The sequence below is a fragment of the Chelonia mydas genome, chromosome 3, assembly GCF_015237465.2.
Source record: "Chelonia mydas isolate rCheMyd1 chromosome 3, rCheMyd1.pri.v2, whole genome shotgun sequence".
NCBI lineage: Eukaryota > Metazoa > Chordata > Testudines > Cheloniidae > Chelonia > Chelonia mydas.
The window spans coordinates 86023083-86167261 of NC_057851.1; the positions used below are offsets into that span (position 1 = coordinate 86023083).

The 144179-nt window shown below is 42.2% G+C and overlaps 3 protein-coding genes across 12 annotated transcripts in view; 1 reads left to right on the top strand and 2 right to left on the bottom strand.

The window, feature by feature from the left end:
* Nucleotides 1–8479: 8479 nt before the first annotated feature.
* Nucleotides 8480–79341, bottom strand: FRK (fyn related Src family tyrosine kinase). Its single transcript, XM_027819835.3, has 8 exons — nucleotides 78363–79341; nucleotides 46739–46860; nucleotides 37617–37780; nucleotides 36773–36941; nucleotides 25819–25977; nucleotides 22009–22190; nucleotides 17679–17844; nucleotides 8480–10886 (listed from the first exon to the last, which is right to left on the bottom strand). The coding sequence occupies exons 1-8, from the start codon at nucleotides 78815–78817 to the stop codon at nucleotides 10675–10677; spliced, it is 1629 nt and encodes a 542-aa protein (XP_027675636.1). The 5' UTR covers nucleotides 78818–79341; the 3' UTR covers nucleotides 8480–10674.
* A 36920-nt stretch (nucleotides 79342–116261) lies between these two features.
* The window catches only part of NT5DC1 (5'-nucleotidase domain containing 1), a 231464-nt gene continuing 203546 nt past the window's right edge, over nucleotides 116262–144179 (top strand). For 4 of the 8 annotated variants that reach the window (XR_006289557.1, XM_043542832.1, XM_043542831.1 and 1 more), the window contains exons 1-6: nucleotides 116518–116716; nucleotides 120206–120297; nucleotides 122690–122761; nucleotides 125455–125561; nucleotides 127190–127269; nucleotides 130764–130845. Coding sequence is in view for 6 of the 8 variants with exons in the window: in XM_043542832.1 (XP_043398767.1) it covers nucleotides 116624–116716; nucleotides 120206–120297; nucleotides 122690–122761; nucleotides 125455–125561; nucleotides 127190–127269; nucleotides 130764–130845 (526 nt within the window). In the remaining 2 variants the exon portion in view is untranslated. Of the gene's footprint in view, nucleotides 116717–120205; nucleotides 120298–122689; nucleotides 122762–125454; nucleotides 125562–127189; nucleotides 127270–130763; nucleotides 130846–144179 lie in introns of all 8 variants that reach the window. The other 4 variants (XR_006289558.1, XM_043542834.1, XM_043542835.1 and 1 more) reach the window with 2 other exon arrangements.
* Nucleotides 138789–144179, bottom strand: part of COL10A1 (collagen type X alpha 1 chain) — a 72122-nt gene continuing 66731 nt past the window's right edge. For all 3 annotated transcript variants that reach the window (XM_007057425.4, XM_037894668.2, XM_043542830.1), the window contains one exon: nucleotides 138789–141594. In XM_007057425.4, the coding sequence (XP_007057487.3) occupies nucleotides 139700–141594 (1895 nt within the window). In that variant the 3' untranslated portion in view covers nucleotides 138789–139699. The remainder of the gene's footprint in view (nucleotides 141595–144179) is intronic.

Sequence of the window (144179 nt, forward strand, 5' to 3'; positions counted from 1 at the left end):
CTTTTTATTTCCACTAAATTGAAAGAAAAGAAATAAATACAATTTGGAGAGAAAGAAGAACCCATGTTTATAACAACAGAAAAAAAATTGAGAGTAAAATATGAATAATAAAACAGATTGTCAATAATAAACATTTAGGTGCTACAATGAGGACAATGGCATAAATATCCAGCTGGAGACAGACAAAAAATAAATCCTTGTTTTGCCATTTCTATTGTTATACATTTAAAATATACAGTATATTCAGACAAATAAAATATCTGGTGTGCCCCGTCAACATATTCAGATGCTCATTACAAAGGAATGTCAGGAAAGAAATATACAGTGCAATATGCTTTTATTTTTTCTGAGAATGTAACCCATTCCATGTGGCCCTCCAGAGCTTCTTATGGGATCAGTAATATTTTATTATCTGACTTAATTTCTTCTCCCCACCCTAACTCCCAACAGATAGAAACATTCCCAGTAGAAAGAAACGTCAAACTCTTTCAAGCATTTAGTTTCTTTGTTTTCTTTCTCCTTTTCCCTCATGTCTACACTGCAGAGTTACAGCGCCGGCAGTTACAGCACCGCTCAGAGAGCACTGAACGGAAACCGCTGTTGTGTGTTCGGACTGTCAGTTGCCTGCACAATAGCATGATCACACTTGCAGCACTTGAAACGGTATTCGGAGCGGTGCACTCTGGGCAGCTATCCCACAGAGCATCTCCTCCTCTTCTGCCACTACGAGCTGTGGGAAGGTGGAGGGGGTCATGGGGCATTCTGGGTCCTGTCCCAGTGCCCCGTGATGCATTGCTTCACATCCCAACAATCCCTGTGCTTCCGTCCGCATTTGGCACCATCTTTCAACGGTTTGTGTACTGCGCACGCTGCCTCTTTGGGCTGCAGGAATGGATCCCGAACTGTTGACCAGTCTGCTGCTCACTCTGACTAACACTTCAAGAGTGGCAGTGGAGTTATTCCTTAAACTACAAAGGCAAGAGGAGTGTGAAATTGATCTTGCCACATGTACTAGCTACGACACAAGATTGCTTGTGGCATTCACGGAGGTGCTGACCACAGTGGAACACAGCTTTTGGGCTCGGGAAACAAGCACCGAGTGCTGGGATCACATCGTGATGCATGTCTGAGATGACAAGTAGTGGCTGCAGAACTTTCGGATGAGGAAATCCACATTCATGCGACTGTGTGATGAGTTAGGCCCAGACCTGCGGCGCAAGGACACAATAATGAGAGCTGCCCTGCCATTGGAGAAGCACGTGGCAATTGCACTGTGGAAGCTGGCTACTCCAGACTGCTACCAATCCGTTGCAGACCAGTTCGGAGTTGGAAAGTCAACTGTTGGACTTGTATTGATGGAAGTGTTCAGGGCCATTAATCGCATCCTGCGCCGAAAGACCATGACTCTGGGCAATGTGCATGACATTGTGGATGGCTTTGCAAAAATGGGCTTTCCTAACTGTGGAGGAGCAATAGATGGCACACACATTCCAATTCTGGCACCAAACCACTTAGCTACCGAGTACATTAATCGCAAGAGGTATTTCTCGATGATTCTCCAGGCACGTGTGGATCACCGTGGCCGTTTCACAGACATTAACGCAGGCTGGTCCAGAAAGGTGCATGACGCACGCATCTGTTGGAACACTGACCTGTTCAGGAAGCTGCAAGCAGGGACTTTCTTCCCGGACTGGAAGATCACCATAGGGGAAGTCGAAATGCCCACTGTGATCCTGGGAGATCCCGCCTACCCCTTAATGCCGTGGCTTATGAAGCCATACACGGGCACCTTGACAGCAGCAAGGAGCGGTTCAGCAACAGGCTGAGCAAGTGCAGAATGACTGTTGAGTGTGCTTTTGGCCCTCTGGCGATAATATTCCTGTGCTTATAGCCGCATGCTGTACGCTCCATAATATTTGTGAAGGGAATGGTGAATGGAATGATCTCAGGGTTGGACCGCAGAGGCTCAGCACCTGGACGCTGAGTTTGAACAGCCAGAGATCAGGGCTATTAGAGGGTTGCAGCACTGGTCCATAGGATCAGGGATGCCTTGAGGCAGCAATCTGAAGCTGAAAGCCACTAATATTTGTTGCTATGCTTGGTAATGCAGTGTTTGTAATGCTAGGAGATGATTGTGATTGGTGCAGATGATGCAATATGAAGGTTTAAGATAATTGTCTGTTGCTTTGCAGGGCTCTGTTTGCTTTCAATTCATAGAATAAAGATTGCTTTCAAACCAACACAATTCTTTTATTAAACAACAACCAGAGGAGAGAGTCAAACAAAAAAACACATCAGCACTGAGGGGGATGGGGGAAGGGAAGGTCCCAGGAGGAGGTGGGGTCCCGGGATGGTTAAAGATTTAAGTATGTCCAGGGATCATATCCAACCTTCTTCTTTGGAATACAGTGCAGCGGGTACTGTACTTCAGCAGGGCTAAACTGCAGAGGGATGGATGAGTGCAGTGGGTAGTGGGAGTCCACAGTGCCGGACTGTGACGGGGGAGAAGTTGAATGCCGCAGGTATAGACTGGAGCCAGGAGGTTGACAAGAGTGTGTCGGTGGTGTCTGGGGGGCTCCTGCAACAATGGCTGCAGGGGAGGGTGGGCGCAGAGCTGCTCGGTTTTCAGTGCTAGTATCGCCAGGAGCATGTCTGCTTGGCTCTCCATAACGTTTAAGAGACGTTCTGTGGCTTCGCTGTGGCGCACCACATTCTCCTTTTGGTCCCGCTTCTCGCTGTCCTGCCACTCCTTCAATTCCTGTTTCTTGGCCGAGGAATGCATCATACTGTCACTCAGAAAGTCCTCCTTAGTTCTTTGTGGCCACTTTCTAATTCTGCACAGCTGTTCTGCCGCCAATAACAAAGAGGGAGGCAGGGCCCTAGAGTACACTGGGCATGTGGCTCTTGGGGAGAGCCAACACTGCAGGGAGGACCTGATCATCATGCCTGTCCCCACATTTTCCACAAACTGTGTTCATTAGGGAAGACATCTCACTGCTGAGGGCAAGCAGGGAATCAAGGGAGGGTCTTCTCCAAGACTGCAGCTTCCGCCCTGGCGCTTATGCCGCTCGCCTGTGTGCAGCAGCGGTCCCCCCACTCCCCCGTGATGGCAAAGTGGTGTGAGAAAGTTCCCATTAACAAGCAAGAAATAGCTCTGCAAAAGAACCTGCGGCAGCGGATTGCCCAGTCTCACCACGAGAGTTTCCTGGAGATCTCTGAGGCAGATTCCCATGAAGTGAGGGAGTCAATCAACAGGCTGTTCTGCTGCTCAGACGAGGCATGTGGTGGTACGCGCATCTTACAGACACAAGCCGGCTTCCTGCAACCCTCCTGCCCCCAACAGCTCGCTTCAGCGATTCCCAAAATCAGATCCACTTACCAGGGGACTCCTCTCCTGTTTGTGCTTCGCCAACATCTGACAGCTGTGACTGGTTAGCCTTCTCTGGGGTAGAAAAGAGCTCCTGGCTGCATGCATCTCTGACCTTCGAGTCGTCCTCTGCCTTTGGGTCCCCCTCCACATCCTCATCCAAGATTTCCTCCTCCTGGCTCAGTCCACTCTGAACTGGCATGTGAGCCACCGAAGTATCCACAAGGGCCTTCACAGTGAAGGTGGAATCGCCACTGAGTATCGCGTCCACCTCTTTGTAGAACCGGCAGGTTGTGGGTGCAGCACCAGAGCGGCGGTTTGCCTCTCGTGCCTTGTGGTAGGTGTTCTGCCACTCCTTCATTTTGACCCTACACTGCGGTGTGTCCCGGTCATGGCCCCTTTCTGTCATGCATCGTGACATCTGTCCATAGGTATCATAATTCCTATGGCTGGAGCACAGCTGAGACTGGACAGCCTCTTCTCCCCAAACGCGGATGAGCAGCTCAGCATTGGTCCAAGCGGGGGATCGCCTGGTGCATGAGCAGGCATGGCCACCTGGAAAGATGCGCTGAGACCACTGCATGCGTCACCGAGCAAACAGGAAGGGGACTTTCAAATTCGCAAAGGAATGTATGAGTTTGGGATGACGGTTGGTCACCTGAGGGCAGGGCAGTAGAGTTCAAACCGATGGCCACAGAAGTGAGAACAGGCATTGTGGGATACCTCCCGGAGGCCAATCGCAGCACTGTTATCAACCAGGGTGTCTACCCTGGCACCACAGCGCTGTACCCCCAGTGCAGAGCCTCATACACTTTAAGGTTAGAAGGGACCATAGTGATCATCTAATCTGACCTCCTGCACATTGCAGGCCACAGAACCTCACCCACCCACTCCTTTTGTTTCTGGAAGGGATAATATTAGGATCCACATCTAAGGCCCCACCTTTTTTATTTTTTAACCAAACTTTCCACTTCTGACTGCAAAACTAAAGGTGTTTCTCAGTCTGCTGGAGTTCTATTCAATTGTAACAATCATAGACAATTATAGAGGCTCCAGCTGTAATACTGGTGGTGTTCCTTTTCTTCCCACATGTATAACTATTTTCAGATGAATTTACTGTGTTGGGAAATAATGATGCAATCAAGCCACAAATCAGACCTTTTGAGACTTCCTACATATGCTCTAGACCAGAGGTGGGCAAACTACGGCCCAGCAGCTGAATCCAGCCCCTCAGATGTTTTAATCCAGTCCTCAAGCTCCTGCCGGGGAGCAGGGTCTGGGGCTTGCCCCACTCATAGATTCATAGATACTAAGGTCAGAAGGGAACATTATGATCATCTAGTCTGACCTCCTACACAATGCAGGCCACAGAATCTCACCCACCCACTCCTGCGAAAAACCTCTCATCTATGTCTGAGCTATTGAACTCCTCAAATCGTGGTTTAAAGACTTCAAGGAGCAGAGAATCCTCCAGCAAGTGACCCATGCCCCATGCTACAGAGGAAGGCGAAAAACCTCCAGGGCCTCTTCCAATCTGCCCTGGAGGAAAATTCCTTCCCGACTCCAAATATGGCGATCAGCTAAACCCTGAGCATATGGGCAAGATTCACCAGCCAGATACTACAGAAAATTCTTTCCTGGGTAACTCAGATCCCACCCCATCACAGGCCATTAGGCCTATTTACCATGAATATTTAAAGATCAATTAATTACCAAAATCATGTTATCCCATCATACCATCTCCTCCATAAACTTATTGAGTTTAATCTTAAAGCCAGATAGATCTTTTGCCCCCACTGCTTCCCTTGGAAGGCTATTCCAAAACGTCTCTCCTCTGATGGTTAGAAACCTTCGTCTAATTTCAAGTCTAAACTTCCTGGTGGCCAGTTTATATCCATTTGTTCTTGTGTCCACATTGGTACTGAGCTTAAATAATTCCTCTCTCTGCACGGCTCCCGGAAGCAGCCGCATGTCCCCCCTCGGGCTCCTATGCGTGGGACATCCACGGGGCTCCGCAAGCTGCCCCCACCCCAAGTACCGCCTCCACAGCTCCCATTGGCCAGCAACCATGGCCAAGGGGAGCTTCAGGGGCGGCGCCTGAAGACAGGGCAGTGCACAGAGCCACCTGGCCACGCCTCAGCATAGGAGCCCGAGGGGGGACATGCGGCTGCTTCCGGGAGCTGGTTGAGGTATGCGCCACCCAGCGCCCGCACCCCTGACCCACTCCAGCACCCCAACCGCCTGCCCCTGCCCCTGCCCCAGACCTGAGCCCCATCCCGCCCTCCAAACCCCTTGGTCCCACCCTCCTGCACCCCAGAGCCTGCATCCCTAGCCGGAGCCCTCACTCCCCCCACCCACACCAAAAACCCCTGCCCAGCCCAGAGACCCTCCCGCATCCTGAACACCTCATTTCTGGTCCCACCCCAGAGCCCACACCCCCAACTGGAGCCCTCACCCTCTTCTGCACCCTTGCCCCCAATTTCGTGAGCGTTCATGGCCTGCCACACAATTTCCATATCCAGATGTGGCCCTCAGGCCAAAAAGTTTGCCCACCCCTGCTCTAGACTGCAGGCCATCTGTCCAAAGACTTTTTTATAAGAATCAAAAATAAAGTTCACAGCTTCTCTGATATTTAGGGTGGAAAATGTAATTTCATTTCTTCAGAGGTTCTTGAAAAATATGGAGCAGAACACAGCTGGGGAGTCATCTTATCTGACTTGACATTTTTAAGCTTATGTCAAAATGAGGGAGGACTGCATGAAATGATTTAATTCTATAAAAAAATAACCCTGAATTACATAAATAAAACATTGCATAGAAAGGTATCTTGGTACAATTTATGTGACGTGAATTTTACAAGAGCTAGTCTATTGTAGAAAAATTCCGCTTCTATCTTCCTGATCCCTTTATTCTATCTAAACATAGAAATTTGTCAGTTTTCTTAAAAAAATCTATTACTGTTTCTCATAACTGAATCCATTATTTTCCCTCTGTGTGCTAAGTAAAAACAAGTACAATAGATTGCTTTGGCTGAACCTTGATCATAAAAGGCCTCAAGAATCAAGTGCAATAACTTAAACCCATTTTAGTGTGCACTGCAACTGGAAATGCAAACCTTGATGTTCCATTTAAATCAAGTCTTAGAGAAGAACTCTGATTATAAATGGTATCTGTCATATAAATACAAATGGTTATTAAATGGATTGGATCTTCTTAGTGTATGTGCAACACGCCTCAGGTAGCGCGTGACCAGGATTCATCACCGAATTTGGTCCACTGGTTGGATCATTAGCTTCCAATGGGTTGGATTAAGGAAGCAATCCGATAGGAGGATTTCAGTCGAGGTCTACACTACACCACCACTAAGCAGGTTTGCTCTCTGTCAAGGTCTGATTACCACACAAGTTGATTAGCTACATCTACCCAGCCTAGAGAAAAATGGAGAAAAAAAGAGTAGGTAGTAATATTTTAAACTGCTCTATATTTTACTCTTTCTTTGGGGCCTAATTCTCCACTGCCTTGCACTTTCTAACTAGTAGTGAGAAACGGAGCTACAATAGAATGGTAATGTGTCACAGCCACTTAACATAGGTATAAATGACAACAAAAGGTGCCAGGCTGTGGAGAATCAAGTCCTTTATATTCAGTCACTTTTAATTGACTAAATGCACATGCTTAGGAGCAGATTCTGCCACTCTTATGTTGAATCCCACCTTATTCCCCCAGTGACTCCATTGATTTCCATGGAATTTTTTTATAGACTAGCATAATATTCAACGTGAGTAAGACTGGCAGTCTAGCCCTTAAAGATTTAGGAAGTTGCAGATTATTACATCTTGAAGAAACAAGAGTATGAGCATCCCCAAACTTTCCAGCCCGATCCAAAGCCAGATTTTATTTTGGGGCTTGGATCTAACTCTACAACAAAAAGCAAAAGGAAAAGATCAGACATGCTCCAATTTCCAGACTCTTACAGTCACAGGACATGGAGTGTCTGAGAAAGTGTCCATGTGCCAAACAAGCTATCCTCAATTCAGTGCTCTGGCTCAGGGAAACTCAACTGCGGAGCTGGCAAGATGACACAAAATCATCACCGTTCCTGGTGTGGCAGGAGCACCATCTCTTCAGAAATGCAGTGTAGTCCCCATACTGCTACCCCTCCCACCTCAGGAGGAAGAGTTGCTATGTATTGAAGTGTCTACAGTTTTGCTTTTTCTAGGTTATTACATTATATCCCAGCACCTTCAAAATCCTCTGTGCCAGCCAGTACAGTTGGGAATGAAGCATGCAAATTCCTGTACTAACTGTAAGCTTTAGACACCTACGCAAACCTCAGGCCTACATTGTACTTAAACTAAGTTAAACAAAATAATAGAAAAATATTGAGTTTGCTGTTTTTGATAGACATTTCACAAATAAAAAAATCCAGGTGGGGTGTAATTATACAGCAGTGAAGAAAAAACTTGTGTATGGTGCCAATGTGATATATATGCATATATAGTGCAGATTTCAGGGAATAGGATGGAAATTACAAGTTTATGAGCTCATGGTCCTGTGTTGATCTAGGAACATGTTTCCTACATATACATGGTTTTTTTCAGACATACTGGGTCATTCATTGAGGTGTTTAAGGATAGTATGGGAATCTGTCCATTTCAACTCAGCTGTACTGTCTAGCACAGAGGATTTGGGGCCATTTGCTACAACTTTGAATTATGACAAATTAATTCTTTGTGTTACGTTTTCTTCTCTGTAAGAGAGTTTGATACAATAGCTCCCTTGCTATAGGACTCTTGTAACCTTTATATCATCTGCTGTAAAGTTTATCTAATATAGGTGCTTTCTATAAGTAAGATTCCAGTAAGTCTTAAATGTCCCCTTTGATCTGTTCTTGATGACATGAATGTCCTTAGGAGTTAGGACCCTCAAACTGTGGGGCCAATGAAGCCCAAAGCCAAGGACCCCTCTGAATTTTACAACTCTATAAAAGTCAAGGGTGGAATCAGTTTTTAATTAAAATGTTTCTAACCTATTTCAGTGTAACAATCATCCCAGAAATACAACATCCTTGTCAGAACTGAAAGTTTGCAGTGATATTTTTTTCTGAAAAAGAATAGGCTATCCAAAGTCAAGTTGTGCATGGGACCTGTTAAACCCCTGGTTGTAAGGATCCTGGACTTGAATTTATGACTAGGGGACTGCCTCCTGGGCTGATGGTGCTATGGTCATCACAAGTTCCATCTGGTTGCTGGCCACTAATCAGTAGCTGAGCTTGCTTCACTGCTGAGTAGTCAGTGTGAGCTCTTGTTACAAAGTGGGGGGCGGCTCATCATCATGAGACTGTGCTGCATTCCATCCCAGTGCCCAACACTGACTTCCACTGTGCCTTTGGCCAAGTCATTTAACCTTTTCTTCCTTCTCTGGAGATAGTAATGCTTTCCAACATCACAGGAATGTTATGGCAGTTAATTGGTTAATGTTGTAAACTGCTTTACAAATGTAATTAGTATTAGGTAATGGGGGGAAGAGTGAGGTGAAAAACAAGGAAAGCAAGGAGGATAGCGAGATAAGATTACAGAGGGACAAAGAAAAGAGGAAGTGGGGAAGAAACTGTATAATAAAGGAGGGAGTTTTGGGAGGACAACAGAGAATGGGGTGTATGTGGAAAAGAAGAAGATGCTGCTTTCCAAGAAAAGAAGAGATGAGACAAAGAGGAGATTAAAAATAGATTACAGATGAGGGGGGAAAGTGTGGGGTACTGAAATGGAGTAAATAGACTTGACATGTAAGGAGAAGGAAATAACAAGAAAATGGCAGAGAGAATAAGCAATGAAACATATAAACTTTAGCTTAGTGAATCTTTTCATTTATTTATATCTATTTTAGGATTTTCCTAGAGACACCTGATACCTCTGATATTGGGAGAAAGTAGTTAGACACCTATTTTGAGCCCATAGTATGTGCTGTATTAATATTACGGACTACAATGGATTCTGTAGTTCAATAATTGAAAATGAAAGGGAAAATATAGTTCACAATTATGCTGCACACAAAAGCCTTCAAGGTCTCGGGATTTCGCAGAAGCCATACACCTGGCTAATTTACCTAGAATTGGAAAAATTGTTTTAAATGTTGCTAACAATGCTCAGACCCGCATATAATCAGCCACGCTCTACTTCTCCTGCAGCAGAGGAAGCTGGCCCTAATGTTATCCTATGCTATATAAAATAAATCAGATACATTTGGAAGAGAGAGAAGGGGGGAAAGAAGCATTTTGCTGACCCTTCTCAAAAGTTTATGTATGGTCCTAAGCACAGTGCTGTCAAATGCGTCAGCTGAGGTTGGGAATTTTGCAGAATCACTCCAAAATATTAAGGCCATGTCTATTTCATTATAAAAGATCTTTTCAACTTCATGTAGGGTGACCAGATGTCCCAATTTTATAGGGACAGTCCCAATTTTGGAGTCTTTTTCTTATATAGGCTCCCTTACCCCCCACCCGCTGTCCCGATTTTTCACATTTTCTGTCTGGTCACCCTAGCTTCATGATTCTTAAAATTCATGAATTATAAAATGTTCCTATGCACCTCAGTGGATAATTTAAAAAATCATCAACGTTGTAACGCTATCTGAGTCTTAGCCTTAGTCAACTAATGCTGATTGTGATTATTTTATAAGAAAGACACTACATGTATACAAAGCAAAAAGCTTCATGTTTTGCTGCTATTTTAATTATTTTCCCAATATCTGTTTCATTTTCCTCTTTAGCAAAGGCATGTGCACTTCATGTGCAATCAAGACACCTAATATGGCTTTGCCAGCATTATAGTCACAGGATATTTTAAAAAAAGAAGAGAAAAGTCTCAAAGCACAGGTCCTGCTGTGCAACAAAGTAATCAGATTCCTTCATAGCAACCAGCTGATTGGCTTCAGCAATCTAAGGAATAACAAATAACCATTCTAGAAGATAAACAGTGCAATGCAACAGTGCTTATTGAGCAACAATCTCATCTGGTCATTCTTTTGGTCTATTATTTAAATAATAAATAGAAGAGAGCTTATTTTACAAAAAAATCAAACAAACAAAAAAGCCCCCTCATTTCAGTTTTCCTAATTTTGCAAGACAATGGCTGACATTAAAATCTCTAGTGTCCTGGAGCATCACCATAGCCTTGGCAATTTATAAAATTCCTTAGTTTCATCTAATAATTTAAACCTCTCTCCCTCGTATTTTGAGGTTAAATTTACCCTTTATACCATACTCATTTAACTGATTGTTTGATTTTCTTCAGTCTCTGCCTCAATGTTCATTTTACAAAATCATTTGCATCAGTATAGCATGTATAGTCCGTATCATAATCTTCCAGTTTCCAGTGCAATGTTTCAAAAGTGGGCCGTACTTTGGGCTCTGCACTCCAGCACTCTAGCATAATGTCATAGAGTTTATTTGGGCAGTTATCTGGTTGAGGGATTCGGTATCCTTTATCCAGCTTCTGGATTACTTGGTAGCCCATCAGACCTGAAATACATTTAAAAAAAAGAGGAAATTAGCAGAAAGTGGCTCAATTTTTGCATGCATGACTTTGCATGCACAAATTTCCTGTGCATGCAAAATGGTAATGTTTACAGACACAAAACCCAAACTGGGGGTAAAAATTGGTGTGTATGTGCATGTACAAGGACAGAGCACAAGACTCGCTCTTGCAAGTGATTTCTGAGCATAAAAATGCACATGCACAAACGGAGGGCCACATCTGAATCTTTTTAAGACCAATTTTCAAAAGTTCTATGGATCTGGTTTTTTTTTTTGCAGATGTTTACCTGTGTATCAGTTTTGCTCATTAAAATGTGCATGTTTATTCCCAAAATGGCCAACGTGTGGCTGAGTGACTCGTATACGGCCTATTGCCATCCTTTCCTTTAATATACAGGTACAGCCCATGGAAACTACAACTCCCAACATGCTAAACTGCTTGGATTAAACACACTACAGATCAGAACCTATTGTCAATATGGACTGCACCTCTGAATTATAGTAAGGATGGCTACATATGACTCCTTTTGCAAATTAAATGCAGCACTCAGGCTCCTGGCAGTTACCAAATGTGGTTGCAGGATAGGGGGGAAAATAGGTGCCCCTGGTTTAATTCCTTCCCAACTTATTGCTCAGTGGGAATTTATAACATTCTCACCACACCTTTCTAAAATTGCCAAAAGGGCCCCTGCTAAGCAACTAAAATAGCCACAAAGTTATTCCAGTGAGAAACCTCTTGTTATAAAAGTTCTCATTTCAGAGCATGTGTTTGTTGTGTTGACACTCCTTATTTGGTGTTGTTATGTTTGGTTACTGAGAACAAGTAGTAGACCAGTTTGAAGTGTTGGTGTCATGGGTAGCCGTTGGCTCTGAAGTTTTGATGGGGAAAGCCTAACCAGCAGCTGTAAGAGGAAATGGAAAAAGAGCATATGTGTAGAATAGTTGTAAGCACCTTTGACCTGTGATGAGTGGACTCAAGATCTAAGCCACTGGGTAAAGGGATCAGAAAAGCCACTGAGACCTACTCTATCTGGAACATTGCCTAGCCCTTCCCTAAGCAATCAGAGCATCTACTGGTTTTCATAATGACTTTTCTCTTGACTGGTTACCGAGGAGATGGTCCTGAAAATAACATCAAGGAAGCAAACAATTATGCCACATGGACTTACATTTTCAAATGTGAAGGTTGACATAGGCTATGCCTTCGCTAAGCATAGACCAGAGTGTGCCTTTATAAAGCAAAGACGATGGGCCTTATTTTGCTTTATATTTTCAGCAAGGGGTCTTTTCCTTGCTACTTGTTCCACAGAATGAAACCCATCTTTGATGGGGCATCCACCTCTCCAAGGCCTGAAGGGTAAAATAGGCCAATGAACCTATAGGCTGCACGTGGAGGAAAGCGCTAAGGAATAATTGGCTGATGAAGCCCAGCTGGGGGCAGAGGAGGGCCAGGGTTATAAAGCCAGGAGGCTGGCAATGGAAAAAGGCTGTAGGAAGGTAGTCTACAGTCACTCCATGGGAGAAGGGAGGTGTGGCTGAGGCTACAGAGGCAGGTAACCTACAGTTACTCCATCAGGGGAGGGAGTTTGGGCTGGCAAACCCAGAGGAGTGGGAAGAGACAGAAGGTACAGAAGAGGCTCAGGAAAAGGCAGCAAAGAATAGGAGTGCAGACCTTGGCTGTTGACTAGAGGGCCCATCAGCTGGAACCTGGAGTAGAGAGCAGGCCCAGGTTCCCCTACCAGCTGCTGAGGAAATGGCACCTGGGCCAGTAAATGGGAAGACGGCCTGAGATTGCTGGCAATGAGACTTTGACTCACCCCCAGAAGAGGAACCACATAGTGACCTGGCTGGAGATCCGAGTTATGAAAAAGGCGCCTGTAGCTCCAGGGAGAAGAAAGGGGCCGCAGAGAGAGAGAGAGAGACAGAGAGACAGAGTGATGGAGTAAGACTGCTGGAAGGGATGTCAGTCTGACAGAGCAAATCCCCAGAACCACCAGAAGGCATTGCAGTCCAGCAGTGAGTAAAGCCCCCCATGACACCATCAAAAAACTAAAACTGAATTTGCAAATGCTCTGTGCACAGGGAGTGGCAGTCTGGGATCAAATGAAACGGAAGTCATGGTGACTGAAGCAAAGAACAAAAGCCTGTGTAGGTATAGGCTGTGGTGGGAGGAGGAGGGGAGATCAATTGGATGTTCCCCTTCCTTGTCCCCTCCTCTGCCTCTGGCCCTCCCGTATGTTCTCCTCACCAAACAACAAATTAAAATAACAAACTATCATTTTAGTGACACCTTGTGCTAGGGTAACCAGATGTCTCGTTTTTAAAGGGACAGTCCCATATTTAAGCCCTCCTGCAGGTGTCCTGACTTTTTCTTTAAAAAGGGCAAATTGTCCTGTATTTTCTGTCTTCCCCCACAACATCAGTACTTGTGGGTCCTGCTGCTGGCTGGATCCCTGCTCACCAGCCTCCAATCCACCAGCGGTGAGTGGTTGGGTGGGGGCTAGTGGCCAACAATGGGGGTGGGTGCACAAGGCTGGTGGTGGGGTGAAGTTGCAGTGCACGGGGCTGGCTGCTCCCCATGCTGGTCTGTCAGCACAGCCCCTGCTGTGTGCCAGGTCTCAGCCAGCAGGGCTCCGCCCCCGTCCTGTTTCCGGCTAGTGCTCGAAGAAGCTCCCGTCCCTTCCCTCCCGCACAGTGCCGAAAGTCAGTACGTACTGCTTTCCTCTGGGTGTCTTTTTCGGAAAAGGATCCAGAATATCCACAGCTACTCACCGAAATGGAACCTCAATGATGGGGAGTGGCTGGAGAGGGGCTTTGACCTCGTCTTGGGGTTTTCCACTCTTTGGCACACCTCACAAGACCGGATATAGGTAGAAACATCCTTGTCCATTCCCTCCCAGTGGAATGACTTTCCCAAATGGTCTTTGATTCTGTTGACCCCGGCATGGCCACTAGGATGATCATGGGCTAAGCTTAAGATCTTTACCCGGTACTTAGTTGGAACTACCAACTGTCTCTGAGGATGCCAGTCTTCCTGGTGTCCACTGGAAAGAGTTTCCTTGTATAAAAGTCCTCTTTCTACAACAAACCTGGATAGATTAGAAGAGCTGAGAGGCGGTGGGTTGCTCCGTGCCACCGTCCAAGCTCTCTGGAGGTTTTCATCTGCTTCCTGTTCAGTCTGGAACTGTTCCCTTGATGCTGGAGACATCAGTTCCTCATTGGATTGAGGACCTGGGTTTGGTCCCTCTGGAAGCGATGCAGTTGATGGGACAGTTTCTGTGAACTGCTCTCTGCTGGTACACTATGTTGGGCTTCAGGCTCCAGCTGAGCCTCTTGTGTAGGGTTATCGGCTGCTGCCGGTTCGGGTTCGGTGGGGCCCTCTGGTGTTGGGGTTGCAAGTACTGGATTCAGTGCTGGCAATGGGTCTGGTGCTGGTTGTTCCGCCGGTTCCGGTTCTGGGACTGGCTTTGTCTGGGTCTCTGTGACTGGATCCACTACTGCTGTTGCAGACGTTGGCATGGGGTCCGGTTCCATCACCTATGACTGGGTCCTGGTAGAAGTCTCCAGAACAGAGCTAAGTGTGACAGCTTGCTTAGCCTGGCTGAAGGTGACCATTCCCACCCTCTTGGCTAGCTTTACATGATTGGCCAAGTCTTCCCGCAACAGCATGGGGATGAGATAATCATCATAGACTGCAAAAGTGCACGTTCCTGACCAGCCCTTGTACTGGACCAGCAACTTGGCTGTAGGCAAGTCAAAAGAGTTTGACTTGAAGGGTTGAATCATCACTTGGACCTCTGGGTTGATTAAATTGGGGTTCACTAAGGAAGCGTGGATAGCCGACACTTGTGCTCCAGTGTCCCTCCATGCTGTGAACTTCTTCTTGCCCACACTCACAGTTTCCCTCCGCTCCAAGGGTATCTGGGAGGCATCTGGGCCTGAGGACCTTTGGTGGGACCCCTATGCAATGAACTGTAATCTGTTGGGGTTCTTGGGGCAGTTGGCCTTTACATGCCCTGGCTCATTACATTTAAAACATCGCTCAGCTGACTGGTCACTGGTGCAAGGTGGATTGCTGGAGAACGGTGTGGTGGGACAATAAGGTGTCTGGAGTGTTCCTTGGGGTGTAGTTGGGGCCTTGGGCTGCCCCCGGTAGTAGGGTGTGGTCTGAGGGTGTCCCTTCTGGTATCCGCTCCCACTGCGATCAGGGTTGTTCCTCTCTCCTCCCTCCACCCATTTTGTTCTGGTTTGCCCCACCTCTCTGGCGGTCTTGGACTGCTCGTATTGATCAGCATAAGAAGCAAGACTTCCTGCTGAGTCCACTTTCTTATCCCATAAACACTGTTTTATATCATCCTTGGACATATTCAGGAATTGCTCCTGTATCATCAAAACCAGCATTCCTCCAAAGCTAGTTACATCCCGTCCTTTGAGCCATTTATCAAACAGATCTGTCATCTGGTTTACATAAGCCACATTACTAAGTCCAGGTCCTTTCTTAAGGGCTCTAAATTTTACTCTGTAAGTTTCAGGTGTAATTTGAAATTGTTGTAAAGCCAAATCCTTGAATTTATCATAGTCAGAAGCCTCATCAATAGGCATCTTATAGAATATGTCCAGAGCTCTTCCAGTCAATTTTGCACCCAATGTGGTCATCTTGTGAGCATCAGGAGTTTTATGGAGTGTGCACAGTCTCTCAAAGATGAGAAAATATTCAGCAATATCACTGGATTCATCATACTGTGGACACAGTCACTCCCATTTGTGGATTGTTGGGGAAGGGTTAGGGTTGTTCGGGTTATTCGGTATATTCTGGTTATTCGGGTTATTGTTAGGGTTATTCGGTATATTCTGCTGACCCCTTGCCTTCTCTATCTCCAATGCATGCTTCCTCTCTTTTTCCCTCTCCTCCATTTCTTTTTCTTTTGCTTCCATAGCTCTCTTGTGGGCAGTTTCTTCTGCCTCCACCCTGGCTTTTTCTTTGGCCGCTTGTGCATCAATCTCCATCTGTCTGAGTTCTACCCATCTTTCATGTTCCTTCTGTCTTTCCTAGGCTTCCAATCTGGCTAATTCCAGTTTCTGTTGAACATTGCATTCTGTCATCCTAGCCTCTCTGTGTTTAACCTAGCTATACCCGAGAGTTAGAAAGAAAAAAAAAACCTGGCTTGTAAAATTTTGCTGTGCTGTAATCTGATACCTTTTGTCTCTGATAGCTGTTCTCAGCCTACAGAAAAATCCTTTTGTTATGGAGCTGCTCTGTCTCTAGGCAGAGAGACAGAATCAGCAGCTGCAATCACCTTTTACAAAACCTTTTAAAATCCGCTGTGCATCTGGTTCAAAATGATCTCTGGTTCAAAATGATCCCACCACACTGCCACCATGTCAAGGTTCCTTCCCCACTCTGAACTCTAGGGTACAGATGTGGGGACCTGCATGAAAGACCACCTAAGCTTATTCTTACCAGCTTAGGTTAAAAACTTCCCCAAGGTACAAACTTTGCCTTGTCCTTGAACAGTATGCTGCCACCACCAAGCGATTTAAACAAAGAACAGGGAAAGAGATCACTTGGAGACGTCTTCCCACAAAATATCCCCCCAAGCCCTACACCCCCTTTCCTGGAGAAGGTTTGATAATAATATCCTCACCAATTGGTACAGGTGAACACAGACTCAAACCTTGGATCTTAAGAACAATGAAAAATCGGTTAGGTTCTTAAAAGAAGAATTTTATGTAAAGAAAAGGTAAAAGAATCACCTCTGTAAAATCATGATGGTAAATACTTTACAGGGTAATCAGATTCAAAACACAGAGAATCCCTCTAGGTAAAACCTTAAGTTACAAAAAAGACACAAAAACAGGAATATACATTCCCTCCAGAGCAGCTTATTTTACAAGCCATTAAACAAAAGAAAATCTAACGCATTTTCTAGCTAGATTACTTACTAACTTTGTTAGTAGTTGGAAGGCTTGCATCCTTGATCTGTTCCCGGCAAAGGTCTCACACAGACAAACAGAACATTTTGTCCCCGTCCCCACTCCAGATTTGAAAGTATCTTGTCCCCTCATTGGTCATTTTGGGTCAGGTGTCAGGGTAGTTACCTTAGCTTCTTAACCCTTTACAGGTGAAACGGTTTTGCCTCTGGCCAGGAGGGATTTTATAGCACTGTATATGGAAAGGTGGTTACCCTTTCCCTTATATTTATGACAGCTACCCACACTACTGGAGACATATTCTGCTCTGATATTGTTAAATCCATTCTTGGCTAGTGCTCTTTTTGCCCAGATACAGTCTGTGCTTCTCTTTATGTGCGTTCCCCACTGCAGTAGCCCAGAATTGGGAAAATAACAAAAACCCTCTTCCTCTTTTCATGCACTTTCTCCTTGCTGACATCCTATGCAACATCTCACACTGGAATCTCTCCTTCCATGTGAAACCTTCATAAAGACGGTGAAACACAGGTCCACAAAAGCCTCTCCCATTGTACCTTCCAGCAGTGTACTTGATTGGTCTGATGTCCCAGAGGAATAGCCAACAAGCTAAGCCTATGAACCACAGATTGGTACCAACTAACCAAGTCTTGAACAGCTGGAAATTACAGGTTTTGGAGAACTTTCAGGAGGTCTGGGACATCCAGCAGCTCCCAATGAAGGTCACCTAAGATGTTTTATTCCATATTTAGATTTTCAACCCTTGAATAAGCCTCCAATTCAATAAAGAAAAAAATTAAAAATAATCAAGAAGTGTATCTAAATATTACTTTAAAATAAAATACTTACCAGAATAAGGCATCTTCCCATAGGTGATTATTTCAAAGAGAAGTATTCCAAATGACCACACATCAGACTTAATGCTGAATTTATTGAAGCGGATTGCTTCAGGGGCTGTCCATTTCACAGGGAGTTTCGTTTCATGTTTAGCTTCATATACATTTTCATTTTCTAACTATTAAATACAAAATAAAACAAACCCAAGTTACAGAGTAGCAGCCGTGTTAGTCTATATCCACAAAAAGAACAGGAGGACTTGTGGCACCTTAGGGACTAACAGATTTATTAGAGCATAAGCATAGGGCTACAGCTCACTTCATCGGAAGTTAGGATCTGATTCAGAAAAAGCACTTCAGCAGATGCTTAACTCAGCCCTGTTCAGTCAAGCACTTGAACTCAGTGGGACTAAAGTATGTGCTTACATCTTTGTTGAACTGGTATCTTATAGATGAGAAACATCTTTGTTCAACAGAAGCTTTTCTAAGCCATTTGTAACTTCAAGTGAGTAGCCAGTATTGGAATGGCTTGTGCTTAATTCTGGCCTACTATTGTGAATTCTGAATCTGGCATGAAAGGATTCCATAAGTTGGCCAGAAATAGCAGCACAAGCATCATGTTGGCTCTGCAGACGGCATTGTCAGACTGCCTTCGGGTCTGATCTTCTATAAATAGAGGAGGCAATAGCAAGCGCTAATGCATTTAGAAACCTCAGTTTTGTGATTTACTGATGGCATTGAAGGGCTATTGACTTTGCTAATTACCACTTCACCAGTTTTCAAGCACTGAAAGACAGACCCAAACTGATTTTAAATTAATACATTAGCTCACAGTGGATATATAAAAAATACATGGAGAAATATTTTTTAGTAATGGAAGTTTTCTGGGGTTAATCCTTTACTTTTCACAGACCCACATCTACAGAGTTTTATTGCATGGACATCCAATCTTTGGGAACATTTTAGGATGTTTTCAATGTTTAAATGGAATCTAGGGCATATCATACATATCTTAGCCTCTGTCAGTTTTTTTTAACATACAAACTTATATACAGATTATGCAGATCTTAAATAATATTGTGAGTATTCACAAAAATTGGATATGTTCTTTCCTTGCTATTATGCCCTATACTTCTTCCTAAGATTATGTCTAGCAGTTAGCATCACAGATTTACGCCCAGACCCTCAAAGATATTTAAGCACTTAGATACCTTGAGGATCTGGGCCTTCATTCTCATCTGTATAAACAAACTTTGGTTTCGTTATAGTAATGTATATCTTTACTATGCTTCACTTCCTCTTAAAAGTATAGAGGACTTTGTGTGGGCTCTCCTACACAAGTATTATTATGGAACCTGAATCCACAATCCCTTGGCCTACGAGTAAGAGTATTTCCAAATAAACACTATTGGGACTATATTATATGGTGACTAGTTTAGAAATGTTCAATGTTAACAGGAAATTTCAGTAACTGTCGATTGCTCCCTCCACCTAAACACATACCGGAGAAAACTCCTTTATTAATACTCAAAATTCACATGTTCAGTTTAAAAAGAAATATATCTCAGGCTAAAAATATTCACAGTAGAGTCAAAAATGAGGAGGAGTACTTTCAGTGTCAGCTCAACATTTTATACCATAATAAAGGCATAACACCAGATCTATTATGAATCACAACTTCTACAACCATTGCACTTGGTATGGAAAACCAACTGGCAAAAAAAGTTCTTGTATCCTTCCAGAACAAAAATATAAATCAATTAAAATAAAATAAAATAAAATAAAATAAAATAAAATAATTAAAGGCTTTGGAAATTTTCAGCTACTTATTGAAATTCATAAAATCCTCCTTTAAACTGAAAAGCCATTAGTTAATTAATTTAACCCCCAGTGACATCATGTTCAATATGCCATATATACTGTTTATCTTTCTTAAACAGTAGAGAAAAATCTGATCTCGATGAGGAACTAAGAACTCGGAGTAGCATGTGTGAGGTTATTGACTTGAACTGGGACCATTATAGAACATTGTTGCAACCAAGGTCCTGTAGTGGCACCAAATCTTGTATAAAGGGGGTCAAATAAGGTGTCTAAGACAAGGTTATGGTTTGCTGGTTATCATTATGCTATCTATATACATGTATCATTTTTATATTTAAAGTTATAAGTATTGTCTCTATACTGTCTGTAGTTCAAACTTGTGCTATGCTTCTGGGTGACACCCCAGACAAGATGGTGTCATCTCTGCCTAGCCTGCTTGATGGCCCATTAAGGACCATCAGCTATTCAACTGACCCATTGAGAGAAGGCAGACACGCCTTGTGACTCAGCAAGGTATGCAGGGACAGGCCTATGGACAGAACTCTGAGGTTTTTCCAGGCCATGTGATGGACAGCTTGTCTTTGGAACAAAGAAAGAAAGACCACATGGCAAGAGAATATAAAAAGCTGCTGCAGCTGAGCCTCCATCTGGTCTTCAATCCTGCTTCATACCTCTGGAGGGACTTTGCTACACTGAAGCTTTGAACGAAGAACTGATTGACCCATCCCAGCTGTGGATGTACTCCAGTGACTTGATTTGAACCTGCAGTTTATTCCACCACTGCTACAAGCCTGAACCAAGAATTTTGCCATTGTAATTACTGTATGTAATTGATTCCATTTAACCAATTCTAGCTCTCATCTATATCTTTTACCTTTTGTGAATAAACCTTTTAGATTTTAGATTCTAAAGATTTGGCAGCAGCGTGCTTTGTATATTAACCTGGGTCTAGGGCTTGGTCCTTTGGAATTGAGAGAACCTTTTTTCTTTTACTGGGGTATTGGTTTTCATAACCATTTGTCCCCATAACGAGTGGCCCTGGTGGTGATACTGGGAAACTGAGCATCTAAGGGAATTGCTTGTGTGACTTGTGGTTAGCCAGTGGGGTCTTCTGTGTTTGGCTGGTTTGGTTTGCCTTGGTGCGCATAGAAACCCCAGCCTTGGGCTGTAACTGCCCTGCTTTAAGCAATTTGTCCTGAATTGGCACTCTCAGTTGGGTCCCGCCAGAACCAGCATCATTACAGCATGTTGAATTGCTGAGCCAGCACATGGGAATGAGAGGGAGGGGGGATGTCTAGAGAGGCCTTGCTCTTTAGTGATGGCTACCTGTATTGCCAGGCCCTGCATCAGATGTTGTGGGAGGGAGGAGGGAAACAGCTGCCAAAGGGCTGCTACTCCCCACCCAAGCAGGTAGATGAGGTGTGGGAAGAAACCTGACTCCATTTCTGTCCATTCCACCCTTGAACCAGCCACTACCCATGCAAAGGAAGAAGGAAGCTGTGTCAGCAAAGAAAGGCTAGCATACATAGGTGCCAACTCCATGGGTGCTCCAGCCCTGGAGCACCACGGAAAAAAATTAGCGGGTACTTAGCACCCACCAGCTGCCAAGCTCCCACTCTTCCCCACAGTGCTGCCTGCTCACCAGCCGGCGGCCCCGCCAATCAATTCCTCTCTCTCCCTCCCAGCACCTCCCGACTGCTGCAATTAGGCATTCCACAGCATACAGGAGGCGCTGGGAGGGAGGGGGAGGAGCAGGGACAGGACACGCTTGGGGGGGAAGGCGTGGGGTATTGGGGGAGGGGGTGAGGTGGGGGCAGGAAGAGGCGTGGGGTATTGGGGGAAGGCGTTTAGTGGGAGTGGGGGTGGGGCCATGGGTGGAGCAGGGGTGGGAGTTTGGGGGAAGGGGTTGAGTGAGGGCAGAGCTGGGGGCAGAGCAGGGGCAAGAAGATGCAGTGTGGGGGCCTAGGGGAAGGTGTGAAGTGGGGGCAGGGGTGGAGCAGGGGCAGGGCCTGGGACTGAGCACTCCCTGGGACAATTGGAAGCTGGTGCTTATGCTAGCATACCTCATTTCTCCTCAGCAAGAGGGAAGCAAGGAATGGATTGTGACTTTCAGGATCCAGCAGTATACGGTTACAATCCAGTCCTAAATTAACATATCATTTCGTAGGGTGTGTCTACATTGCAAAAAAAGGTGTGTTCTTAACTCTGGTTAGCTATCTCAGCCATGTTAACTAACTCAGGTTAAATCAGCAGTGAAGACATGGCAATTCAGCTTTAGCAATTTGAGTTAAAGCTTATAGGGGATCTTAGTTGAACTCAACCTGCTAACCAGAGTTAAAAGACAAGGTGCCTTGTCTTCACTGCTCTTTTAACATAAATTAGTTAATCTGAGTTAAGAACACACCTCTTGGTTTGCAAAGTAGACACACTCTTAATTTTCTGAATCATTTTTTACATAGCTGGAGTTCATGCTAATTCTCTTACATAAATGACAAAAAAAATCCAAACTCATCCAAACCCACCTTAAAAACTCTTGCAAGTCCAAAATCTGCCACTTTGTAAACATTGTGTTCACCCACAAGGACATTCCTGGCCGCCAAATCCCGGTGGATATAGTTCTGGGATTCCAGGTAAGCCATTCCTGAGGCAACCTGAGCTGCCATGTCTATTTGTTCAAGCAGATGGACCTGTGAACCTGCATCATCTGTATCAAAGAAAAAAAAAGGTGGGATTATTGTCAATATTTACAGTGTCTCTGTGAGTTCTCAAGTTATTTAAATGTGTCAGCTGTTGGGAAAGAATGGCCCAATGTCTCTACTGTAAACCAAGAACATCAAGCTATGGAATAAAGTAGGAGTCCTAAAGAACGGTAAAGGTTAAGCAACTGTCTGTAAAGGTATGAAGTTAGTTTCATGCCCCTTTAAAAACAACCCCCATTCAGCATCCAGACAGAGCTCTTTTAAAAGAGCAAATAACTAATGCAGTACTGGATTTGAGGGTATATCTCGGATGGTTGAGGCACCTCCCAACAAAGTGGCACCTACCTATTTCTGACAGTGTAGGTATTTGTCTTTCCAACAGGCAAATCATCCATCATAAAGTGTGGTTAAACAATTAATATTTGTATTCACTTTTGGCAACCAAAGATTAATGAAGGGTGAGGCAAGGCCACACATGAGAACTAGTGTCCCCAGACAAGTCTGACATAGCAATTGATCAGCTACTGTCAAGTGCAAAAGCTTCGTTTTATCTTTAGAATCCACCTGAGTCGTTCTTACTGTAAGCTATGTTGCCTCAGTGATAAGGTTCCTTGAGTTGTCCTTAAACTATGCCTTCTTTCATAGAATCTGCTGAAACAATATCTGTGCCATTTGTAAGATCAACAGCTTCCTGAAATTCTAATTTAGCTCAGTCAGAGATGGTGCTCAAACAAAGTGTTAAAAGACCCCTGACCAGAGCAGGCTGGCTCAATACATGAGGGAAAGAGCCTTAGTAACTTTAATAACGGAGACCATAAATGGCAAGGCAGGTATCGAGAGATGTCACTGATGAGTTACAAATTACAACTCAGATTCAGGCCTTTTGTGGCATATTAGGCCAGATTAACTGTTGCTGAGTGAGAGATGAATTCAGACACTTCTGCACTCAGGGTGATTAACCCTGAAGGAGTGACCAACTCATTGCTATATACAATCATCACTCTTATAAGTGACATTTGAACCCAAGACCCACAACATCAGAAGCATACACACAAGCGCTTTACTGTAATAGGAAAAATATCTGCATAGCATTTCACTTCTCCAAAAACTTTCCAAATTTGAATAGTCCAATGAGATACTGCTATCCCAGTCATTTTTGGCTCTCTCTTTAAATGAGGAGTGTGGATTATCCTTCCTAGCTGCCTTGGCATTAAAGATAAAAAAGTATCAACTGCAGTTGGCAGTCTGCTGTGGCTAATGATGTCCCACTGATTCATAGTGACAGTGGATAGCACTGCCTTGAATCACTTTCTTCACTCCTGGCAGTTTATCTGCCCGAATATAGAGGACCTTGCAGTCGTGCTTTAGGAAGAGTGTTCCACACTATTGTTTGCCACTGTACTCCTCAATCTCTAAACCTTAAATTTCCTGCTCATCAGTATGTTTTGAGCTGAAGAGGTGAAAGGCTGAATTTTAATGATTAAATTAGCCCTGCCTACTTCCTCTTTGAGGTTAAACTGATTGTCATGATAATCCAACCCTGAGATTATTTCCTTCTATTATTGAATCAGAAACCCTTCTCCTCCCCCACACGTGTGTTTAATAGCAGTCATGACCTTTAAAACAGAGAGAAAAATCAAGCTACATGACAATTTACAGCTTAATGATACAACATCATGAAAATCTGTCATCAGATTGTAGAACCATATAACGCAGTGCAGTTCTGCATTTGTGGATACCAACAGACACTAACTCTTATTGTTCAGTCTGTTGGACAAGAAAATAGATCCATGAATGGAGTGTGTTGCAGTTCAGGAGCATATGATACCTAAAGTGGAGTGACTAGGAGGATGCATGTGTTTTGGAATTATTCTATGCTCTTCTGAGAGTCACAGTTCCCTTCCTCATCACTTCCAGCTACACAGTGCCCCATACTCATCGCTGATTGTAAATTTATAACCTAGCCTTTGTTGATTTAGGTTTGTTATCAAGTACTTTTGAAAAAAATAGTGATATTAATGTGAGGCAGTGCACTCAAACTACAGGCACTGGCAAATAAATTTACAAAACCTACCCATGACTTATTCTCTACCCTGTAAGGAAAATTTGACAGCTCCTCCTGTCCCTTGTTACTAACAATTTTACACAAACCCATCTCTTTTATAAATAATTTACTACAGGAAATGAAATATTAAAGAAAGCTCAGGGATGCATCATGATCTCACCAATCAGTCACAATGTCTTATTCAATAGACAAAAGATAGGAGAGGTTCTCACTGACAGACATATTACCAGCGTGAAATTCAATATTAAATATTTCCCCCATTTGAGACAGCAGGATTTGGTAAATCCTCACTAAATATCAAGATTGCAACAACAGGGCCACTGCACATCACAACTAATACAAATATTCATACATTTGAGACAATTTAATTTATATCTGTAATAGGAAAATATTGCTCTGTTGTGTTCCATTAATCTGCCTGGGGACAGCTCAATAATAATAATCATAAATTATACTTTAAATGTATCCAGCAGTGTTCATCAGGAAAGATCCTGAAGCACTTTAATAAACTATACATTAGGATCACTTGCCCATCACTATAATACAGCCCTCTTTGTGGTAGAACGTGACAGACCACTGTGCAGGAAACATTACACAAAATGTTTTGGGAAGGGGTTTAAAACAAAGAAATGAAGAATAAATTTTGAGGAGGGGAAATTTAGCCAGGGACAACGTGATCACCTGATTTGCACTGCGCTGCATCCTGCCATATTTACAACAGTATGTGGCCAGACTCAGTAACGCACTGGAAATGACTATTTTTCCTGGCTATCTGTGAACCTCTACCGTTGTGGACAACATCACTTCTTAAATGTTTAGGAATAGTGGGCAGAACTCTCTCCTGCACAGGTTATTCCCAGATAGAGGCATGTAAATTCCATGAGTTTCAACCCAGTTTCCTTACTACTTTTCCATCAAGGATGATGAGGTTTCACCTGCAAATACCTGCATAGGAGACTATGGTTGGGATTTCACTTATTACACTTGCTTATCTCAGGTCAATGAACTGGAGGCATAGGTAAGGCGGCGAGCCTGTCAGGGAGGTCACAGAAGTCACGGATTTCCTTTGGCACGTGGCCCGTCAGGGTAAGCCCTGTGTGAGGGCCAAGCCGGTTTGTTTACCTGCCACATCCACATATTCGGCTGATCACGGCTCCCACTGGCCGCGGTTCGCCGCTCCAGGCCAATGGGGGCTGCGGTAAGCGGTGGCCAGCATATCCCTCAGCCCGCATGGCAGGTAAACAAACCAGCCCAGCCCGCCAGGGACCTACCGTGGCGGTCTGTGGGCCAAAAGTTGCTGATCCCTGGCATAGAGTATCAACACAAAGCCCCAGGGCCTCTATAAAGTGAGTAAGAACCTAACTGTAAATTCTGTCTCCACTCTCCACAATTACTTTTAGGTCATTTGACAAGTCAATCGTTTCTAAACCTTTTTTGTCCTCCAATCCTAATAAATATTACAGCCTTCAGAATAAATCAGAGCACTGCACTCTTCCTCTTTATTTAGCACATTTACTAAACTGCAAGCTACAGTACTATCTGAAATTAGTTTTTAGTGTTTTGCTTACTTTGGAGGTATTCTAGCAGACTTCCATGTCTCATCAGCTCAGTAATAATATAAACTGGATCCTCTAAAGTGCAAACTGCATAGAGCTGTATAAGCTTTGGATGTCTAAGGTGCTTCATTATTTGTGCCTCCCTCAGGAAGTCCCTTGGATCCATTGAACCTGAAGCAAGAATAGAGAGAAAAGAAAAAAAAGAATCAGCTGATGTTAGAGGCCCAGCAACCCGGTGGGAATCACTAAGATTATTTTCTGTCTCTTTGTAAAGCACACCAGCACCACAAACCTTCAGAGTTACCAGAGAAATGAATCAGTGCAGCTGAAAAAAACAACTAGGAAGTGAAACATGTCAGTTGCCTGGGAGCACAGGACTCATGTGCTATGACCCCTAGGTGTACAAATGTTAAGGTTAGTCCTTATGGGGGTGCGGGGGAGAGAGAGAGAGACATATAATATATAAAATAAGACACCACAGTACACGCCGTCTCAAAGAAACGTTTATGTTAATATGCAAAAAGCCAGAGAACTGAATATTTAAATACTGAATTTAAAGCTTCTCTCAGACAGAAAGCATCCCAAGACCAAAAACTGACTGTGGTGGGGTGTGTTATCCCTTAAGGAACACTCTAGAGTTTACAGCCAAGGCAGCCTGCACATAATCAAGGAGCATCCTGCCTTTGGGGCTGTTCTCTATAAACAGGAAAAGGAAGCTGAGCAAGGGAGAGGTAACTACAGGCTGTAGGTTCTGGGGCACTGGCTTAACCTGGACTCTAGAAATTTTATTTTCTGATTACATGGTTGGTTGCTCTTACTCAAGGCTCCAAAGTAAGGGCCTTATGAACTGGGTTATGCATCACTTTCCCTAACCTGATGCCTTGGTGAAAGGGAGAAAGCCTGCCTGCCTCCTAGAAGTAGACTGGGGTTGGTCTGGAGGCCTTCTTAAAGAGCAGATGCTTTAATCTTTTTTTTTTATTATTTTTTGTTAGTTTGGTATTTGACCTCCCCTTTCTTGGATTCTGTACACTGACTCAGGACTAAAATGCCACACCATGAATTTTGGAAACAGGCAGTTGTCTTAAATGGCCTCTGAAATTCCTTAAATGGCAAAATCAATTCAGTCTTGCAGTTTTACTCAACTTGCCAGTGCTGCTGGATGCCCAAATATTAGCAATAGCTAGAAATTCTTTTATCACTGTCAGTTACATAAGTGTTTATACTAACCCACTTGGATACAGACCTAACACCATGGTGATCCATTTGTTTATCACCTTCAGGCTACACTATTGCAACTCACTACCCTTGGAGCTGACCCTGAAGGCCATCTATTCAAAAGCTGCAATATGTGTGGCATGAGATGTTCTGCTCTTAAAGTAAATTAAGAACACATGACTCTTGTGTTTCACATTCTCATCAGCTGCCAGATCAATTCCAGACCCAATCCAAGGTCTTGGTCTCCATTTTTAACTCAGGGACCACTAAATTATGAACTGCACTTCAGAGGGTCACTTCACTACTACAGAGAAGGCTGAACAGAGTCTTCCCACAGGGCAAGACATAATGTTTTACAAAGGAATCTTTTAATATAACTAATGTCATAAAATCACCCCAACTCTTTCAAGCCAGCTGCTGGGATCTAACCAGTTTAAAATAGCAACTGGATCAGAGATAGAAATGGAGTTCCTCCTGCTAGAGGGATAACCATGGAAAGCTTAGAATATATATATATATGCACACACACACACACACTTTTGTGTATCTATCTAGCTATACATTTCCCTCTGGAATAAGCATAAATAGTTGGTTTGTCTATATATACTCCTTTTGTTTTCTTTTAAGACTTACTTTTTATTTAGAAATAACAACAAACCTTGCTGTTCGATCCCCATAACCTTGTAATTCATGCATTATAGTTAATCATAATAAGCAGGTAGGGATTTAGCCGAAAACAGTCTGTCCTCATTAATATACTAATCTGAGATATCTACTATAGCAGGATCAGAGAGATTGCCTGAGGTAGAAGTTGACCAGTCTGTCACAGGGACTAGTCCCTGAGGGGGTCAGGAACCCAGAATACCTGTAACAGGCTCCGCTAAGGAGAATGCGTCAACTCAGATCCACCTATGGGCCTAAGTAATTGCGTGACAAGGTGGATGAGATAATATCTTTTATTGGACTGGCTTCTGTTGGAGAAAGAGACAAGCTTTAGAACTACGCAGAGCTCTTCTTCAGGTCTGCGAAAGGTACTCAGAGTGTTACAGCTAAATGCAAGGTGGAACAGATAGTTTAGCATAAGTAGTTAGAATATATTATAAGGGACCATTCAAGGTGAAGTGGCCTGTTAGCCCCCTTGTAGTGAAAGGACAAAAAACGGGGGTTAGTGGATTACAGATTGTTGTAATAAGCCATAAATCCAGTGTCTTTATTAAGAGCATCATTTTTAGTGTCTAGCAAAACTAAGAATTTAAGCTCGCAGGCTCATCTTTTGAAAGTGTGGTGCAGGTTTCCTTTGAGGATGAGGGCTGAGAGCTGAGAGATCAGATTTAGTGACCATTTTGTACAAAGTGTTCACCCACAGGAGATAGGGTGTCTTTGTCTTTTATCATTTTCCTGTGTGAGCTCATTCAAGAACGTAGTGATTGTCCGGTTTCACCCACATAGAACCTAAGTAATCGGGTGACAGTTAATTAACTAAGGAGTATGTGGGCCTAATAAAAGCTTACGAGGGCTCAGTCAGGAAACCCAGAAAAGAAGAACCTCCTGAGGAGAGACGCTCCTCAGGGAGCTGGGCAGGAAGCTACACCCAGTGTTCCTAAAGAACAGAGGCTCACGGAAGAAGGAAGAGGCCCAGAGAGAAAGTGTTCCCCGGCAAGGGACCAAAGCAGCCCAAGGGAATGAACTAGGCATGGGACTTCCTGGGGAGTCACTAGGGACTGGCTCAGCAAAGGACAACACATTGGGTGGGGGTGGAAGAGACGCTGGTATCCGGCTGAACACCCAGCAGAGACCGAAACTCCTGGCAGGGAATCCAGCCTGGGAGTGCTTCAGGGCTAGAGGGACTAAAACATAAAAGTGATTATTGCAGGGGCAGAGTTCCTGTGGAGTAGCTGATTGAAACTATCATTTTGTTTCATGTTGTTGTTTTCCCGTTAAATAAATGAAACCCTCTAAAGAGGGTGCTCTTTAATATTGGAAAGCCTTCTTTGATTTATTTATGCCCAGGGTGTGGGGAAACTGAGACAAGGGCTCACCTGCCGACCACCAGAGTGACCTCCATGCTATTTATAAAGTCACAGAAACAAAGTAAAGTTTGCCCAATAAAAATGAACAGAAATGCTTGTTTTACTCAGTTTTGGTTAGTAGGATCCTCTGGTAAATAAACTGCAATGGATTTCTTTGAGAAAGATCACAGAGATTAAATATTATTGAAATACTGTATGTCAAATAGTTGGGATGAACTGAAGAAGATTAAACAAGAGAGTGTGCCGAGGAAATGGGTAAAAGGAATTTCAGAAGCAGACAATTGTCCATAAGGTAGTGATGTCATAGGAATAGTTTCAGGGCAGATGGAGGTAGCTAGTCTGAGAGGGATTATTATTATTGCTACAGTAGTGCTTAGAGGGCCCATTGAGCTCAGTATGGTATAGACAGATAGTAAGACAATCCCATTCCCAAAGACTTTACAATCTAAAAAGACAAAGATTGGGAGGGGAAACAGACAAAGAGAGGCAAAGTGACTTGCCCAAGATTGCACAGCAGGTCATTGGCAGAGCCAGAAATAGAAACAACATCTCCTGGCTAGTGCCCTACCCACTGGAGTATACTATGGCTCAGATACCTGATGGACAGTTGGAATCAATAAGACCAGACTGTGGAGTGAATGATAACTTTAAGACTTACTGCATTCACTGTCCAAGAAGGTACTATTGTGTTCTGCTGCATCTCTCACAAGAAAGCCTGCTGAGTATCTGTTGCAACTCTTTCCCTGTAAGTGCCTAAAAAGTCACAGCCTCTGTTAGGCAGAGTCAAAGATAAAGAAACATATAACAGAGCACATGAGGAAATCTCGGAAGAAAGAAACTGCTTCTACTATTTTCTTTTAGAATTGTTGTGATTACTGCTTGTTTCAACAAAATTCTATAGCTCTAGGCCGACTGGCCTAAAGGTGAGTCAGCATAGTCATTGTGGCCTGGAAACAATAATGTGACAAGGGAACCCTTATTTCCCAGCTGTAGTGTCATTCATGGGCTGACAAAACTCTTATTGCCAGAAGCCTGAACATTGCTGTTCTTGGCCTGCGTCCTGTAGTCCCTAGTGTAACTTTTCAACGCAAGATGGTTTATGCTTGTGCACCTGCATGCCCCCAGTGGACACTTTGTCTTTCTCTGTACAATGTAAACAGTTACAAGAATGTGTTGCTAAAACTTTCATTTGAGATTTTAAGTGACTGTGTTTTCAGTCACGCCCCAATAAACCTTCTTTGTCTTCCTGTCTGTCCAACATACATTGCCTTCTGAGATCAGAGAGATTGCATTAAGAACCAGGATTGAAGTGGAAAGCATTGACAAATGTTCTCCTGGGGTTTTACTCTTGGGCAGTACTATTTTTAGTGAATGAGGCTAATTTTGGCCATGACATAGTTTTGCCATCTCATAGGAAAGAAAATAAAAACAGTCTGGACAATAGCAGGGCCAACACAGCCGAGTTGGTGTCAAAGCAGCGTATAAACAGTTGTGAAAAATGACATGACAGTTTATGCTATCTTCACAAATGAGGCTGGCACCCCAAATAAAAGAATTTCAAATAATGATGAATTCATAAAATATATTAAAGATGTTTCACAAGCCTCTGTATTACTTTAATCAAAAGCCTCCAGTTTAAATAGGAATCTTCTGACTCTCTCAGTGAAGTTAATGGAAACCCTGTGTAAATGTAAAGACTATAGACAAATCATCTTGACATTTTGAAGGGCTCCATAATCCACCATTGGCAGGATCAGAAATCAGTTTCCAAATGGTCAGGAAAAACTGATTCAGAATCCATATGGATTCATCTTCTGATCCTCCTAATAATAGAACATGCAGTGTTGAACGATCACCTTTAACTCCTCCCCCATTCCCTCTGGAGACACTGTCATTTCTTTGTCTTTTATTCTATGATAGCTTTTTGTCTGTACAATTTATTAATTCTGGCTGATGTTACAAAGTTATAATTATGAAATTATTGTATCCAAGAGTTCTGCTATATGGAAGTTGAATTGACCACCTGCTGGCACAGGGTACAGCATGTGCCTACCAAACCAAGGACAATGGGTGATTCTGAAACCTTAACTACTGTACTCTGACCAAACAATGGGTATTCTAAGGAGCTGAAGCTAGTTGCTCCAATTTGTCTGCATGATGCGGGGGAGTGAAAAATTCTGAAACAAGAAAAAGGGATAGAGGTGGCAAAGCAAGGCGGAAGAAGGGGAAAGGCTTTTCATAGACAGAGGAAGCTTTGGGCAGGAGAGAGGAAGAGAACAGGCGTGCTTTCGTAGAAGGGAGCTCTGGTGTAACAGCAGTACCAGACATGGTTAGAAAATCTAGCTGCACTAGAGAAGGCTCCATGGCTCTGATGAGAAACTCTGAGCCGCAAGGGAAGGATCCCAGATACCCCAGAGGATTCTGCCCAAGCCCAAAAAACTACAGAGTGGTGAAGAAACTGAGGCAGAGAAAGTGTATACAGGTGTGTTTATTATTTTGTCTAGATTTCTGTATAGCTCGCGCTGTTAAGTAAAGAGTAATTGTGTTTTAGAATCCTGTGCATAGTTTGTGTGTCTGTTTGTTTTCACTGTTATGTACCCCTGAAGAGGTAAACTGCAATCCAGAAGGCTCAGACCTTTAATGGCATTCTGTGGAATATGCAGGAGTCACCGGAGAGGCTTGAGGAAAATGGCACATGGGGCCCCACTGCCAAGATAGGTTTCAGACACAGGGTCTGTACTGGATTGACTTCCTAGAGGCCCAAAGCCAGGCACAGCACCTAAACTCTGCATAGCTCCAGCAAGCTACGGCACATGGGATTCAATGTTTGGATCTCTTCATCATAGTCTGAGTATCCACAGGAGGAGCATGACTAGATCTGTGACATGTTACTGCACTCCTATACCCAACTCAGTTCCATTCACACTAGGGGGCCTAGGGTAAAATTTTCAAAAGTGACTTAGGAGCCTAAGTCTAACTGTAAGTCAAGGGGTGCTTTTGGAACTCTTACCCCAAATTTTCTATGGTGTCAGATTTGTATATGTGCGCCATTTGCATATGCAAACATCAAGTTCTTATTTATGATTTATATAAAGTGTGTAAGTGCTTTATAGACGTAAAAATATACATCCTTCTGAATAATTTATTATGTAAAAAGACAATTTATAAAAGAGATGATTTAAAATGTATATATTTGATTTCACTCCTAAATTCTTTTTATTTGCATATACCATGCTTAATGGCCTCTACTTTCTCTATTTTTACAATTGCCTTTTTTTTCCTCACTTTTAAACGTTATTTAGACATTAACAATCATTTTAAGGCTGGTCTATTTTTAGTACATACACCGGACTGTTTAATCCCAGGCCTATTTCATTTTAACTCAGAACTAAGGAGTTGCACAATAATTAATGTCAAATTTCTGACCTGTAAGGAATGCTGCATAATGAAGCTTGGCATAAACTCAGTTTGGTGCTCCACTGGTAGTTTACATGTACCAGGAATAATAATCATTATAACACAAAGATAATAATGTCTTACATTTACATATCACCTTTCATCCTGCATTATTGTACACATTAAATATTCTGAAACAACCTCCTTCATCACTGAAACCTAGCCCATCTGCGTGGCATGCAGCTATATTTTAATAATGTACAATAGTAGACAACAGTTTGATAGGAAGTGAGGAAGAATAAGGCATTCAACTGAAATTGCAGGGAGAATTTAGGTTGTGATAATCTAACTACCCACTGATTTTGTACAGGACATCAGCTTTATACTCCCCCGGCCCATCCGCCCTAAAAACAGCACCTCCAGTATCTCAATGTTTGTTCACACCATGTTAGGAAATTGGCTTAGGGAAAGATTCACCAATACCACTTCCTGCAGCATTCTGGGAATTAGATTTTCCTGGAGCTGGGAGGTCTTCCAGCAATGGAAACATTTTTAAAGGATTTTTTAAAAGAATTGTTGAAAAAATGTAGTACACATAGAAAAGAGTCCCAAGAGTGATTTGAGAGATGGAGAAAATGCCTTACAGTAAGACACTTAAAGAATTTAATCTACTTAGTTTATCAAAAAAAGATTGAGAGGTGACTTGATTAGTGTATAAGCACCTTCACATGGAGTAAGTATTGGGTGTGAAAGTGGAGTAGAGAAAAGTATACCAATGGCTAGAAATAGAAGGCAGACACATTCAAATTAGTAATTAGGCACACATTTTTAACAGTGAAGGTGAATAACCGTTGGAACAAACTACCAAGAGAAATGGTGCATTCACCATCATTTGATGCTTTCGGGTCATGACTGGATGCCTTTCTGAAAGTTATGCTTTAGTCAACGACAAGTCATTGGGCTCAATACAGAGCTAACTAGGTGAAGTTTAATGGCCTGTGATATATAAGAGGAAATACCAGATAACATAATGGTCAATTCTGGCTTTTTTTTTCTATATGTCTATGAAGACCATTATATCTCTGTATTCTAAGTGTGAAGAATCAGTATGTGTCCCAGAATATAACAAACTTAATGTCAAAACTCATGAACTACAGAGGCCATTCTCCAATTGCCTTTATATTAAGATGAAGTAAATTACCACATCTGGCTTCTGTTGCATTTTTATTAATACCAAACTAAGCTTTTATCATTTTGATTAGGGTATTTTAAATTATTTAAATCAATATATCTGATGGAGATTGCTGAAATTATGAAAGTAAGTTTTGGAAACCCAATGTGCTAGGACATTAAAATATGGAGGTTTCAGAATGGGGATAGGACATTTTTACAAAAAAAGTTAATCCCTTAGCCCTAGTCTACACTGGGGGTGGGGGTTGACCTAAGATATGCAACTTCAGCTACGCGAATAATGTAGCTGAAGTCAGTGTATCTTAGGTCGACTTACCTGGCCGTGAGGACGGTGGCGATTTGACCGCTGCCGCTTCCCCATCGACTCCGCTTCTGTCTCTCACGAGCTGGAGTTCCGGAGTCGACGGGGAGAGCGTTCAGGGATCGATTTATCTCGTCTAGACAAGATGTGATAAATTGATCCCCAATAGATCGATCACTACCCGCCGATCCATCAGGTAGTGAAGACCTGCCCAAACAAAAATCTGCTGTAGTGTTCTGAACACAGCATCTTGTTATCACAATACTTTGTCTTTACTGTAGAATACTGTGATATTTTATAAGGTATATCAATAATAGAATCACAGGGCCCAAACCCACTCCTTCCATTGACTTAAACAAGAGCTGGACCACACCATAGAAAACAGAGATGGAGAAGATGAATTAAACCATGTCATCCATTTCCTGAGCCAGAGCAGAACAATATCTATAATATATTAGCTATGGCTTTGTCCAATCTAATTTTAAATATCAGAGGTAAAGTCTTCCAGCACTCCATACTGCTATGCTTCTATTATTGCCAGAGTTGCAACATAAACTACAGTTCTTTGCTAACTACAGTGTAAAATTTTCAATTTTATCTAACAAATTTACTGCAGTTTATTTATGTGATCATCTTTTATTGCCTTATTATCTATGTAGCAATAAATGGCTTCTGGGCTTGATGAATCACCAATGTGAAGCTGCAAATGTTTAACCAATCTCCACAGCCCTTTCCTATGATTAGGAACCAACCATAAACATAAAAACTGAAGCAGAAATCCCTTCCTTATTTTCTTCCCTTGTGATAATGGGGTAATACTGTGCTGTGTTTCTCAAGCTTTCCAGTGACACCTGTGGGGATGTAGCTAGGATTGACGAACTGATCAATAGTCAAGGGATTGATCTCAGTGGAAAGGAGTAGTGTGGCTGAACATGTGAAAACCAATCTCTTTCATGAAGGAATAAGGGCTGATTATCTGGCCTCTCACCTTCTTTGTTGTACAATTTAAGTGGTACCAAATGTGGTATCAGCCAAACAAATAACTGAATGACCTATCGTTCCTGATAGCTTTTAAAAAATTAGTAGGGAGAGTTTAGTTAGGACTAGGGGGACCATGTGTTTCTATGTTGCTCTATCAGTTCTGATTCCAGTATTAAAAGGGAAGCTTGTTTCATGGAGAAGTGAATAATATATAATGCATCATTAATATGCAGATCTCAGCACACTTTACATAGTACTCCCATTTTACAGAGGGCGAGACTGAAGCAGAGAGAGAGGAAGGCCAAAATGTTTTTTAAAAGATGCTAATTTTGGATGCCTGAAGTGGCCATTGATTTTGGGTGTTCAACTTAAAATACCTTTCACCTGATTTTCAAAGGTGCTGAGCACTGACATTCCCATCGTGGGACTGGGGATGCTGAGCACCTTTGAGCTTGGGCATTCAGTTAGGGCATTCAAGATCATTGGTCACTTTAATGAAAAGACAGAGAAAGAGATTAGTCTTATTCTCGCTGTACCTTAATTTTTGTCTGTGTTAAATGGATGGCTTCCAGCATTACCAAAGACAACAAAGAGATGAAATATTGAGTTAATATAGTAGAAAAATCAAATATAGGGGCCACATTATGCATTCTGCTGTTAAATGCAGGGTAGTGAGAGAAGTGGTATATCTGTTAAAATGGCCCAAAATCTGTTAAAGGGGAGAGAAGGTAACATGACACCATCCTCTCCTCAAAACCCAATGAAGTCCCTTCAGGTGAATAACACACATTTGGGGCTCTAAGCTTTTTTTTCAGTTTTGTTTTGTAAGTTGTCTTCTATAGATCCTGGGTTCACAATGCAAAAGGTCCTGATAACGGATCATACTTGTAAAATAATCAGAGAGGCCAGGGTGCATCATCAGGAGCCTACTGATTATGTGCACTTGAAGAATAGGGAAGAAATTGTATGTCGCCATTCCAAAAAACAAAAAAAAGTGAAAAATAAAGAGGACAGACATCCCACACAGGCTAAAAACTTAAGTCCCTCAGTGGGACTTTCCTGAATCAGAGCCATTAGAACCTCACAAATGCTTTGTGAATGAAAGAAAACGTATTATGATCTCTCTCTCTTTTTTTTTAAATGTTTATATCAACTATGCTTTGTTTTGTTATCAATGTGATTTGTGCCATCTGCTGGTAGATGTTGTTTTACAATGCAAAGGATACTTAAAATTAATTTTAAAAGTAAAGAAAAAGTCAAACAGATGCCACATTATTCACACAAGGATATACAGTAGATAAACATCAGCAATTAGTAGAGTATGTCATAAATATGCAAAATGTTATCACATTTCCAATCGCTATTTAGAGTATTTTACTCTGTATTACTGCTGTTAATAACAACAGAGATTTATACAAATACAAATTCTATAACAATAAAACTTTATAGCAATATAGCACCTATCCATCAGAAGGATTTTTACAGCCTACAGATTATAGATAAAATGATCACTTCACCTACTGATGAAATGCAGCTACCTCTAGAATGTCAGCCATTTTGTGCCAGCAACATTATATGATGGGGCAGGGAGCTTGTGTTGTGTGTGTGAAACTGAAGAACAAAGAACAAATGAAAGAGCAGTGGGAGTTTAGGTAAGCAGGATATAAAATCTTAGTACAAAGTGCCACAGAATCTTTAAGGATCTCAAAATAGCAAACTCAATCCAGAATATGCCTGTCTTTGAAGATGATTAGATAGCCTGATTTTCTGATAAAGAGTATTTACAAAACATGAAAGTTGGCTCTTGCTGAGGCCTGACAATATTAGCAATTCAAAGTGATGTGTGACATACCTGGTTTTAATGTTTTGATTGCCACTGGTGTAGTATTATTCCAGAGACCTTCCCACACCTCACCAAATTGACCAGAACCTAATTTTTTCAACAGTTTCAGAGAATTTCGGTCTATCTCCCACTGGTCTGCAGTTTTGTATGACAAATCGAAAGGAGCAGGAACTTTTTTCTGGTATAAAGAACCAAACACAAACATTAGATATTTTGCTATTTGTTCAGCAGTGTGTATAATAAATCTTTGCTTAAAAATGTTAGTTAAAGTTGCAGCTAGGAGGAATAAAGTTATCTTTATCATCTGTGTGTTCTGTAAGGAAAAACATAAAAGAGAACATAAAAAACAACTACAAATCCACATCTTGGGTACCTCTTATTACAAAAAAGTTAGTTGAGCTTCAAATAAAACTTTTAAATGAAAGAGCAGCAGTTACCTGATATTGTGTAAGTCTTGAAAATGCTACAACTAGTCAAAGAGCCTCTACATTTTAAAAAAATCAACTCCCCCTTGCAAGCTTTTTCGAACAATGAAATATTGCAAGCATGAACCTGATGGTTCTGTCTCAGTAATACTTATAGACATCTAGAGTTATGAACTTGGCGATTTTATCTCAATATACAGAACTATTCATAAATCACAAGTTGGCACATTCTTTTCCTGCAGCCACACAATTATTTGTTCAAAATGTCAGTGTATTTTATTATGAATGTGTCAGCTCCAAGAATGAAACTGTTCTGCTGTCCACGCAACTTCATCAAAGAATCAGGTCATCATTTTGCAACCTAGCATCTGATAACCAGCAGCTTAGTTTGAAAATATATATTTTGCACAATATAAAATTAACTTTACCTTTATACAGGGCTTCCCGAGCTTTACACAGAGGCCATCTCTGTTATTGGTGTAGTGGTCAACAAAAGCAATCAATGTTTTAAAAATATTCTTTTGGCTAACAAAAAAGCCCTCTTCAGCCTCCTGTCGGATCCTGTAGTGTTTCACAACTGCTCCATCAAAGACTAAAAAATAAATTGAGATATGAGCTCCCAGCTACTAAATATAGCCAATAGTACAATATAGCTTATGGCCAACATTTTAAAAACAGAGTAACCCAAGTCAGGTTCCTAAATGTATATTTAAGGACATAATTTGCAAAAGTGCCTAACACCCATAAGTCCCACAGGTGCCTCATCCAGAGGTGGGGGATAGGGCCCCGCTCCAGCCGATGGAGACCCACGTGCCCTTGGAATTGTTAGCACTGGACCACATGAAGGCAGAGCCACGCCGGAGCAGTGCATCTGACTTCCTGACCATGGTGGATCATTATGCCAGATTCCTGGTCACCACACCCCTCAGGGAGATCATGGCCAGAGCAACCACAGAAGCCTTCTGGCACTATTTTGCCCAGCCCTATGGCAACCCTTCTGCGGTGATCACAGACCAAGGCATGCCCTTCAAGTAACAGATGTTTAAGGAACTGTGCTCTCTGTATGGCAGCCACAAGCTAAGGATGACAGCCTACCACCCAAACTACAAAACCCCCTGCAAGCAAGCCAACCAGACGCTGCTAGCAGGGCTCAGGACCTTGGCAGAGATGTGGCAGAGAGACTGGCCTTCCTACTTGTTGCAGGTGACCTATATGTATAACAACATGGTGCGCACCTCCATGTAGTACACCCCCTATTTCCTGATGTTCGGCAGGCATCACTGGTTGCCCACAGACATGGCCATGGGATCCCAGGGAGCCACAGTCTGGGGGGGCCTCAGATTGGGTCCATGAGCATCACCAACACCTCTGTGAGGTAAATCAGATCACAGCTGCTAGTATGTTGCAAGCCCAAGACAGACAGAAACAGAGTTCTGACAGACATGCTGGTGCCAGGCCTTGAGTGCTGGGCAATCTGGTCTTGTTCAGTCAGCAGAGGTGCTCCAAACTGAACACAGCCTGGGTCCCATCATCTGTGGGATCCCATACCCCAAATGGCCCAAATACAAGATTAGAGCAGAGTCAGCAGATAAAGTGGAGAAGCTGGTCCACTGCAACATGTTCAGGCCTTGCCACTTTGAGCCTGAGCCACAAAACAGAGTGTGGGGAGGAGATCCGAGTCCTAGTAGCCAGGAGGCAGGGCTGAAAGGAGTCATTAGGCTCCCACTGCTGGGATGGCTCACATGGGGGGGAATCCCCACTGGAACCACCCTGTCCCTCATCCTGGTCCTGGGGCAGGGGAAGAGCAGAGTGAGGAGGATGGGGGCAGGGCAAGCAGGAGGGACCAAAATCTAGCCCTGAGACAAGAGAAGAGCAGAGCAGGGAGGAGTTACCTGAACATTACTCTACAGTGGGAGCTAGGGGAAAAGCACAGTGAGGCAGAAGCACCCTGAAGTCCTCAAAGATCGAGGGTCCCCCTTCCCAGCTGATACAACAATGATGAGGGTGGCCAAGCCATGGGGTATGCCCTCCACCTGGGGACAAGTGTGTTTACATCCTGGCAGGTGTAGGACTGGGAGAGCCCTTTCCTTTCTCCGTCCTATCCCCTGTTCCCCCACACTCTATGCAAACCCAATTGGCTGCTCCAAAGCAAGAACACAGAATTAATTGTGGACCACTTGGGAGGGCTTGAGCCAATGAGCAGATGAGGGCAGGATGGAAAACCAGCCCTGGAAAGATTTGGAGAGAGAACAAAGAAAGAGGAGCAAGAGAAGAAGTAGCTAGCAGCACAGCTGAGCCAGGGCAGAGTCTGAACTAGAAGCTGATTGGAGGACAGCCAACTGCTGTACTGGTGCTTGTACAGATGCACATACTGGAGCCTGGAAAGGAGAGCTGAGGCCATACAATATACAATAGGGTTGTCAACTTTCTGACCCAACAAAACAAAACACCCTTGTCCTGCCCCTTCTCCGAGGACCCGTCCTGCTCACTCCATCTTCCCCCCTCCCTCTGCCGCTCGCTCTCTCCCACCCTCACTCACTCGCTCATTTTCACCGGGCTGGGGAGGGTCCCTTTTCAACTGAGTGTTCGGTTGAAAACTGGACACCTGGCAACCCTACTGTACAACAAGACCCACCACTCTGAGCTCACATTTCACACCAGCATCAGATTGTGTGGACAGGTTGGAGTGACCCAAGGAGCGGACTGCAGTGGTGTGCATCACAGAGCCTTTATGTATCTAACCATGCATATGGGGATGGAAGGAAGGGAGTTTGTGTAGCCCCTGCTAGAGATTCTGACCTGGATCTACTCCTGGCTTTGGCTGGGTTAGATAAAAGCGTTATTCTATTGCTAAGTGTGGTGCTTGATCCAGGTGTGAAGTGTGACCCCCTCAGAGGGAGAGTAGGTGTTTGTGCAGAGGCCTGTGGCTGGGACCTGGGACCATTTCCCGAACACTGGGAAACCCTCACCTGACACAAAGGTGCCTACCACCCATAAGTCCTCCTCAAAATAATGCACCTTACATTTAGGTGCTTAAATGTGGATTTAGGAGCCTAACTTTAGCCGCCTGGATTGGAAAAATTCTGACCCATAGGATCTGACACATAGACATAGCAAGACATTTTTCCCTGGGCAGCTTATATTTCCCATCCTTTCAGACATGAAAGACACCAAAGATTGTCTAATTCAGCAAAGCAATTTCATCTGTTTCTAATATTTAGTTAATCAGTGTTGGCATTCCAAAGAGCCACTTCCAAATGGCAGACATTTAAAAGCAAACACACACTGCATGTAAGCCAGGGGTCTGAATGATTTCTCTCCTGCCATCTATTGATAAACTGGTGGAAAAGACCTCACAGGCAGTCCTTATTTGCATAGACACACGTACTTTGCCTATGTGATCAATTTTGGCTGTTTTGGGTTAACATTTCATAGAATCATAGAATATCAGGGTTGGAAGGGACCTCAGGAGGTCATCTAGTCCAACCCCCTGCTCAAAACAGGTCCAACCCAAACTAAATCATCCCAGCAAGGGTTTTGTCGAGCCAGGCCTTAAAAACCTCTAAGGAAGGAGATTCCACCACCTCCCTAGGTAACCCGTTCTAGTGCTTCACCACCCTCTTAGTGAAAAAGCTTTTCCTAATATCCAACCTAAACCTCCCCCTCTGCGACTTGAGACCATTACCCCTTGTTCTGTCATCTGCTACCACTGAGAACAGTCTAGATCCATCCTCTTCGGAACCCCCTTTCAGGTAGTTGAAAGCAGCTATCAAATCCCCCCTCATTCTTCTCTTCTGCAGACTAAATAATCCCAGTTTCCTCAGCTTTTCCTGATAAGTCATGTGCTCCAGCCCCCTAATCATTTTTGTTGCCCTCTGCTGGATTCTTTCCAATTTTTCCACATCTTTCTTGTAGTGTGGGGCCCAAAACTGGACACAGTACTCCAGATGAGGCCTCACCAGTGCCAAATAGAGGGGAATGATCACGTCCCTTGATCTGCTGGCAATGCTCCTACCTATACAGCCCAATATGCTGTTAGCCTTCTTGGCAATAAGGGCACACTGTTGACTCATATCCAGCTTCTCATCCACTGTAATCCCTAGGTCCTTTTCTTCAGAACTGCTGCCTACCCATTTGGTCCCTAGTCTGTAGCAGTGCATCGGATTCTTCCATCCTAAGTGCAGAACTCTGCACTTATCCTTGTTGAACCTCATCAGATTTCTTTTGGCCCAATCCTCTAATTTGTCTAGGTCCCTCTGTATCCTATCCCCACCCTCCAGTGTATCTACCACTCCTCTCAGTTTAGTGTCACCTGCAAACTTGTGAGGGTGCAATCCACACCATCCTCCAGATCATTAATGAAGATATTGAACAAAACCGGCCCCAGGACTGACCCTTGAGACACTCCGCTTGATACCAGCTGCCAACTGGACATGGAGCTATTGATCACTAAAGTCTTAAATCTTCAATGAAGGGGTAATGAAACGTTGTTATCCTTATTGTATGACTAAAGGGAAACAGAACTGTACTTAATATGTGCCAGCTGAGAGGTCACCATAACCTGAACCTCACTTGCTAAGCATGGGGTAGTGAGCCAAATCCAAAGGAAGGAGAGGATGGGTGGGTGTTCTTATCTGATAGAGAGGAATGTGTTTAAGAGCTCTAGATGTTCTTTGATCCCCTTTCCCCCATGTTTAAAACCGTTTGTATGCTCAGTACACTTTTTAGGAACTGCAATTCCAGTATGTCTATTTAATGTAGTCTTGCTGATATGTGGAGCCTCATTTTTTTATTTTTGTTTAACTGGGAAAGCAAATTAATATGTAACTCAGTCCCTTTCCCCTCCCCTCCTAATGTGTGTACTTGTAGTACAGTATATGGGACTCATTATCTCTAATTTGAAGATCTAAATATTGGCAAGTCTCTTATGTCCCCTTTTGTCATGCTAATAAAGCCTTTGCTTCATACCACACCATCATACCCTCATTATATTATATATACATACACACACAGGCAGGTGTGTATGTTTGATATAAGTTCCTGAAATGTTAGAATAATTCAAAATGTTGTCAATTAAAAGGTTAGTTTACCATGGAGTTTTTCTGATCATTAATCCAATTTTAAGTGAATAGAATATCCCCCACCACCCACACACTTCCTTACGCAGGAATACATATTTGTATTGTTGCATGCGATTGCCAACAACTGCCACCAGAGGGCGGTTAGGTGACATTTAAAACAAGTTTCAGAGTGGCAGGCATGTTAGTCTGTATCAGCAGAAAGAACGAGTACTTGTGGCACCTTAAAGACTAACAAATTTATTTGAGCATGAGCTTTCATGGGCTAAAGTCCACTTCATCAGATACATGCAGTAGAAAATACAGTAGCAAGAGAGATATATATACAGAGAACATGAAAAAAATGGGGGTTGCCATACCAACTCTTAACAAGACTAGTCGATTAAAGTGGGCTATGATCAGCAGGAGAAAAAAAACTTGTATAGTGATAATCAGGATGGCCCATTTCAAACAGCTGACAAGAAGGTGTGAGTAACAGTAGGGGGGAAATTAGCATGGGGAAGTAGTTTTTAGTTAGTGTAGTGACTCATCCACTCCCAGTCTTTATGCAAGCCTAATTTAATGGTGTCCAGCTTGCAAATTAATTCCAGTTCTGCTGTTTCTGGTTGGAGTCTGTTTTTGAAATTTTTTTGTTGAAGAATTGCCACTTTTAGGTCTGTAATTGAGTGTCCAGAGTGGCTGAAGTGTTCTCTGACTGGTTTTTGAATGTTATAATTCTTGTTATAAGTCTGATTTTTGTCCATTTATTCTTTTACATAGAGACTGTCCTGTTTGGCCAGTGTACATGGCAGAGGGGCATTGCTGGCACATGATGGCATATATCACATTGGTAGATGTGCAGGTGAACGAGCCTCTGATAGTGTGGCTGATGTGATTAGGCCCTATGATGGTCTCCCCTGAATAGATATGTGAACACAGTTGGCAACAGGCTTTGTTGCAAGGATAGGTTCCTGGGTTAGCGTTTTTGTTGTGTGGTGTGCGGTTACTGGTGAGTATTTACTTCAGGTTGGGGGGCTGTCTCACAGATCAGAAAAGTAATATCATTCCTACTTTTATGGTTCTATTTCTCTATTTCAGGGGGTCCAGAGAATGCTTTCTTGCACTGGGAAGTAAGACAGTATTTTTGCCCATCCTGTTAAAACTTTAATTGATTTCCTGTTCTCTCTAGATGAAATTTGCTTTCATGTGGAGAACCTGCATGTTTGAGGAATTATTTATTTGTATTCTGGAGCATCTTAAAGGCCCCAGAGTTGAGTATTAGTGTGTTAGGCTCTGTACAGACATGGAAGAGAAAGACAGTGCATGCATAAAGGACCTGAAGCAGAGCTCCATGTTAGCTTGAAAGCCTGTCTCTCTCTCACCAGAAGTTGGTCCAATAAAAGATATTACCTCAGCCTTTGGTGCCCACTCCATCGGTGTTCTGGGGTTCAAGCACCCTCAGAAAATAAATAGTGGGTGCTCAGCACCCACCAGCCACACCGGTCAGCTGTTTGGCAGCTGGCAGGAAACACTTGGGGGAGGGCGGAGAGCAGCAAGCGGTGGGCGGGGGCCTCGGGGGAGGGACGGAGTGGGGGTGGGAAGAGGCAGAGCATGGGAGGGGCCTCTGGGTGGATTGGGGGAGCACTCACTGGGAAAAATAAAAGTCCGCACCTATGACCTCAAAATTGTCTTTCTAATTTAAACCAAGACAGCCTCACAAATACAGACCAACAGCAATAAAAAAGCAACTTGGCAAGAGCACAGACCTCAAAAACTACCGCGCAACTTCTTACCTCTCCCTTTGTCTAACCATTCTCTTCCACACCAGCCTGCACTGTCTGCAGCTGCCTGTCATTCCCACTCTTTGCTCTGCCCAAATGTCATCCTCCTCCTCTCCCCCAGCCCCACGGGAAACCAGACAGCCTTGTTCTGGGAGCACAAAAAAGACACATAATTGCCAGATGTATCTTGACTGCTTCCACTCCCAGCAGTGGGACCAGGGGAGTCCCATGTTCATCCCTAGGAAGAGGGGGTAGGCAGCCCACATGGTCCAAGTCTGAAGGCAAGCAACAAACTCAGATTCAGCACCTCCATGCAATTTAGTGAGGATAGGTATATTTGCTTTCTGTGGTCTATAGTTTAAAAAGAAGGTTGTAGCAACAGGAGTATCTGAGTTTTAAATGTATGTATAGAAGTATAGCAGGTGCTTTAATGTATTGTCATTTAATGCAGGAAATCTTGCAGATGTCATTATTCAAGAAAAAGAGACCAGCCTCTTGCTTTTATTGGCAGTGACACTCAATTAAGCTGAGCACATCTAAATTATGGTTTTTAATTAAAAAGAGGCAATGCCTACGATGGCACAGGCATGTTTAAAAATTAATGCCTTTTACACCAGATGCTAGAATCATCAACATAAAATTCCTTCTGCAACATACGCATTTTTTAAATAAAAAAAGGATATGACAAACATCAAGCAGTTAGGATGATAGCAACAGATTTCTATGGCCATCTAAAGTTTGATGTGGTCTCAGTTTAACCTTTTTGTGGCCCACAAAAACCTCTCATTAAAATTAAAAATTGAAATTGAATTCAAAGTCTTGTTTGCCTTCTAAATCATTTTTGAAATGTGAGTTTTTTCCACAATGACACATTAGAAATGAAATGTGTTCATTTTAATGAAGGTTTTTTTCCTCTTCACCCTCTGCCACCTAAATAGATTTGCCTATTAATCTCTCCTTCTTATATCTTTGGCTCCATTATATATTGGTGTGAACCTCATAGATTTCAGGTTACAGGGGCTTGGGCAAATATATTTATCTGGTTTGATCTTTGCAGAGTCAAATCCTCTGGGGTTTTGCTTTGAGTTTCAGGTACAAATTAAACTCCAAACCAAAGTTAAACAGCTGAAAACATGAGGAGTTTCACATGGTTTCCACTCAATATAAATACATTTGTTCTAGGTGACTCAAAATTATGTCTAAACTGACACCTCTCCTCCCCTGCAATAGTCAAATCCCACTTTGTAGAGGTCTTCAGTAAAGAAGTATTGTTGTACAATACTGAACTATCGCACAATTTATAGAAATGGGTCAGAATCCCAGACTTCTGAACCAGACCCATACTTTTTTCAAAGTGTGGGGGTTTTCAGATCCTAGGCTTTGGTTCAGGTTCCTCTCTTATAATTCACTGGTTACATATTATATGGATATAATTATATATGTGTGTAATTATACATCTTTATAAACATCCCAAAGCATAAGTCTGGGATTCATAAGGGTGCAGTTTCCTCTTGTTTTACACTGATCTCGGTGTCTGAGCAACCTCCGTGAAATGGAAAATATCATTAGGAAATACTTAGCTGGAGTTGCAGTATTTTGTTGCCTTTGTCAGCCTTGACAGGGATGCAAGATACTTTCTGATTTTGCTTTAAAGCCTAAACTGTCTCCAGGTGATTTACCACAGCCAGAATGTATGTGGATGACAAGCTGTTCACTTTCCTAGCATGCTGACACATGCCTCAAAATACTGCAAGCTCTACTGCACTCCATTCCAGTAACAGCAAAATGCTGTACTGGGCCAATGTAATCAAGTGGGTGGAATCATCCTAATTTAATCCAAGTACTGAAGAGTCACTAGACTACTCTGTGAGCAAAAATTTTGAAAGCTGCTTCCAGTTCATCTCCAGGTATACAATATTATACCCCCACTGACAGTCTTCTCTTGTAATTCTCGTGGCTTATATTTGTATCACAGATCTGGTGAACGGTGTCTTAGAAAATCCATCATGGGATAATATTTCATATTACCTATTAGGACTAGCGTTAAAAAGAAGTAAGGTTGGCTGCTGTAAGTAAAATTGTGCTTTTCCCTATTTGGTAGGTAATCAGTCTATTTTCAGGTACAAATTTTACCAGGAAGCCCATCACATATCTTGAAGCCAGAATGAGGGATCTTGAATAAATAAAAAAATTAAACGTACCACCATAGATACAACTAACTTTTCACTGAAGATTGATCATGTGTTTCTGAAGTCTAGTTTTGCCAACCGATCCCACAAAAAGATCAGTTTAAAACTAAGGATATATTCTAGAGATTCTACTGTTTTCATACCCTGTATAGATCTGCCAAGTGCCAAAATGTGTTTAATTTCCACTCTGAACCAGTAGGTGCATTGATGTACAACTCTAAATGTGTTTGTGGCTCTTTAATTATGACAGCATTTCCCATTTCAAGGCAGCTGGAACAAGGAAAAGCAATAAGCACAGAAAGTTAATTTGAATTCTGAGCATATTAATAAAGAACTATAAAGTAAAAGTTAGTAAAGGCCTACGGCTCTTGCCAACTTTTAGGTATCTCTTGGGAACAAGAGATTATTATGGATTTTAATTTCATTCTCATGCATTCAGTTTATCACTTTAGAAAATTAGAAAAGAAAAACAGGCCAAATGAAAAACTCTTAAGTATTTCTCAAGGTAAAAAAACTGTGATACCTGAAAGAGAGAATTCGCCTTTTTGACTTTCGCTTTCTCGGATTAGGAAGGCTCCTGCCTGATTTTCAGGACACAACAGTTGTTTCTCTGCATCTGCTCGTGTGACTGGTCCAAAAAACCATCTAAACAAAGACAGAAAATTCTAGCATTAATTTTACCAGTCACTAATAATTAGCAGAAAAGACTGTTACACTGTGTCTACTAAGCATACAACGTAGCATACTTTATTTTTGCAAACAAGTAAAGGGGAATTTTGATACAACTTGTATTAGATTATTGAAAGAAACAAACAAACAGGACAATACACATTATTAGAAGATACTACGTAAACACCTGAAGTAAAATCCTGACCATATGGCAGTCAATGCCAAAACTCCTGTTGATTTCAATGGTGCTAGAATGTTATGCTTGATAGAGAGTCCTTACTAAAAAATAGACTCACCAGGACTATCTTTAAATAGCCCTTTGAAAATAATTGATGCCAAGTCCCCTTTGAATTACAGAGGGATATATGTTTTTATGATTAACCTTGATTTGTAATTTATGAATGCTATCTGTACCGAATAAAATAAATTAATTTTTAATTAACTAAATTATGCTGAACAGATTCTTCACAATTCCAGTTCCTTGCTGATTTATGAAGTGACTAATTGGCAGTCATTTCAGGCCTGCTGCAGTGAGATAGATGAGCAAAAACAATGCCCACCTCATGTCACAGAAAATGCTTAAGTGGCTGACTATGGGCTATGAAAATCAGCTAATTTAAAAACAGTTGTATAGCACTCCACCCACGCATAACACCTCTGATTTTCAAAACCTATTCAAATAACAACTCAGATGGAATGCTGAAAATGAAGTTTAGCTAATTGTATTGAGTTATTTGACAAGAATGTACCTGATGAAAAAATGAGACGACTGCTCATCAATTTCAACTGGGATTATTGAGTGCCTGGCAAAGAAAAAAGCCTCTCTCTAAGATTATCGCTCTCCCCTGCCGTTGATTTAAAAGGTGATAGAGAGTTATCGAAAAGTGGATTGTGTACCCTTTTGTGTCAATATACACAAGAATTCCTCTTAAATAGATTATTGATAACCATGCTATATGACTCTCCAGAAGGAATCAACTTATTATATTATACATAATTAGCCAATTCAGCAAAATACCTTATCTGCCAATTACCAGTGAAAAGATCAGAAAGAGTCATCAACAAATTATGTTAGTACCCGGAATGCTTAGAGTAATCCAAAGGAATTAAGGAAATAAATAAAAACATATAGTGAAGCTTTCAAAATAATAGCATCCTGCTTGATTGACCAAACATTATAGTGTGAGTAATGTTTCTAGCATGAAGAAAGAGGAACTAAAAAAAGACAAATGCAGATGGGCCAGTCTTGATCTCATGCTAAACTGTATATTTGCTTTGGTTAACTGTATATTGTTATATATACATTAATGAGTGTTATGTACAACTCTCTGATCATTCTAACCACCTGATGGCCTTGATATGCGTTTGGAAAAGGAGGGAATCTGAATGTAAAGCCAATATCTAGAATGCATTAGTAAAATACTTCAGTCTGATACAGTAATTGTTTGATTTGATGGACCTTGGAAAAACAAATTAACCCATAAATTTGCAAATCCCCTGATTGACAGAAACACTGATCAAACCAATATGGAGGAGACAAAGCACCAGTTCTGTTCAGTACTTTTGAAATCCCATGTTAAACATGGTGCATCCCTGCAAAAGAAATCAGAACCACTCAAAATTCTAAATACTGGTTCCAAATAGAGCATCACACATCCAAATCATGTAAACTACATTTTTTTAAATAAGTAAACCCATATTTCCCTTTCAAATCCGTGGACAGTGGGATTTCACTCCAGTAAAGGTAAACAGAGTGATTAGCATTTTTAGGCTGAAAAGGCATAAAAACAGGAGTTTAATTTCATATTACTTTTTCCTGTCTTAAAAAGGTGTTGCATTTTGGCTGGCAGCACAAATAACTACTACTACAAATCAAATGACCCCAAGATAAACACAACCCTCTATTGTTTATAAAACAAAATAGAACTAGAATAAATTGAAGAAATCAAATGCAAACAAAATGCAATGTAGCTCTGTGGTTGATATTTTACATACAGAATAGTTAGGAAATTCAAACGGATAATCCCTAATTATATATTCTTATAGATATTAAAGTATTAAAGTAAAAAACATATTCTGTAATACAAAGTACAGCATATGCAAGTGGGGCCCAATTTATGGCTAAACTGGGACCCACATTTTCAAATTCCATTACACTTCGGTATGTAAAATCCTCAGGCATAACATTAAATTAACATAAACCCTGATCTGGGAAAGAGTTTAAGCACATGCTCAACCTAAAGTATGTGTTCAAGTCCCATTAACTTCAGTAGGTTTTAAAATGTGCTTAAAATGTAACTGCACTTTTGAATAGTCTTGATTTCCTGAATGGGGGCCACGGGTAGTGTTGATTTTGTTTTGTGGGAGTTTTTGTTTGTTTGTTTCTTGACTTTATTGACCTACTTCTTTTCACGGATATAAAACTTTGCTATATGTGCTATTACCATAATATATTTAATGACAACAAGTGGTCAGGGTCCTCATTTCATGAATACTGATTTAAAACTTTTGATTACAAGGTCTTTTTCATGGCTGCTGAGCCACTTCATACAAAGTAATATGACATCTAGATATTAGAGTGAATCTGGAAATTGTAGGTGCTCATTCAATGTAGCTTAATGACAGTTGGAAGGATTCTTTCTTAAAGATTCAAAGTAGGCTGAAGGCAAGGGAGACCAAGAAAATGTCACTAGAAGGGGAAATATAATTGAAGGGAAAGCAGCAGGTACATCCCTTATAGTCTTTCACTACCAGAACTGTATACGATTCGCTTAATGCAATTCAGAAAGGGTTGTGTGCAAATGGGAATCCCCATAAGGAATGTGATTTTTTAAAGCCTAACTGAATAATACTGATAGAAAGGGGGGTCCAAATACAGAGTTATTGGGTATACAGTCACTATTGTGCAGTACCAGGCACGTCAGGGAATAATAAGATAATCATTTATTATCCTTGCCCCTGAGATACATGTTTAGTTGTGATCCACTTTAAGTTCTTAGAAAAACACACCCAATTTTCAAAGTGGTATTTTCATTTTAAACTGATGTTTAAATTCCTAGCATAAATCTCTACAGGCCTGTTTAAAATGTTAATAATGAAATTATATGAAAAAAGGGTTTTAGTATTTTTGCCTAGTCTACTTTTGTTCATCTTAAATTGACAGTGCACCCTAGAGAGGGAATTAATGTGTCAAAGTAATTGCTTAGCATGAGCAGAGATTATAAGGGAAAAGGAAGATTATATGTAAACAGACCCCTGTAAGAGAAGAACAAGCAAGTCAATCACTGTCTGTTATGGTCTTAACTTCAGGTGACCATTACTTTCTAGTTACTTTAAATTGCTTTATTGGCAAATCAAATGTCACACATCAGATTCACTGGAGTGTTTAAGTAGTGATTCATATGCAATTTCAATCTGTACTTTCATATGGGCAGGGCTCACTTGAGGCTAACAGGTGTCAGAGGCTAGGACTCTGCATGGAGATACAATACTATTTTGACAGGTTTCAGAGTAGCAGCCATGTTAGTCTGTATTCGCAAAAAGAAAAGGAGGACTTATGGCACCTTAGAGACTAACCAATTTATTTGAGCATAAGCTACAGCTGTAGCTCACGAAAGCTTATGCTCAAATAAATTGGTTAGTCTCTAAGGTGCCACAAGTCCTCCTTTTCTTTTTGAGAATACTATTTTGCTAACTCAACAGGCTCTGATTAAGGAGAATAGGTGGTGATTTGTTAAAACAGGAGAGGAAATGCAACATGTAAGTCCAGCGTAGAATTTTTGGGATGATTCCATATGAAAGAGAGTTGGGAATTTTCCAGCTAAATATTTGTTGTTGATGTTGGAAAATGCAGATTCTTCAAAACAGAAATAGTTACCCAGAAAGAGTCATTTTGGATTCAAAACAACCTTATATTCCAAAATTTTAGTTAATGGATAACAAAAAAAAAAAAAAAAGGTCTTATATACATTAAAAGGTTGAAATTAAATCACAATATTTTTAAATGATCAAAAATGAAACATTTCAATTGAGATTTCAACTTTTTGTCCCAGTTTGAAATAGGAAAAAACAAATATCTCAGGACAGTAAAACTATTTCCTACCTAATGCTACTATATATACTTTAAAATTTAAATATATAAATATTTAGTATTCGGTGTCAAGATATGTAATTATATAATGTTATATAATTATAAAAGCTCTTGCAATGTCTGGTTTGAATGAAAAAAGCTTTAATACTATTAAAAATATATAACTTGTATACCATGATATTCAAAAAACCTATGTTAAAAGAATGTTAAGGCTGAAAAATTAAGAACTCAAAAGGTAGGAAATGCCAGAATTAGGCCCCTTTGTGCACATTTGTTATGATGTCCTCTTTAATAACTAGATAATAATAAGAAATACTTTCTTACAAGTATACTGTCTTTCCTTCTCTTAGTTACTTACCCAAGAAAAGCATCCTAAGATAAACATGTTCCCCATCCTTAGTGCAAATGATGGATGGTGATAACTGAATGAACAAGCAGCTATTCAAATATTGTTTTATCCTCATTGCTCAATGTGTGGTCCCATGCCTTCATTACTGCCAAGCCTGGAGGTGCCAAGGCTCAGCCCTGGCAAGCCCCAGCACAAATTAAGCACTGGGTTGAGTCCATTAATCCCATTTATGCCCAAGGTCCCTTACCAGCAAGGTATTCATGACCCAGAACTCTTCTAGTACCAGCAGCTCTTGACGCTGGCTGGGGAAAGAATCCCTCCTGTTGGGTTAACATCCCCCCGTAGAGACCAAACCAGAAGGACCCTTCCTCAGGACAGCATAGAATTCCTCTAGTCTAGGACTTCTGCTGTTGCCTAGTGAAATATTTCATAGGAGTCAGGTTTCTTTGAGACTTACCATTCATAGTCCCTGCCTTCTGGAAACTCTCCCACCTGGGAGCATTCTCCCTGCCTTTCCTTTGCAGGTGACCCCCAAATCTCCCCCCCAAAAAAGTATTTTTATGAGAACTTTAATTTCCTGCAGCCTGGAACTGTTCCTCTCCCAAGGATCCACTCTTCTCCTAATTCTCTTCTGCACTGGAAACAGGGTCCCTTTCATCATGCCTAGGTTCTTCCCTACCTAATTAACTGGTTTCCAGTTATTCAGTGATTAATTAGTCTGAGGGGAACCTGAATAGCCTCATTCCCCCTTGTGGAGCCTGTCAGAAGTAGGCTGAGCCCCTGACCCTTCAGAGGGCCAGCTACCTTCTGACAATAAGCCTTAACAATGATGTACACGCCAACATATTGGAAAGACCAAGAGCCTGTAAGGGCCATCTCTGGGCTGCAGATGTCCCTGTGGCAGCAGAACCTCCATGGTGTAAGGTGAGAGGAGAGCTGAATTTATGGGGCTGCACTCCTGTGGGCATGGAGCCCGTCTCCACAGGGATACCCTGCGCAGAAGCATGTACGGAGTTGGTTTTTATGTGTATATACAAACATCTCTATTTTAAATGTAGTATGGAGATACAGGAGAGGGGCAAGGAGGAAGGGCAAGAGGAATGAGTTAATAATAATGACAAAGGAATGGATAGTGACACTGAGGGAGAGGTAGGAAGTGGGGGAGCAGACAGGAAAGAAGGGGCTGAGGAGGGAGGGAAGATTGCAGAGAACCACATAGGAGGGGAATGAATGGCCTGTGAGGGAGCGGGGTGGGAGAAGGTCAGAGCTAATAGCCCGGGGTGGTCAGAGCTAATAGCCCAGAGCTACAGCCTGGGGGCCGAATCAGGCCCTTCAGATGTCTTAATCCAGCCCTCAAGCTCCTGCCGGGGAAGGGGTCTAGGGCTTGCCACACTCCATGTGTGCCATGGCTCTGCATGGCTCCCGGAAGCAGCAGCGTGTCCCCCCTCTGGCTCCTACACATGGGGCAGCCAGGGGGCTCCGCGTGCTGCCCCCCGCCCCAAGCGCTGCTCCTGCAGCTCCCATTGGCCAGCAACCATGGCCAATGGGAGCTGCAGGGGCAGCGCCTGCAGATGGGGCAACACACTGAGCCACATGGCCGTGCCTCTGCGTAGGAGTCGGTGGGAGGGACATGCCACTGCTTCCGGGAGCTGCTTGAGGTAAGCGCCAAACAGAGCCTACACCCCTGACCCCCTCCAGCACCCCAACCCCCTGCCCCAGCTCTGAGCCCCCTCCCAGCCTCTGAACCCCTCAGTCCCACCCTCCTGTGCCCCAGAGCCTGCACTCCTAGATGGAGCCCTCAACCCCCGCCCCCCCCCACCTGCACCAAAACCCCCTGCCCCAGCCTGGAGACCCCTCGCGCACCATGAACTCCTCACTTCTGGCCCCACCCCAGAGCCCACACCCCCAGCTGGAACCCTCATCCCCTCCTGCACGCCAACCCCCAATTTCGTGAGCATTCATGTCTTGCCATATAATTTCCATACCCAGATGTGGCCCTTGGGCCAAAAAATTTGCCCACCCCTGTAATAGCCAATAAGAGGAAGGGAAAGAAAAAGACTGTTGAAAGTAAAAACTGAAGAGGCATACTCTAACATCACCAGTGTCTTAGGGCTCTAAGTTAATGCTGCCACTGTGCCCGCAAAGGGAATCTTTGCCCTGTGCCTAGTAAATACTGCTTTCAGCAGGGATTTCACAGCCGCCCTGGGGGAACAATTTCATAGCACTGATTTCGTTTGCAGGAAGCACATAACTATTCTCCCTTGTACTTCCCTAGATAACTCTTCTCTACTCTTGTTGTTTACACTCTTCACATATTTGTAGACTTAAGCTCCCTACTAGCTCCACAATCCAGAGCTCTGTTTACTCCAGCAAAACTAGCTACCAGTTCTCAGCAGAAGGTAGAGAGAAACTGGTTCTGAGTACGGTTTAACCAAAAGTATAGACAAGAACAACCATTTCAGAAACTGTAATTAAAACCTGCTTAAAACATTGAAGAAAATGTCTAATGTAGACAAAACTTAAGAAAAGGGTTAGTTTAAAATACACAAACAAACCATACAGATCTCTACTGATTGCTTAATTCCCATCATCAGAAACTATTTTGCCCTGAATGGAACTAGAAATACAAGTTTTGAAGATAGCCATTCAGGTCAACATCATTTAACCTTAGCTAAACACAATGACTACACTCGGAATGGAAAGTTCTGAGTCATGCTTGTTGCTCAGATTCATACTGATGAAGAACTTAATCATTATGATAAATGAGACGTATTGCTATGCTTGATGTGTGAAACCTAGAGCCTCTTAGTCACTGACACCCACTGGATCTCATTGCCAAAGGAAGGTTATTTTAGTGTCAGGGTGAGGAAACATAGAAACCATGAGTCTGTAGAAAGAGGCTTTACTATTTTTCTCCCTTAACACTGAGGTTTAGCTTTACACAGTTATTTGGGGGATAATTGTTAGGAATATGGCAAATCCATTTTTTACTGGACACTTGGATCTTGGATATCCATTGTTAGTATCCATTGGCTACCAGATACAAATCAGGACACCCTTTTACCTTTCCCCTACCCACTATGACTTCTCTCACACTGCCCTATGCACCACTCGGAAAGTCCCTATTATGACCTCCTAACTCCTGGTGGAAAGGAGTGTAGGTAGGAGTCAGAAGGGGAACTAGAAGATGTCTTCACAGAAGATTATGTACAGATTGTGGTTCCAGAGACCCCTTTTTCTCCCTGGTTAGAGGATAAGAATTGATAAGCCCAAGGGAGATAGGCGGTGACCATTTTAGCTATCTGGATATGGTTTAAATTTTGTGTCAGAGTTTGCACAAAGTTGAATCTGGCAGTTTCCCAAATTCTTGTGCAAACAGATTATGAGTCAGGGATTAATCACATCACCAAGGCATAAAACCCTAACCCTAAGCAAAACACTCCATGGTAGCATATAACACTATGCAAAGACTAGTAGGTATAACCAATAGTCTGGTCTGTTTTCCAGATTGCGTTATTCAAGAGAAAAATATGGGGAGCAATGATAAAGAAATGGATGCAAACTATTTTACCTAAAACATTATTGTTACCTTTTTGCCTTATAATACAATAGGAGGCACTGGAAACATTATAGCTAGCATCATAAAACAAAGACAAAAAGGATCATATATGAGAAAGCATAGAAAAGAAACAAGAGATGCAAATTAATTTTACCTTGAAATCTTATATCAGCAACTTCTCCAAGACCCAGATTTGTATTAGGGCTAGTTTGGACCAGGTAGTCACAACCATGATTAGTGAAGAATACCAAACAGCACCACCTCAGGGGAAGCTCTACAAATCTTGCCTCTTCCTCCAGCATTCTTCCAGGACATACACACAGAGGGAACATCCCTATATTCCCACCAAGCATTGTGCATCTAGCCCCATGCACCAGCAGGGGTTGGATAATGCAGCAGCTTTTCCCGCTTTAATTATCTGAATTGAAATGCAGACTTAGGTCACATATGAATATAGATGGTGATGGTCTCATCCTATTCCACAACTGGACACATCACAAAATCAAAGCCACCATATCTGATAGTAATGGCATCTCTGCTCAGGAAAGAAAAAGGACTGAAGTAACAGGGATGTTACAGGACAGGAGTGAGATGTATTAGCAGAAGAGTGCAGGAAAGCTTGCACATTATTTGCACACAGTGGGCTAAATTCTAACCTCAGTTACAACCATGTAGCCTCACTGAAGCCAATGGTATTGCAGAGATGTAAATAAGGGCCCAGTAGCAGAATACAATGCAACTTATCCCTTACATTCTAAGCATTAAGGCCCAGACCCCAAAAGGTATTAAGGTGCCTAACTCCCATGGATTTCAATGGGAGTTAAGTGGCTACATCCCTTTGAGGGGCTAGGCCTCACAAATATAAGGCTCTGAGGGAGAGGTATTCCATTAGAAATCCAAGTTTTTTTATTACAGATATTGTATACTCTGATACCAAGCTATGCCCTACATAAATAAATATTTACTTTCAAATATGAGGAGGGGAACACTAGTGAAGATCAACCCAGTATACACATGACCGTAGAAGGCATTCAATCTGGGTGTGGTTGACATGTGAATGGAGTGCCCACCCAAGGTTTATGAACCACTTAAGTCCCACTTAGACCCTCAAAGTAGGGTTTAAGTGAGATGTGAACAGTCATAGGCCTCGTGTGGGCTCTCTGCTCAGAGGAGTCAGTGTCAGCCTAAAAATGCACCACAGCCTAGTCACTGCTTGGTTGGAAGAGGTGCGTCATATAAATGTTTACACACCACTGGTTTGTAAACCAAATGAACACATCACAGAGATTTCAGACAGATTATCCTCTGGAACTGAACGTTAAATAAACCCTCCACCCAGATACACCACTGACTAATTTCTATAGAGACCTTTGATATTATTTCATTTTGACATGGAAAAGTATTGCTCATTGCTGGAAAAAGACCCCAGAGACAGAGGTCCAGATTTTATCATACTTACTTTGTGTAGTTCCTTTCTGAACAAGTAGTCGTATTAATTCCACTACTCACTTAGGCCTAGATCCTCAAAGATGTTTAGGCTCCTAACTTCCACTGATTTGAAGGGAAGTTAGGTGCCTAAATACCTTTGAGGATCTGGGCCTTGGAGCCTGATTCTAATACCCATTTTATTGAGTAGCATCTTATTCCACAAGTGAGCCTGTTGATACCAGACCACTTGTAATTTAAGAACTATTCAATATGCATTCCTATAGGGCTGTAGCAAGGCAGTCTGTCCCTTTAAGGATCTGCAGAGCCAAGGAGCAGCAAGCCCTGGCTAAGAAGAAGCCCAGCAGATAGGTGTTGGTAACCAGCTGATCCAGCTAAGCAGAAGCTGATGATTGGCTCAGACTCTGAGCCAATCCAGTGCTTAGGATATTGTGTACATAAATGCACATCTATTAATTATTAAAATTTAATTTGAACTGCACTTTTCAAGACAAACTGAAATATCCAGCTATTTCAATATCAGTGATGCTAATCATTGAAGATAATATCATAGGAAACAATCTTACATTGGGAAGTACCAGCCACTCAGTTCCTTGCTGAAAGTTTCCTTTAAGATGCAAGATTCCAATTTCAGATGTTTCTTTTTTCTGTGCAGTAATAGATTTGTTCTATTATCTTAAATTGATAAGGATACAAGTGACTTACCCCACCCTACTTTGTGCTACATTGTAAAAGAATGCAGTGTTATTTTGTACACAGTTTTTCTTCTTCTTCTTCAAAAAGTGATGACTTTAAAGCAAATAAAATTACATGAAATGACAGATGAATTATATGAAAAATGAATGGAACTGTTAATTAGTCAGATGATTGCAAACATAGTTTAAAGAACAAGATTGATTTATGGAAGCGGATAACATTCCAATTCAAATTAATTGCAAGAGACACTTTGACTTGGCTGCTGCTTCTATGAATCATTTGTGAATTTCTATGAATTATGATGAGAAAGGGGTAAACTAAACTATACTGATTTACACCAGCTAAGGGTCTGGCCTTACAACAGTATTCCTTGCCACAGCAGAGCAGGAACAACTCTGTTATGACTCTTGTATGAACACCGATGTCATGGGCCAGATTCTGTCCAGATTTCTTCTCCATGCAATCCCAGTGAAGGAGATTAGGGCAGAATTTAGTCTTAAAAAGCTAATTGCAATGTATACTTTTAATGTCAACTAATGAAAAGTATGGCACAGCAGTGTTTCACCATGCATAATCCCTTATAAGCAAGGTCATACCTTGTGTTGCATGACTAAGCTTGTCATAAAGCTCATCAAAATATTTTTAAAGGGAGAGCTTTCTGTTTTAGCTCTGAGGTGTCACACATATGAATGGAATAGCATCCATGCTGCCAATTAGTTTTTATATTCTTCAATGACAGTAGATTTATTCACTGATGTAGTAAAAATATCTATGTGCACCTATTCAGGTCTGGATTCCATCGCCTTTACTCATTTACACTGAGCATTGCTTTACTCAAATCCAGATTCTGATACCCTATGTAGTCGCGGGGGGGGGGGGGGGGGGGGGGAGGAGGAAGGAGGAGGAGAGGGGGTGTGTCTAGAAGCTTAGGGACAAAACCATCAGATACACCCAGCTCTGCTTTAGCCTTCAAGCAGGTTTTTTGTTCTTCTCTTACACCAATGCAAACGATATGGAAAAATAACAACAGTGATAGACCTGGCCTGATACCACAGGGTCCTCTACATCCCAGTAGCTCCAGAGCCACAGCCCTTCCTCAGCCTCAGTGCCTACTTACCCAGATGTAACCTTCCAGCAGTTACTCTAAGAATTATTTAGCTCTCTGCCCCCCTTCCTTCAAATATTCTGTAGTATTCAGGTTCCTATAGAGTTGATTGTTGTAGGCCCTTCTTCCTCTGAAGAGTGGTGGGGAATAAATGCCTGGATGCGCAAAAGGAGTTAGGTGTTCTGATACTGAGCATGGCAGTGCCTAATTCTTAGGCACCTAGAAAATTACAGGAACATACTGAGATTCACAAAGCCTGAATTAGCATCTAGGCTCCTATATAGTAAATGGAAAGAGATGGATGCCTTAGGCCAGTGGTCATCAACCAGTCGATCACTCTGGGACTTAGGTGGGAGATAGCAGTACACTTGCCCAGAAGCAGAAACATAGGTGCCAAGGAAACTTTTGCCTGTGGTAATTTAGGCAGCGAGCAAGTTTAGGCACGTATCGAGTTCAGCGGGAGTTTGAATTGTAGTTGAGCCTAAACCTCGGGTTTAGGTGCCTAAATCTGGGTGTGAGGTGCCTAAATTTCTAGACTAAAATCACTGAAGCATAGCGCCTTTTCCCAGGACAGTGAAATGCATACCGCTGCATGTTATGTGTGCCAGTACTAGAAAAAAGGAGAACTGTTTGAAAAGGTTTAATTTGGCACTTACGGTTAAATGTATGGTTGAGTGTCACAACTGTGGTGAGTGGAATTGGAGACCCATGCTACGTGATTACAACAATGGCAATTATGCAATAACTTTAACATGGTATCAGGAGCATTATCTTCTGTTTATCATGCAAGTCATTCATTTTCTCACTCTAATGTCTGTCAAACATGGCTGAATGCAATATGCACCTCCATTTTTGAAGGTACAGAGTACTTGTAGCTTCCATTGACTACAATGCTCAGCACTTCTGAAAGTCTATAAGACTATATGTCACTCATATTGTAAGTGGACAGTGGTTTATTGTTTTGAAACGCCACATTAAGTGGAACATCCTGAGTGGAGTAGGGTAATGTGGGAATCTTTCTAGCTTCAGCTGATTATAATGAACACATGGTGGTCCATTTAGAAGGTAACTGAAAATTTGCTTGTGCTACTATCAAAGTTCTGTCTATAGGAGAGGTATCAGAATAGCATGAAGGTAAATCCCTTGCCGATAAAAACTTCTTTAAAACCATAAAGAGCATTTACAAGCTTGGGGAATTAAAAAAACAGAAGTCAGTATCTAGTTGTTTTAAAAAAAAAAAAAGCAATACATGTTGCCAAAGAGCAGTAGGAGCTAAGAATTATTTACATGTATGACAGTGACTTTATATGCACAGAAACTATATTAAATAATTTGTTGGGTCAGATTTTGCCATCTGTCATTATGCAGAACTCCCCACTGTACACACACCCTTTCTAGTCTTATTTCTAGTAGCATGGACAGACTCAGATCCCCTCTCAGATCACACTAGAATAATCATCCAGTATACAATATGCACCCTAGCAATCAGAACACCCCTTTTCTCATCTCTCTTATCGAGGAAGAGCTGTGCAATGTGAGAATTCAAGGCAGTTCCAGTTCTTCCACCAGGCCAGTGAGTTACAGCATATTTTCTCAACTCAGTGACAAACTCCAAACTGAGCCTTATAAGTTATCTGTTAGAAAGCAGTGGTTCTACAAGGTGATTTCCAGACTGATTATAGGGTTGCCAGGTGTCTGGTTTTTGACCCGAAAGTCTGGTCGAAAGGGGAACTTGGCAGTGTCTGGTTAGCAGTGCTGACGCACTAAAAGTCTGGTTACCTGCAGTAACCAGCCTCTGTCTTGCGTTGGGGGGGCGGGGGGAGGGATGGAGGAAGCAGCAGCTGCTGCTGCTGGAGGAGCAGTGGAGCATTTGAGGTACCAGCGGTATCCCCACCCCAGGAGCACAGCTCTCCCACCCCTGTCCTGCCACATTCACCCCCCACCCTTGGAGTGCTGCTCTCTCTCCAACGTCCAGCCCTGGTCACCCCTCCATCCCTAGAGCCCTGCTCAGCTGGCAGGGGAGAGTGGTGGAGAAAGCAACGAGCGATGGGGGAGCGGGGAGGATAGGAGTTGGGGGGGAGTCTCAAGGGAAAGAGATAGAGCAAGGGTGGTTCTGGTGCTCTGTGTCCAGTTTTCACAAATGAGAAAGTTGGCCACCCTAACTGATTTTGAAGACTGGCCTCCAGGTTCTCCAGCAACTAACACTCCAGGTTCCCTAACGGATATATCATAAAACTAAGTCAGAGAAGATACTCTGTGGTATCTTAGTATTAAAAAATGTCTGATTTGTCAGATAATTACAATGTAAAGCTATGATCAAAATATAATTGTCTCCCTGGGTGAATATTCACAAAAGTAGTAATTATGTATCATGGATATTCAAATTGTCATTCAGGTAATAATGTGGGAAAACAATGGGTAATCCTCTCTGGATAAATAAGGTACCTGTTCATCTGTGTTTACAACTTTTTCATATTCTCAGCTGTTAACATTCATACTCCTGTAGGTACTTGGGAAAAGGTAAAACAACAAGAAATCCTTTCGCTCTCTTATTTGGAAGAAGTGTAAAGGGAACGCCCTCCCCATACCCACATTAACCAAGTGATTTCCCGCCCTGTGCCTGAATTTTCCCATCTGTAAAATGGGGGTAATGATATTGACTTCCTTTGTAAAGTACTTGGAGATCCACTGAGGAAAAGCATTATAGAAGAGCTAGATTTTATGATCACCAGACAGGCCAATATTTTTCAAACCTAGAGGCCCAAAGTGAGGCTTCTAAGGGTGCTGGACACCTGCAGCTGTCTCTGATTTGTGAGCTCCAAGCATTTGTGAAAATCATACCACTTCTATTTAAAGGCCTTGAATATGGGTTTAGGAATCTGTTTTTCAGCAACCAGGTTTGAAAAGTTGGGCTAGTGTACCAATTACAGTGCTAGTATAAGGAGATGCAGTGTCTTGGGGAACACTAATACAATGCAACTGCTTTTGTGAGGGCATATTAACTGGAATTGCTGTAGGAAATTCCTCTGTCAGAGGAATGCAGATAATTAAATAGGTGTAATGACTAAGTCAAATTGTGCAGTACCTTCCAGTGAAATAAATGAGATCTCTCTGAACAAAAGGACTCTGCTGTTAGATCTTGAGAATAACCACATGTGGCGATTAAGAAAAGTCAGCCAATGACTCAAGTTCACAATTTAACTGCTCATGACTGATATATTGTGTGTTACCAATACAGAGAGGTTCTTTATAATTCTACCAGGTTAAACAAATGAGAGGTAGGGTTCAGTTGACTGTTACCTGAAATTGGGTTCATTTCCTCTGGAAAAAATGTTTACGATCTAATAAAAATTCAAGTGCTCTTCTCACTTATAGTATGGAGAACTGAGAGGTATGAGAAGCTTATTGCAATTTTCCTTCTAAATTCCTGGTAATTTTTATTTCAGTCCTTTGCAGTTATACCTGAATCTGAATGCTGAATATTTAACATTACTTTTCTTTTACAAAATCTTCAGGTAGTAGAATAAACTTTAACTTTAAACCATTTACCTTGTGTTATCTCCTAATCCAACAAAGGCCGTTGAATAAAAGAGACTGTAGAACACTGATCGGCAACCTTTGGCACGCAGCCCATCAGGGAAATCCGCTGGTGGCCCGGGACGGTTTGTTTACCTGCAGCGTCCACAGGTTCAGCCGATCGCAACTCCCACTGGCCGCGGTTTGACGTTCCAGGCCCGTGGGGGCTGCGGGAAGCGGCATGGGCCGAAGGATGTGCTGGCCGCCACTTCCTGCAGCCCCCATTGGCCTGGAGCCGTGAACAGCAGCCAGTAGGAGCTGCGATAGGCCAAACCTGCGGACACTACAGGTAAACAAACTGTCCTGGCCCGCCAGTGGATTTCCCTTACTGGCTACGGGCCAAAGGTTGCCGATCCCTGCTGTAGAGTATCATTCAGTAATTACTCAAAAGTGTGTTCTCTATCTTAAAATAACTTTTACACATATTAGTGAATATCTTGCTTTTCTGTCTTTTTTTTTTATAAACACCAAGCAAAGCACTCATCTCTTCAGTACATCCACCGTATTCATATATACACAAATAAGAAATATTGATTATCAACAAAATAGAAATGACACTTAATAATACATCTTCTCCTAGTATGTTTTCAGGTTAAAGTCCACAACAGTTTTGCAATATCTAAACAATTCAAAGGATGTAATATGATGTACTAAAATGATTTTATAGTACCCATTAATCTTGTATCCTAACTATATATTAGTACATATAATGTATAAAATTACATCTGTAAAATTACTGTCAGCCATATTCTGATCCATCCTATGCCCCTGTACTAGGGACAAAAAATTAATCTATCATCTTTCCCCTCCACTCCAAAAACAGGTTAATTTCTAGAGTAACAGGGCATGCCCATAGCCAGGATGACAGACATTTTATTATGGTGGGTTGAGGAAAGTAACTGTGGCCTGCAAAACAGCAGGTACGGTAATCCCACATGTGACATTTACACACCAAGTGCTGCAATCCCAGTAAAACTCCTGCTCATTGCCTGTACCTAATTTATTTGGGCAAAGATTTTTAAGCCCTTGGGATCTGCTGGCTGCTCATCACTTGAAAACTCATGGCACCTATTTAGCTGCCTAAAATATGGATTTAGGATTTATGCACACATTTTCTGAAAATCTTGGCCTGTACCCACAAACAGGAATAAATAATTTTGCAATGTTCCAGCCTGCCTTTGGTCTTTCCCTCCTTCTGGTCTGTGAATGAGTACGTGGCTTGCAGTAATAAACAAAAGAATGACTCTTCAGTTTCTACAGTCTTAATGTGGTTAAACTTTTCAGTATGTATTTATTCCTTGTGTTACACATACATTCTTCCAGAAACAAAATCATAGCATCCAAGACAAATACTGAGGCACAGTAGCTGCTATTATTCAATATCTGGCATAAGGATTTATCATTGATATCACCCAAAATGTATAATCATTGAAGCTAATGTAATACAACACCCTGTTTCTATGGAAGCTGAAAAAACCAGGCAGCTAGGCCTATCAAGCCATCCTTCCCCCAACTATAAAAGAGTTTGGTTGGTTGGTTGTTCCTTGGGGGACCCCTCTACTTACCTCTCTACTGTAAAAACTGAGCATTTGTTTCATAACTTTGTTTCATATCTTTTAACTAGTTACTGATCCAGGACAGGACCTTCCGTCGTATCCCATGAATGCTTACTTTGCTTAAGAGTAGGGTTGCCAACTTTCTATTCGCACAAAACTGAATACCTTTGCCCCGCCCCTTCTCTGAGGCCCCACCCCTGCACACGCCATTCCCCCCTCCCTCCATCACTCAGTCTCCCCCACCCTCACTCACTTTCACCAGGCTGGAATAGGGGGTTGGGGTGCGGAAGGAGGTAAGGACTCTGGGTGCGGGCTCCAGGTTGGGGCCACAAATGAGGGGTGTGGGGTACAGGAGGTGGCTCAGGGCTGGGGCAGGGGATTGGGGTTTAGGCTCTGGGAGGGAGTTAGGGTACGTAAGTGGGTTCGGGGTGTGGGCTCCAGCTCGGCGGTGCTTACCTCAGACTGCTCCTGGTCCATGGTGCAGTGGGGCTAAGGCCCTGCCGGCCCTGGCTCCTTGTGGCTCCCAGAAGTGGCATGTCCCTCCTCCGGATCCTAGGCGCAGGGGCAGCCAGGGGGCTCTGAGCGCTGCCTGCATCCGCAAGCACCACCTCTGTAGCTCCCATTGGCCTAGATTCCTGGACAATAGAAACTGTGGAGCCAGTGCTCGGGGCGTGGGCAGTGCACGGAGTCCCCGAGATCACCCCTGCACTTAGGAGCTAGAGGGGGGACATGCTGCCGCTTTCGGGAGCCGTGCGGAGCCAGGGCAGGCAGAGAGCCATCCTTAGGCCCGCTGCACCACCGAGCGGACTTTTAGCGGCCCGGTCAGCAGTGCTAATCAGAGACACCAGGTTCCCTTTTCGACCAGGCATTCCGGTCGAAAACCAGACACCTGGCAACCCTACTTAAGAGCCTTCGGTGAGCAGGACCTGCTTTCGGATTTTTGCCGCCCCAAGCAAAAAAATTTTTGGCCGTCCCTGCTTTTTTTTTTTTCGTGCCCACCCGCCCCCAGCTCCGCCCCAACTCCACCCCTTCCCAACCCCTTCCTCAAATCCCCGGCCCCGCCTCCTCCCCCGGGCGTGCCCATTCCCCCCCCCCCCCCAACCACCATTGCTTCCTGCGGCTCCTCCCCGCAACCCGCTGCCCTGGCTCACCTCTGCTCCACCTGCTCCCCTGAACACGCCGCCGCTCCGCTTCTCCCCCCCCCTCAGGCGAGGGAGAGGCAGCGCGTTCAGGGGAGCAGACGGAGCGGAGGTGAGTGGGGGGGGAGCACAGGAAGTAATGAGGGGGGTAGAGGAACTGCTCCCCGCCCCAGCTCACCTCCGCCGCCTCCCCCAGAGCGTGTGGCCGCTCAGCTTCTCCCTCCCTCCCGCCCAGGCTTGCCACACGAAATCACACATGGCAAGTCTGGGAGGGAGAGGGGAGAAGCGGAACGGTGGCAGTGTGCTCAGGGGAGCAGGCGGAGGCGAGCTGGGGCAGCGGGGGCACATTTCTAGGGGCGGCCTGGCCGGCGCCGGAACGCCGCCCCTAGAAATGTGCCGCCTCAAGCACCTGCTTGTTTTGCTGGTGCCTAGAGCCGGCCCTGTTGGAGAGGTATCTTGCCAAAGGCTTTCTGGATCACCCTTGCCCACGTTTGCTAACACCCTCAAATAATTCTAATAGATTGGTTGAAACTATCATAAAGAACAGAATTAGAGGGAAATTATGCCTCACCAATTTGCCCTGTACTGAAGTTAGGTTTACTGGCCTGTAAAGTGCTAGGTCACATCTGGCCAGGAGCAGCGGAAGCTCTCAAGAAGTGTGGGGGGGGGGGGGGGAGCACCACTCCCTGAATGCTGTCTCTGCCCCCACGCCATCCCTTCTCCCCAAGGCCCTGCCCTTGCACCGCCCCTTCCCCTGAGGCCCTGCTCCCATGTCGCCTCTTCCCCCCAAGACCCTGCCCCCGTGCTCGTTCCGCTCTGCTCCCTCCTCCCCCATTGCTCACTCTTACACCCATGGCCCACTGGCCCCTCCTGTTCCCGCGCCTCTGCCTGTGGATTCTTTTTTTAAAAATAGGCATCACACTAGCTCTCCTCCAGTCATCTGGTACGGAGGCTGAGTTAAGTGATAGGTTACATACCACAGTTAGCAGTTCTGCAGTTTCATATTTTAGTTCCTTCAGAACTCTTGGGTGATACCATCTGGCCCTGGTGACTGATTACTGTTTGATTTATCCATTTGTTCCAAAACCTCCTCTATGGAGATCTTCAGTTGCTGCATTAACCCCTTCACTCCTTTACTGTTACACACGTATTCACTGTAAGACAGTATTCTGTCCTCACTGAACCAAATTGTGTTCCAAAAAGTACAGTTAAGTACACTATAACTTGACTGCCAGACAACAGGCTTTAAAATCATTTACAAAGTATCTATTTTAGGAGTCTTTTTCTACCACAGTCCCATTTTTATCACAGTATGGCACTCAAAGCCATGTATGGTGGTCCAAATGTCAAGCATTTCAGTTGATTGAGGGCACAATGGCAAGTCACTCCCAAAGCATCTGATTATAACTCTGCAGTGCACACCCTGCCATACTTTATTGCTCAAGTTAATCTAATTCTTTCATGGATCTGTCAAGCTTCATCATCTCAGCTTTAAATTTACATAGACTTTATATTACCAAATGTATTTAATGTTTGTCATCACCGGAGCAAGGGACTAAGATTTTAGAACTTTTATGCAGTCTTTACCATTCTAAATATTTACTGCAATAATAAACATTTATGGGAGACTAGATTTGGTATAGGTATAATATGAACACTGAAAAAAATCATTTCAGCTCTAGCAATGTTGCTGGTGGATGATTTAACTGGGAATTGGTCCTGCTTCGAGCAGGGGGTTGGACTAGATGACCTTCTGGGGTCCCTTCCAACCCTGATATTCTATGATTCTATGATTCTATGGTCTTAGTGGCATCCCCTTTTTAAGTATAAGGCAGTGTTTTATAAAGTGTGGGGTGCAAAGGACTAGCCAGGTTTTTTGGGGGAATACAGACAAGCTTTTCAATTTTTCCGCAGCGTTTCAGCTTCCATTTCAAAGAGAGTCTCCAGCTGGTTTTGTTGTGCAGAAAACTTTGTGATCCAAGTCTAACCAAGGCACCAATATCTGCCTGAGTTTCCAGAAAGCCTGAAACAATAGCTCTAAACTTGATCTACCCCACTTGCTTCAACGTGTGCTAACTCAGTTGATAATGATACTTTAAATATCAGCATTGTTAACTATTTCACTGCTCATATCATCTAACAAAGGAAAAGTACCATATTATGAAAATCTGCAAAATCATTTCTGAGAGGCTGCTCATTTTGGGTAGACCTTTAACAATACAGGGTGGGATTAAGTGCGAGGATGCACAACTGGATTCATTATCCAGACGGAGGTGCGGGGGACAGCGGTTCAGCTTTCAAAAGTTTGGGAAAAGCCAGTATAGGCAATATCTATGGAACTGGTAATAGCTTTCAAATTGGAATGAACTTGTTAGATTTGTTCCTTTGCATACGCTTGGATTTATTTCCCCTAACATAGCACTCCATTGTGTCAGTGGTGTTGGGATGAAGGGATATAATACAATTTATGTTAGATAAACAGTGAATGGACACTTTATGAGAAAGAGAAGGGAAGACCCATAATGAGACTTCAGCCTTTTTCTAAGAAACAAAGGTTTCTCTGTAGCACTGTCACTCACACTGCTTGATTTTTTTTGGTCATTAAAATTAACTCTACAGCTGGGCAGTATTTGTTGTCCATAATAATTTTCACTATGTCATTTTCTTGTTTAGTTAAAACAACTGGTGCTAATGAAACAAGAGCAGGTGAATTTGTGTTACTATGGCACCTGTTTACAGTGCAGAAAAACAGTCAACACAGGGCGAAAGAGAGAGAGAGAATATACTCTTTGTCAGGGATATTTCTATACTTTAGTTCAGTTTTCTGTTCTCCCATCTAGAAATCTATTAAAATTGTTGTTTTCTTCTGCCCAATTGACATCCAGCTTCAAGTAGGACCTTCTTTTAAACAGACAGAATAGATCTCTGGGTTTTTTAAATGTATTTATTTAATGTCTCATTTCTTGAAACCAAAAAAAGTAACGTTCAAGGTGAAGACTTTGATCAGATAGAGCAGAAGCAACTTCTCTCCAGAACATTCCCACTGCAAATATGAAACCGTGGCTAGATGGTTATTCTGAGCGTAGACTGAGATGCACAAAGAAGAAAAATACTGAAAGACTTATCCCAGCACTTCAGCAGGTGACTTGTCATTAAAGAGCATGCTCTACCTCGTAATACAAAGTACACTCAGGCAGAGTGAAATCAAGGTCTCAAAAATCCCTACTTTGGAAAGCCCTCTAGCCTCCTAATCAAAAATGGACTAATGATCAAGTAAACAACCAAACAAACAACTGTAAGGGCCTGAGTGGGAGGAGACAGGAAAAAAGGGAAGAGACTGCATGCTCTAACTTTGTGGATCCCTTCAGGTCACAGGCCCAGAGTAGCTGATCCACTCTTCTTTGGGCACTGCTTACAATGTCACAGGCCCAGAGTAGCTGATCCACTCTTCTTTGGGCACTGCTTACAATTTCTCAGCAATTGTTGAAATGTGATACAATAATCATGACCCTTAAATTTTTGAAGACTTTTGCTCATCGCCCATTAATGGGTATCAGATGGCTAGAATACTGGACCATTTTGACATGGAGGGGAAATTCCACTCTGATGTGCCTCAAACACAAACAAATTAATGGATCTGTATTCTCTCCATCCTTGTGCATTTCCAAAGGTGTGGGCCACATAAGTAGTCCGTTTCCTCCCTTTAAAACCTGCCTGCTGCACTGATTGTTTTGGGACTCTCCAGCCAAACAAAATGTTGGAGGAATTCCCATCTTTTTACAAGAACAGGTGTTTTTAATAAAAGTCAAGTGACAACCCAAAGAAAACAAACTTAGCACTGGGCACACACACCCATATGCTAGAGGCACAGAACCTAGCAGAAATGTTAACACAAATCTCTTTCTAACTGTGAAAGGGTATCCACCTCACGCTTGCCTTGAAGGGTTTAATGGAGGCCATGTGGGCCAATTAACCTATTGAGCTGAAGGCTGATAGGAAAACCCTCATGAAGGGAAGCTCACCTCTGTGGGAACAAGTGGAGCCGATAACAGAAAGGCCGCTGTTGCTAGGAAAGGGCAATCACTCCCTAGCAAGCGGGAGGAGGGCTTGGGAGCTGGTACTCCCAGAGAAATGAGGGGAACCAGGAGATTTAGGAAACAGTCCAAGGACAGATCAGTGGGGGCTGGGAAATGATACCCAGATCAGCTACATTGAGGGTCCCTGGACTGGAACCTGGAGTAGAGGGTGAGAGTGGGTTCCCCTACCAGCCACGTTGCATAGACCAGGTACAGGCCATAAACAGGAAGACTGCCTGGGTAACTGTGTGGGTGGCAGAGAATTGAAGGACTGTACCCTGGAAGGGGGGAAACAGTAAGTGACCTGGCCAGAGGGCTAAGTCATGAAGAGGACACCACAGTGTCTGGAGTGAGAGAGGGTTCACAGACCTGAGAGACACACAGATGGCAGAAGGGGGCATCCACCTTGAAAGACAGTCCCCAGAGTGACCAGGAGGAGGCTCCACCCAAGCGGTGAGTGGAGCACCCGGTGACACTAACCCATATTAATGTAATAAATCCCTATGCTTTGTTAATTATGAGATGGCAAATGCTGCAAAGCCCCATGGCCATGGAGGTTCCCCCAGCTAAAGGAGCTTGTGCATTCTTCCTGCAGAAGAAGGTAGAGAGACTATTTTGGGAAGGAAGTAGGGATGCATACACACTACACAGTACAAAACTCATCTCCTTAGAGTTGAGGACAGAGGATCAGCCACAGTTTGGATTCTCCCCAAGTGGAAGAGTGTATTGGAGCTTCAAAAGGGTACTTTAGCTCTTTTCCCCATCGCTTCTCCTGCTATTCAGGCAGTGTTCCTGGACTTGGCCGAGTATATAAAAAGCTTTGGTGTAATGTTTACACCGCTACGTATTTAATTCCTCATGAAGTGAGATAACTTAACTTATTGTGCTACCAGCAGCATATGGATCATGTGTAACTGTGTCTTTAATAGGCATTTGTTTATCTTTAACTACTTGATTAGTACCAAGCATTCCAGGTACACCCTAATAGAACACACCTGTTTCCAAACATACCAGGTACACCCTAATATTTCATTGACTGCAACAGAATGTTGTTAGTATAAGGAGCACAGCACATGAAGCAGAAGATCAGTAATTAAGGGGTTAAAAAAAAGGTCCATATAAAATTTAAGGGCCCCACTCTTTCTCTCTATCTTTGGTATTTATATGGAGCCCATCACTATAGTATTTAAGCACAATCTTCAATGTATTTCACCTCGCAAAATAAATAGTTACACAGGAAGACTGTGCAGTAGGATTTAAACACAGGTCTCCCAAGTCCAAGGCCACTGCACTAACCACTGGACCATCCTTCCTGTCTGTCAAAGATGAGATTTCATGGGGATTACTTATGTGGTAAGGTACCACTCAGCATGAATAAGGGTGGCAAAGTCAATCTCTAAATGACTGGGGTTTTTGGGGGGTTTTTTTAAATAGATTTCAGTGAAACGTTACAGTCATCCATGGAGCATTTGACATGTAGGTTGGTGATGGTGATTGTAAAATGCTTATAGTAGAGAGGCTACAAACACAGAGAAATAATAATAAAGGGGGTTTTCAAGTATATTAACTGGATACATGTCACCTCAAGATGGGATGTAGAGATAAAATTTCTAGACACCATGATGACTGCTTCTTGGAACATCTGGTCCTGGAACCCACAAGAGGAGAGGCAATTCTTGTTTTAGTCCTAAGTGGAGCACAGAATCTGGTCCAAGAGATGAATATAGCAGAACTGCCCAGTAATAGTGACCATAATGTAATTAAATTTAACATCCTTGTAGGGGGGAAATACCAAAGAAAACCACCACAGTAGCATTTAACTTCATAAAGGGGAACTACACAAAAATGAGGAAGCTAGATAAATGGAAATTAAAAGAAAATCACAAAAGTGAGATGCCTGCAGGCTGCATGGAAATTATTTAAAAACACCATAAGAGTGGCTCAAACTAAATGTATACCCTAAATAAAAAAAAAAAATCAGAGAACCAAAAAAAAAAGAAAGAAAAGATGCCACCATGGCTAAACAGCCGAGTAAAAGAGGTATTTTGAGGCAAAAAGGCATCCTTTAAAAATTGGAAGTCAGATTCCATTGAGGAAAGCAGAAAGGAGCATAACCTTGGCAAGGCAAGTATTAAAGTATAATTAAACAGACCAATAAAGAATTTGGAGAGCAACTACTAAAAGACAGGGGAAAAAATGCTGTTATGTTTTGAAAGTACATCAGAAACAGGAAGCCTGCGAAACAATCATTGGAGCCACTGGACAATCGAGGTGCAAAAGGAGGACTCAAAGAACACAAAGCCATTGCAAGAAGCTAAATAAATTCTTTGTATCAGTCTTCACTGCAGAGAATGGGCGTGAGATTGCCACACCTGAGCAATTCTTTTCAGGTGACAAATATGAGGAACTGTCTCAGATTGAGGTGTCAGTAGAGGAGGTTATGGTACAAATTTATAAATCAAACAGTAATAAGTCACCAGGACTAGATGACTTTCACCAAAGAGTTCTGAAGGAACTGAAATATGAAACTGCAGAATTAACTGTGGTATGTAACCTATCGCTTAAATCAGCCTCTTTACCAGATGACTGAAGGATAGCTAATGTAACCGTCCACCCCCCACACACTTTTTTTTTTTTAAAGGCTCCAGAAGTGATCCCAGCAGTTACAGGCTGGTAAGCCTAACTTCAGTACAGGGCAAATTGATTGAAACAATAGTAAAGAACAGATGAATGTGATATGTTGAGGGAGAGTCAACATGGCTTTTGTAGAGGGAAATCATGCCTCACCAATCTGTTAGAATTCTTCTGATAGTGTCAACCAGCATGTGGACAAGGGTGATCCAGTTGATCTAGTGTACTTGGATTTGCAGAAAACCTTTGACGAGGTCTCACACCTCTTAAACAAAGTAAGCAGTCATAGGATAAGAGGGAAGGTCCTCCGATGGATCAGTAATTGGTTAAAGGATACGAAATAAAGGGTCAATTTTCACAGTGGAGAAAGGTAAATAGAGGGGTTTCCCCAAGGATATGTACTGGGACCTGTGCTGTTCAACACTCATAAATGAGCTGGAAAAAGGGAGGTAAACAGTGGGGTTTGCAGATGATACAAAATTTCTCAAGATGGTTAAGTCCAAAGCTGACTGTGAAGAATTGCAAAAGAATCTCACAAAAATGGATGACGGTGCAACAAAATGGCAGATGAACTTAAATGTTGATAAATGCAAAATAATGCACATTGGAAAATATAATTCTAAATATACATACAAAATGATGAAGTCTAAATTAGATGTTACCACTCAAGAAAGAGATCTTGGAGTAATTGTTCTATGAAATGTGCAGCACAGTCTAAAAAGCTAACAGAATGTTAGGGCCCATTAGGAAAGGACAGAAAATTAGACAGAAAATATCACAATTCTACTGTATAAATCCATGGTATGCTCATGCCTTGAATACTGCGTGCAGTTCAAGTCACCCCATCTCAAAAAAGATATGTTATTGTTTGAAAAAGTGCAGAGAAGGGCAACAAAAATGATGAGGGGTATGGAACAGCTTCCCTAGGAGGACAGCTTAAAAAGTCTGGGATTGTTCATCTTAGAAAAGAGTCGATGAAGGGGGGATATGATAGAAGTCCATAAAATCACGAATGGTGTAGTGAAAGTGAACAGGGAAGTGTTATTCACCCTTTCACATAACACAAGAACCAGGGGTCACCCAATGAAATTAATAGGCAGTACTACTTCACACAATGCAGAGTCAACCTGTGGAGCTCAGTGCCAGGGGTTGTTATGAAGGCCAGAACCATAAATGGGTTAAAAAAAAGAATTAGATAAGTTAATGGAGGATAGGACCATCAATGACTATTAACTAAGATGGTCAAGGGTGAAACCTCCATGCTCTGCCAGTCCCTAAATTTCTGACAGTCAAAAGCTGGGACTTGACAACAGCTGATGGATCACTCAATAAGTGGCTTGTTCTGTTCATTCTCTCTGAAGCATCTGGCACCTGCCACTGTAGGAAGACAAGATACTTGGCTAAATGGACCGTTAATCTGACTCAGTGTAGCCATTCTTATGTTCTTAATATGATTACATTCTAAAGTTGTACAATTTATCTAAGACTCTTCCCCTGCACACAATATCCTAAAACCCTAAGCAGGAATCTGCTGCTAGGAAAGAAGCACAGATGGAAAAAGGCATTCTTGGCCACTCCTGCAATTTAAGCACCTAAAATAGCCGAGCCCCTTTGTGAAAATGAGTCACAAAATGTGGGCCAATTCTTCCAACTGGAGGAAGTGTATATAATCTCAGCTATTTCCCCTGGTTATTTACTCCATCCTAGCATCATTACCTCAGACTTAATGGGACTGATTCGAAGCCAACTAGCTTTCATCCAAGTGAATTGATGAATTCTAATAATTGATTAAACATGGGAAGACCAGTCAACTGTATTGTCTAGAACCAATAAAAAGGGGAGCTATAGCCAAATGTCCTGCTGAAGGCCCCAAAGTTCACCTAGCCTACCTCTCTGGATAATTCTGCATATATACAGGAAGAAGGAAAGAATGGAGTCCTGTGTTACCTGCACAAGAGATCTCTCTTGACAGATGTGTAATTACCCAACTCTGTCTTCTGTCAGAAAGGAAAAAACAGCACTATTCAGACTGATTTGGTTAATCTCTGACTGGGTCTATAATATAGCTGGTCTGAAAATTTTGAAGTGTTGACAAAGGCTAAAACAACAATACTTTGTGGTCAGTAATATGAAGGCTGCTGACAAATCTCAAGGTATCAGCACAAACAATTCACTGTACTGTATACAGCACATAGGTATATATTTTATAAACTGATATAATGGCCACATGTGTATACACTCCTATGACTCCAGAAAAGTGTCCTCCCCTTCCTGTCCCAATCATTAAGGTCACTGCATGGGGCATGAATACATACACGTGTGCTGCAATGTCCATGGCAGCAGAAAGAGCAACCTTTTCCACTGCCACTCAGTTGCAGTTGGTTGCTAAGGAGTGTACTCAAGAGATATGCTATATGCTCTTTCTCCTATACTCTGAGACATCTCCCACACTCCACAGGTCAGATAGTTTTCTGCCCAGTAGCATCTTGCCAATCTGAAACATTTTGACACCTGAATTTGTGTAACAGAAAATAACCTTCCATTGCTATAGGTAGGGGTATCATTCCCTTTGTCAAGAATGGTCTAAACAATGTTAGCTATGCCATGCAATCCCTGTGGGTGTTCAGAAAAGACAGGTAGTCTTTCACCTTTTCCCTACTGCTGACATGTCATTGACTCCAATGGGCCAACATGATAACTTAATACTGGCAAAGCAAAGTTTCACTTCTCATTGTTTTTATAGAATGATCACTGCGTAAGCCCAAAAAGATGTCTGTAGTTAGCACTTACACAAACAGAGATCACCTTACAAAATGCTTCTGTTATCCTCTTTAGATGCACCTCTTGCCTGAATCAAATTATACAAACTAGTTGACAAAGTTGAGATTTGAAAATACTAATCTCTGAAGAAATAATAGAAAAAGTTAAAAAATACCCACCTGCGCACAACTCCTTAAGCAAGTGATAGATTAAAATACAAATTAAAAAAGCTATGAAGGAAGTTAGTGACCCACAACATTTCTATTTTAAGTCCTGGGAACAGAATATGTTTCTAATACTACATTTTAATTTAATAGGCATTTCATTAACCTTTTAAGCCCCAGCTCTCCCCCTTTTATTTTTAAGTGAGGATCAGAAAAAAAGTTTGCACTCTCTTTACTTCTTCATGATGTATAAAGTGGTTTGGGGGGGATTTTCTGCTTGTTCTCACATTAGAAGTATCAGATCCTTGTCTACCAGTTTTTGTCTGTAAGGATGACAGCAGAAATTTTTAGTCAGACTGTTTTTTGGTGCTTGTGTTTCTTTGTTTTTTGTTTTTAACACCTACTTAATTCAAATTCTTGGCAAATATTTTGGAGGAAAGACTTCAGCTGAGAGCTGAAAAACCTCCCCCTGCAGTTCTCCACTATTCCATGGGTCCTCAAGCAAAAACAGGGATAACAAAACCTGATGTTCTTTCTCTTTTGATAAATTTCACGAAAGCTTATGCTCAAATAAATTGGTTAGTCTCTAAGGTACCACAAGTACTCCTTTTCTTTTTGAGAATACAGACTAACAGGGCTGTTACTCTGAAACCAGTCAAAGAAAAAAATCTTGCTACTCCAAATAAGGGCTATTCAATGCAAATTATGCATGCTGGGGGAGATTATAAAGATAAGAGGGCCTTGGATAAACGGATTCATTTGAATAACAATTGAAGTTGTTTTCACAGTATTTCCAGCTGTGACAAGAAACAGAAGTCCTGGAAATCTTGCCAGAAAACTAGTTCTGAAAAGAGACCAGAGGTCAGGCTGAGCTGAATTAGAGCATACAAGCCCTTCTCCAGTAGCCCCAGACCAATGCTATTTCTGCAGACGGTTGTGAAGAGAGGCTTTTGAATCTGAATGAAGGAAAAAGAAAAGGAGTACTTGTATGGCACCTTAGAGACTAACAAATTTATTTGAGCATAAGCTTTCGTGAGATGCATTCAGTGGAAAATACAGTGGGGAGATTTATATACACAGAGAACATGAAACAATGGGTTTTACCATACACTCTGTAAGGAGAAAGAAAAGGAGTACTTGTGGCACCTTAGAGACTAACCAATTTATTTGAGCATGAGCTTTCGAGAGCTACAGCTCACTTCATCGGATGTAGCTGTAGCTCACGAAAGCTCATGCTCAAATAAATTGGTTAGTCTCTAAGGTGCCACAAGTACTCCTTTTCTTTTTGCGAATACAGACTAACACGGCTGTTACTCTGAAATCTGTAAGGAGAGTGATCAGGTAAGGTGAGCTATTACCAGCAGGAGAGCGGGGGGGTGGGGGACGACCTTTTATAGTGATAATCAATGTGGACCATTTCCAGCAGTTGACAAGAACATCTGAGGAACAGCGGGGGGGGGGGGGGGGGGGGGAATAAACATGGGGAAATAGTTTTACTTTGTGTAATGACCCATCCACTCCCAGTCTAGGCAGCTCTCCAACACCACTTTCTACAAGCCATTATCCTCTGATCCCACTGAGAGTTACCAAAAGAAACTACAGCATTTGCTCAAGAAACTCCCTGAAAAAGCACAAGAACAAATCCGCAAGACACACCCCTGGAACCCCGACCAGGGGTATTCTATCTGCTACCCAAGATCCATAAACCTGGAAATCCTGGACACCCCATCATCTCAGGCATTGGTACCCTGACAGCAGGATTGTCTGGCTATGTAGATTCCCTCCTCAGGCCCTATGCTACCAGCACTCCCAGCTATTTTTGAGACGCAACTGACTTCCTGAGGAAACTACAATCCATTGGTGATGTTCCTGAAAATACCATCCTAGCCACTATGGATGTCCTCACCCATAACTACTTCACATTTGGGAACAATGTATACCTTCAAATCAGCAGCACTGCTATGGGTACCCACATGGCCCCACAATATGCTGACATTTTTATGGCTGACTTAGAACAATGCTTTCTCAGCTTTCGTCCCCTAACGCCCCTACTCTACTTGCGCTACATTGATGACATCTTCATCATCTGGATCCATGGAAAAGAAGCCCTTGAGGAATTCCACCATGATTTCAACAATTTCCATCCCACCATCAACCTCAACCTGGACTAGTCCACACAAGAGATCCACTTACTAGACACAGCGGTGCTAATAAGCGATGGTCACATTCCTATCTACATGCCTCCAGCTTTCACCCAGACCACACCACATGATCCATCGTCTATAGCCAAGCTCTACGATACAACCACATTTGCTCCAACCCCTCAGACAGAGAAACACCTACAGGATCTCTATCAAGCGTTCTTACAACTACAATACCCACCTGCTGAAGTGAAGAAACAGATTGACAGGGCCAGAAGAGTACCCAGAAGTTACCTACTACAGGACAGGCCCAACAAAGAAAAGAACAGAACGCCACTAGTCATCACCTTCAGCCCCCAACTAAAACCTCTCCAACGCATCATCAAGGATCTACAACCTATCCTGAAGGATGACCCATCACCCTCACAGATCTTGGGAGACAGGCCAGTCCTTGCTTACAGACAGCTGCCCAAACTGAAGTAAATACTCACCAGCAACCACACACCACACAACAGAACCACTAACCCAGGAACCTATCCTTGCAACAAAGCCCGTTGCCAACTGTGTCCACATATCTATTCAGGGGACACCATCATAGGGCCTAATCACATCAGCCACACTATCAGAGGCTCCTTCACCTGCACATCCAGCAATGTGATATATGCCATCATGTGCCAGCAATGCCCCTCTACCATGTACATTGGTCAAACTGGACAGTCTCTACGTAAAAGGATAAATGGACACAAATCAGACGTCAAGAATTATAACATTCAAAAACCAGGTGGAGAACATTTCAATCTCCCTGGTCACTCGATTACAGACCTAAAAGTGGCAATTCTTCAACAAAAAAATTCAAAAACAGACTCCAATGAGAGACTGCTGAATTGGAATTAATTTCCAAACTGGATACAATTAACTTAGGCTTGAATAAAGACTGGGAGTGGATGGGTCACTACACAAAGTAAAACTATTTCCCCATGTTTATCTCCCCCCCCCACCCCCCCGCTGTTCCTCAGACATTCTTGTCAACTGCTGGAAATGGCCCACCTTGGTTATCACTATAAAAGATCCCCCCCTCCCCCACCACTCTCCTGCTGGTAATAGCTCACCTTACTTGATCACTCTCGTTACAGTGTGTATGGTAACACCCATTCTATCATGTTCTCTATGTATATAAATCTCCCCACTGTATTTTCCACTGAATGCATCCGATGAAGTGAGCTGTAGCTCATGAAAGCTTATGCTCAAATAAATTTGTTAGTCTCTAAGGTGCCACAAGTCCTCCTTTTCTTTTTGAGGATACAGACTAACACGGCTGCTACTCTGAATCCTGTCATGAATGAAGGAAGCGCTGTCTGATTGACTATGTGAATAGCAACAGTGGGCCAAATCCTGGACACTAAGGTCTCCAGGGTAGACAGGGACCCTACACCTGTCCTAACTGGTCACTTGAGGATTCTCCCAACATGAACGAATCTTCAGCTGGTATAAAGCTGGTACAGCAACTCTAGATAGCTAAACCATGTTAGACTGCAAAGGTGTGTTACTTTGCTACCACAGCCACTCATTCTTCCTTTTACGGACCATAGTTTAAGCCAGATTTTGAGCTCTACAGGGCAGGGATTTGTTTACACAGCACCATGCATTGTGTCTATGATGAAGTAGAAACAACCACAGATACCTTCGAAATTCACCCATCATTAGTAACAAAACATTAGGGTATGTTTACAGCATCCTGGCCTTTTAAATAATGTAGTGAGCTTGTAATTATTTAAACTGCAAGTTCTTTGGGGGCAGACCTTGTCGTCTTACTCTTTGGTAAGCACCTCGTATACTTTTACTGCTATATAAATAATAATCATAATAATTACCTATACCAGCTGTGACCTCCCAGTACTCCCACATACTTTGTAAGGAGGTGATTAGGGCATGTGGGGAAGGGAAGTAATTTAGACTGAAACAAACATCTGGATACTTTGCCTTGTTTTATTTATTTGGGGCCAGGCTGTGATCTCCTTACTCATGTTAAATAGTGCCTTGCACCACTGAGACTACATGTGGAGCAAGGTACTATTCAGTGTGACAAAGGATATGGCAATCTGGTCCTTGTGTTAAAACAAGGGAAACAAAGATTGAGCATTAGATGTGTTTCAGAGTAGCATGTGTGTTACTTAGATGTGTGTTACTTACGGTTCAGCCTCGATGCTCTGATCAGGAGCTACATAGTTGGCAGGGATGTAGCCACAGAGCTTCTGTCCAGGCCACGTTGATCCACTGTCCAGGAGAAGGCTAGCATACCACCAACCCTCAGAAGATGCATCTAGCACCTCGAGTTTATCCCCGGCTCGGAAGCTCAGGTCCTCCTTAGTGCGGCCCTGATAATCAAACAATGCCACAAACTTGTAGTGGTTCTTGGGCTTCTGCTCACATGGTGGAGGCAAAGGAATTCCAGTGCCAGCTCTCACAACTTTCTTTGTTGTTATCTGAGAAGTATTGTCTGTCTGGTAGTCATCTCCCACCCAGCCCTGGTTATCTTGGCCCGTCCCTGTCTTATAGCTCTCTCTCCGTCCTCCATCACTCTCTTGGAAGAGCCATGGGACACACCGCTGCATCCAAGGGCAGTATTTCCGGCAAAAGTTCCCCATGCTGCTCCTCTGTTTCTTTGTGGTTTCTTCTCTCCTCCTTATTTCTCTCTTCTTTTCCCAGTGGCAATACCTTTATACATCCTTTTGCATTATCCTTTTAGTTCTTTGCAAGATATTTTTCCTCCTTTGGTACAAGATTAAATAAATTTTGATGAAGCTGGAAACTTTTCTCTCCAGAGCCCCAACGAGAGCTCCTTGCAGGCAGCTTCAGACTCAGGAGTGATACCTGAGCATTAAAGTGCAATAGTGCATGGGAAGGAATTGTTTGCTTCCTCATCTGATCAAGAAAACAAAAAAGGAAAGTCTTTGGGCCAAAATCTGGGTGCAACAGAAAATCATTGATCTTTTTGTCCTGCCAGAAGAAAAAAAAAATGTAAAAATAATTAGGAATCATTAGAAAAATCTTAGTGTTGACTCTTCCCAAGTTGTACTGCTTCTGATCATTCTTTTTCTTGTCCCATCTGAGTGCCTGCTCTGTGATCAGCAGTGAACCTCTCTTCACATTCTAGCTCTTGGTAATGAGTAACCAATCTGGCCAGCCTGTTGTTTTCACAGCCTGAGACGTGGCCTCCCTGAATATTTTTATTTGCTTCCTCATTTGCTTTGGTTTTTCTTCTCACAGGTATGTGAGTAGGATTTCCAGTGTCCCTCCAGTGCCCCCACCTGGGAGCACACCTGCTGCTGCTTTCAACATGCAAGCTTACATAGCTGTATGTCAGGGCTTTAGAAATCCCCTTAGTGTGCCTGAAGTTCTTGAACTAGGTTTGGCACTTTACAAAAGGAAAAATATTTGTTTGTTACAGTAAAAGTCATAGATTTTAATTCCTTCCTCATTCTTTGATTTAAAAATTAAATGCACTAGCCAAAGAATCATGTTACATTGTTGAATTGTACCAGCCTTTCAGGATAAATAACTATTATACTAGAGAGACAAGGCAGGTAGGTAATCTTTTATTGGATCAATTTCATAACAATATCCAAGATTATATATATATATATATATATATATATATATATATATATATACACACACACATGCACTTCACCCACCTTGTGTCTCTCATATCCTGGTACCAGCACAGCTACCGCAACACTGCTATCATCTAGTCAAATAGCAACCCCAGTGGAAACAGAAAAGCTGTTCTCCCAGTTTATCTGCATTTATAAAACAGCCACTGCCATAATATCTAGGCACTATATGGTATTTGGGCACATTTGGGCCAAAGAAGCACCTCAGACCAGATTCCTCATTGTGCTGAATAACACTTTGTGCTAGCAAAGCCTTAGAACATCGCCACGTTGCAGGAAATCTCTGGGTTGTTTCTGCAGGGAACACAGGAATTCCAGGGTGGGGAAGAGGCAGATTGTGCATGAGACGGCATAGCTGAGGTAAACCTGCACTCCACAGTGACCATTAGAATAGGGGCACTGTTTGCAGCAGCCCTAGTCTGTGCTGCAATCATCCCCGTCCCAATAGCCCCTGAATGGCAAAGGTGTAAGATGGCCCCCGTCAGGCTCTGTACCAGCAGTACCTGGGCTCATACATACTTCTCACATTTACCTCTGTTCCACACAGAATGACTGATGCTGTAATTTTATTCCCATTACAAATGGTGACTAAAACTGACAGAAAATGAGAGACCTGGTGGGTGAGCCTTTTATTGGACCAGGTGGTGGGTTGTGCATGGAGGTCCCCTTCTGACATGCTCATGTAATTCCATGTGAGCCTTGTGCTTAAGTTGGCCCTGCTCCAGAAATCATACACTTGATGATGTGTGATCGCATTTTGCAGATTAAGAAAATCAAACTGTTTAAATTATCAACTGCCATCGGGGAGACATTTTCCCTTATCGACTTGTTACCAAACACTCTCCGCCCATTCCCAAGAGTAAGATGTATACAGATAACCAAGTGGGTTATTGTTTTGTTAATTTCCCTGGGGGAAACTGTATTTCAAAAACCAGTGTTACACTTCCTGGGGGTACCCAAGGCTATGAGGTACCTAGTTACCAACTGCCTTTAGCATTAGGAAGCTTTGTCTGTGCCTGCTAGGGCTCAGATCTCGACTCCACCAGCCACGGGCAACCTAAACACTCTACTCTAGGCCTACAGAGACCTTGCACTCTCTCTGCTGGTTAGCTATTGGCACACTCCAACCCCTGAGAAGAGACAGAAGGGAGCTGGCCATGCCACAGGTGCAAACACTGACACTTGTGAGTGTTTCTTTCACATGAAAAGTCCTAAATTTTAAGGCCAAATTCTGTCCTGATTTTCGCCCCATTTAAGCCAATTAACTTGAATAGTCTCAAACAGGGCATTAGTCAAGATAGATTTTGACATTTAATGTTTAATAACAGTAAACTGGAATATTCTTTCCTGATCCACTCTGAGGATTCAGTCCTGAATATGAAGCAATCAAATCCTCGTCTGGAAGAATGTGTAGCTCCCATCTCTGCTATCTTCAAATAAAACAAGAAATTGAGGCTCATCCTCAGAATATTTTTCTTGGTAACTGGTTGATAAAAATAGAGCTATAGGATGACTTTAAAGCAACACTACAATACTCAGTGTAACAAATGCCTCCTAATGTTTGTTTAGAGACACAGAACAATAGCAATCCATGTTTATATATTTAACTTTTTCCAGGTCATTCTTCCACTGTAAATATTGGCAAACAATTAAATTCATTGTGAGTTGCAAACAGATTTTGGTCCCCCCCCCCTTTTTTTTTTTTTTACATAAAGAATTCCCTTTTGTGCCAAAAGGCATAGAAACTAACTTGGCTGCTAATATATTGGATCCTGTGAGCTATTTATTAAATCTCTCTGACCAACTGAGTGTACATATAAAGAAAGTAAAATCAATATTAGAGTTCACAAGAGACATGTTGTAGAATGATTTTTGTTACAGCATCCACTAGATTTGTTACAATATTCTCTAGATATACTGTTTGAGGTGCCCTGGCTCAAATTACTGTCTGTAGGTCAGAACTGTCAGTTGGTCCTCAAATCTGGGTATTTCTCAAGTACATACGCAGTATATTTGGCACAATATGAAGTTCCCTTCTAGTCACCATTTTGTCTTGGAAAGTTTACATTAGTGACTGGGTTTGTTCCTCCTGTCTTCTGTTCATTTGCATTTTCTTATATAATTACATTCTGACTCCACAGCTAAGATATTATATTTAATTATATAACTGCCAGATTAATAATGAAGTATAAATGGTACTTGATCCTTAAATACCATGGTAAAGGATACGTGCAGTGATGCTAGGTCAGATAAAAGCTACAAGGGCAATCAATCCTCATATTTATTATTATTATCATAAATAGTAAAAAGGCACCAGGACCAGATGGTATTCACCCAAGAGTTCTGAAGGAACTCCAATGTGAAATTACAGAACTACTGTGCATAACTGTGGGTTGTAACCTATCATTTAAATCAGCTTCTGTACCAAATGACGGGAGGATAGCTAATATGACACCAATTTTTAAAAAAGGTTCCAAAGGTAATCCTTACACTTACAGGTCAGTAAGCCTAACTTCAGTTCTGGGCAAATTGACTGAAACTATAGTAAACAGAATTATCAGACACAGAGATGAACATGATGTGTTGGGGAAGAGCCAACATGTTTTTTGTAAATGGTGAGGCATGATTTCCCATCTACTAGAATTCTTTGAGGAGGTCAACAACAATGGTGCCATTTAGGGAGTGGGGGGCAAAAACCCCCTTGAGTTTCATACAGGAGGTGTGCAAGCTCCCAGGTGGAGCTCTTAACTACAGCACAGCATTAGGCCCTGTCTACTACACTGGCAAGTTTCTGCCCAGTAAAGCAGCTTTCTGCGCTCTAACTCCCAAAGCGTACACACTGCCAAGTCTGTTAGTGCGCAGAAACTGCACAGTTGCAGCACTGTAAAAGAACAAACAAACACCCCAAAGGACGGCATAGAGCTTCCTGCACCGGGGATACAAAACTATGGTGCCAGTGTAGACACCGTGGTTGATTACAGCGCTATGATTGGCCTCCGGGAGGTGTCCCACAATGCCTGTTCTCACCTCTCTGGTCATCGATTTGAACCTCTACTGCTCTGCCCTCAGGTGACCAACCATCATCCCCACCCCGTACATTCCTTTGGAAATTTGAAAGTCCCCTTCCTATGTGCTTGGTGATGCATGCAATCATCTCAGCGCATCTTTCCAGGTGGCCATGTCTGCTCCATGCACCAAACGATCCCCCACTTGGAGCAATGCCGAGCTGCTGGACCTCATCAGCATTTGGGGAGAGGAGGCTGCCCAGTCCCAGCTGTGCTCCAGCCATAGGAATTATGATACCTATGGACAGATGTCACGATGCATGATAGAAAGGGGCTATGACTGGGACACACCGCAGTGCAGGGTCAAAGTGAAGGAGCTGCAGAACACCTACCACAAGGCACGGGAGGCAAACCGCCACTCCAGTGCTGCGCCCATAAGCTGCTGGTTCTACCAAGAGCTGGACCCGATACTCGGCAGCAACCACACCTCCACTGCAAAGACTACTGTAGATACTTCGGTGGCTTGCATGCCAGTCAAGAGTGGACCAAGCCAGGAGGAGGACATCTTGGACGAGGATGGGGACGGGCAGGGGAAAGACTCGGAGGTCAGAGATGCATGCATCCAGGAGCTCTTTTCTACCCTGGAGGAGGCTAGCCAGTCACAGCAGTCAGAGCTTGGCGAAGCACAAACAGGAGAGGAAGCCCCTGGTAAGTGGATTTGATTTGTGGAATCACTGAAGCGAGTTGTTGAGGGTAGGAGGGTTGCAGAAAGCAGGCTTGTCTCCCACCGCATGCCTAGTCTGAGCAGCAGAACAGGCTGTTGATTGACTCCCCCACTTCACAGGAATCTGCCTCAGAGATCTCCAGGAAACACTAATCGAGATACTGGGCAATCCGCTGACGCAGGTTCTTTGGCAGAGCTGCTTTGTTTCTTTCCCCATTAACAGTAACTTTCCCATGCCACTGTGCCATCATTGCTGCACTCAGGTGAGCCACATGGGCAGAAGCTGCAGGCTTGGAGAAGACCCTCCCTTGCTTCCTGCTCACCCTCAGCAGCGAGATCTCTTCCATAACGATCACATCCTCTGGAAAGTGTGGGGACAGGCATGATGATCAGGCCGCCCCTACAGTGCTGGATCTCCCCAAGAGCCACATGCCCAGTGTACAGGAAAAGTGATTTACCCTGCCCCTGCAGCTACTCACCATTTTGGGGGTCTTATGGCTCATGTGTGATTGCTTGGGATCAGCCAGTTAGTGACAGGTGTGTGAGTATTGGTTGTGTTTTTAATCACTGAATCAGTGTTCTCTGTGTTGCAAACAGTACTGCTTATGTAAAATGTTGCATTTAAACATCACAGAGATGACCTTGTGAGTCCAGCCTCTCTCTCTGTTATCGGCTGCTGAACAGCTGTGCAGAATTAGAAAGCGGCCAAGAAGAACTAAGGAGGACTTTCTGCGTGATGTTATGATGCACTCCATGAGAAACAGGAATTGAAGGAGTGGTGGGACAACGAGAAGAGGGACCAAAAGGAGAATGCGGTGCTCCAGAATGAAGCCATGGAGCGGCTTTTAAATGTTATGGAGCACCAAGCAATACTATTTTTTCAAACTGAGCAGCTCCACGCCCGCCCTCCCCTGCAGCCAATGTCACAAAACTCTTTCCCATGCTCCCCCTAGACACCGCCAACACACTCTTATCAACCTCCTGGCTCCAGTCTATACCCGCTGCATTTCACTCCTGCCCATCACAGTCCGACGCTGCAGAATCCCACTACCCTCAACACCCATCCCTCTGCAGTTTGGCCCCACTGAAGTACAGTACCTGCTGCATTGTACTCCAAAAGGAGAAGGTTGGATATGGACCCTGGACGTACACAAATCTTTAGCTGTCCTGAGACCCCCACCTCCTTCTGGGACCTTCCCTTCTCCCATCACCTTCACTGCTAATGGTTTTTTGTTTGTTTGTTTGACTCTCTCCTCCAGTTGTTGTTTTTAAATAAAAGAATTGTGTTGGTTTGAAAGCAATCTTTATTCTATTAATTGAAAACAAACAGAGCCCTGCAAAGCAACAGTCAATTATTTTAAACCTTCATATTGCACGTCTGAACCAATCACAATCACCTTCTATCATTACAAGCACTGCACTCCCAAGCATCGCGACAAATATTAGTTGTTTTCAGCTTCAAATTGCTGCCTCAAGGCATCCCTGATGCTTATGGCCCCGCGTTGTGCCCCTCTAATAGCCCTGGTCTCTGGCTGTTCAAACTCAAGCTCCAGGTGCTGAGCCTCAGTGGTCCAGCCCTGAATGAAGCTTTCACCCTTCCCTTCACAAATATTATGGAGCATACAGCATAGGAATATTGTCATCGGCCAGGTCCAGCTTCCCATAGAGGCAGCACCAGCGGCCTTTAAATAGCCAAAAAGCACACTCGACTGTCATTCTCCACTTGCTCAGCCTATTGTTGAACCGCTCCTTGCTTCTGTAAAGTTGCCCCATGTATGGCTTCATCAGCCACAGCATTAAGGGGTAGGCGGGTGTCCCAGGATCGCAGTGGGCATTTTGACTTCCTCTACAGTGATCTTCTGGTCCGGGAAGAAAGTCCCTGCTTGCAGCTTCCTGAACTGGCCAGTGTTCTGAAAGATACATGCATCATGCACCTTTCTGGACCAGCCTGCATTAATGTCTGTGAGAACCATTGAGAAATACCCCTTGCGATTAACGTATTCAGTGGCTAGGTGGTCTGGTGCCAGAATTGGAATGTGTGTGCCATCTATTCCCCCTCTGCAGGTAGGGAAGCCCATTTGTGCAAAGCCATCCACAATGTCATGCACGTTGCCCAGAGTCACAGTCTTTCAGACCAGGATGCAATTAATGGCCCTTAACACTTCCATCAATACGAGTCCAGTTGTCAACTTTCCCACTCCAAACTGGTTAGCGACCTATCGGTAGCAGTCTGGAGTACCCAGCTCCCACAGTGCAATCACCATGCACTTCTCCAATGGCAGGGCAGCTCTCATTCTCATGTCCTTGCACCGCAGGGCTGGGGCGAGCTCATCACACAGTCGCATGAATGTGGCTTTCCTCATCCAAAAGTTCTGCAGCCACTGCTCGTCATCCCAGACGTGCATCACAATGTGATCCCACTACTCAGTGCTTGTTTCCTGAGCCCAAAAGCAGCATTCCACTATGGTCAGCACCTCCATGAAAGCCACAAGCAATCTACAAGTGTCATAGCTACTATGCATGGCAAGATCAATGTCACACTCCTCTTGCCTTTGTAGTTTAAGGAATAACTCCACAGTCACTCTTGAAGTGTTAGTCAGAGCAAGCAGCATTCTGGTCAACAGTTCAGAATCCATTCCTGCTGCCCGAAGAGGCAGAGCACGCAGTACACAAACCATTGAAAGATCGAGCCAAATGCGGACGGAAGCACAGGGTTTGCTGGGATGCAAAGAAATGCATCACCGGGTACTGGGACAAGACCCAGGATGCCCCGCGACCCGCTCTGTCTTCCCACAACTCTTAGCGTCAGAAGAGGAAGAGATGCTCTATGGGATAGCTCCCCAGAGTGCAACACTCCGAATACTGCTGCAAGTGCTGCACATGTAAACACACTATTGTACAGGAAGCTGACAGTGTGAACACACAACAGCGGTTTCCCTTTAGCGCTCTCTGAGCGGCGCTGCAACTCATGGTGCTGTAACTCTGCCAGTGTAGATATGCCCATAGTGTGAAATGTAAGTTCTGCAGGGGAGATTTGCCCCTCTGGCAGGGACTCAGTATTTTGTTTACAAATAGAGGCAGAATGATTAAGATAAGAAAGGGCTGGTGATTTAATTAAGGGGCCAAAAGCCAGGGAAGGGCTAACAGTGGTACAGAGAAGTTACCGCTCTGCCTCTGATACTTACGTGGCTCCATCACCATAGTATCTGAGCACCTCACAAGGTCTAACCTGTTTCTCCTCACAGCCCATCAGTGAAGAAGGGCAGGGCTGTTATCCCCATTGTACTGGTAGGTCACTGAGGTAGAGAGAGACTAAGGGGCCAGATTTTCAAAGGTATTTAGGGTACCTAGTGGGATTTCCAAAAGTGCCTAGAAGGTTAGGTGCTTTGTAAACCCCATTAGATGACCAGCTGCATCTTTGGGTGCTTAAAAGGTTTGAAACTCTGTCCTTAAGTCATATAGGAAGTCCATGGGGTGATTAGAACCCAGGTCTTTCATGGCTACCTCCCTATCCAGCAGATAAGCCTTTCTATCTGCTGCATGCTGCCAAAAAAAAAGAAAAAAAAGGACTCTGATAGATGGGAGCAAAAACAAGGCAGTCAGTTCTCTGAGAGTCCAGCAATCAGTCCAAGGCAATTGGGATGGATGTCATTGCTGACAGCATGAAAAGCAGCACAGAGATCAGGAAGGATGGAGAATGAGTGTAAGATGAGAGGATATCACTTAACCCCCAAGGGGTGGCAGGTTCTGCCCCATGCTAGTGCAATGGCTGCTGTGCAATTTTACATTTTAACTGAAAAACTTTTTCTTTTGTCATTTTTTGTTCTGAGTTTGAGAAAAGGAAGGAATGAGACAGTGTCTTATATGTCTCAGATGTGTTTATGCCTCAAATTCTTAGGGTTTCATCTGTATGTAGGCCAATTCCAGAACAAAGAACAGAAATTGCATCCACAAAGTCAACGATTATTGCCATGATTTGTATTATTTACGGGGCATCATCTGTGTGCTCAGCACTGTTCAGAATAAGCCAGAAAATGTAGTCCCTGAGCCAATGTGTATCAAATGTGTAGCCCTGGATAAGATGGCTCAGATATTTAAGTATGAAGCTTATAGTTATTAAGCACATGTTAATATCTAGGAGTGGAAGTGCTGATGGCAATAAAAGTTTTCCTGAATTAAGGACTAGAAGACCCTCCAACTTTCTTTCAAGAGGAAGAGCTGCCCAGAGCTCCTGTGCCTGTTTATTTTCCTTTCCTGCTTGCAGTGGCCCTGATATACCTCAAAATCTTAATTTTTTTCTCAACTTCAAAATGTGGAATTTTCTTGGTGTTTAGTTTTAAATATTCTCCTGTCAGAATTGCAACTCAGTCGCTGTAGTGTTGTGTTTAAGAACCTTCTGGAAAGTAACTAGTCTTTAAATAGAAGTAAAAGCATTGTTGCCAACTCTCATGATTTAGTTATGAGTCTCATGATAATTATTGTTTTCCTTAAAGTCCCAGCTCCGTGAGTCAAGTGGATATGTGATTATTTCAGCCTTTATTCTTAAAGAAAAATGAAGTTTCTAGCCCTCGTGGCTGTGGAGAAAGCTTCAAAATGTGACCCCAGTCCACCCTAAAGGCTCAAAAAGCAGAAGGCCGGTAAAAGAACACCAAATCTATTATTTTTACATAATATAATGATTTTAAAGCCAATCTCATGATTTTTGGTGAGTCTGATTCATAATATTTGAACATTTGGGGTTGGCAATACTGTGAAAGTGACTTGAAAGTGTCAATTTCACTCCTGCTTAAGGTTAGTTTCTAGTCTATTATTTGTAGGGAGGTAACACCCCTAAAGCCCCAGACAGGTGCAGTATAAACTCACAGTGCCTTGCCCTAGTAGGATGTTTCCAAAATTAAATGATCTATTCCAAGCTGGTAAACTACAAAAAAGTGATAGAAAGTAATCTAGATTTGTCTACAATTGTTTCTATTGTTGTAGTCAGGAGTTAGTAACAAAGTAAGAATATACATTAAAATTTTAAATCTAACCAGTGTCCCTTAAGTGACTTGACACAAGATGTGAGAACATGTTAGTATTAGAGCTGAGTGGGTGTACTATTTATTTAATTCTCTTCTTTATATAGGAATTAGATACAGTGCTCCTGTCAGCTAATTGCTAAGTTATTATTTGCAAAAAATCTAGAGTTTTCAGGTGCCTAAATAGCCCTGGAATCATGGTTAAAGATGCCCTCCCCCACCCCCAAAATCTGAAATGGCGCCCCTGCAAGCATGTGGACAAGGAGGATCTGGTGGGTATAGTGTACTTAGATTTTCAGAAAGCTTTTGATAAGGTTCCTCACCAGAGGCTCTTAAGCAAAGTAAACTGTCATGGGATAAGAAGGAAGTTCCTCTCATGGATCAATAAAAGATAGGAAACAAAGGGTAGGAATAAATGGTCAGTTTTCAGAATAGTGACAAATAATGGTGTCCCCCAGGGGTCTGTACTGGGAGCAGTACTGTTTAACATTTATAAATGATCTGGGAAAAGGGGTAAACAGTGAGGTGGCAAAATTTGCAGATGATACAAAACTCCTCAAACTAGTTAAGTCCCAAGCCGACTATGAGGAGTTACAAAGACTTCACAAAACTGAGTGAATGGACAACAAAATGGCAGATGAAATTCAGTGTTGATAAATGCAAAGTAATGCACATTGGAAAACATAATCCCAGTTATACGTATAAAATGGTGTCTAAATTAGCAGTTACCACTCAAGCAAGAGATCTTGGAATCATTGTGGATAGTTCTCTGAAAGGTAATATTTGAAAAGTAATAAATCACTGGTCAATAATATGATAAAATGTATGTAGTAACATTATATGTAAACTGAAATTATGAATGAAGTGTGTTTGCCAGACAAGTCTGGGAAGTGAGTAAAGCTGTTTTTCAAAGACTAAGGCCAAGCTGATGCCTAGTAGCTAGGTATCATCAAATCTGATGGGCAATCACTTATCAAGTGGCTATTCTTTGGAAAGGAAGTGGGGCAGGAACAAACAGATCTGCATCTTAGCAAACAGCATGGAACCTCTTTCACCACCAGACTCCTTCACTCCAATCTCATATCAGGAAAATTTTATCTTGGGGAAACCCTCAGAAAAATGCATTTCAAAGGGTGACTGAACTGTAAAAGTGAGGGGCAAAAATGCCCCACATTCTTTCCCTATCCATCTCTCTCTCCTTCAGCTAAGATGACAAAAGAAACAGTCTATGGACTTTCGAAGCAGATACTGACCTGAAACTTGGTCAGAAATGTTGTTGGGAACCTGTGGTAAGAATTTCACCTTGAACCCAGTCTAGTTTACATTTAGAAAGCATTTTATTTCTCTTGCAAACATTTCTAACTTTAATGTCTTATACTTGTACTCACTTAAAACCTATCTCTTTGTAGTTAAATACACTTGTTTTAATCTTTAATTAAAAGGAATCCAGTATTGTGAATTGTTTGGGTAATGTCATTTAAGGCAGCAGACTGTTGGATCTTGATCCCTAAAAGGGGCAATGGACCTAACATATCTGGGCTGTCCAGGGGAGGGCTGGAAGTGGAGAACTCAGATTTGGGGGGGAAATCCAAGACTGGGAGTGTGTTGGGGGTCACTCTGCAAGTGGTAACCAAGGCTGGTGGAAGCTAGAGTGTGCTGATATGTGGCTGGCAATCTGTAGCTATACACAGACACTCAGGGTGTGACCTGCGTGCTGTTTGGTTTGTGAGCAGCCCAGGTGAGAGTTATAGCAGCAAGGCACTGTGACACACCCAACGTTGCAGGGTAAACCCCCATGGTTTCAGGGCTAGTGACACAGCCCCTCACTGGGCTGGACTGCACCCCTGAATGTCATAGTCTAAACAGGATTTATACACAGCTTGCTACTTTAAATAAGATTTAAACTTTAAGCAGTGATGTAACAATTTTAAGTGAGTCTTAAGTGTGGTGGCTGGGAACAATCATAGAAAGCCTACATTTGTTGTTTTGTTTGCTTATTTCAGGTATGGGAAATAGAAATAGTAAAGCATATATATACACGAGCACCAGTGAAGCAGATATGAAGCTAGAACTGGCCAAGCTGGAGAGAACAGAGCGACAAAGAAGGTGATCACCAAAAGTGACAAGCAGATATGAGAGCCAAGAAAAGGGAGGGAGAAAGGCAGCATCAGGAAGACACATACCAGCGGGTCCTGGAAACTGAGAGGTAGAGGGAGGAGAAGGAAGCAGCTGCCCATCAATGAGCCATGGAGCTGAAAAGCAAAGAAACCTTAGAAAAGGAGGAGTGACTGCATAATCTGGACATGATGGCAAAGCCTGGACACTCCTTTCATCCAAGGAATGAGCTGGGATAAGTTGTGCCCTGCATAAAAGAAATAGACCGTGCTGAAGAATAACTTACAACTTTTGAAAGGCTATGTGGGGTTCATAAGGTTCCAGAGGCAAGAAAATCCCTGCCCTGATTGCAAAACTCTCGGCTTGAAATTTATTTTAATGAAATGCTAATTGGTAAGGCTTTGAAATAGCCTGAATTTTAAAAAGCTGGCTTTCGAAGGGGTAGTTTGAAACCTGAAGTATAGCCACTGACTCCGTGATGCTCAAGCATCAACAGAAAAAAAAATAGTGGGGGAGATGCTTGTGGGAGGCAGAGTAGTGGGTGGACCCAGAGAGTAGTGGGTGGGTGGGGGCCTTGGGGGATGGGGCAGAGTGGGGGCCGGAAGAGGTGGAATGAGGGTGGGGCCTCAGGGCAGAGTGGGGGTGGACCACCCCTGAGGAAAACTAAAAGTCAGCGCCTATTGCCTGAAATGTATAGGTTGAAATTTAGAAATCTCAGGGAAAGTGTCACAGGAGTCATAGTGCGTATGCCTATAAAATGTGTGAGCTAATGAGAAAATGGGAAGGGGGCTGAGAACTATGATCAATTGTTTGCTTTCTGCTCAAGAACATTACCTAAGCATATGTGCTGAGAAGATCAGAGATGTATTATGGGATAAATCTTTAAATTCTATACAGGATATAGCTGTGTCCTGGCTGATTTCTTTCTGCAAGCCCAAATGTCTGATGAATGCAGGACACAGAAGGCGGGGCAAAACCTGGTGTAAGAGGGGGACCCAGTTTTACACCTGGGAAGAGGGAAGGAGGCTAGAAGCCCAGGCACTCACCTCCTCAGAACCATTCTCCTCCTGGAAATCCCCATCACAGACCTTCTGTGCAGGAAAATGGCCAGGAAGGTGAGAAATCAATGCACTAAGCTAAAAGAAATTAAATCAACACCCCATCCAGCAAATATTAATGCAGCTATCCATAAAACAGAATCCCAAGAGATACCTGCATGTCCTCTGTTGAATTTTGTGAGGTCTGCCCCATGGGGATAGACCTGGAACCTATTAAAGTCACCAAGGAGAATGACAAAGAATGCGAAGGGTGGAGAGACACTAGTGCCCAGATCTCTCTCTGGTCATGGAAAGCATGGTCCAAAAGATAGACATGTTACCTGGACAGGAGACAGAGCTTCTGCCAATGGAGAAACATAAAATTCCTGTGCCTTTTGCTAAGATTCATTTGGAATGGGAAGATTTAGATGATGACTGAAAGGTGGGGTGCTGAAAAGTATCCCTTTGGAAATGCTCGTGGGAATGATATTTTGCATACAAGATTGTTACTGTTGTAACCCATAGTAAAACAGAATATTGTGCTGGAAAATGGTAAAGACCCAGAAACTGCTAACGAGGCAGGGAAAGGTTCCTCCTGCTCCACTGCTGCAAAAAAAATCAGTGTTTCCAGGTGTGGGAGGGGCTGAGGCCAGGTCCCATATAGCCGAGGAAAATAGCATGCCCTCAGGGCTGAGGGTGAGGAATTAACCCGTTACTGTCCCAGTGGTCAACTGCCAGCATTTTTGCAGATGAACAAAGGGCAGACCCCAATCTAGAGTACAAAAGAGGGAGCTCCAGTGAGGGAAAACAGGGAAAGGTTTATTGAAGAGGAAGGGAAGGGAAACTCCTATGGAAAAAAATAAGCCCTGGAAAACCCTACAGTAGCTGGTTGTGGCTGCCCAACACCATGGGAAATAAATGTTGCTAGCACATAGTTGTCCTTTTGCTAGTCACGGGAGTGGGGGGGGCGGCATAGAGAACCTACAAGATGTTTTTAAAAATGATTGGCCAAAGATACAGAATGACATGAAGAATTATTGCAGGTTTTTTTAATTATGTCAAAAAAGGAAAAGACCTGTAGGGCCCCAGAAAGTTACCCTAGGTCGGGGTGGGCAAACTTTTTGGCCCGAGTGCCACATCAGGGTGGGGAAATTGCTTGCAGGGCCATGAATGTAGGGCTGGGGCAGGGGGTTGGGGTGTGGGAGGGGTGCAGGGTGTACAAGGGGGCTCAGGGAAGGGGGTTAGAGTGCAGGAGTTGGTGCACAATGCGGGAGGGGGGCTCAGGGAAGTGGTGCAGGGAGGGGTGCAGAGTGTGGGAGGGGGCTCAGGGCAGGGGGTTGGGGTGCAGGAGAGGTACGGGGTGCAGCAGGGGGCTCAGGGCAGGGGGCTTGGGGTGAAGGGTGCAGGAGGGATTCGGGGTGCAGGCTCCAGCCCAGTGCTACTTACCTGGAATGGCTCTGGGGTGGCAGCGGCACATAGTGGGGAAGCGTCCCTGTGGCCTCTGGGGGGGGGCGGGGCAGAGGGCTCCACGCGCATGTGGGTACCTGCCCCGAAGCTCCCATTGACCACGGTTCACCATTCCCTACAGACCAATTAGTCCATTGCCCTTTCAAGTCTTGTTATTCTCAATGAATGTTAAAGCTGATTTCCATTTGCTATGTTAAAAAATTACTTTGTCAATGCCATCAGTTCAGAAGATGGCAAAACTTCAAAGTTTCTTTTAACTTACATCCTGTATTGTGCTATAATAATATTCACCTTACAAAGAAGACTCTCTGTTGTAACAAATCTTTTCTCTGATGAAAATTTCCCTTAATTCCATGAAACTAAATTCTAATTAAGCTAATATCAGCACTCCCTAGGCCTATTACAAAACAACCATGTTTAAATATGGTTGTGAAACGCACTTGTTTTTTTCTTTCCTGAGTGGACAGGGAAAAATTATATTGGAACCATATTAGTCTTTAATATTTTAACTCTGGTACATACAAAAGACTAAAATATTGATTTCAGTGAGTCTGCTCATGGAATAAGATGCTATTCTGCATGAGTACAGATATTGGAATCTAGCTTATATTACATTTTGGTGCACAGATAGAACTCTAGTTTATAAAGAGTCTGGGTCTCCTTCTTCCATGATTGGTTCAGGCTATTAAGTTACTCTGAACCTCTTATGTCCTTTGAACCGATTATCACTGAAGTTTATCTAAGGAATTCTTATTACTACTTTGGCACATTTATTGAACTTAATGGAGCGTGTACACTGAGCACCTATTACTGTTATGTACAGAAATGGGGAGTGGTTGCTGAGGTCATTCTCCATTTTAGAAAATGGACTCTAGACTACAGGGATAAGGGAGTGAACAGCAGGCTCTTGTTGCTGTGTTATCTGATGTTTACAACTTTTCCATGCCTCCCTGAGAAGAACAAAACAGTCTGCATTGTAACTCTTCACTGGAGGAAATCAATATTCCAAAAGAATATCAGCTAATATTTCTGCATCTTTAGGAATAGGAATCAGCCAAAACTGGAACTTGAAAAGGAACATGTTTTATCTTATTAACGAAGATGGCGTCACAAAGGAATTAAACATCTTCTTCTGGAATCAAGATTAAGAATTTGTTTCTGTGTCACACAGGGAAAAACCTCCATGTGGGAGGGAAAATTTTGTGATATTAATTTTTTTTAAAAAAGGTTTATGAATAATCATTGAATAGTGTGTGAAATTACTAAAAAATTACCAATTATACCACTTTTCTTCATTTTCATTGTACAATCTTCTCTAAAGCAATCAGAGCCACCACTTTTATAGTTGTATTAATCATAAGAGGTAATTTAAATATCCTGATATAATATGCCTCTGTCTGAAAAGCTCAGTGATACATTATAATAGTGTCAGTCAAATTTGTGGGAAGGGCTCTAGGTAAATAAAATATTCAAGCAGCTTGCTCTTTAAAGGAAGGGAAAGATCAGAAAATGTATGCAGTCTCAGACTTGTGTCTGAATTATAGCTTTAGACCATTTAATCTATTAAACTATGTTGTCCTTTTTTGAAAATAATAAATATAAAGTAAATGCAGTCTCATGTTTTATTATTGTCTCTCCAATAATATTTACTTTTGTCAGCATTTCAGAATGGAATACATTATCATCCCCTTGTATTTCTGCCATTTTATAATCCTTTTAACCAGCACTTGCACTTTGTTCCTGTAATATGCAAATTGCCATTCTTTATAGTCATACTAAATTACACATTACCCCAGACAAACAAAGTAGTTTTGTCTTTACTGGTAAGTTGTCGTAATGGCAAATCAGTTTTTGCCTGATAGTCTGAAATCATAATTCCATCAAAATGTAATGTCCTATCTGATTTAGGATTTTCTAATCTCAAAACTGTTAAATTTTCAACAAGAAAAATCTGACCACTTCTTTCCATAAACCCTAATTCAGTAGTTAAGTGCTGTGCTGACTAGGGTTGGATTTAAGCACATGCTTAAAGGCTTTGCTGAATTGGGGTCTAAAAATGTCTGACAGCATATTAAAACAGAAAAATTAGGCTCTTTCAAGGAATGAGCAAATGTATGTGATTCTTTCTCCACCTATTTTTTGAGGCTGGAACAAACCCTGTTCTGATTAAATTTAATGCCAGTTTTGCCGCTATCAGGATTGGGCTACTATTTTTCATTTCACTGTATGCTATTCTAAATGATATACTCTATACCAGAGGTGGGCAAACTATGGCCTGCAGGACCATCCTGTGCAGCCCTTGAGCTCCTGGCTGAGGAGGCTAGCCCCCGGCCTCTCCCCTGTTGTCCCCTCTCCCCCGCAGCTACGCCTCTGCTCTGAGCAGCATGGCAAGGGGGCAGGGAGTGGGGGGGGGGGGGGAAGGTTGGATAAGGGCCAGGAGGTTCCGGGGTGCAGTCAGGGGACAGGGAGCGGTTGGATGGGGCGGAGATTCATGGTGGGGGGGGGGCAGTCAGGGGACGGGGAACGGGGGAGTTGGAAAGGCATGGGAGTCCTGGGGGGCCTGCCAGGGGACAGGGGTGTGGATAGGGGTCGGTGGGGGCAGTCAGGGAGCAGGGGGGGTTGAATAGGGAGTGGGGTTCAGGGGGGCTGTTTGGGGCATGGGGTCCCGGGAAGGGGCAATCAGGGGACAAGGAACAGAGGGGATTGGATGGGTCAGGGGTTCTGAGAGGGGCCATCAGGGGGCGGGAAGTGGGAGGGGATGGATAGGGGATGGGGACCAGGCTGTTTAGGGAGGAACAGCCTTGCCTACCCGACCCTCCGTAAAGTTTCGCACCCCGATGTGGCCCTCAGGCCAAAAAGTTTGCCCACCCCTGCTCTATACAATATTAAACTCTGCTTTCTCAGTGATAGAAAATGTAAATTAATTTGTTCTCTGGAAGCTGTCATACTGAATAGAGCAGTATCATCAGTGGTGTTGTTCTCAAAGGTATGAAAAATACTTTTAATCAAACCTATCTCCAGGTGGTGTAGATCTAATGAGTGGGTTGTGAGACAGTCCTCGGTGAACATCACTCTGCCATTTTTTTTATAAACATACTCTGGGCCTGCTGTGGTGCTTTTATTATAAAAATGCATATCTGTGATGGGTTGGGATTGGAGAACGCATAAGTTAAAATTCAACCCTGGTGTAATTCCTTTCACTTTGTTGGAGTTACACAAGAAACTAATTTGGTCCAGCATCTTTATTGCCACAATTTGGAATTAGATCTACGAAAGGCACAGCCAAAGGGTAACAGATAAAACTGACAGTGGAGGTGTAGGTAGGGGAAGAAATATAGCATCCAAGAAAAATAATAGTAGTTTTAGCTGTGCATGAATACAGCATTTTTCCACTGACTGAAAAATCAGGATCCACCCATGACTTTTGGGCATGGGGAAGGTAAAATCTTAAAAGGAGCTAATAAATAGGCTATATGACAATTTGAAAGTATTGAGATATTGTATTTAGGAAGATTTCCTTCAAAATTATTAAAATTAACTCCAATATAGGTGAGGAAAAAAATCCTCTTCCTTAATTACCAACTAGGACGTAACCAAATATTCATGCTTTTCTTATTCTTCCTCTGGGGTAAACTGCACTGTTGGAAATCATTCTGCACCAGTGTAAATCATGTGTACATTAGGGTTTCACATAACTGGCTAAAACTTCATTGTAGGCAAAACCACTTCTGTTTTAGGAACAGTAACAGAATTACCCATTTTCTGGAGTATAAATAGAACCTGCAGCTTAATATGTAGTCATATAAATGCATCCGGTGAAGTGAGCTGTAGCTCACGAAAGCTTATGCTCAAATAAATGTGTTAGTCTCTAAGGTGCCACAAGTACTCCTTTTCTTTTTATATAAATATTGCTAGCTTCCACATCTTACACAAAATTAAAATATATTAGAGTTACTTTTTTTATTCATAGGGCCAAACCTGACCTCCACTGTAATCATTGCAAAAGTCCCATGGACTTAAGTTACATCATGATTTTACCCATAACCCCTAATTCATTTATCATCCAATTTTCTTTTTTGATGCTGGTAAACCAAGTGCCAACTCTGGACAAGGCCATTAGCAATTAGGCATTAGCTAAGAACTGACACATTCACAGCTGTAAGCCAAACCAGCTCACCTGTATGTTAGTTTTGTTCAAAATAGATATTAGTCTTATAAGAATGTATTTAATGTTTTGACTCTATGACACACTTGTAAATTGCTGCATGCATTAACCTCACTTGTGGGGAAGGAGCAGAGATCATGCCGTTGTATTCTGTGCTATAAGGAAATATATGTTTTTCTCTAGAACTTTGAAAATGTTTGCTCTGAAGGAGCAACCTTCAAAAATTAAGTTGGTCATCAACAGACGAAAGCTTTGTTAATTGCCCCCATCTACTCATGAAGAAGTACGTGCAGAAGGTCTTGTCCCATTGGTCTGCATGCTAGAAGAGGGAAATAAAAATAGTTGACATGAAGATTTATCATCTCTTTGCTGTTTGAACTCTCACAGGGCGAGAGAGTCTCTAAACTGAAGCGAGAGATCTGCCAGGGTTATCCCTGGGTTTGCCCTGAAAGACGTAGCAAATTGACAGATCACTACAACTCTGTCACTCTTAGGATTTAGATTGGAACTCATTTGTATCTATATGTTTGCCTGATTTAACCTAGAAATAACTCATTTCTTTTTCCTAGTTAATACACCTTTAAGTGTGTGTGTGCGCGCACGCACGCAGTAAACTGGAGAGTGCAAGGTGACTGTCTGTGACTCCATGGTAATAATGTTATAGTGATCCTGGCCTGGCGAAATCTAGTTATAGAGCATACCATCAGTTTGGGGGGGTCTTCCCTGTTTATGACAGTCTGTACTGAGGAAGGCACTCATACTAGTGAGTCACTCCAGACAGCGTGATATCTTTTGACTCATGTTCAGAACAATCTTTATTGAGATTGTGTAATCTCATTATCCTCCTCAAATTGTTACTGGCATTCATCTGACCTCAATTTCCCCTCTTTTCTAAAGAGTTTATGGAGAATGTTTCATAAAGGAGTTTGAATGGAATCACACCAATGTGGTTGATATTTCTCTTGGTCATCTTCCTTCATCTTTCTGGATCTTTTTCTGCTTCCTATCTTCTTTCTGCAGTCCTGCCTTTCAGTCACAGGTGTGCAACAAGAAATTATTCAAGTATTGGAATATTTCCTAAATAGTGAGGTTGATCTGCTTTTAGAGGAGGCACAAGCCTATGGAAAGTGGGTTGCGAAGTGAATATTTTTGTTGGATCACTGTCATTGATCGTTCAGTAATCTCATTTGCTGCTGATTTCTGCTGAGTCCAATATGGACACAGCAAATGAAATACATTAACTTATTTGCCTTGTCTACTCGTGTAAAAAAAGCTTTCCTAAATGCACAGTTTTTCTAAAATAACATTTTAGCAGGAAGACTTTCCCCAATTTCTCACTTGAATGAAATCCCTTGATAAAATGAGAAATAACTTGCTCTACTGATTAGTGATATGAGTGGTATTACCACTACGACATTGATATGCACCTCCTAACTCTTTCAGTCTCTCCATGGGAGCATCTTTCAAATGACAGGCCTTCACCTGCACTTCTCTCAAAGTAAAATCCTGTGGTTCACTCCACTTCTAGAAAGGATCACCAGCGTAGGGTGACCAGATGTCCTGATTTTATAGGGACAGTCCTGATATTTGGGCTTTTTCTTATATAGGTGCCTATTATCCCCCTACCTTCTGTCCCGATTTTTCACACTTTCTATCTGGTCACCCTATTATCAACTGTATTTACCTCCTGCAGGTCCAACAGGGTTTGGCCCCTACTATGGAATCCTCTCCGGGAGCTGTGACCAGCTGGTAAATGCAGTGACAGAAAACAGCTTGTTTAATTATTATTAAATGATTTATTTATCCCTAGGACCATCACAAGCAGAGAGAGAAGGGTCAATGTAATAAAAGCCTAAATGTATCTCAAAATAGCATTTTCGTCTCAGTTTAAGTGCTTAACCCAGGACCCACACCCACTATTGTGGCTGCTTGAAACAGATTGCCCCCTGCAACTGCTGCCTCCTGCTCAGGCCCCAGGTTGCATTACTATCCATTATTAAAAAGAAAAGGAGGACTTGTGGCACCTTAGAGACTAACCAATTTATTTGAGCATGAGCTTTCGTGAGCTACAGCTCACTTCATCGGATGCATGCATTATTAAGTTCTTTTGTCTGCCCTGGGTCCCTAATCCTGGTTCAAACTGGTTTCTGTCTGAGGGGGGTTGGGGTTGGACTTCACAGCAGTAGGCTCTGTGCTTTGTCTTTTAATTAGGAGTGAATTGATGATGATTAAAAGCGTTATTCTGCTCTTCCTCTCTAGGTGCCTGTTAGAGCCTGGAGGAATTTCCCCTGATGCTCACATAACCCTAAACACAAGAGCAAACAAACATGGACATATGTCAATATACTAATATATCATTACTACTCTTTGGGGCACGGGTGAAGAAGAATTAGGAGATTCTTAAGCGATATTATTAAAAGTCCTTTCCAGGACTGAAAGCCATAAGGTCTTTTTCAGGACTGAAGAAAACATAATTAAAAGAAACCCCAAAGGGTCAAGGATGAAAATAAAGGCACTTAAGTCAAACCAGATTATTATTATTCATATAACAGTAGCACACAGAAGGGCAAGTTAAGATAGAGGCCCCATTATAATAGGCACTGTGCAAATATATAACAGAAAGCAGACCCTGCTGCAAAGAGCTTATAGTCTATGGCCCCAGCCCCAAGAGCATTCACACATAAACGTCCTTAACTTCACTCCAGGCACAAATGCATTCAGGGCTAGTAGATATAAGACAGACAACCCTTTTTCCCATGGAAGGAGGAAAAAAATGGAATCTCTCAGAACTGAACTTTTGGCTGCAGTAATAGAAATTGCTCACAGGCATAATTTTAAAAAGATAGTCTCAGGGTTGATTAAATAAATACCTAAAAGCTCCCTCTTGAAGGATAACCTAAAAGAAAGAATCAACAAAATAATATGAACAAGAATTAATCCTTGGGAATAATGAAAAAAATCAAAATTAAAATAAATTCCTTCAGAAGAAAGGAAATCTTAGGTATTTTTTCCTGAAGAAACAAGAATTAAATGAACTTTCTTTTGTGGACCATACAAAAAAAAAATAGATGTTTTTTAAGGGTTTTATCACCAGAATTTCCCCCTTGAGGCCTCAACTTTTAAAGTATTATTTTCCAGAGTCTTCACTAGAGGTTTTATTTTCTTCCTCCGTAAACAAAGAATTTTCAAAACTAAATAAATATTTTATATTTTAAATCCTTAAAAGAGATATTGGCTGAAAACAAATTTGAACATACATTTAAAACAAACATTTACACTTGTATGTTGTTATTGTTGTGATTATATTGTAATACAGCCTAGGAGCCTCAGTCATGAACTGGGACCCCATTGTGCTAAGTGCTGGACAAACACAGAATGAAATCTTCTTAAATAGAAAATCAATCAGCCCTTCCAAAATGAAGCTATTTTCCAAAGGCCAATTTCTCTAGCCGCCACTGCCAAAGCAAAGGTACAAAGCTAGGGTTTGATCCTGCAAATGTCAGTAACTTTACACATGTAAGCAGTGTCAGAATGAGCTCCACCCTGACATCTGGTGGTGAGGTGTGGCAAGTTGTGAAAAAGAACTTCAGGAGCCGATCTCATTTGCATAGGCACACCCACCCCGCCTAGAATGAGGCCATAGCTGCCCAAATGGTCACTTTGGCTGCTGTGGGATCCCCAGTGTCTCTGTTATTGGGGCAGGAAGAATAAATTGTTATTACCCTGATTATGGGAACTGTGCTTGGAACTGTACTGGGCCTTTTGTTATGATGGAGGGACTCACCATCAACTAAGTAGTACTCGCTAAGCAAGGGTCATGGGTTCCAAAACTGTGTGAATTGAGAGAGGTGGGGGACAAGTATTAATACTTGGTGGCATGGGCCCCTTGGTGAGGGCCTTGCATGTTAATTGCATTTCCTCCTCTCTCTACTGTGGAATATCAGAGCTAATTTTGATTCTATTGAGTCTAGTTACAGGCTGCTGAGCTCATTTTGGGCTAATGGTGTACCAGCACTGAGGCTCCCCTATTACAAGCTGAATTCACCTAAGAGTTGAAATCACTGAGCGTTGTGTTAAGTAGTGGGGGAGCCTGAAGATATATTGTGGAGCAGTTTCTGGGATGGCTGGAGTGCCTTGTGGACAGGCTGGTGGAGCAGTTCATAGGACGGCGGGAGCTGCTTGTGGAACGCAGAGCGGAGCAGTTCATGGGATTGTGGGAGCTGCTTGTGGGGAGCAGAGCAGAGCGGAGCCGAGCAAAGCAGCTTGTGGGGCGGCTGGCGGAGCGGAGGCCTATGGAGCTGTGGGGCGGTCAGCTTCAGATCCTGTAAGGTGCCCCTTACCTCTTCTCTCCCCTCCCTCCCCCATCTCTACCCAGGTTGGGAGGTAAAGCTCTGAGGATAAACTTTCGAACTCTGGGGCTGCCCTGACCAGGGACAGAGACTTTTGGGTCATTGGACTTTGGTGTTGCTGGACTCAAGAACCAAAGGGAAAGCGCATGCCCCAAATTTGCTTGAGGTGGGTTTTTGCTCATGGGTTGTGTTATGAATCCTGTTGGTGGTGTTTCCCCAACATAATGCCACATTGTTTTTCTCTGTTATTAAAAGGCTTTTTGCTATACTCAGACTATACGCTTGCGAGAGGGGAAGTATTGCCTCTTGGAGGCGCCTAGCGGGGGTGGTATATATTTGTCCCAGGTCACTGGGTGGGGGCTCGAGCCGGTTTGCATTGTGTTATTGGAATGGATCCCTTAGATATTGAACCGGGCCCTTGTTGCTGCCAACTCTAATGGGCAGAAGGGTTACACACATGTCATTAATGAGTAAACATGCTTGTGTACAGTTTGTGGAATCAAGTCATTAGTTTGGAATTGCAAATGTGTGGATGTCATGCAAGCATGTGTGTGCCCAATGGGACATCCCATTGTCCTGGCTGTAGCTCTGTTCCACACCGTGAACGGAAATTGTCTTTTTATTAATAAACAATGAATTAATAATTAAATAAAATAAATTTTAATAATAATATAATAATACTTAGCACTTATGTCTCCAAATATCCTCACAATAAGCTTCACAATACCCCTGTAAGATATGGAATAATTATTATCTCAGTTTTACCAATGGAGAAATAGAGACATAGATATTAAGTGACTGGTGTGAGGTCTCAGAGAGTCAGCATGCAATCTGCTATTAGAATTCAGGCATTCCTGTCTCCCACTCCTGTGCTCTGGCCGCACAGCTCTCTTTATTAATATCCATATAGCCATATAACAAAAGGAATAAATACCAGAAAATGACACATCCTGTAAAGAGCATGTTTTGTTATAACAAGCACAGTTATTTGGTACTCTCTACATAAATTATATATGTATAGTTAGTCCATGCATCCAGTGTGCACTCTACCAAAATGCAGCAAGCAGCTCTTAAAGAAAAACAAATCTTTACCTGTATCTTTAGAGAAAGTTTTAAAATATATTTTTTTAAAAAAACCATGCTGGAAAAGGTTCAGGCATCAGGAGTTTTGCTTTAATTAAACAAAAAATAATTATCGTTTTATTCTGAAGGAAAGCAGTCTGAGTTAGGTTATTAGAGAGATAAAGGGGTTCCAATATCTTTTATTGGACTAACTTCCATTGGTGAAAGAGACAAGCTTTCCAGCTACATAGAGCTCTTCTTCAGGACTAACTCTTGAGTTAAGTTATGGTATCCTAAAGAGGTAACAAAGATAAACTATGGTATCCCAAAGCTTCCTACACCTCAAGAACCTCCAGTCCTAAAGTCAGATGGAATACCAGCATTTGTATTCTGGCATTGGCTTTCAGCTTTTTAAAAAAAGCTTGTAGACTGAATTTTTCAGAATTATGTTTCTTACATATTGTGGTTCTCAATCATTTCACACAACTCAGGGGAAGAAAAAATAAGTTAAACATGGTCATTCTATTGCCAATGTGACCGATGTAGTGAGATTTCACAGCTCTTACAATGTACAGCCCTACATAAGCCATAGGTCTCACTATTAAATATATTTATATTTTGATTCATAGTAAAGAAAATATAGTGGACAGAACAGAGTGCTATAACTGTACCCAAGTAACATCACAAAAACTTTGAAAACAATGCAATATAACAAAATGTTGGGCCCCAATTTTGCCCTCAGTATGATCTCTGGAGCTCTCCTTACCTAGTTGGTAAAATATAAAGAATAATTATACCCACCTGTGATGCTCTATGGAATCTGGGGGACACTGGGATATTATGAATACCAATGTTGTTAAATTGCAATGAGTTATGCCAGATATGCCATGTAAGATATCTGTGAAAATGTTACAATTTGCCAAATATGATAATCTTGTTTATATGTTTGTATCACCTTTGCATTATAGGTTATAAATATGTATGCATGTCTGTGTTTCAAAACTTGTGCTATGCTTCTGGTGACACCCCCAGACAGTTTGGCCTCAGCACTGCATAGCCTGCTTGATGGCCCATCGAGAACCAGCTTGTATTTGGAACAAAGGAAGCACAGACCACATGGCAAAAGACTATAAAAGGCAGCTGTATCTTCTCCATTTTGTCTTCAATCCTACTTTTTACCTCTGGAGGAACTTTGCTACAAACTGAAGCTCTGAACAAAGGACTGCATGACCCATCCAAGCTGTGGATGTATTCCAGAGAGACTTTCAAACCAGTAAACTCACCAATACTGCTAGAAACCTGATATATGGCTTTTGAAGTCTGTGTATATATATGTGACTGCTTTACCATTTAACATCTCTCTTCTTGTTCTTTCCTTTTACTTTATAATAAACTTTAGTTTTAGACATTAAAGGATTGGCTGACAGCGTGATATTTTAGGTAAGATCCAAACCTGGTGATGTGGCTATCCATAAAACAGAATCCCTTCCCCCAAGTCCCACCACCACCCCGAGTGACACGGCCGGGGCGAGGGAAGTGGAGCTGGCTGCTCCCAGCCCCCCGCTAATCCTCCTGGCTACTCTGGGCCTGTGGGGCCCCCAAAAGTGCCCCCCACAGTTCCTGCCTCCCAGACCTTGGGGTGGGGGAGGCCTGGGGCCCCCACACAGCTCCCCCAAATAGCTAGGGACGGCCCTGGGCAGCTGTGTGATTTCTTTTTTGCTTCTTGATAACCAGTCTGGGGGATCAGAAGCACAGTTTGAGACTGGTTGTGGAGAATAATTTCAGTGTTACTCCCAAGACTGATGGGTATCTTCTCTCCCTTTTGCAGCCTGCCCTGACCTTGGCATTTCCAGTGAGGGCTGCATTGGGCACCCCGGGTCACTTTGTGGGCAGAAGAGAGTGCTGCAACTGCACTCAAGTAACATCATAAAAACTTTGAAAACAACGCAACATAATAAAATGTTGGGCCCCAATTTTGCCCTCAGTATGATCTCTGGAGCTCTCCTTACCTAGCTGGTAAAATATAAAGAACAATTGTGATGCTCTATGGAATCTGAAAATTGTCTGAAAGGCACTATGAATGCAAATTACTATTTTTCACAGCCAACTTATTATTGACAGTTCCGATGTAGGCAAGGGTTTGTGATACAAGAGCTATTCTTCCAAATGATCACAATGCATCGGGGGTGGGAAGAGAGTAAGACTAGTTACACATATATAAATATATATACACAATTATACCTTAGAAATGTAGTCAAATATCAGAGGGGTAGCCATATTAGTCTGGATCTGTAAAAGTGGCAAAGAGTCCTGTGCCACCTTATAGACTAACAGACATATTGGAGAATAAGCTTTCGCGGGTGAACACCCACTTCATCGGATGCATGTTAGAAATGTAGAACTCTGTCCTGCAATCTTGCTTAATTTTAAGCACATGAGTAATCCCACTCACCTCAAGCCCCAATCCTACAATCAACTACATGGAGGCAGACCCTTGCCTGTGTGGCCTCTCACTTACTTTAGTGCAGCTCCACATTGATGTGAGTTTTGCCTATCAGGGCCTTAATCTTTCTATATTTGTTATATGTTAGTTTTTCCCCTCGTGAACACACATTTCTGTTATTTTTACAAAAAGATTAAACTGAAAATTGAGAGGGGGAGGGATAAAGAAAAACTGTCAGGGAAACTTAAAGGCATTAAAGAAGTTTGGCACAAAGATGTTTCATTATATAGTGATGCTGCCACCTTAAGGTTAAAGAAAATCATTTGCTTTTCAAACTTCATAATACAAAGTTTCAAACATAGTTATGCAAAGGCCCAAAATTAATGTGTGGTGCTGAAATTAAATTAGAGATTTTTATACAGTCCCAGTTTCTCAAATATTGTTGCTACTCTCACTAACACTCCTTTTATTTTCTGTTAGGTTCCTAGTATAATTTTATGTGCTTTGAAATGAATAATATATAAGAGGAGACCATGAGATGTGCTGGACACAGCCAGTGTGGGAAAGAGAAGTGTTAGTACAATGAGAAATAAAATAGAAATAATAAAAACAAGCCTTCCATCCAAGGATTTCAAATTTCTTTACAAATATTAATGAACACATGCTCAACCCCTGAAAACACTTACACACATGCTGTACTCACATGTCTAGTCCTGTGTGACTTCACATTCTATTGACTTCACTTCAATTGAAATGGGTACCTAACTACCTTAAGCTCCTTTAAAAATTCTAGACTAAATTCCCTGGTCAAAGATGGAGTTTTAGATAGATAAAGGTCTCCTAAAGATCTTGGGATATTTATTTATTCATTCTATGCTCACTGAATGAATAAACTTCAGATGGCCAAATTGAGATCATAGGTCAAATGCAAGATCTCATTGCAAATATAGGGAAAATTACTTTTCCAGTTACATATGGCGCAACTTGCAAAGTCTAAGGGGCTGAAAGCATTTGTTCATCTGGAATTACAAGTTTAGTATAAAATTATTTAAATTTACTCTGTAGAGGAAAAGACAAGCAAATCTTTCTGAGAGAGCTATGCTGTGCCATAAAAAAGCACTATGTAACTTATGGACTGAGACTTTTATCTGGCAGGATAAGTGCTATATGAGTTTAATCACATTAACCAATGGATTAAATGTCACACACTCAGAAGAGTAATTAGTATCGATAATCAAACATGGACTGAGAAAACTGCAGTCTGAAAAACTAGGGCCCTCTTCCCTCAAGGAGCAACATGTAGGAGGACCTTTGCATCTGTGTGGAACTCATTGTGTGATCAAGGCCTAAGGCCAGAAGTTACGCTGAGGGAACATTGTTCCCACAGCTAACATTTTTATATCAACAAATTAGTTGAATTTCATATAGTGAGGTCACAAACAAAAGGGAACCCTTTTGGCAAAATTTTCCCATTTGAGCCCTATATGAACTCAGGACTCATCTGAGAAACAACAGACCATGCGGTGAGGTGAAATTTCAAGATTAACCTAAGAAGGAGAAATAAACCCTTGGGGAAAGTAAAGTTCTGAGTTGTCAGCTAAGACTAAAGAACTGCCTTGGGGGCTGCCTATTACCAGGTTAATGATATGAATTCTGATGACCCAGGTGAATACGCTGTAGCTGACTCTTTTTTTGGCCTCTCACAGAATTGAGAAATGTACTCCCACATTCTCTTCAACCAGACAAAACCCTCGAGCAGGGGTCGGCAACCTTTCAGAAGTGGTGTGCCAAGTCTTCATTCATTCCCTCGAATTTAAGGTTCCGCGCGCCAGGAATACATTTTAATGTTTTTAGAAGGTGTCTTTCTAGAAGTCTATAATATATACTAAACTATTGTCATAAGTAAATAAGGTTTTTAAAATGTTTAAGAAGCTTCATTTAAACTTAAATTAAAATGCAGAGCCCCCCCCGGGACCAGTGGCCAGGACCTGGGCAGCGTGAGGGCCACTGATAATCAGCTCGCACATGTGCCATAGGTTGCCTACCCCTGCCCTAGAGATACATTTTCCATGTTTCTAATTAATTCACAGTTCCATATGCCTAAAGTTTTAACTCATTGAATTCCTTTTGTTCTTAAATATCAAAAGAACCGTTTTAAGATCCAATGAAATAAAAGACTCTAGTGCAGTGTTGGGCAGTTTGCGGCTGTTGGTCGCAGGCTGCCCACCAGTGCTTTAGTGCTTTGTGTTTTATATTCTGCAAGTACATGTATTTACCCTTTATATAGTCATCCAATCTACAGTATAGTGGTCTTAACATCTCTCTTGTATGGATCTTAGACAAGGACTCTTTATAGACAGCAGCACATTGAACAGCTTGAGCAATTTCACATACATTCCCTCCGCTCAATAACGAGCATTCACTGGCAGGACAGAGTGACCAATATTAAGGTCCTTCAGAGTAAGCACAACCAGCATCGAGGAAATGCTACTGAAAGTGCAACTTAGGTGGGCTGGACATGACATCAAAATGGAAGACCACGGCCTCCCAAAACAGAACTTATATGGGGAGCTGAGGCAGGGTAAAAGAAAAAAATATTTTCCGTACAAGCCCTTCAAAGATAACTTGAAGAGCAGTCTTTGATGGGCTGTGTAAGGGGACTCGGCCGGGGCTCGTCCCTCTGCAGGGTGCTGGGGCACCACACCGCCTTGCTACACCCTCTCTGCTGGGTTGGGGGAATACCCAGTCTATGGCCCAGACCTTCAGGCAGGGCCCGACAAGCAGTACAATATAACCCCAGGCCCTGGGTCATGGTGGGGCAGCAAACAAACAAACAGTCAGAAGCTCAGGCCCTCAGGCAGGGACTGAGCAAATAGCTAAACAGCAAACCCCAGGCTCCTGGCTTTGAGCGACCAGGGAGATAGGGAGACTGCCAGCCGCGAGGTGGGTGGTAGGGGGGACGCGGGCCCACCCACTCCACTGCGTCCCAGCCCGGGGCCCTAGCAGCAGGCCCGCAGCTGTGTCAGTGGAGATCCTGGCCAAAACACACTGACATTGGCTCTGGCAGTGCTGCAGCCAGACTAGGGTCAGCTGCCCCCAGGCTACTTCCGGACTCCCCCTCGTACGGTACCTGGGTCAGGGAGGTGTCCTCAGAGGGTTCCAGTACCATGGGTTCCTCCAGGTAGGCTTGGCAGCTCCTCTGGGTAGCTGACAACGGGTAGGCTTGGCAGCTCCTCCGTGCACTGGTCAGCATTAGGCATTGGCCGGGCCGGCCTGCCCTCAGCTCAGCCGTGAATTGCCGGAGTCTCCCAAGCCAGAGCCAGGCCGCAGGCGTCTGGCCTCTGCAGCAGCTGCAGCCCAAGGGAGCTCTGGGGTTGAGCTTTTATACTTCCTGTCCTGCGCCTTGACCTCTGGGGGGCAGGCGCAGGATCCACTGGCTCCGCCCACTTTGGTGTCTGGGGAGGTTCTTCCCTCTGTGGGTGGTGGGGCACCACACCGCCTCACTACAGGCTGACATCAATCTCAAAAACTCAAGCAAATGGCTCAGAAGAGGACTCACTAGCAGCCTCTGACAAGATCAGCTACAACAGATTCAAATGGGATCGACGAAATTGTCTCCAAGTTGCACGTGAAAGGCGCCACAGAGCTGCATTGTCAAACATCATAGATTTGGACTTCTCATACCCTCAGTGCAGCTGACTGCATGCATCAGGGTTTGGACTTCAGAGTCATATGCATAGCCATATACCTCATGCAACCTATGGATGTCAAGGAATATATATTTTTGATATTCAATTGTTCCAGTATTGCAGTGTGATGAATCTGTTCTTGATAAGGTTTCACTATGGACTTGTGTATACAGGAGAGTTATATTGATATAAGGTAAGATATTAATTTAAATTGGTATATGTTGTACAGCACTGGAAACAGTTCAATCTAACCTGGAAAATGCCACTCTTATTCTGGAACAAGAGTGTCCGCATAGGGATCTATACCAGTTTAACTATAGTGGCTTGACTGTACTAGTGAAATTACACTGGTAGAGCTTCCAGTGTAGACAAACCCTGACACGAGCAGCAATTGTATGATGAAGTTTGTAGTGAAACAGGCACTGTGCGTAAAATCCTGGACCCCTAAGGTCAATAGTGTTTTGCCATTGACTGCAATGAAAACAGGATTTCAGACTGTGTCTTTGGTAAGCAACTTTGGGAGGAAGGATGGTATTGTGGTTAAGCCACAAGACTGGAACAGTTGAACTCTCTCGATACTTGTCACATTTCTTGTGTGACCTTGAGCAAACTACTTTACTTCTCTTTACTCAGTTTCCACATCTGTCAACCGGGGATAATAATACTTTCCTACTTCACAGGGTTGCTGAAACCTAGGTATATTAATGTTTTTGAAGCATGTTGAAATCCTTTGATGGAGAGTGCTATAATGTATTCTAAGGTAATATTATGTACTCCCATGAAAAGATTATCTCTTCCTCTCCCACTCCGATATCTAAGGCCTGAGTCCTTTTCCTGAACACTATAGTTTCCTCAAACTTTGTAGTCCACACAGTCCAAAATATCTAGGAATTACAAGCTTATTATATTGTTGAAATTCAGTTTTTAAAGTCAGCATGTTAGTAAGGGCTTACAAAAACCAAACCAAAACTATGATTTAGCGCTAATGTACAAAGTTCTTCTCACTCACTGGTTTAGACCAGGTAACATTTTTTTACTGGCAAATAAAATACAATTAGTCTTTTTCATTGTTCTCAATCATTGTGGTGATGGACAAGCTAAGGTTGTGTCTGGGCTGGCAAATTTTCAGCGGTAACTTTTATTATACCTTTACAATATATCCTTTTGCACATATTTCAAAAGGCTTTTGCTTAATTTTAGAATGCAAAGGAATCAAAATTTGTATTCTTTTTTCCTGTGCATGGCATTGCAATAATCTTCAATTAAAAACAACAAAATGTTTTCTGAAAAAGGAAAAGGAGTACTAGTGGCACCTTAGAGACTAACCAATTTATTTGAGTATAAGCTTTCGTGAGCTACAGCTCATGCTCACGAAAGCTTATGCTCAAATAAATTGGTTAGTCTCTAAGGTGCCACTAGTACTCCTTTTCTTTTTGCGAATACAGACTAACACGGCTGCTACTCTGAAACCTGTCAAAATGTTTTCTGGTCATTCAGACCTCTTCATTTGGGCCTTGTTCCTGCAAACATTCTTTCACATGCATAACATTTAGAGCTACGAGGAGGACAGAAATTCCATTTCACGAAGGGTTTTACATAGGGCTGTCAAGTGATTAAAAAAAATTGCCATTAATCGCACGATTAAAATAGTTAATCACGATTAATCGCACTGTTAAACTGTAATAGAATACCATTTATTTAAATATTTTTGGATGTTTTCTACATTTTCAAATATATTGATTTCAATTACAACACAGAATACAAAGTGCACAGTGCTCACTTTATATTTATTTTTATTACAAATCTTTACACTGTAAAAAACAAAATAGTATATTTCAATTCACCTAATACATGTACTGTAGTGCAGCCTGTTCAGAATGAAAGTATACAAATTTAGACTTATGTACAAGAATAACTCCATTCAAAAATAAAACAATGTAAAGCTTTAGAACCTCCAAGTCCACTCAGTCCTACTTCAGCCAATCGCTCAGACAAACAAGTTTGGTTACAATTTGCAGGAGATAATGCTGTCCACGTCTTGTTTACAATGTCCCCTGAAAGTGAGAATAGGCTTTCGCATAGCATTGTTGTAGCCAGCATTGCAAGATATTTATGTGCTAGACGCGTTAAAGATTCATATGTAACTCCATGCTTCAACCACCATTCCAGAATATTGCCATCAGCGCCTCCACTTCTAGATATTAACATGTGCTTAATAACTATACACTTCATACTTAAATATCTGATCCATCTTATCCAGGGCTACACATTTTATACACATTGATTCAGGGAATTACATTTTCTGGCATATTCTGAACAGTGCTGAGCACAGATGGTGCCCCATGAATAATACAAATGATGACAATAATCATTGACATTATGGACTCTGTGGATGCAATTTCTGTTCTTTGTTCTGGAATTGGCCTACATACAGATGAAACCCTAAGAATTTGAGGCATAAACACATCTCAGATGGATAAGACACTGTCTCATTCCTTCCTTTTCTCAAGCTCTGAACAAAAAATGACAAAACAAAATGATTTTCAGTTAAAATGTAAAATTGCACAGCAGCTTGACAACCCAGCATGGGGCAGAACCTGCCACCCCTTGGGAGTTAAGTGATCTCCTCTCATCTGATTCTCCTTCTCCATCCTTCATAACCTCTGTGCTGTTTTTCATGCTGTCAACCATGACATCCGTCCCAATCTCCTGAGACCATGTGCTGGAGTCTTAGAGAACTGGCTGCCTTGCTTTTATGCCCCTCTATCACTGCTGCCTTTTTTTGCAGCATGCAGCAGGCTGGTCTGCTGGATAGGGAGCTGGCCCTGGGTTCTACTCCCCCCTCCATGGACTTCCTATATGACTTCAGGCCAGTGCTTTAACGACTGAGTTTCAGAACCTTTTAGGCACCTAGGCATCTAGTGGGGTTTACAAAGCACCTAAACTTGTAGGCACTTGAAAATTCCACTAGGTGCCTAAATACCTTTGAAAATCTGGCCTTTAGCCTGTGTGCCCCTCAGTGCCCCATCTGTACAATGGGGATAACAGCCCTGCTCTATCTCACTGAGGGGCTGTGAGGAGAAACAGGTTAGACCTTGTGAGGCACTCAAATACTACTCAAATACTATGATAATGGGGCCACTGCTATCCCTTCCCCTGGTTTTGGGCCCTTCTTTTCACTTATGCCCCTTTTCTGAATGTAACCTTGGCTCAGAGGGGTTGGCTGTATTTTTTCTGAGTCCCCTGTGTTCACTCTAAACCAGTGGTTTTCAAACTGTGGGTTGTGACTCAGTACTGGGTCACGGCAGCTCTGGTCAGCACCGCCGACTGGGCCCTTAAAAGTCCCACTGGCAGTGCTGCCCAGCTAAGGCAGGCTAATTCTTTCCTGTTCTGACACCATGCTGAGCCCCTAGCTGAGGGGGCCACAGGGCTCCTGGTGCTGCCCCCACCCTGAGCACCGGCTCTGCACTCCCATTGGCCAGGAACCGGCCAATGGGAGCTGGGGGAGGGGGGACGAAGTGGTGCCCGAGAGGCGCGCGGAGCCTCTTGTGTACCTCTGCCTAGGAGCCGGACCTGCTGCTGGCTGCTCCGGGGCACAGCGCGGTCTGTGGTGCCAGGACAGGCAGGAAGCCTGCCATAGCACCCCCACAACGCTTCCTCAGCTCTCGTCCCCTAATGCACCTACTCTACTTGCGCTACACTGATGACATCTTCATCATCTGGACCCATGGAAAAGAAGCCCTAGAGGAATTCCACCATGATTTCAACAATTTCCATCCCACCGTCAACCTCAGCCTGGACCAGTCCACACAAGAGATCCACTTCCTGGACACAAGAGTGCTAATAAGCGACGGTCACATAAACACCACCCTATACCAGAAACCTACTGACCGCTATTCCTACCTACATGCCTCCAGCTTTCACCCAGACCACACCACACAATCCATCGTCTACAGCCAAGCTCTACGATACAACCGCATTTGCTCCAACCTCTCAGACAGAGACAAACACCTACAAGATCTCTATCAAGCATTCTTACAACTACAATACCCACCTGCTGAAGTGAAGAAACAAATTGACAGAGCCAGAAGAGTACCCAGAAGTCACCTACTACAGGACAGGCCCAACAAAGAAAATAACAGAACGCCACTAGTCATCACCTTCAGCCCCCAACTAAAACCTCTCCAACGCATCATAAAGGATCTACAACCTATCCTGAAGGACGACCCATCACTCTCACAAATCTTGGGAGACAGACCAGTCCTTGCTTACAGACAGCCCCACAACCTGAAGCAAATACTCACCAGCAAACACACACCACACAACAGAACCACTAACCCAGGAACCTATCCTTGCAACAAAGCCCGTTGCCAACTGTGTCCACATATCCATTCAGGGGACACCATCATAGGGCTTAATCACATCAGCCACACTATCAGAGGCTCGTTCACCTGCACATCTACCAATGTGATATATGCCATCATGTGCCAGCAATGTCCCTCTGCCATGTACATTGGTCAAACTGGACAGTCTCTACGTAAAAGAATAAGTGGACACAAATCAGATGTCAAGAATTCTAACATTCATAAACCAGTCGGAGAACACTTCAATCTCTCTGGTCACTCGATTACAGACCTAAAGGTCACAATATTACAAAAAAAAGACTTCAAAAACAGACTCCAACGAGAGATTGCTGAACTGGAATTAATTTGCAATCTGGATACAATTAACTTAGGCTTGAATAGAGACTGGGAGTGGATGGATCACTACACAAAGTAAAACTATTTCCCCATGTTTATCCCCCCCTCTCCCCCCACTGTTCCTCAGATGTTCTTGTTAACTGCTGGAAATGGCCCACCTTGATTATCACTTCAAAAGGTCCCCCCCAACCCCCGGGAGAGCTCTAAAAAACCCACCTCCACGTGGGGTGTAGCTACCAGCGCTGCGTTGGGGCACTGTCTACACTGCCACTTTACAGCGCTGAAACTTGCAGCACTCAGGAGGGTGTATTTTCACACCTCTGAGACAGTTGCAGCGCTGTAAAGTACCAGTGTAGACAAGCCCTAAAGCTGTGCTGTAGTTAAGAGCTCCACTTGGGAACTTGCACACCTCCTGTATGAAACTCGGGGGGGGTGGGGGGGAAGAGCCTCCCACCTTCCCCCCCAAATGGCTAAACCATCCTATATATAATTTAACACCCAATTTTTTTTTAAAGCTAACATTTATCTTGCTTGGCAACTAGGGTACTTTCCTCTGCTTTTAGGAAGATTGATCTTCCATGCTTTGTTATTGTACAAAGTTCTTGTATATACCCTCCAGGAAGTATGATGTTGGAGCATGTGAGTCTTTCTTATGATAGTCTTTCTCGTGATGAGTGGCACTTGGCTGTTTGGGTGGTGCGGTGTTTTGAGGGACTGTTCTGGTATCAGTTGCTTGTCAGCCCTCAGGGGTGGCCAAATTTACTAACCCTTAGAGCCACATATGATAATCTTCAGAAGTTCAAGAGTCAGACACACCTGCCAGGGCTTGGGGCTTCAGCTCAGCGGCAGGCACCTGATGGGGCTTGGGAGCTCTGAGCTCCCCCCCTAAAGTCTTATAGATAGAGAATGGGGGGAAAGGGAGTGGTGGGCTCTGCAAGCCACATTTTAACTGTAAAAGAGCTGCATGCAGCTTGCGAGATGCAGTTTGGTCACCCCTACTATATACATTCAGTGTCCTGCTGATCAAGTCTCAGTGACATATTTCACCATCCTCCACCTTTGCGTTTTTGTCTTGTGTTCCTACAGGAAAGTGCATTTGAAGTTTTGGTGAAATATAACTTCGCAGTGAATGAGTATTCATGAAATGAAGATGTACCTGTTCAATACATGTAGCTTAATTCAAATTGCAAGATCTGTCCTGAGGAAATAGTTTAATCCTGATTTAAAAAACACAAGGTTTAAAAAAATTAATAAAGCTTGGGCTCATTTTATTTGCCTTCTGGTTTCTGAGCATTTGAGGTTGCATTTAGATGACACTTTTCAAGCATTTGCAACAGTCAGAGCTAGAAGCTTGCTTTTAAAAAAAAAAAGAAAGCCGAGAGTGTCATCTAATCCCATAACTCCAGCAGCTGGGGGTTTAAGAAAAAACACAGAATATTACAAGACTCACGATAAAATAACAGGCGTTAGCAACAAGAGTCATAGTCAGTCTTTGTTCGGGAACTGCACAGTTTGGGGTGAGGAGCGTCTCCGAATTCCTGGGGGCACTGGGACCATCACCAGTGTTGGCAGATAGGAGTAAACTCTCCTGCACAGTGCAAGGGAGGAAGGGACGGCTCAACAGCATTCCTCACCTTATGGCAAGCAGTCTCTAATGTCTCACTAGGGCCTGGAACCTTACACCCCTTCCTACAGCCCCCATCAGCTATTGCCCCCTCAAGCTGCGTGGCTTAACAACCATGTAAAAGAAGCAGTGAGAGATACAAAGGCATCTTTTAAAAAGTGGAAGTCAAATCCTACTGAGGTAAATAGAAATGAGCATAAACACCACCAAGACTGTGAAGAACTTCAAAAAGATCTCACAAAACTAAGTGACTGGGCAACAAAATGGCAAATGAAATTTAATGTGGATAAATGTAAAGTAATGCATACTGGAAAAAATAACCCCAACTATACATACAATATGATGGGGGCTAATTTAGCTACAACTAATCAGGAGAAAGATCTTGGAGTCATTGTGGATAGTTCTCTGAAGACGTCCACGCAGTGTACTGCAACAGTCAAAAAAGCAAACGGGATGTTAGGAATCATTAAAAAAGGGATAGAGAATAAGTCGGAGAATATCTTATTGCCCTTATATAAATCCATGGTACGCCCCCATCTCGAATATTGCATACAGATGTGGTCTCCTCATCTCAAAAAAGATATACTGGCATTAGAAAAGCTTCAAAAAAGAGCTACTAAAATTATTAAGTGTTTGGAACGGGTCCCATATGAGGAGAGATTAAAGAGGCTAGGACTTCTCAGCTTGGAAAACAGGAGACTAAGGGGAATAGAGGTATATAACATCATTAGTAGTGAGGAGGAAGTGAATAAGGAAAAATTATTTACTTGTTCCCATAATATAAGAAGTAGGGGCCACCAAATGAAATTAATGGGCAGCAGATTTAAAAATAAATAAAAGAAAGTTCTTCTTCACTCAGCGCACAGTCAATCTGTGGAACTCCTTGCCTGCGGAGGTTGTGAAGGCTAGGACTATAACAGGGTTTAAAAGAGAACTAGATAAATTCATGGAGGTTAAGTCCATTAATGGCTATTAACCAGGATGGGTAAGGAATGGTGTTCCCAGCCTCTGTTTGTCAGAGGGTGGAGATGGATGGCAGGAGAGAGATCACTTGATCATTACCTGTCCTGTTCATTCCCTCTGGGGCACCTGGCATTGGCCACTGTCAGAAGACAGGATACTGGGCTGGATGGACCTTTGGCCTGACCCAGTATGGCCAGTCTTCTGAGCTTACCCGTCTGAGCGGCCGGCGGTCAGGGCCACGGGCAGGTGAGCGCCACAGAGAAGACGAGGGGGCGGGGAAAGGCACAGCCAGCCCTGGGGCGGCCTGGTGGCAGCAGCGAGTGAGAGCAGCTGCCGCAGGAAGCAGCCGCAGCAGCGCCACTTTCCCTTCCCCCCCCCCGCCAGCGCCCGGAGCCGCCGCCGCCGCCTGCGCAGCCATGACCCGGCCCTTCTCCCTGGCCGAGTGCGACGCGCTCGGCTTCGATCTGGACCACACGCTGTGTCGCTACAACCTCCCCGAGAGCGCCCGGGTGAGTGGCGGGGGCCGGGCTCCAGCCGAGCGGCTTCCTCGCCTGCCAGACGTCGCTGGTCCCGCGCCCGGGGAAGCCCTGGCGACTCTGCCAGGCCAACCCGGGCACTGCAGCGCTAGGCAGAGCCGCGGCCCGGCTCTCAGGAGCGCTCCGGGTTCGTGGCGGGGCTCTGACTTCCTTAGCGGGGTGTTACCACGTCCCTCGCTGCGCTGCCGCAGCCGCCTGCTGCCCGCGCACGCGGGAGCTGGTGGGTTTGGCTTCCCCCGGGAGCCCAGCCCCGCGTCCGCGGCAGCGGCGCATTCAAAGAGGCGGGGGTTGCTACTACGTCTCCCACTCCTCCTCCCGCCTCTGAGCAACGCCGGGGGGAGAGAAGCGAGGCCCTGCCCATTCATTCTTGTGTGGGACTCTGAGCTGCCACCTTCAGCCCAGAGGTGGCTGCAGTCCAGAGCTACTTTCGTGCAGGGGGTTCAGGAGGCCGTAGACATCCGCTGTTAAATAGCTCTGCATTTCAAATTGTAACCAGCTAGGCAAAATTATACCATGATTTACCAGTACTTGAAGGAAGCAGGGGGCATTTTATCCCTGATAGGTTCTGAAAGCATAATAGTGAGCCATCCATAGGCGGGATGTACTTTGCAATCTTGTTTAGATTAAGAGTAGCATCCCTGTTAGTCTGTATCTGCAAAAAGAAAAGGAGGGCTTGTAGCACCTTAGAGACTAACAAATTTATTTGAACGAAATCTTATGCTCAAATAAATTTGTTAGACTCTAAGGTGCCACAAGTACTCCTTTTCTTTTTGTTTAGATTAAATTTGCTATATGTCTGTGTGCTATTATTTATATCATCTTGGAAGCTTGAAACAAAACAACCAATTTTGGGCCCTGCCCTGTTCTAATTCAGTGGAAATTTTTACCCAAGCAAAGTGAATGGAAACCTGGTCTACATTCAAAAGTTAGGTCGACCTGGCTGTGTTGTTCAGGGGAGTGAAAAATCCACACCCCAAGCGACGTAGTTATTTCAACTTAACCCCTGGTGTAGACAGTGCTAGGGTGACAGAAGAATTCTTACCATCTCTAAGGAAGGTGGGTTAACTACAGAACAGGAGAACCCCTCCCGTCAGTAGAAAAAGAGTACTTGTGGCACCTTAGAGACTTGGTTAGTCTCTAAGGTGCCACAAGTACTCCTTTTCTTTTTGCGAATACAGACTAGCACGGCTGCTACTCTGAAACCTCCCGTCAGTGTAAGTAGTGTCTACGTTGAAGTGCTACAGCTGCAGCAGTTCAAGTGTAGACAAGCCCTCAGACAAATGTTGGCTGTTTTTTGCCCTTATAGCTATAACGCTCTGGGGGCCTGATTTTTATAGGCGTTGAATGCAGTGTCTGCTCCCATTAAAGGAAGTGAGAGTTTAAGAGCGTAGCATATTTGAAATATATGAGCATGAGGCATCTTTCTGATTTTTAGCTTCAGAATCCGTTGTGCTTGCTTACTGGAAGGGGTAGATGGAAGGAATTATTTATTTTCATCTCTGTTTCACATTGCCTCAATTAACGCAATTTTTTTGAGGGTGAATTATATGTGCTGGAAACACTCATTGTAAAATTTAGGCCTGGCCTACCCTACAGAGTTAGGTTGATGTAGGGCAGCTTATGTCAACCTAATAATGTCAGTGTACACACTACAGCTTTGCTCCCATTGATGTAAGTGCCCTATTACGCTGACATAATAATTCCACCTCCATGAGAGGCATAGGGCTTGTGTGAGTGTAGTTAGGCTGATGCAGTGTCGAAGCAGACATTGCAGGTTACTTATATCACCTCTTGGCTGTCATTCTTGTCAATTTCCTGGCTCCATGCTAGAGCCAGGAAATTGACAGGAAAGCCGGTCACAGAATAGGCTGTCATGTCAGGGCATGTGGGGGCTTCAGCTACAGCCCGGCTGCCCCCCGGCTCTCAGATCCCCGCTCCCAGCCAGGCTCCTGCTCGGGCTCCTAGCTCAGAGCCAGGCTGCCACTGTGGTCCTGGCTTCCCACTCCCAGCGGGACTGCTGCCCAGACTCCCTACATCTGGGCTCCTTACTCCCCGCAAGGAGCCCAGGTGTCTTCCATGCTCTGGCATGGAACCAAGAACCAGGGGGGCAGCCGGGATTCTGGCAGGGAGCTGTGCATGAAGCTGAAAGCTCAGACTCTCAGACCCCACACTGTCCCCCTTAAATCAGTGGAAGTGTTCCTTATGAGGATGCACAGCACTGACAGAAGGCTAGTGTGGACATGAGCCACTGCAATAATTACTGTGATGGCTGTAAGTCGACCTAACATAGTTCGACTTCAGTTTGCAGTATAAACATTCTCCTAGTGTAGGATGCAAAAAGAAAAGGAGTACTTGTGGCATCTTATAGACTAACAAGACTAACAAATTATTTAAGGTGCCGCAAGTACTCCTTTTCTTTTTGCCAATACAGACTAACACGGCTGCTACTCTGAAACCTGTCATTAGTGTAGGATGGTCACCTCTTGGCTTCTAATATACACCCACCCAGGTATCCTGGATACTTTCCCCATGTTTTTCACCAACTCTTGTTTCTTCACTAAATACCAGGTGGTTGCAAGTTTACACTCTAGAAGTGTTGCAAAGCTTGCATACGCCCTGTCCCCTTTTCTTTTCTTTCTTCCTTCCATCTATAATGTCTACATTGGTTCCTATTTCATCCACAAAATGTTGCAGGATAATTTTCAGTAATTAATATTTGTGATGACTCTGGCTGTTACTGGTATGTCTGCTATGATAGGTACAGTTCATTATGCTCCCATGATGAACAGCCATTTTTGGATTTTGGACCTGAAATTTGCAATGAAATATCAAAGTTTTCCATGGAGCAAAGACACTTTTTGTGAAAAAATTAATTTAATTGAAAACCCAATGTCTTTCGAAGAACAGTTTAGATGGCAACTTTTCAACAGCCCTACTTCTACTCTCAACAAGATTAGTCTGAACTAAATCTTTTCTGGCTCTAATGAGAATGGCTAGTTGACAGTTTTGGAATGACTAGTTGACAGTTTTTTTTTCATGTTACATATAACACAGATGTAGCATACAGCTTTCACTAACTGTTCTTTACAGAGATTCAACTCTGCAGTGTTTTGACTTTAATATACTTTTGCCAGACTAAAACTGTAAATACTAGTTGTGGAAGATCTATTGTTAGAATTTAATCTGTTGTACTTAATAAAGCTTGATATAAAGCTTATTTACTTATTTCTGGAAATTTCACAGAAATGCAGAAATAATAACAAACAGTATTTTAAATGTTGCTGTGACTCATAATCACAATGATTTAGAAATTAATTAACATTCAATGTGTACAGGGATAAGTTGTGCTCTTCTTATGTTAATTGCCCATTTTACTTATTGAGTTACTTGTGTGGGTAAGGACAGTTTCTCTTACTTGATATAATAACGTTTTTTTTCTCTCATTATTTTTCTCATTTGTAGCTTATATATGATAGTTTTGCCCGCTACCTGGTAACCGAGAAGGGTTATGATAAAGAATTGCTGACTGTAACTCCAGAAAGCTGGGACTTTTGGTAAGTATTTTTAAAAATGTCTTACTTCCTTGAGGCCTCAGTTTTTATGGGGCTGAGAAAATAACTTGTCTCATTCCTAAATCATAGTTTAAAAAGTCAAATTATATTGAAACAAAAGCCTTCCAAAATAATAAATAGTAGCGCTGGTTGAAATTTGCTTAATTTCAGGCTTTCAAAAAAGAAATTGTCAAAAAAAATTTTTTTTTAATTAGAATTCTCTACTCTTGAAAATGTTGAGATTCTTCAACCAACTCTAATAAATATCTAGTCCAGTGGTTCCCAAACTTGTTCTGCCGCTTGTGCAGGGAAAGCCCCTGGTGGGACGGGACGGTTTGTTTACCTGCCGCGTCCGCAGGTTCGGCCGATCGCGGCTCCCGGTGGCCGCAGGTCGCTGCTCCAGGCCGATGGGAGCTGCTGGAAGTGGCGCGGGCCGAGGGATGTGCTGGCTGCCGCTTCCAGCAGCTCCCATTGGCCACTGGGAGCCGCGATCGGCTGAACCTGCGGACGCAGCAGGTAAACAAACCGGCCTGGCACACCAGGGGCTTTCCCTGCACAAGCGGCGGAACAAGTTTGGGAACCACTGCCCTAGCCCTTACATATAGATTTGCATTCATAGATCCCAAAGTATTTTACAAAGGTTGGTAAATATCATTATCCTCATTTTATGGTGGTGGTGGGGGGGGGGGACTGAATTGCATAGAGGTTAAGTGACTTTCTCAGAGTCTTGCAGCAAGTAAATTGGCGTCCTAGAACCCTGCGCATGAGTTGTTTTGTCAGTGTCATCACATGTGCATGTCATAAATTCCTTCCACTCTAATATTTTTCATTAGTGAACAGGCAAGATATTGACTTCTACAAAAACATTGGTCTCTGGGCACTAGATTTGCCATTTAAAACACATTCCAGTTCCAAAGATAGGTGAAGTGTAATACGGATGCACATGTTCGTGAATCAAAACAATAGCTAATACAGTAGTTTTCATTTGAGGCCTAAAAGCCTTGATAGTGTTTTCAATGTGGTTTTTAAAAATATGATCCTATTCCAGCTAAAATTCTGTTTGGTTTATTCATCTACAGTATTAGCATTTGGAGTGAGACATCTATATCTGGAGTAGGTTTTTTTTCCCAGAAGTTGAGCAGAGGTCCCAATTTGACAGTTTGGCAACTTTTTAGATAAAAGCAAGTCCCAAGTTACTTTCATATACTGAAACATAGCAGTATGAATATACCAACAATGTGGATAAGAGAGGGCTGGGTGTGTTGGGCTCCCAATACACTGCTTGAAGAGTATATATTGAAATTATATTTATACCAGACTGGTACTTCTCATGCCTTACAGGTCATCTAAGGCATAAAGATATCTGGTAGAACCATATGCCTAGGCCTCTGTTATATAATCTGGTCTGTGTTGCTTGACCCCTGAACCTTCATGGAGCCCACTGAGGTCAATGGAGCTTTTTGTAGACACAGGGGTTGACCTCATGTATAGCCATCAGGACTGGGTCATGTGTGTGTGCGTGTGTTACCTGCGCATAGTGCTAACATACATTACGTATTCAAGGCTCTGAACTCATTGCCTCCCTCACCTGGATCATTCTATCATCACTCTGGGTATCTGATAATAAAGTTGAAAATGTGACTATGTTTGGTTTAAAAAAAATAATATGAGGCCATTCTATCTGCTAAGCTCTAAAAATTCCAGGGTTCATTCTGTGTGACTGCAGTTAACTGACCCTTCTCACTGGAATCATGGGTGGTGTTTTCCATTCCTTGCTTCTTTGAACAATGTAAATCGTTACTCAGTTTCTTGTCCTAATTATGTGAACCTCTATCCAAATGTGTCTGAAACGTTTCAGATAAAAGAGGTTGCACTGTAGTTTCACCTTTATGTTGAACTACAGTAAAACAACAGTAATATTTGGGTTGATAGGACTTCATTTGTCCAGTTTAGCTAGTAGCGAGCTCAAGTTACTACCTAATATTAACCAATTAGATGTTGTTTTTCCTTAATATTAAAAGCTGGCTAAAATGCACACACCCTGCCTGTAGAAATGTAGGCCCTCATCCTCCAAACACTTATAATAAGTTGGTTCATGTGAGTAATAATCTAACTGAACTCAGAGTAATCCTGGCCCCAGTGAAGTCAGTGGGAGTTTTGCTATTGATTTCAGTGTGGCTAGGATTTCACCTCATTGTTTACTTACATATATAAAGTTATTCACATATGGAAGTGTCTGGAAGATCAAGGCCTCTCTTTGTGTGGCAAAGTTGCATACTTGTTATAACTGTATATCATTTGGACAGTCTGATATGTGCTTCATTATCTCTCAGGTATAATTTCTTATCTAATTACTACTTTTCTTGTTTCGTCTTTTAAATAAAATGAATTTTAGCTGTAAAGGGTTGGCATTGGATCTGGAAGATGGAAACTTTTTTAAGCTTGCTGGAGATGGAACAATTTTGAGGTAATACTGATTAATTTTTATGGCTAGACAGATAAAAAAGATTGCATACTTTTTTTAAATGCCAGCATCTGATAGTTGGGACAGTTATTAAATATTTAGAACACTAATCACCATATGTATTTATTTTTTACATTAGAAGCTAAAAGAAAAGGAGTACTTGTGGCACCTTAGAGACAAACCAATTTATTTGAGCATAAGCTTTCGTGAGCTACAGCTCACTTCATCGGATGCATACTGTGGAAAATACAGAAGATGTTTGTTTTTATACACACAAATCATGAAAAAATGGGTGTTTATCACTACAAAAGGTTTTCTTTTGTTTTCTTTCTTCTGTATTTTCCACAGTATGCATCCGATGAAGTGAGCTGTAGCTCACGAAAGCTTACGCTTTCTCACGTCTTACATCTTCTCACAGTGGCCAGATGCTTCAGAAAGAATCAATAGAATGATCAATTTTGTGATCCATCCACTGTCCTCCAGTCACAGCTTCAGGCAGTTGGAGGTTTACGGACACCCAAAGCATGGAGTTGTGTCCCCAATCATCTTTGCTAATACCATTGATGGACCTATCCTCCATGAACTTCTCTAATTCTTTTTTGAACCCAGTTATATTTTTGGCCTTTACAATATCCTCTGGCAATGAATTCCACAGGTTGATTGTGTGTTGTGTGAAGTATTTCCTTTTGTTTGTTTTAAACCTGCTACCTATGAATTTAATGACCCCCCTAGTTCTTGTGTTATGTGAAGGGATAAATAACACTTCCCTATTCTCTTTCTCCATACCATTCATGATTGTTTTATTCTTTGCTCCACTGTGCCTAAATAGTTCAGGGTCTGAGGTGTATGTTGTACGCTAAACAAATGAAGGGAGGAATTTAAGCAGTGATTTTAGCACAATATATAAAAGTCAAGACAAAGAAAATTTGTAAAAGACTGTCATATGTAGGGCCTTAGCAAATTCACGGCTGTGAAAAATGCATCACGGACCATGAAATCTGGTCTCCCCACAAAAGCTGGTCTTTTATGTACTTTTACCCTATACCATACAGATTTCACAGGGAAGACCAGCATTTTTGAAACTGGTTGTCCCAACTCAAAAGGGGATTGTGGGGGGGAAGGGGGAGGAGAGGGGAGTTTGCAAGGTTATTGTAGGGGGTCATGGAACTGCTACCGTTACTTCTGCACTACCTTCAGAGCTGGATGGCTGGAGAGCAGCGGCTTCTGGCCAGGCGCCCAGCTCTGAAGGCAGCAGTGCCAGCAACAGTGCAGAAGTAAGGGTGGCAATACCATACCATGCCACCCTTACTTCTGTGCTGCTACCTTCAGATCTGGCTAGCCGGAGAGTGGCAGCTGCTGGCCAAGGGCCCAGCTCTGAAGGCAGCCACGCAGAAGTAAGGGTAGCAACATCATACCATGCCATCCTTACTTCTGCGCTGCTGCTGAAGGTTATGCTGTCTTCAGAGCTGGACACCTGCCTAGCAGTCGCCACTCTCTGGCCATCCAGTTCTGAGGGCAATGTCGCCGCCAGCTGCAGAGCCGAAGTAAGGGTGGCAATACCACAACCCTCCTACAATAACCTTGCAATCCTCCACGCCCCTTTTGGGTCAGGACCGCTACAGTTACAACACCTTGAAATTTCAGATTTAAATATGTGAAATCATGGAATTTATGATTTTTAAAATCCGATGACCATGAAATTGACCAAAATGGACCGTGAATTTGTTAGGGCCCTAGTTATATGGGAGCATGACTCTTCTGGCACTATGGGAGGAGATGCTAGGAAAGACAGTGGCGTGTTTGAGATCACAACAAAGAGAAGTGATTTTTCTGAATGCACCTTAGCCTCTCTATGGGGAAAAATTGAGGTTTTTCATAAGCTAACTAATGAGGACAAACCTTTTACGTACAACTGATGAGGATCAGAAGCTGACTGTAAAAGAAGCAGTGCTCCTATAATGAACTCTACGTGGATATAGGGACCTTTCTGCGCTTAGCTCATCATGGATTAGAGTCCACAATGGCTAATCACACAATACTGTCCAGAAAAAAATGCTGACATGCTGCAGAAGGAAGAAATTACATATTTTCCCCCAGATATGTTAATTAGGCACAAAACATGGATTCTTTCCACTCCTGAAAATAATGTGATTGGATCTATTATAGAAGATATCCATATATGTTTGAAATTAATATAAAAGATGGTCCTTTTGACCAAGGGCCTACGGGAGTGCTCAGTGCGCTTTTTCCTTACAAGGGAAAGACTAGTGGTTCTGATCTCAGTTTGGAGGGGCATACTACTTGCTGCAAAAGATACTGATGTTAATGGCAGAAAAATACAAATTTTCCCAGATCTTATTCCTTTTAGTCAGACCAGAGGAAAATCCCATTTGTATCATTAAAGAAAATGTCCTTAGATGAAAGAGTAGATTTGGTGATCTTATTTTCAGCAAGGCACTATTGGTTTATCAGAGAAATTCTGTATCTTCTGGGTTATGAGAGAATCAAGACTGATATTTGAGAGAGACCTCTCCCTTTTCCCCAAGAACAGATTACTGAGTGGGCAGGAAATGGGAGAAGGATCAATCACATGGCTTAGCTCAGTATTTGATTATTTATTACACACTTATGTGCACTGTAGAAAATTTGAATGATTTTTAATATTTTTAACCTTTTTCACACCATGCATCAATTAGGGCAAGCCACGGTACGAAGAGTATGACTCCTGAAGAGATCTTGGAAATTTATGGCAGGAGGGAATGGAAACACTTTAAAACATTCAGTGGAATGGTTTCCCGCTCAGGTAAATATAAATAATTTCTTTACCTTAGACTTCATGAACTTAGAAACTGTTTTGGCTACTGCAATACTTGCTGCTGCTATGTAGTTTTTCCTTTAAACACTTAAAATGTTTTTAAATTAAGAAAATGTAGGGGACTGGGTGTCTTGGGGATTGCTAAAGAGATATGTAGTTTTTCATCTTTAATTCTCAGGTTCATACTGAATCCACATCAGCAATGAACAGAAGTTGTTAAGATTGACTGCTGTTTGCTGCATGTGAAACAAGTTGGTGGTCTTAGTCTAGTTTTGGTTGTAAAGCTTTCCTTTGGGATGGGTAGGTATTCCTTGGAGAATAGGGTGACCAGATGTCCCGATTTTATAGGGACAGTCCCGATTTTTGGAGCTTTTTCTTATATAGGCACCTGTTCCACCCCACCCCCCCATCCCGATTTTTCACACTTGCTATCTGGTCACCCTATTGGAGAAATACACTGAGACCACCATCTTGATTATTTAAGGCAAACAGTCTGCAGATCATTACAAGTTTTGCTCATTGCTGACTCGCTACTCTGGACTCTCTGTCATTGACAGCCAAAAATGAATAAATGTAAAGGACTGAATGGACCTGGAGACTGAACTACTCTCTCCTCTGTTGAGGGGTGCATTTTTTCCATTTCAGGAGGGAAACTTGCATCTCTACCCTTATCTATTCTGTGGATAAATAAGGGACTTCGGCCTTTACAGTCGTCTATAACGTACACAGAGGTTTGATGCTAGGCTAAATTTTTTATTAACTAAAACAAAATAAACTTGGCCTCTTTTGGGAGCACTGATTTCACACAAAATATATAAGGATTTAAAAATGCTTAAGTCAATAAAATCTAAGGGTTTGCAGGATGAAGGTCATTATCTTATCCATAGCTTTAGTCTTGGGTACTTCCATTGACGTATACAGATAACTACACAACATGGGTGGTTATGTCTTATATGTCTGTAGGAGTAGAGACCAACTCCTCTACAAGGCACAGCATGGAACTCTCAGCCCCAAAAATGGGATTTTGCTGTCTACAAGCCACTTTTACACCTTGCATATTCTGGGCTGCTCTGGGGGCTGGAGAGGCCCCCAGTATACTTAGACCCAGATGCCTGTCTGAGTTACAGCAGGCTGGCCTATGGGTCACAGTGCTGCCTAGAATATCCAAAGCTCTGTAGCCCATAGTCTTGCCCCTAACATGTCCCTACACCAGGACTTGTGAGGATGTTCACAAAAGGCAGCCTTGTCACTGTCTTCCTCAGTTCTGCACTGTGGGAATCTTCCCCCAGCAGGTCTCATCAATATTTTTAGATCCCCCTTACAAGACTTTTTGCCTGAGCTGGTGAGGATCTCATCCAGGGGCTTAATGTTTATTTTAAAAATGTCAGTAATTTACTATTGAGTAGCAATTTTCTATTACCAATAGAATTATGGCCAGAAAAAGAAAGAGTCGCACAAAATATGTAACATGATAGTAGATTTGCCAATGTTCAATATCTAATCCCAGTAAAAACACAGTGGGAACTTTAAAATTAACCATTTAAACACACACTTTTTTTCCCAATTAAAATATACACCATAGTTTAAAACAACTTTTCTTTTTCTTTCCTTTGCAGCTAAATATTATTGCTATGACAATTATTTTGACCTGCCGGGAGCCCTTCTTTGTGCAAGGATTGTGGATTGTTTAGATAAGGTAAGAGCTACATAATTTCAAGCTCAATTAATAGAAGAAAAAATATTGCAACTTGTTTTATTCTTTTCCTTTCTCTGCTCATCTCTCTCTCCCCTCCCTAAGCACACAAAGTACCATGTGGAGTAATTAATTGTCTTGACACTTATCCTAAAAAGTGAAATATAAATTGGGTTGGAGCTTTGCATTCCAATTCTACATTGTATATATATAGGTCTTCTACTAAAACAATCAGGATAAATGGTGTGGTCACAATATACTCTGTCTCCACCAGAGGGCACAAATAGCTAGCATAAGAATAGTTAAGTGCTTGTCTGCCTTAGTCTTAGAATTCTTAAAAACTAATTGGAAATTGAAATATGATATAGTGTAACTCTTACAAGTGACTTGTTAATGCAGGTAAAAAGTTAAGTGAGTTCAGAAGGTTAAATCTTCAAATCGAAAACTTTCAATACACATTAACTCTACATGCTACAGATATGTGTATAACTAAGAATACACCTCTAGAGGTGGAATCCTTTTTGAAGTTTTCAGGTGCTAAACATAACCACTGGTTAAATTTTAGATGCCAATATCTCTATTGCAGGCACATGAATATCTAGAGCTTTTTTGCTCAGACGAGTATAAGACAGTATATCTTAAATTCTTTGGGAAGGTAATGCTCTCAGATTTCATTTTCATTGACGAGTGCATGGAGGTTGAAACTTATAGATTTTTTTTTTAATAAAGAACAGATCCTTTCAACAGTAGAGTACTGTGGTATCCCTCTATTGCTATAGTTTAAGTCTCTGTGCTGGTTAATGACACTGCGATACTTAATCTCTTCTGAGCTTTAGCTCTGTTTAAAGGAAGAGTACTTATTATCAGACTGTCTATCATAGTATCTGAGTGCCTTACAATATTTGATGTATTTAGCCTCACAACATCCCTGTTAAGTAGGGAAGTACTGAAGCACAGAGAATAAATGACTTGCCCTAGGTCACACAGGCGAGCTGTGGCAGACCAGGTAATTGAACCCAGATTTTGCAAGTCCCAGTCTAGTGCCCTAACTTCTGGATCATTCTTCCTCTCACTGTATCTGTTCACTGTATTCCAGAGAACCTGCTATGTATAATTGAATTGGTGGTGATTATTTAGAATTTGAAATTATGTTACGTAGCTACTGGGTCATGTTTTCATATTCTATATCATTATTGGGTCAACTTGCTGAAAAAGTCAATAAAATTCAAGTTCAAAAACGACGGCGCTGAAACTTTCCAATCTCTGGAATACAAAGCCAGTGTAGGATAATGAACACTCTACAGCAGCACTGCTCAGCTGCTGGTATACGACCTGGAAGTGATGCATGAAGGATACTTTGCTATCAAAGCAAAAAAAGAAAAAAGAAATAAAATAAAAAATCCTTCATCCCCCAAGACCCAGAAGCAGACCGTATATAGGGCCCTTATGCAAATCCATATTTGGAGTAGTAGACATTAAGTTAGTATTAGCCACAGTATTGATTTTTGTAGATCTATACAGCCCTGTAGCATTAATGAATGGGTCTTTATTCCTATCTGAATACAAATTTGGGGTAGGGGGTAAAGATCTCAAAGGCAGTCCCATGAAATCATGTTAACCATTACACCAAAAGCCATGCTAACAAGCGTATTGAGAGGTTCCAACACTGCTACAACAATTCATTTTTATAATACAGCAACATTACATCTCAAACATTAAGCTTTATTGGCTAGCTTAAAGAAATAAAACTATTTCTGACTATATTGCCTGCATACTACTGCCGTTTACCTTCTGTGACTGGTCATTATGAGCATGGGAACACCTTTACTCTGTGGTGTGTACTGATTGCTTGTTTGATTTTTGGGTGTATTTCAAGGGACTAATTACAATCTGTACTGTTCTGGGATTCAGGTATTTGGGAAATTGCTTCTCTCCATATATCCTAACATGGCAATTGAGATCAGCAGAGACACTTCTGCTGTCAGTTCCTAGATAGATCCTTCTAGGAATGATGAGAATGTGTGTTTTTTATAGAGGGTTCCTGTCTGTAGAAATGCTTTCCTCGGTCTTTTTGCCAGAGCCAGGGTTTAACAGGCTTCCAAGTGTGATGTAAAGCATTTCTGCTAAGGCAGGCTTTTGGCTTTTATCTGGCATTGGGGAGGAGTTATTGGCAAGACCACTAAGTCCTAGTAGTTGTTTTTGCCAGTTTTAAGGGCAGAATGTGGGCACCATAAATACGTTAAAAATGCCATAAAAATGACTATAGAGGTAAATAATATCAACCTACCAGTTTAAAAACAAAATCTACATCCGCAGGAACTGAATTTCATATATCAGTAATCCAATATATTATCCGCGGTTGTTGTTCTAAGTACTTATATGGCCCTCTTCACCGTAATGTTTCTGAGCACTGCACAAAGGCTGTGTCTACACTACTGACCTTACAGTGGCACAGCTGTACTGCTGCAGCTGCTCCGCTGTAAGTCTCCTGTGTAACCACTCTATGCTGGTGGGAGAGAGCTCTCCTGTTGGCATTATTAAACCATCCCCAATGAGCAGTGGTAGCTGATTTGGCAGGAGAGCATCTCCCACCAACATAGTGCTGTCCACACTGCTGCTTCTGTCAGTGAAACTTCTGTCAGTGGGGGTGTTTTTTTTTCACGCCCCTGACTGACAAAAATTTTACCGAGATAAGTGCTAGTGTAGACAAAGCCAAACATTTAATTTTTTTTTCCTCCCAATATCCTTGTGAGGAAAGGAAGCATCTTCTGGTGACAGACTGGGAACAGATGCCTTAAGAGATTAAGGCCCAGATTTTTAAAGGTATTTAGCCATTGCACTGCTCAGCGTTGCAATGCTTAACAGACCTAGGAACCTAAATTTCATTGACTTTCACTGACTCCTAAGTGCCTAAGTCATGTTTGAAAATATGACTCAGGCTCGTGAAGGCAAGCCTACACTTAAAATGCTGAATAGGTGCAGCTGCGCTGATATAGCACTTTAATGAATATGCTGTAAACCGATGGGAGAGAGCTCTCCTGTTGGCTTACTTAATCCACCTCCCCAAGAGGGGGTAGCTGTGTCGGCTCCCACCGACATAGCGCTGTCTACATCGGGGTGCTAGGTCAGTGTAACTATGTTGCTGAGAGGTGTGGATTTTTCACCCCCCTGAGCGATGTAGTTTTACCGATATAGGTCTGTAGTACAGACCACACCTAAGTCAGAAAGGTGTGGCAGTGCTGAGCTGAGCAATCCCTAAAATACCTTTAAAAATCTGGACCTGAGTGACTTGTCTAAGATGGCACACAGTCTGTGGCAGAGCCAGCTGCTGAACCCTGATCTCTTGAGTCCCAGGCCATAACACTTTGCTTTCAAATAATCGTTGTTATTTATTAATGACGTTCACTTTATTTGCTCATGTAAAAATTGATACCTGACATGCTCACGGGTGTGCGTGTGTGTTTGTTTATTTATTTATTTATTTATTACTCTTACAGCACGACAGACAGACAAAATACGACTTTTGGAAGGATGTGATTGCTGCTATACAGCATAACTATAAAACCTCAGCTTTTAAAGGTAGGCAAGTTAATTCAAGACATGCTTACTACAGTAGGCTGAAAATATATGTAGGCTTGGCAGAAATCAATGTTTATTTTTGTTAATAATTTCATCAGATAATATCAATGTTTATTTTTAAGATTTTTTCTTAAAATTTTGATTGATCTAAATTTTCATAGTTGTGCACAATTGTGGGTTTTAAGCATTTTTATTCATATCTGTTTAAATTTTCATAGTTGCAGGAAATTATGGGGAATCAGACAATAATTATTTAATGACAGTAGATGTTGAGTTAAAGTTAAAACTTTATAACCATTACATCACAAATTGTCAACATCACGTGAAAAAATATACAAAGTAAATATTCTTAATCAGTCTCTAAATTCTCATGCAGCATTTTACTTACTTTGCCTATCTATACATTTTGATTTTCATCGATGGAAATATTTTTTCATAGGTTTGTGTCTGTATGGGAAATCGATGTTTCCTGACATTTACCAATAAAAATCTAATCTGTCCAAGCCTATTTATATATTTACTGAGGCAGAAACTTCTACATTTGCTTTGTTACTAAAATTGGTCATCATTAGAAATAAAAATGTACTCTGTGCATGTTAACCATATCAGTGTAACTCTGGACACTCTACCTGCCTTCAGTTTAAGCATTTTGATGGATTTCATAACACTTTTGGGGTGCTACCTTACTGAATTACTGTGACTTAAAAGAAGAAAACAGTTGACTCTTTCTCAAGATTAGAGGAGTAGGGGTGAAAGGTAGAATGAAATACTGTAATTTATGCATGCACATTGTGTACAAATATGATCCTGCATTAACTATTATTTTTAGCAAGACCAAAAAAAAAAAAAAGACAAAATATTATGGGAGTATTTAGCAAATCAAGTTGTGTCATTGATTGAACACTGAACATTCCTGCCCCTCTAATTTTGCCTAGAATTACTTGTACGGTGATGCTGTTTCTCTGAAACATTATTCTATGACCTCTTTTTTTAAATAAGAGGTTGAGATGATGGTTTTTATTATTAATTACAAACACTATAACACCATGGTTCATATTTATTGGAATTGCAAGGTATGTGGTTCCATAGTATAGACAGTTTGATTTGTGAAATGAGGTAGATAACGTTTTTCTACTGACTTTCTATTAATGTGTGTGACTATATCTGCTAAGAATAGATTTCTTGAGTCTCTTGAATGGGTACATACATTTAACTGAAAATATTTTGGTTTATTGTGACTTTTTTAAGGATTGCATAAAATTAAATTATACATTGAAAATATAATAGTTTTTCTTCTTTGTTGATACTTTTATGTTCAGTATTTGCTGGGCAGAGATGTGGCTTAGTGTTTGTCAGACCATGTAGGGGTTTATTAGAGAGGTACTTTATTTTAAAATATTCTCAACAAGTTTTTAAAATATATTTTTAAAAAAGAAATCAGCAAAATTGTTTCTGGTAAAGACGTTCTAAGTAAAACAACTATTTAGTGTTGCAAGTGGATGATGCCAGAATGTATTTCACAAATAATGACCAGATATTCGTAAACGTACCTTTCTATATCATCTTCTATTTTCCATTGGGTGCAAAGTCTGATATTGGAAACTTGTGAGAATCTTTAGGATTTATCTTCATTCAAATATGTTATTTTCTGCAATGAATGAGCTTGCTAACACATAGGAAGAAAAATACATTTTTCATTAGCTGTCGTTCTTCTGTAGAATTTGCATTAAGACCCTTGAATTGAACAAGGCTTTGCTTCTAAAGGATATTGATTATGTACATTTCTGTGCTGTAGAACTTCTCTAGATAGCATTGAGCTGCACACATAAGGCCAAATTTCCAACTTGATCTCCAAAATTGTGCCTGCAAGTTACATGTTTGCGTGTGCAAATAGCTATTTGTATATGAAAGTAGGGAGGGTATGTGTACAAACAGATGAATGCACATAATTTGTGTCTGAAAGCTTGATCCTTCATAATCCTGTCAGTGGCAGTGTTTATTTTAGTACACAAATACTTCTCTTTTACAACAGTCCAAGGAGGACTGGTGTATTAATTTAAATGAAATAAATTTAAGGTCCTCAAGGAATTCATTCTGAAGCCCTTGGAGGAGAGGAAGGTAATCAGGAACAGTCAGCATGGATTTACCAAGGGCAAGTCATGCCTGACCAACCTGATTGCCTTCTATGATGAGATAACTGGCTCTGTGGATATGGGGAAAGCGGTGGATGTGATATATCATAACTTTAGCAAAGCTTTTGATACGGTCTTAAAAAAGTATGGATTAGATGAATGGACTATAAGGTGGATAGAAAGCTGGCTAGATTGTTGGGCTCAACGGGTAGAGATCAACGGCTCAATGTCTAGTTGGCAGCCAGTATCAAGCAAGAGTGTCCCAGGGGTTGGTCCTGGGGCTGGTTTTGTTCAACATCTTCATTAATGATCTGGATGATGGGATGGATTGCACCCTCAGCAAATTTGCCGATGACACTAAGCTGAGGGGAGAGGTAGATACTCTGGAAGGTAGGGATAGGGTCCAGAGTGACCTAGACAAATTGGACGATTGGGCCAAAAGAAATTTGATGAGGTTCAACAAGGACAAGTGCAGAGTCCTGCATTTAGGATGGAAGAATCCCAGGCACTGCTACAGGCTGGGGACTGACTGGCTAAGTGGCAGTTCTGCAGAAAAGAACCTGGCGATTACAGTGGATGAGAAGCTGGATATGAGTCAAAAGTGTGCCCTTGTTGCCAAGAAGGCTAACAGCATATTGGGCTGTATAGGTAGGAGCATTGCCAGCAGATCTTGGGAAGTGATTATTCCCCTCTATTCGGCAGTGCTGAGGCCACATCTGGAGCATTGTGTCCAGTTTTGGGGCCCCCGCTACAGAAAGGATGTGGACAAATTGGAAAGAGTCCAGCTGAGGGCAACAAAAATGATTAGGAGGCTGGGGCACATGACTTATGAGGAGAGGCTGAGGGAACTGGGGTTATTTAGTCTGCAGAAGAGAAGAGTGAGGGGGGATTTGATAGCAGCCTTCAACTACCTGAAGGGGGGTTCTAAAGAGGATGGAGCTAGACTGTTCTCAGTGGTGGCAGATGACAGAACAAGGAGCAGTGGTCTCAAGTTGCAGTGTGGGAGGTCTAGGTTGGATATTAGGAAAAACTATTTCACTAGGAGGGTGGTGAAGCACTGGAATGGGTTACCTAGGGAGGTGGTGGAATCTCCTTCCTTAGAAGTTTTCAAGGTCAGGCTTGACAAAGCCCTGGCTGGGATGATTTAGTTTGGGTTGGTCCTGCTTTGAGCAGAGGGTTGGATTAGATGACCTCCTGAGGTCTCTTCCAACTCTAATCTTCTATGATTCTATGGAATGGGTCGAAGGTGTTAACATAACCCAGTCACTGTCTAGCATTAAGTAGTGTTAAACAAGGTCCAGGGGTTGGTATACAGGGACCTTAGCTGCTTAGTACCATGGCAAACGCACCATTAAAATATTTTTAACCTTTTATTAAAGATACAGAGAAGAAGGAAAAACTGTTAAAGCATTTGAAATGTAAAGTATTAAGTAAAGCTTTTGTTTTAACAACATTTCTTGTTCCCTCTCCCTATAGCAGGGACCGCTCTCCCCCCGGTTTGACAGATGGTATCAAAGATGGTAGTAGCTGTTGTTGGGGGTTTTTTGGTTAGAAGAGAAGAGGTTAGTTGAAATGAGCTGGAGCTGTTGTTGCTGCTGTAAAAATCCGATCTTGTTTAATCTCAGGTGATGTCTGGGATTTAGCTGGAGCTGATTGGGTGTGTGTGTGGGGTGATGTCATCTGGATCCTTTTCTGGCCCAGTTTGGTCAGGACATCCCTCAGGATTAGAATGAAGAAGGTCTGGGGTCCCAGGAGGTAATAGGGATGGCAGCCATGATGGTGACGTTCCAGTTGTCTTCGTCTGTTCTTCCCTGTTCCCCACCCCTCACAAAAAAAAGTGTGTGTTTGTGTTTTAAGGACCCACACAGGGAAGGGTGGTTGGAAAAGCCCACCCTCGTTATTTTGTTCACAAACTAGGCCTTATATCTGACACAACAATTTTGGTTCATTAATTTCTGGTTCCACATTTTCTGTTTTATTACCAAGTATGATTTTAATATAGTTGATCCATATCAGTAGGCCCTTTTTGTGTAAACTGATTGAGTTTTTTTGTCTCCTTTTTGTATCATTTACAAAATGGTAAGCTTTTGATAGTTTGCCAGCAGTATCTGAAAGAATCCCTTTTAAAATTACTTCATAGAATATATTTAATAGTGTGTTCTGTAAGAATCATTGTTACAAAACTCATGACTAGTTTAAAAGTATTTCTGGCCATTTTGCTAGTTCAATATCCTTCAGATTAATTTATGTGAGATATTTCATTGTAATATTTCCCATCTTGTAGAAGTGAGCAAAATTAAAAAGTTAAAGCACATTTTATTTTAACATTATGCTTTCTAAAGCTTACAACAGGAATTTGTGAACATTTACACAGTGTGAACTAACAGTGGTTGAAAATGGGTTTTCTTCCACAGAAAAATGAAAAAAAAATCACTTTTGTCTACATTTTTCACATTTTATTTTTATTTTGGCCAAAATCCAAAATATTTCAGTTCTAAAATGCTGTTTGGGTGGCTCACATCCCATCCTCTTCTGATAGGACTACAATCTGCCATGCTGCACCATGCCCCCTGCTTTTAGAAAAGGGGGGAGATGTATTGCAGGAATCCCTGACCATTGTGTATCATAGGAGATGTAGTCTGGAGGGAAATCTAGCCCGCAGAGGAGAATGAGGACATAAGACAACTGTACTACAAATCCCATGGGGCATTGTGGCCGCATTTACAGCAGTTCAGTTTTTGTTTTTTTGTTTTTTTTAATGGAAAAAGTAAATTTCTGTGGGAAGCAGACATTTTGTGAACACTTTTGTTTAACTGAAAACCTAATTTTGATGGAAGACTTTCCACCAGTCCTAATGTGGACCACAGTTTAATTCAGAGAGCGCTTTGAGGACTGATTTCCTTCCCATTCATCCTTCCAAGACGCTGCCTCCCCCATTTGCATTCTCTTTATGTTTCTGCAGTAACGAAAGCAATTGGGCATATAGACAATTGATATTATGAATGTATGTAGAGTATTTTTAGCTGTCTGTTCGTGTAGTTCCATTGGAGATAAGCAGAGTATGCACCAATTCTCCAAGTATTACCAGTAAGCACTCTATGGACCATAGTTTCAGGACCTCATGTTTAAAGGACACACTTCTAATTTTTTCGTTCTTGATTGTCTTTTTAAACATTTTAAGAAACACTACAGATCGTGGTTATTGAACCTGAATGCCAACATATTCAAAAGCTGAAATAACTTCAGATTTTCCTATCTATTTTGTATTATAGTGAAATTGATAGCAATTCTCAATCAACTGTCATTTTTTATGTGTACTAAACATTAAATTCAGGAAGGAAGATTATTTGAAACCAGGAAACTTTCTGAAACTTTCTTTTCCTGCTCACAGCTAATAGCCATTACAGAATTTGTACTGGCAAAGGAGGACTAGACTTCTGGTACTTTACACTGTTGTTTTAATTAAATATATTTTTCTTCCTCTGTGAGTAGGAGTAAATTATTTGTTTTGTTTATAGAGTATTTTTAAAATATGGTTGATTGTTTGTTTTTAAAAATGGTGAAAATTTTTTGAAAGAAAATGAATCTTCATTCTGAGCTCAGCATCCATGACTTTTTGTTCTGATTTTTCCTTATTTTTTTTCTCTGGCTGCATTTAATTCACTTCTGATTTGACATTTTTTCCGTTAATTGCATTCCTATGTCTGGTGTTTCTTGGAAGTCCAGTAACCTTTGTAGTACCTGCCTAAGAAGAATTGGGGTCTGTCACTGCTTTCTGTAAACGTAGATTGTGAATCCAAAACTAAAAGCAGCTTGGTTTGCAGCCTGGACTTGCAAAATTAAACTGGATGACTGAAATCCAGATTTACCACCAAAATCCCTCTCTAGCCATCCAAAGTTTTTTGAGGTTATTTAAAATCTGATTATACTCATGGCTAGATAGTCTCTGATACAACAATATGAAAAGTTCATTAATAAGTCACTGTCTTGTTGTACTGTTTGTCTAAACTCGTATAAAGCAAGCCTAAGTGTTTATGTTCATTAGATGAATGAAGAGGTAAGTGGGTAACAAGTTATTCATCTCTTAGGGATGTCTGTTCTAACATTAATGCAGATTAAGATTTCATAAAATGTACTCTCAGTGGTATTAGTTAATACCCTTCTCCCTCCTGCTTAAAAAAAAGGTACTGTAACTAATAAAGATTTGTGAGGCATCAATCTGTCTGATGCTCGGTACATGTTGGCAAATTTAGCACGTTTTTGGATTGTCTTCAGTATAAAGTAATTGTGAAAACATTATCAGAAGATCAGTTGTACTTGCCAATGGAAGGTTTCCTACATCCACTACCCTGTGGCTGTTAGCACTTTCCAAATGGAAGTGCCAAATAAATTGAATGTATTGGCAGCAAAGTATATCATCCTGAAATGCTGGAAAGATGCTTTGGGCAATCAAACGGATTAATGATCTATCACAAGATGATTGAATATTAAAATAATTTGTTGTACAATAAATTAGTGATCCTAATTCATGAATTATATTGGGATATGAGGAGAAAAGACCAGGCTGATAATCAAAAAGGCCAATGTGCCTAGAATTTTCAGTTTGGCTCAAGAGGAAGGAGAATTTATGTGGTGTATGGATATTGTGTTTAGTGCCTATTATGTTGCCAGTCAGGCTTGCAAAACTATCATGAAAATTTACCAACCCACTCAGTAAATCTACTTGGCCGCTGTAGCATAAATCTTATTTGACTCCCCCAGAAAGCATTGTTCACTGTAGGCAAAGGAATGACTAGAATTTTGCAAAGCTGTTGCATAATAATTTATTACAATTTTTAAAAGAATACATATTGACTTAATAATAGACCAATTTAAAGATGAGCTTCACTTTTTTATTAATACCAAAGTTTTATCAAATTGGAAAACAAAATAGAAGTGTTTAGAAGAGAAAAAAAATAATGCTGGTTTCAAATTAATACAGTCATTGACTTGGGTTTCATAAAGAAATAGCATAATAAAAAAAAATGGTAAAACATGGATTTTTAGCTTTTAGTAAGGGTAACACTGACAAAGCAGCTGTGTAAAAGCAACTTTCAGCTTAAAATAAACAATAAAATCAGTTTTTCAGGTTTATTTGACAAGCCTCTCTGATGCATACTCTTCTTTGAGAGCCATGCATGGACAGAAGAATCTTATATGAACAAAAGCCTGATTACACTGTTACATTGCTATTTTGTACATTTGACAAAAAAAATACAATTAAAAATATTAACTTAGTTGATTTGCTTATCTATGTACCACTAACTTCAGTGCTGAGTACTATATATTAGATGAATGCTGTATCCAACAAATTAATGAAACATTAAATATATGTGTGAACAGTAAATCCGACAGTGTGATCTGTTGGCTGATTTAATTAGCTCTGCCGGGAATTTATCAGATATGTTATTGAATAATGCACATTCCCAATTTTCATTAATTGGGAACTAATAAAGATATATGCTTTTTAAAGAAATAAACTTACTGTTCATGAAAAACAGTGTGGGTAAGAGACTGCCTCTAATGATTGTAGGTGATAAAGCTATTTTAAATTTGGAGGACAACAGTATATACATGAATATATGTGTTTTGTTATAGATTTATACTGCCAGTTTCTAAATTTACTGACAAAAACAGTTGTAACATTTACTCAGAACATTAGTTAGTCTACAGCACCTTAGTTTAAAATTTGTTTTCAAAATATTGCATTAGTGTGTTGCTGCAGATTATAAAACCACATTTCTAAAAAATGATTGCATAGATTTTTAGATGCACAATCTGAGTATTCATCTTTAACCTTAAATGCTTGGCTTTTCAGATGTATAGTTTTTTTTAAATAAATCCTTCAAAAGACGACCCTTATCTAAAATAGACATTTAAATTTAATTACTATAATACAAAAGACTTGCTTCCAAAGTCTTCCTGTCCTTTCTGTCCATCTCTGTAACCTTTTCCCTTCACCCCCCTTTTGAAGAGAGCCCTTAAAGGGACAACACCCCTTTTCTTGCAGCTAGCTGAACAAGTGAGTTTCTCTTTCTTTACTTCTGACTATTTGATTAACTAGTTTTAAGAGATCCCTCCAGCGAAATCAGTACCTTAGTAAGATATAAAATCCTGTTATGCCTAAAATCTTTGGAAACATATTTTTTTAAGTTGATGAAACTTCATAAACATGTCTATTGTTATTATAAAAAAGAAAATTAGTGTTCCCTTTTTCTAAAAGCAATCTCTTGAACATTGTTATGAACACACTAAACTTCTGTGACTGATTAATTTAAAATAATGTCTTTGTTTCAGTGAGTTAAATATGTAGTAATCTGGAATGATTACTTTATGAAGGCTTAAGAGTACATTTAAAATATAAAATCAACTTAGAAATACTAATTAAGAAAATTGAAAATGGAGAAGAGCTGCATCATGTATTACCATAATGTTTAATGTTGTATTCAGCAGGACAGCTGACTTGCCCTTACTACAAAGTTTTTGCAAATAAATCTCTGACAGACTTCCAAAAACACACAAAGTTACTCTGAAGCTTAATTTTGAAACAAACTCCCCTACCCTATCATCCTCACTTCCCCTTTGTTGCAAATAATTTGTATGACCAGTCATAGGTTTCACATCATAGTCCAATTAAAATTGTCTGAAAGAGACAATATTGGGACTGCTAAGGTGGGATACTATCACATATGAGCAAACAAGAATCCTGAGAAAGAGGAGTGAACGTAATCAGAGGAATACAAGCCATTAGATTCTGCATTGGGCAACTGCAACCAGACTTGATCGTTTTCCATGAGATCAATGACAGCACTTCCAGAAGCTTGGTCAAGGTATCCTTTCTTGTACTCATCATAGGTGTACATGATTGGTGAGCCATTTTTGTAGAGTGCGACCCAAACATTTGTTCCTTTTACATGTACATGGTAAGAAAAATAGTAAAGTCCTGGGATCCTACATGTAAAGATTCCTGTTCTGGGGTCATAATGTTGCTGTCGGTTGTACAAGATTTTATCAAATTTGATGGGCACAGTGGCCCCAGGGTAGGCTTTGGAGAGAATGGCAGAGAAAGCTGATACTGGCATTCCAGTTAGACCTTGGTTTACTCCTGCTTTCATAAGAGGCATTCCTGTGAGGCCTTGACTCTCTCCTGCTTTTATATAACCATCTGGCATCTGTGGGAGTATTGCTTGACCAGGAGGACCAGGTGGACCCGGAGGGCCTGGTAACCCAGGCTCTCCATTGTTGCCTCTTGGGCCTGGGAGCCCAGGTGGCCCCATGGGTCCATTTAAACCTTTTGTAGCAATGCCAGCCGGACCTGGTAATCCTGGTGCCCCTGGTTCCCCTTTAGTGCCTGGAAAACCTGGAATGCCTGGTGGCCCAATTGGACCTCTTATACCAGGTATTCCAGAAGGTCCTCTTGGGCCTGGCTCACCATTAAATCCTGGTCCTCCTTTAAGTCCTGGTGCACCCATTGGACCAGGTAGGCCAGGTGGCCCTACATGACCATTGTCCCCTTTCGGGCCTGGTAAACCTGGAGGTCCTTTAGGACCAGCAAGACCCTGCTCCCCTGGATATCCTGGTTTTCCCTCTAATCCTGGTAAGCCTCTGTCACCTTTAGCTCCTGGGTATCCTGCAAGGCCTGCAGGTCCTGCTTCACCTTTAGGCCCAGGTAGGCCATTTTCACCTGGTATTCCTCTAAGTCCTTGAGGACCCATATTTCCAGGTGGTCCAGGTGGCCCTGGTTCTCCTGGAACTCCAGCTGGACCTTCATCTCCTTTGATTCCTGGAACACCGGGAAGGCCTTCAAGTCCTCTATGTCCTTTCATCCCTGGCAAACCTGGCTTTCCAAACCCTGGAAGACCTGGGGATCCAGGCATGCCTGGGGGTCCAGGCAGTCCTTTTGCTCCAGGAATCCCTGGCAATCCCGGGGGTCCATTTGCTCCAGGCTTTCCAATTCCTGCTGCTCCAGGTTCCCCAGGAAGACCTTGGGAACCTGGGATGCCTGCTGGTCCTGGTGCACCTGGTAGACCTCGATCACCTTTCACACCTGGCTGACCTGGAAACCCGTTTTCACCAGGCTTCCCTATCCCAGCAAGTCCAGGGGGACCTGGGGGGCCCTGGGGACCTGGGAGCCCTCTGTCACCTGGGCGACCTGGAACTCCATATCCATTTTCTCCCTTTAGTCCATTCATACCAGGAATACCTGTCTCACCCTTTTCTCCAGGGACACCCCGTGGCCCTTGTGCTCCTGGTGGCCCTTGTTCTCCTGTCTTGCCAGCAACAGAGATTCCAGCAGGACCAGGAATTCCAGGAGGCCCCTGTGGCCCTCTTGATCCTGGGAGACCAGCAGGTCCAACATTTCCTTTTTCACCATTTAATCCTCTCTCCCCTGGTTTTCCTGGTAAACCTGGTAAGCCTGGCTTTCCAACAGCAGAAAATCCGGGTGGACCTGGGGGGCCTGGTGGACCTTGAGGACCTGGACTTCCATAGCCTGGTGGCCCTGCTGGGCCTGGTTGTCCTCTTGGGCCAGCAGGACCTGGTAGACCAGGAGGTCCTTGTTCTCCCCTTCCCTGTAAACCTAAGGCACACAATACAATCATTAATGCAATGGTAGAGGGTTCATAGCTTGTCAGCATTTTGGCTAACGCTTAGAGATGAAACAAAATAAAAATGAAAATACTAATTAGTATAACATCTACAAAGATCAGGGTCTTTAAATTACTGCAAGTTCTAGTGGTTAGAACAGAGAACTGGGGATAAGACTGCTGGGTTCTGTCCCCTGCAGAACCAATCATTAGGTGTGAACTTGGGCAAGTCACTTAAAGTCTCTGTGCTTCAGTTGACCCATTTATAAAAGAAGCATAAAATACGTAAGGCACAGTAGTATAGAGTCTAGTTAAATATTTACCTAACATTCCCTTTTCCCTCTTCCACCAATTGTCTACTGTAGTGATCAGGACTGAAATAGTTAATATATCATTCCTTCCTCCACTGGAGGGCTCGCTTATTAGCTAGGACAGCTAATGCTGCAATGAGATGAATGGGAGGAAGGCACACGGGAGTTCCTACTGACTCTTTGTTTCAGCCTATCTATTTGCAGATTCAGAAAGACTTCCACAGTGGTTTACATTTGGAAGTTTATCTCCCCAACTGTATGGAGTAAGAATATATTCATTCATTTATTTTTTTAAATGAAAGCTTAAATTCTGCAGAATCTGAATACGTCAGGTGTGCTCTAGACATATATTGAGCAATCTGGATTCAGTGTGGCCTGGGCGTTTAACACCACAGATTAAACTTGTGTGCATCACGAGCCCTGATTTCTAGCTAAGAGAGGTGGTTTTTTTGGTGGTTTCTGCCTTGCTAAAACATACTGAATGAGACCTATCTAAACAGACATTGTTACTCTGTTAGCACTGACCTCCCACTTGGTAAAGCAACTCCCATCTTTTCATGTGCTGTAATATTTATACCTGCCTACTGTATTTTTCACTCCATGCATCTGATGAAGTGGGTTTTAGCCCATGAAAGCTAATGCCCAAGTAAATTTGTTAGTCTCTAAGGTAGCACAAGGACTCCTTGTTGTTTTTGCTGATACAGACTAACATGGCTACCCCTCTGAAACCTGTCATTGTAGGTTGAGTCTGTGTGCTGTACAGAAAACAATTTTGTGGTGGAATGAATGGAACCCACGGTGTTAAAGAGAAGTTACAAATCACATATGAAGGCTGAGTTTGCTCCTTGCAAGGATCTTCATATCCTATGAAAAAATATTCTCTTTCTTTAAAGATTTTGATAGTTCCCAATTAACAAAATCAGGTAGGAATAGTAGGGGAGAATATTTTGATTTTTACAATATTGCAAACATATATTTTAATAAAACCACTGTCTTGTCTGTGGGCAATTCTTATTTAAAATTTAATTTAAGTTCTCTTACGTAAGTCAACCTCAGATAAGGCATAAGTAATGATCTTATTTCTACACAGTTCTTGATTTCATTCAAACAATAGACAATCTTTTCCCAAAACAGTCTACAGTATTTTAATGTCAAAGTTCATTGATTTGAAATTTTGAAATTTGTAGTACTAGGTCATGATACCATGATCAATGAATTCAATTAGTTAGTGGTGTCTACTCAATTGCATATTTGAAAATGTGCAAAATTAAAGAAGCTTCCTAATGCCTGAACAGCTGTCATATCAATTATTTTACTAAAACTATAACTCTTAAGATTTCAGCCTTTCCCTCCTCCTTCCCTCCCCCTCTGCAAGGCTGAATCATGGTTTTGTTTCTTAGTAACTAAATCACATAGCATGTCTCTAGATAACATCATTGATTTGTAGTGGTTACTTTCACTTTATACACAGTTGGGCAAATGATGGCCATTAATTTCATTAGAGAGACAATTGGGTGAGGTAATATCTTTCATTGGACCCACTTCTGTTGGTGAGCGAGACAAGCTTTCAAGCTACACAGAGCTTTTCTTCGGATCTGGGAAAGGGACTCTAAGAGTATGTACACTGTAATTCAACACTAATGGCTGACAGTTTTATAGCCCCTTGACCTGGGCCAGCCATGGGTGTTTAATTGCAGTGTGGACATACCCAAAGTGTCACAGATTGTTTAGTATAAGTAGTTAACAAATATTCCAACAGACCATTCAAGGGAAGTGGCCCATTAACACCTCTGCAGTCATAGGGCAAAAAAGAGAGGTGAGTGGTTTACAAATTGTTGTAATAGCCATAAATCCAGTGTTTTTATTAAGATGACGATTTTTTTAGTGCCCAGCAAAGTTATGAATTTAAGCTCCGAGGCTTGTCTTTTGACAACACTGGAAAGGTTAATTTCACTGTACTGTCATGCATAATGTAGCATTGCTTTTCTTTATTTTAGTTCCTTAGCATTATGCTTTTCTACAGAAAATGGTTTGGTGTGTAAGAATAAAGCAGCAGATGGAGTCACTCCACCTTGTGTCAGCTATAAATACAGAAATAAAGAGTTGTGTGCTTAAGTGTTGACTTCCCAAGGTGCTGTTTGGGAAATTGCAGAATCCTATGGGACTTTGGATGCTGATTTTTGTGGAATACCTATAGTACTAGAAATAATATAAATCTCAAGAGGATACTGCAATGTGAAACCCTCAGTTTGCATGAATATGCCATA

Bases quoted from the DNA above. Each gene is read 5' to 3' on its own strand.
- FRK (XM_027819835.3), bottom strand. From the start codon at position 78,817: ATGGGGAACTTTTGCCGGAAATACTGCCCTTGGATGCAGCGGTGTGTC. The intron at 25,978-36,772 runs GTATGTCACACA...TTCTTGCTTCAG, and splicing joins AATCAAAACATTAAAACCAG to GTTCAATGGATCCAAGGGAC. The intron at 10,887-17,678 runs GTAAGTATTTTA...AATGTATTTCAG, and splicing joins TGGGAAGATGCCTTATTCTG to GTCTGATGGGCTACCAAGTA.